General features: G+C 45.7%; 2 protein-coding genes and 1 long non-coding RNA gene across 13 annotated transcripts; 2 read left to right on the top strand and 1 right to left on the bottom strand.

Annotated features, from left to right (window-relative positions):
• Nucleotides 1-4,223: 4,223 nt before the first annotated feature.
• On the top strand, nt 4,224-22,210 carry CCDC15 (coiled-coil domain containing 15). 10 transcript variants are annotated; one of them, XM_053270121.1, is made up of 11 exons: nt 4,333-4,472; nt 6,055-6,301; nt 8,452-8,601; nt 9,801-10,004; nt 10,700-10,816; nt 11,847-12,056; nt 14,635-14,754; nt 15,496-15,599; nt 16,202-16,384; nt 17,810-17,958; nt 20,317-22,210. In XM_053270121.1, the coding sequence occupies exons 2-11, from the start codon at nt 6,101-6,103 to the stop codon at nt 20,448-20,450; spliced, it is 1,572 nt and encodes a 523-aa protein (XP_053126096.1). In that variant the 5' UTR covers nt 4,333-4,472; nt 6,055-6,100; the 3' UTR covers nt 20,451-22,210. The 10 variants fall into 10 exon arrangements, with proteins under 10 accessions (XP_053126093.1, XP_053126099.1, XP_053126094.1 ...); XM_053270122.1 differs by having other exon boundaries at nt 4,338-4,467; nt 6,053-6,301; XM_053270120.1 differs by having other exon boundaries at nt 4,350-4,490.
• An 8,951-nt stretch (nt 22,211-31,161) lies between these two features.
• On the bottom strand, nt 31,162-41,616 carry LOC128333969 (uncharacterized). The gene is made up of 3 exons (XR_008311140.1): nt 41,518-41,616; nt 36,255-36,414; nt 31,162-32,078 (listed from the first exon to the last, which is right to left on the bottom strand). It is a non-coding gene; the product is annotated as an uncharacterized LOC128333969 (long non-coding RNA).
• A 6,421-nt stretch (nt 41,617-48,037) lies between these two features.
• On the top strand, nt 48,038-101,760 carry SLC37A2 (solute carrier family 37 member 2). Of its 2 annotated transcripts, XM_053270111.1 has the most exons (19): nt 48,038-48,488; nt 66,837-66,918; nt 68,081-68,168; nt 69,733-69,811; nt 70,702-70,837; nt 78,226-78,302; nt 79,624-79,790; nt 80,741-80,778; nt 82,886-83,050; nt 83,934-84,024; nt 85,423-85,485; nt 88,560-88,645; nt 93,187-93,235; nt 93,481-93,554; nt 95,473-95,551; nt 96,031-96,128; nt 97,368-97,432; nt 99,856-99,903; nt 101,384-101,760. In XM_053270111.1, exons 1-18 carry the CDS (start codon nt 48,430-48,432, stop codon nt 99,872-99,874), a joined length of 1,515 nt encoding a protein of 504 aa, XP_053126086.1. In that variant the 5' UTR covers nt 48,038-48,429; the 3' UTR covers nt 99,875-99,903; nt 101,384-101,760. The 2 variants fall into 2 exon arrangements, with proteins under 2 accessions (XP_053126086.1, XP_053126087.1); XM_053270112.1 differs by lacking the exon at nt 99,856-99,903 and having other exon boundaries at nt 48,041-48,488.
• The last annotated feature ends 14,536 nt before the right edge of the window (nt 101,761-116,296 follow it).

Raw genomic sequence — 116,296 nt, 5'->3', positions numbered from 1 at the left:
CAGAGCTTCCCAGCATACAAGAGAAGAAGCCAGTTCCCATCAGCAGCAGGGTCTAATAGTGGGAGAAAAGCTAGCCTTGTGGTAGCAAGCATGAATTGTCCTCTTTGCTAAGCAGGGTCCACCCTGGTTTGCATTTGAACGGGAGACAAAATGTGTGAGCACTGGAAGATAATCCCCTCGGGGGATGGGACTGCTCTGGGAAGAGCATCTGTCCGCTTGCATGCAGAAGGTTCCAAGTTCCCTCCCTTGCATCTCTAGATAGGGCTGGAAAAGATTCCTGCCTGGAACCCTGGAGAAGCTGCTGCCAGTCTGGGTAGACAAGACTAAGCCAGAAGGACCAATGGTCTGACTCAGTAGAAGGCAGCTTCCTATGTTCCTAACAACTAGACTAGCCCCAAAGAAGCCACAATATGAATTTTGTGCACAGGTTAGGATTCACCATGCATGACTGTCAGGTAGCTGAGGGGTAGACAGTGGTAACTACGGGACATAAATCTGAAGCTGGGACTGCCAGGAAGACACCAGAAGTCACACCAGGTAGACAGGGCCAGGAGGATCAAGACAGTAACACGCCAGAGGCCAAACTAGATCAATGGGCAGAAGCCAGAGAGTCAAGACCAGAGCCAAGAACACACCAAAGGTCAAACCAAGTAGTCATCAGAAGCCAGAGTGTCAGACAGAAGCTGAGAACACGCCCAAGGTCAAGCCAAGGTGTAGTAAGGAGAGAGGGCACACCAGCACAAGCAGACAATACTGAGGCACGGTCTGTCTCAGACAGGAAGCCTCTTTATACTCTTCCTGTCTGCAGGGAAGCTTTGGCTTCCTAACAGGGGAAGTTTAGCATACAGCTGGAAACTCAAAGTCTGCTGCCGTGCCAAAAGTCACCATAAGGGGCAGTGGTGAGCAGAGTCCAAAGCTCAATTCAGACACTATGACATACGAGTGTACAGTTGTTTGTCACCAACCGCAGGTTTGCCAATCACATATTTGAATATCCGCAACTGGCAAACCCCCTCACCGATCATGACTTGAGTATCCACAGTTGGTGCCACTTTTTAAAATTTCCAGCCATTTTCCCAGCTGATTTCCAGGTTCAATTCGAGGGTCGGGGGGTCATTTGCAAAGGTCAGAGGGAGATGGGGGGTTGGGGGTCACTTCCAGGGTCACAGGGAATCTGACCTGGGGGTCGCGGAGATTTTTTTAACCTTTTTTGTAGATTTTAGGCACTTCGGCCCTCGCAATTCTCCTAACTCCCCTGTTTACAATGTAATCCTATGCCTCGCCAACCACATATTTACCAACCGCAAGGGGTTCCAGGAATTGAACCCTCGCAGTTGGCAAGGGACAACTGTAAAGATGTCTGTACACTCATACATGCATTTGTGTGAATGACCATACCTGCGCTCATTTAAAAAATGAACCTGGATACAGGCCCTTCAAATGCATGGTACAGATAGGAAGTGTACTTCTGCACCTGCGTTCAACATAACATCTGAATGACTGTACCTGTGTACAGATCTGTACCCGTGGACACTTACACCCATTGTATGAGTGTTGAAAATAACATGTGAATGGACCTCTGGCCTCAGGAAATTCTAATAAGGACAACGTTCTGTGGTTAACATCATCTGTTCCATGCAGACAAGCAAGCAACCACATAGTAGAAAAACTTTTCACAACTTGTTTTTAGGTGGCAGGCAGGGCCCAAGGCTACCTTTTATATTAGTCACATCTCTGATTCAGGCGGGGGAAGTGTATCTAGGGTACAAAGAAATTGTCATCCAACACTAATTAATATTTTTCAGTTCACACAAGTGGCTTGAGAACTTCACAGATACCCCATTGGAAGCAGGCAAACTTGCACGTACAGTGAAAAGCTACTGGAAATCCTGAAATATTTTGCAAGCTTGCTAATGCCAGATTTAAGAGACTTGTAACAGAAAGCAATCAAGAACCGACTTCAGAAACAAACAGGCCTTTTCCCTTTGTCAATGTTCAGCTTCCATTGTTGAGTCTTGCTGCTTTGAATTCCATCCTAGGCAATACTGTTCTTCCTGCACCCCCTAACTAGGCCAGCATTCCAGGCCTGAAGTGCCAATTAGTCTCCTTTTATAATCTTAAATCTCCTGAATAGGACATGGTTACCAAACACAGCCAATAACGAAAATGAACTGAACGCTTTTACGATTCCAGCTCTGTTGTGGTTAATAAAATCCAATATTTACTGCCAAGCAGAAAGTGTCAGTTGTTCTAAGACGGCTGATGAAAGTGAGAGATCCTCTAAATACTCATTAGGTGAGAAATCAAACTGATTTCTCGTCTGTACCTTCTAAAGGCCACCAATGACAGCTCAGGACTTGGAGGCTATTGAGTGCCACTCAAAATGTTTGGAAATATTCCTAGAAAGGATTTTGAGATAAGATATTCCCAGAAGGGCTTTTTCTTTTGCTTGTTTGTTTACACTGAAACAGCAAATCTCCACACTCATTTCTGATGCTGGGATTCTTGGCCTGGCCGCTCCACACAGCAAAAAGTCACAAAGGACAGCTTTGTCTTCAGGGGCAAGCAGGGATCTCACTGAATGCCTCAGCCCTTCATTCCAATTGGCCTGGCTACTCTTTCTGTGACGTTTTGATGATATGGCAGATAACCCCCTATGCCACTCAGCAGCTATCCAACATGACAAGGGAAGTAGACTGCCAAAGACAGAAATGCTAGAATTCCTGCAGAAGTAACAGACATCCTTCCTGTAGGAGGATGAAGGCGATAGGTTATGTGCTCCTGCAGAGATGATAAACATTTCCAACATTCTGGACATAATTCAAAGTGCTTGTTTTGACTTATAAATTCCTTAACAGCATAGACCCGAAGTCTCTCGGTGATGATCTGCTCCTCGTTGTACCATCATGGCTGCTAAGATCAACTGAGAACACCTTTTTAACAGTCCCTTCCATGGGCTTTAGCAGCATTTTACAACTATAATAGACTTGTAACTCCGAATCTGGTCCTTCTTGGAGCTGCACAGAATCAGCAAGCAAGCCTCCATACAACAACCTAGTAAAACAAACTTGCACTGGACTTTATGTGCATGCCTGCACTTAGGGGTAGCCACCTGTTCACTGGAGATCCTCGGAACTACGTGCAACTGCAAGGAATTTTGCATCAAGATGCAACTTCGTGCTGTGTTGTGAACTGCCCAGAGAACTGTTTGTTATGGGGCAGCTAACAAATAAAGTGTATTATTTATTTATTATTATCATTAACTTAGTGCACGACTGCACCTCATTCCTTGATTATACTGAATCCATTTGAGTATAGTTGGACACAGAATGGTTAGTTTTCAAATGTACATCATTAGTAGCAGTGAGTCAGAGACCAAATCACTTGGGACTGAACTCTTCCCACCCCACCCCTTTTAAATAGTTATTATAGTTACAATGTCACTCTGGTTTCTTTTTTAAAAGACAATGTCATCCATTTTAAACAAATCTGCTTTTTAAAAAACAATGTCACTTGTTCACCTTTTAAATAGATGTTTAACATTTATTATCTATTATTATTATTATTATTATTATTATTAAAGCTTTTATACTGCTTTTCATAGAAAAAAGGTTCTGAAAGCAGTTTGCATAGCAAAAAGTAAGAGAAAATGATTCCATGATTTTTTAAAAAAAGATAGTATTCTAAATATCACTACTACCATCACATATTTACTTACAGTCAAAGAACAAACATTTGATTTAAAAACAACACCTGAATAAATAACTCAAATAAAAATCAGCCCATCAAAATAAGCAGTACAGAAAATAAAAACCATGAATATCTCTGAAAATAGAAAACATGAATGCCTTTGAGCAGGTACAGAATATAAAAACATGAATGTCTCCAAGCACATATACAGAAAATAAAAGACATGAATACCTCTGAGCAAGTGCAAAAAATAAAATAAAACAATAAATGTATCTGAGCATGCACAAACTGCTACCAGAGTGCAACCCAACACCAACTTCTTCCCACACTGTTCAACACGTACCAGCTGCTTCAAAGTTCCTCCTGAGTTAAAAGCGGCGCCTTTCCCGCCGCGAATCATAGCAGCGACGGGGCGTGGCTTTCTCCGAAGGGGCGGGGCTAGGCGGCTCGTTCCAAACCTCCTGCAGCTCGGACTCCGCTTGGCCCTGACATCATCGCCGCTTCCGGCGTCGGATTGGTGGGCCGAGAAAGGAAAGGGCGGGCGCAAAATGCCGCCGAGGCGGAAGCTTCGTGCGGGGCGCGTGATTTCAAAGCGACGGTTGAGAGCGGCGTGTGCGCTGGACCAACGCAGCGGAGGTGGTTGCCATGGCTGTGGGGATCCGGAGGGCAGGGATTGGCCCGCTGCGGTTGCCGTGGCAGCCGAGCCACCCTCGTTCGGTGCGAAGGGTTTGCGAAGCAGGGACCCCCGAGGAAGATACTGGGCGGCGGCGGCGGCGGCTGTGGTGACTCTGCGTTATTCTGTATTTATGAAACTTATTTTCTGTCTTTCTGCTCAAGGCAGAGTCCAGGGGCTGCCCATCCAGAAACTGAACAGACCTGTACTTGTGTATATACCTGTGTAGCTTCAGCAAGGTGGCTGCATCCGGTGCCTTCAGCCCATGTACCTTTGGAGGTCCCTGCCCTGGATGTTGTGTGTAGAGTTGCTGACTATGCAGCTTTACTGGCCCCACTAGCAATAGCAATAGCAATAGCACTTACATTTATATACCGCTCTATAGCCGGAGCTCTCTAAGCGGTTTACAATGATTTAGCATATTGCCCCCAACATTCTGGGTACTCATTTTACCGACCTCGGAAGGATGGAAGGCTGAGTCAACCTTGAGCCCCTGGTCAGAATTGAACTTGTAACCTTCTGGTTACAGGGCGGTAGTTTTACCACTGCGCCACCAGGGGCTCTTATAGCTGCGGTTAGGCTCTCCAAGGCTTTGAGCATGAGTCTCTATCAGCCCTACCTGGTGATGCTGCCAGGGATTGACCCTGGGACCTTCTGCATGCAAAGCAGACGATCTTCCACTGAGTTATGGCTCCGTCCCCGGTACTAGTTGATGGCGAGGGAGTAATCGGAAGCCTTGTTTGCCTGTGCATGGTGCGAGAGGAAAGTGTCTGGCTTGCAGTGCTGCACAACTCAAATGCCCTGGTGGGCCAGAACCCTCCACAACTCGGCATGCAGAGGCCAAGGTCACATTTTTAGCACATGATTACATGAAAAGTAAAAATATCATTTGTTACTTGTGGATCTGTTCCCTCTGTTAATGGACCCATAGTTTTAACAAAGGATAGTGACTAGAGAATAGGTCTTGTCCCTGCTCAGTCTGTGGGTCTCCTAGAGTATATGCCAGCCCCAAACAAATGCCAAGTCCTCTCCTCTCCCTAAATTGTTGCTGCTTTCAGGCTGCAATGCTAGGCATGCTTACATGGGAGTAAGCCTCACTGGGCACACTTTTGTGCATGGAGCATATTTTTGAGAAAGCATGCACAGGTTGGTGCTATGAGGCAGTTTCCGGCTCCTGTGTTGCCGCAGGATACCTGGGGGCCAGTAAAATAGTCTGAGTGGGCCAAATCTGGCCCCCAGGCCTTATTTGTGGAGGCCTGGGCTAGAGGTAGGCACATAGGAAGCTGCCTTCTACTAAGTCAAGCCATCGGTCCCTCTAGCTCAGTATTGTCTACTCTGACTGGCAGTGGCTTTCCAAGGTTTCAGGCAGGAGATGCTGCCAGGGACTGAACCTGGAGCCTTTTGCATGCAAAATTGATGCCGCCGCTGCCCCGCCCCCCCAATTATCTCCACCCCAGTCTGCAACAGTTCACAAGTGCTCCGGTTTAGCTCCATGTTAAGCATTATCTGCTAATATAGAGAGAGTGAGCCTTGCTCAAGAGTAGGTCAGGCTTTGTTTTGTTTTGGCTTTGTTTCTTTCTGGCCAGCTGGCAACCCTAGCTGTGCAATAGACACCATCCCTTAGCTAACTCTTTTAGTTACCTAGTTTTCTTACTTGTATCTCCTTAAATCTGCTCTTGTGTCTTGAACAGAGACTCCTTCTAGGAAGCCTGGGCTTGAAGCTGCCCAGTTGCTGGGATGCTGCCGCCCAAGAAGCAGCTGCAACAACAGCGCCCTCGGAGTGCGGCTGACAGGCTACCTGTTTGCGCCAAACTGAGGCCACGGTCGGCAGTAGCAAATTGGAATGTGTTAGCAGACAAAACTGAGTCTGTAGCAGCAGTGGGAGCATGGGTGGAGATTGCCCAAGATTATGCACAGCGAGAAGAGAGCCTAGCTTTTGTGAGTGTTAAGAAAAGAGACCTTTTCTGCTTCTTTATGTGTTTTATACTTTGAGAGCATCAGGTTGTCTGAACTTATGAAGGTGCCACCTACTAAGTCAGATGAGCGACAAATCAGGGTGAGGGGATCCACCCTGCTCTGTATCAAGAATAGCTTTCCCTTTGAAGAAGTAGGTATGCAGTTTGGTGTGCTCCTGGATCCAGAATTGTTCTTGGATAAAAAGGTGGCTGCCATGGCCCGGAGTGCCTTTGTACAGCTTGTACATCAGCTGCACCTCTTGGTCACAAAGGCCAATCTTGCCACAGTTACACCTTGGTCACATCATGATTAGATTACTATAATTTATGTGGGGCTGCCCTTAAAAAGCTTTTGGGAGCTTCAGCTAGTGCAGAACATGGCAGCCGGGCTATTGCTGGGGCTACACAAATCAATTGTTATCAACCCAATCCTGAAAAATCTCCCCTGGCTTCCAGTTTGCTTCTGAACACAATTCGAGGTGATTACCTTTGAAGCTCTCAATGCTTGGGGGCAGTGTTCCCTCTAACAGGGATGCCCAGATGTCATTGACTACAGCTCCCAGAATCCCCAGCTACAATGGCATTTGCTTGGGGATTATGAGAGTTGTAGTCAACAACATCTGGGAATTCCTGTTAGAAGGAACACTGGTTGGGGGCCTAGATATCCAAAGCACCACTTGCTCTGTAATGACTTTGCCTGCCTTACGTGATATTCTTGTGGAGGGGCTCTGTTCCATATCCGGACTTCTTTGGAAGTGTGGTTGTTGAGTACACAAGACAGGGTCTTCTCTGTTGTTGCCCCCAAATTTTGGAATGCCCTCTCAGTTGAGTCTTGTACTTCCCCCTCTCTTCTGGCTTTTTGTAGGCAGTTGAAAACTATGTTGTTCACCCCAGCTTTTCGGACAAGTTAAAAAGTCAAGCGGTCAATTTCACTGTGTTTTGCTTCCATACTTCCTTGTTTTTGTGACACTTTGTTTTTATTGTGATTTTATGATGCTTTATTATGTTGTAAACCATGTTGAGATTGTTGACAAAAGGCAATATGCTGAATTGATATGATAAACAAACAAACTAGCCCAATGCTATCTACAAAGTAGACTCTTCCAAGTCCCAGATGCTCGTAATGACAGAGGCTGGAGACTGAACCTTGGGCCATATACATGCAAAACAGGTGCTTATTGCAAAGTGATGGTCCCAGTCTGGCTTGATTGTAGTACCTGGCAGTGTTAGCAGGGCTCCCTGTCTTATCAGAGCCATTTTATTTTATTTTTTTACACTCTTTACATTCTGTGCTTGTGTAGTTTCTGTGGCTGTATAACATGGCTACATAACTTATATTATGCTTTGTGTCTGGTGATTCATCTCCCTTTCTCCTGATATAGATATATTATTATTATTTTAATTTATTCAATTTCTATACCGCCCTTCCAAAAATGGCTCAGGGCGGTTTACACAGAGAGAAAACAAACAAGATGGAACCCTGTTCTAAAAAGAAACGTAAGATAGATATCAGCAACAGTCACTGGAGGTGCTGGGGGTGGATAGGGCCAGTTACTCTCCCCCTGCTAAATAAAGAGAATCACCATGTTAAAAGGTGCCTCTTTGCCAAGTTAGCAGGGGTAGATATAGATTATATAGATATAGATCTGTTTTGTGCAAGGATGGGCTTATGTTAGCCTTGCATCTCTGCCTTCTCCTTTCTTTTAAAGCCATTTTTTTTCTCCAGAAAAACGAGAACTATGTGGTACACCAGTGTTTGAAAGCTTTTGCAGCAGTGGTGCAGCTGCAAATTCAGAAATCAGGTGCTTTCCATGACCTCCCCCATGGCCATGTCTTCCCCGGCAGCCAAGAAGTACCGGCACTCTGTCTCCGCGCGTCCCCCCTCCACTACACACCTGTTGGGATCTCCTAACTCTTAAGGCTTAGCGAAATATGTTGAATTTTCCTCAGTATGCACTCTTGCTTAGGAACAGAAGTGGCTTACTGGATAAGTCTGTGGTCAGAATCCTAGCAGTCGGCAGGCACTGGTGCTCTACTGGAAACAGACCCGTGGTTCACTGGAGAACTGCACTCTATCATCTGTCCACCCCGAATCTAAACAAATAGCCAACTCTGCTTGCTTCTCTTCCTTAGGCTACAGCAGCTCAAATTGAAGAGGAATACAAAGAGCAACAAAACGAAAAAGAGAGGGTTCTGAAACGCTTTCAAGAGCAGGTGAAACGCAGAGTGAACAAGCACGTGAAGCTGAGGGAAAAACAGCAGCTCCAGAAATCCTACGAAGCAGTAAGGCTACCTTTCCTAATATCCAGCTCCATATGGGGCTTTTCCTTGGGAGTGGCCTTGTTTTCAATGCAGAAGTCAAATGTAATGAACAGCTCTACTAATTGGTATTAAGATTAGTGAGGATATGGGAATTGTATAATCTAGGAAGCCCGAGCTCCTATATAGGTGAGAATATACCTTCCTGCAACATACAGTCACTAATATGTCCTCTGAGGTGGCAGTGGAAGAATGTCTTTGAGATCTCGTCTTTGAAGTTGGTACTGCAGGGTATGTCTGCGATGATGTACTTCTGCAGCCCATGCTTTTCCAGTGCCCAGCTGTACAACTGGTGATGCAATCGCATGTCATGTTGTCTGCATATTACAATTCCAACATGGGGTTGCTTTGCTCCTTATCATTACTTTTTAAGCTACTTCCTGTGCATTCTAAGTTGAGTGCTGAACTCATAGAAACATAGGAAGCTGCCTTCTACTGAGTCAGACCTTTGGTCCATCTAGCTCAGGATTGTCTACACAGACCGGCAGCTGCTCTCCAAGGTTGCAGGCAGGAATCTCTCCCAGCCCTATCTTGGAGATGCTGCCAGGGAGGGAACTTGGGACCTTCTGCATGCAAACATGCAGATGCTCTTCTCAGACCCTGTACCCTAAGGGGAATAGCTTACAATGCTCACATTTAGTCTCCCATTCAAATGTAAACCAGGGTGGACCCTGCTCAGCAAAGGGAACAATTCATGCTTGGTACCACAAGAGCAACACAAATAGAAGTAAGCAGTGTGCTCTGTGCAATTGTGCCCTTAATTTGGCAATATTGATTATAAAAGGCCTTCAACTTTGCTTTAATATTAAAGCTGGGTCTTGAGACAATTTAAGTCTATCTTCCAGCATTCAGTGCAAAGCTCAGCTGATTAATTCTCACTAAGTAAACATCTCACAGGTAGGCTAATTGATCTGTTTTCCTAATTCTGTGTTCTCACCAGAAGTGGCGGGGAATCAAACTTGTGATCCATCTTAGGATCACTAAAGTTCTATTATTAAGAATAATAATTGAGATGGAAAACAGTTCTCAAGTAATAACCTGGCCTTGGGGTTACTCCTCTCTATGGAGCCACAGATACCTGGTAGCTGTTTTCTCCTAATAGGCTTGGCTGCATCCATCCCTCTTCTAATCACTCTTTTATTTTATATTATTTCCTTCCTCAGGCTCAAAAAGAAAGCTCCGTTGTGGTAAAGTTTTCAGATTCGGCATTGCAGTTGACCCCCAAGAAAAGCACATGTTTGTACAGATACAACAAGGACTCTGCCATCTGCAGTTCTAGCAGTAAACCCTTCTCTCTGCAACAGGCTAGTCACACACTGCAGTTGGGAGAGGTGCAAGATGTGCCGTTTGTGGAGCATGCCAAAGCTGTAAGTGTTTTATCTCCTTACAGTCACCTGAAGCTGCTGAGATGACCACTCAAGCATTTTGTCTCTGTTCCTGGTAGCATCACATTTCCATACATTGGGCCTCGGTCCCTGATCCTAAGCAGGTGAAAGATAGCCAGCAAACATGGTTGCTCATGCAAAACTGTGTTTATTGCACACAACTTGCAGATGCAGATAGGATGCGTTTTCCCCCTGCATCCACCTGTTGCTGACACATATGGAAAGAATATTGTACAGAGCAGAATGGCTCATAAGTTGAGGCTTTTGTGGCTACCACGATTATGCTCTAAAATATTCAACGTAACTGTTATGGGAGAATTATCATATGCACCTATACAGTGCATACCACTTGAATCAATATATACTACTTGGTACTGATAATATACTACTGGAGCACAGCCATCTGTTTTTCATGGCATATTGTCTATGTTGGCTCTCTAAGACTGCACGGCTTCAGCCCTCCAGCTGTGTTTGGACCACAACTCCCATCATCCCTGGCTGCAGTGACCAGTAATGATGGATTATGGGAGTTGTAGGCTAACACCTGCAGGAGGGTCGAAGATGTGCGACCATGTATTAGGGAGTATAGCAGGCAAACACCAGCCTGTTCTGTTGTTTGAATTTGTTGCTAGTCTTTCATATACTTTCTCCCCGCCCCACCCCCCACCTTTGGACAGGTAAGAAAGACTGTCCAGCAGGTGCGTTACAGGCTGGCTTCCCGCAAAACTGTGACAGATGGGAAAACATCACCAGAACTTCCAGGAGGTGTTTGGGAGAGTTGTCCAAGCATACTGGTGAGTACCAGACAGAACATCATTTTATTACAGCTTTTAAGAGCTTCTTTGCCTATATGGTCAGCTGCAAAGGATGCCAAAGGTTTCAGTCCTGAGCATACCTACTGGGAGACAAGTTCCACTCAACTCATTGGGACTTGCTTCCCAGCAGGCAAATTGAGAAGCAAGATCCAGCTGCCAACACAAAATGAATTCTGAATATCTGATTGAAATGAGTTTTTGCTGCCATCTAAGTAATGGTTTATATGGCTTGCATTTTCTTTTAAGTTGCTATATTAGAATCTGTGTTTAGCTTATTCTTTCTTCTGATAAGTCATTAATTAATGTTTAAGAGACTGTAAGTGTACCATGTTTGTGAAGAGATTTAATTTTAATCATGTTTTTAAATGAAAGATTTAGTACTTCAAATTTATTAAATCAAAAATTTCAAAATCTGCTTAATTTAAAAAAAAATCTTTTTAATGCACCCTTCATGGAACATTATTACTTTCCAAAAGTAACGCCACCCAGAACACACAGCTTATACTTCTTAATTTTTCACCAGAAATGTGTCTGAAGTTTTTAACATTGGGTTTGAGGTGGGTTGTTCTTGTTTTTAAATAGGTGAGTTTACAGAGTCAAGTTAACAGAACCCGGTGTGTTTAGTTTTATCTCTTCTTATTAAATGATTGCCTGAGGTGATAAGAGAGCCTGGTCTTCTGATAGCTTGTCTAGCTGTTTACATCAAGTAATTGGGTGAAAGTTGTAATTGTTGGGTGACAATCACAGGTGGGGGACCTGTCATTTTGAGAATATATGAGGGCACAACTAGATATGACTATTGGCTTGACTCAACCCAGGTAGTACCAAATCCTATAAAGTTGGGGTGGAAGGAAAGTTAAACCCCTCTCCCTCCCCCGGTGGAATTCTACTGGTTCTGGAGCTCTGCCCGAAGAAAACAATGATTTGAGAGTTGGAGGACACAGGCAGGGAAAGGATTCAGCTTCCACCCCCTGCCAATGCTGTAAAGCTCACCTCCCCTGCTTTGCAGAGGTTTGGCATTGAGCCAGTCATGGTGCAAGTTTTTGTTGTTGTTAAGAAGTCGGCTTCTCACAAGACGACAACTGCAGAAAACCAAGAAGAGGATGACAAAAGGGCGTTTCCTCTGGTGGGATACCATGACCTTCCAGCAGAACTCCAAGAAATGCAGAAACAAGAAGAGCCGGGCAAAGGCTTATACTACACCATGGAGTTTGAAAAGGTAAAACTTCTCCAATACTAGACTTATACCAGCGTGGCTGTGCTGTGCATCCCAGGGCATGGTGTGAGGACACATGATACGATCATTTGCTAGAGCTAAGCAACCCTTGGTCTGGTCAGTGTCTGGATGGGTGACAGCCTGGAAACCCCCATCTCTGCTGCCTTGAGTTTCAGAATGGAAGAAAGGCAGGATATATATGTGGTTAGTAATTTGTTCTAATTTACCAAGTGTGTGTTCTTGACAGATGCTTTGTCAGAATGCTAGTGCTGGAGTCTGCTGTTTGCTTGTTTCTTTGGATATTGTGTGATAGGCAGTGAAACTGGAACGGAAGACACAAACTCTTCTAATAGCAATAGTGTCATACCTCTGTTTCTGAACTGAACTATACCCTGTTCTAGTCTGCTTTCTAATCTTTTTTTAATCATCAGCTGGTAGCTCTTCTTGGAGGGCTACAACCAAAAAGGCCCTGAACCGGGTCTCGCAATCAGTGAGGCCCAGTTTGGTGGGGAGAGTGGGCTAAGCCCGCTCTTCCCGCAGACGATCACAGAGGGAGGCCTGGCCAGCCAGACTGGCCACCCACACAATTGCCAACTCCGTGATGGAACCGGGGGGGGAGCGGGGGCTACGCAGCCCCCGGAAGCTCCAGCATGCCCTGCCCAAGTGCACAGGGCATGCTGGCAAGACCCCTGGAGCCGGGAGGCGGCTTTTCACCTACCCTCCGGGGGTCTCCTCATGAGTAGCTGCAGAGCTGCGCCGCGGCTACTCACGATCCGGAAGCCTGGGTTTGCAGAGCACTCATTCCGCAATCCCAGGCTTTGGGGAGGGCTTCAAAAGCAGGCTAGCTTTACTTAGCTTTAAGAGAGCCTAGCCCGATTTTTACTGATCGTGAGAATAGCCCCCCTGTCTCTAGGCTAGGCCTGCTCAGCTTTGCCCCCCCCCAGCTCTTTTGGGGCTACAAAACTCCAATAATCCCCAGCAATAGTGGTCAGTAGCCAGGGATTATGGGAGTTGTAGGCCAACATCTGCAGGAGAGCTGAAGCTGAGCAGGCCTGCTCTAGGCCCTGCCACCAACTGAAATTGGTATTCTCACGATCACTGGAAAGCAGGCTAAGGGAGCTTAGCACGCTTTCCCGTCATCGTGGGAAGCACCGGGCTCCCAGGCAAGCCTGGTGGTTCCAAAGTGGGTAACCTGCTAAAGTACCCCTCCCGTTAAACAAGGTTAGCGGAGCAAGCACTCCACTACCCTTGTTTGCTTGATTGTGTATTGCTGCGCCACAGCAACATACGAGGAGACCCCCAGGCTCGGGTTGTCTCTCCAGGATGTCCCGTGTGCTCACACAGGGCATCCTGGAACTTCCAGAGGCCGCACAACCCCTGATTCTCGGAGCCAGCAGTCATATGGGCAGCCGATCCAGCCCCCGCAAGGCTACAGGAATGAGAGCTAAGCCTGCTCTCCCCACAAACCCCGTTCAGGCTCTTCTCACTGATCGTGTGAAGCACCTCAGTGTCTTCTTGTTTGTGCCTCCTCGGCTTTGGAACACCCTGCCAGAGATGCTTCACCTTGCTTACTGCACCAGGGTTTTTCAAAAACATGAATTTTCAGGTTCTTCTAAAGAAGATGTTTAGTGTTTTATCTACATCTGTATCTGCTGAGCTTCTAACTTTCAGTTTTTACTTTTGGTTTTAATAGGGTCGTGCATTTCGTTAGTTAGTTTACTGAAGTTATATTGATGATTGTTTTACTATTTTTGTGAGCCACACCAAGCTGTATTGTACTGAAGGGATGGGATATAAGTAGTACTAACTAATATGATAAATGGGCACCTGGTTTTTGGTTTTTTTGTCTCTTTGCTTTTGCTTTTTTTTAAAAGGCAAGATTAACTTTTGCGCACTGTGTCTCTCCTTTTCTGCCCTTTATGCTGTCATTTTGGGTTGAGATGGAGTTGGTTATATAGAACTGGTCCGTGTGTGTCTGAGTAAATGTGACTATCATTAAAAATAAAGATGCCGGAAATTTGACTTGATATTTGGTATAACACAATGGATCTTTAAAGTTTGTAGTGAAAAGATTAGTGTCCTTTTTTATGTTATTAACCATTTTATTTTCTTTCTTACACAAATATCTTTACCCATGTATTGGGTATATGGGGCTTCCATCCAAAAGACCAATTGGGTCCATACCTGCTTAAGCATCAGGTGACCCCATAACAGTCACTGAGCTCATGTAAACGATTGAACAAATCTCAAATATTGCACAAAACACATGAAGCATGATCTGGCCAAACTTATGCAGTTTTAAGTCCCACTAATTTTAGCAGGAGAGCTAACTACATTTGTAAATCACCCCCTTTGAAAATAATGGGACTTAAAACTGCTTTTAACTGGTTTGTTCCCATAATATCAACATAAAGTGTATGATTGCATAAAGGAACATAGCAGAAGATTTAAAAATTGAGAAGTGCTTTCATATATCTCTGTTTATATTGGAGAAGAAGGGGCTACAAGTTAAAGCTTCAGGTGAGGCCTTTAATGGCCTAAGTAGTCTCTTCTTGTTACTCGTTCTACTTTTTCCTTGCAGATCGGTAGCAACCTGATGAGGGATTCTTATCCAGCGGACTCTCTTTCAGAATGTGGCACTGAGACTCGCACGGCTCTGACACTTTGGCCTGGAATAGACGAAGAAGAGTCAAGGAAGCAGGTACCCTTACAAATAGGTTTCCATGGGGAAACCATGCAAGGTTATGGTGACTGAAGATTCCCTGTTTCCTTGTAAAGAGATACTGGGCGGGTTCACACATAATGAGGAACTGACATACAAAGTTGGTATTGACTTGTCTGTGATCATCTGAACTCGTGCCAAGGTGGGAATCTCAGGTTCGTCTGGGGCTTGAAACCAACTTTTCTAACCAAGATTTGAAGCTGGCTTGACCAAGCAGGTACAGTTCCACTTCAGCTGCACATTATGTCTGAACCTACACTCTTCATAGACCACTGCTTCATTCAGGCAAGCCCACCCCCTTTGTTTTCAGGATCAGTGGCTAGGATAACTTCCAGAGCCTTGCTGGGCAGCCTGGCCAGCGGGTGTAGTTCTGGCTCAACTTGGCCACTTCCAACAAATGAAGATAGGTGATAATCTTCAGGGCCAACTTCAGGTTCCCTCCATATCTCAGACTGAGGGAACCTCAGGTTCCATGGTGTCACTGGTGGGGGGAGAGGGGGAGGGAGAGAGAACGGGGCCACCGACAAGTGTGTGCCCAGAACACACAAATATTTATAAAATACCCTCTTAGGCTTCCTGATTGTACAGTCTAGAATGGTTACCTGAATTCCTCCTTTCTTGGTTCCATAATTATCTGTGTAGAATTTGTAATGTGATGCCACACACTACTGCTGACAGTCTTTCTCCATATTGTCCTTACATTGTCCTCCTTTCATGTAGCGTCAGAATCAGTATCTGAGATACAGGCGTCTCTTCATGGATATTGAAAGAGAACAAGTAAAGGAGCAGCAAAGGCAGAGGGAGTTGCAGAAGAAAATGGAGAAGTATGTGTTCAATAAAGTAACATCTCTTTGCCCTTAATTATATTAAGGGCCATATTCAGCCGCATGGCAATCATGTCGATTTGTTTGTATAAACGGAAAACCATAATGGAGATATTACTGGCAACCTAACAAAGTGCACATGTGACTCTGGGGGCACATGCACAAGTCTCCAGTCCTCTTGCACATGTGTTCTTGTGCAAGGGAGCCAACACTTTAAAGTGCTGCTCATGCTTCAGAAGCATTCTGTAAAAATGGAGACATGTTGAGGGTTAGTGACGTGTTTCCAATCTTGAGAGCACTCCCAGAGTGAAAGCAGCATTCAGAGGTGTAAACCCTGGAAATGTGGCATATAGTGTCTGAACAGGGCAATATGGATGTCAATGGAAACTTGGCTTTTAAAAGTGTTGTGGTGCTTGTCAACTCCCACAATGGTAAGTTTAAAGGAATGTGGATGCTTTCCTTAAGAAGTATATTCAGTTAATTTTCCATGGAAGTAATAGAAGAATTGAGACTGCAATTGTGCGCTTAATTCTTAATCTTGTGGTCTAAGCATGTGACCTCACCCTTCGAAAGACTGAATGAAATTCCACTTCTGCCCACAGAATTAAGAAGAAAAAGGAGGATCAGCGCCTTGCAGAAGAGCAGAAGTTACAAGAGAGGACCTCCCAAGGACAGTCTGATTCTGGGGGAAAGGCTTTTGAAAAGCTGGAACAACTTAAGCTGGAGGACATGACAGAGAAGAAAAAGGCAGTGGAAAGACAGCAGAAAAACAAAGAATATTCCAGGTGAGCTGCACAGTCAGAAGGAAGCCTGCTTTATGTTTCCTTGGGCTGTTTCACTGCACTGCAATGTTAGTTTGCTGGCAGAGGTGAGATTCCTGAGCCACACAGAGCAAAGTTTTTGCTAATCTCCAGTTGGTGCCATGCCAACCCAATGCTCACCTGGGATCATTAATCTTGGATCTGAATTCGGCCTGTCAATCCTGGTTAAATCTTGGCTTGCCGTCGCCTGAATCTAGGATCTGTGAAAACTTCCAGATTCTCACTGCACACTCCACGGGAGCCCACACAGTTTAGAAATCTCAGATTTGCCGGTAAATTAACATTGCGGTGATCACATGGACTTTAATCCCAGATGCAGATGGAACTAGCGCATGATCAACAACTCTACCTTGCTGGCCAGACCCGGCACCACCCAAGACACTTGAACCCCAGCAGATGCCAGTATTCTTGGGAGCTAGGATGCTGTGTGGTCCAGTGACCTTGCAATAGTCGCTCATGCTTCTGCGGCTGGATAGAAGCAGCTGTGGCAGCTGCCACCGCCACCCTTAATAATGGTTCCGGGGTGGTTCTGCCATCCTTGTCTGTACAAAGGGCTGAAGATGACAAAGAAAAGCCTCACTGGATTACACCAAAGGTCCAGCATCCCTTTCTGTCAGGGTTGTGCTGAGCAGCAATAATGGGGCCACCCGCTAGAGGCTTAAACCAGGAACTAGACCTATGACAAATTCCAGATGCAAATTCTGTCCCCACATCTACCTGGGCAACACTATTACATGACCTAAATACCAGCCATACTACTTGGCACTCGTTTGTCTGCCATCATCTGCCAAAAGTGCCCTTCTGTTGTCAGTCTCGGGCAATACAAATGCAAAAGTAAATAGACACACCCTTGACACAGAAAATGGCAACACTTCCGAAAACCGTGGGAGAACTGTACGGGTTCTCAAGGAACTACTGCTGCCAGCCTGGAAGTCACTACAACAAAATCAAAAAGCCTCTAGTGTGAAACTGCTGAAGCAAAATATATTGGTACGTCCTGGTTCTGTTCATCTGGGGACTCAGTCGTGCCTGAGGATTTCTCTTCTGTTAGATTATAATTTACATCGCAAAGGGAGGAAGATTGGCAGTAACAAAACGGCTAGAATGATCATTCTGCTTTGTTTTCTGGACATTTGAGCTTTTCAAAGAAATGCCACAGACCAGCTCTTGCATTTCATGGCCTTCTAGCAGCATCATTAACTGTTGGTCTTGTTTTTCCCTCCATGTTCTGTTGATATGCCCTTTGAGAATAACACTGGATGCATCTAACAACATTGCTTCTAGTTAGCCTTAAAGGTGTGGGTCGAGCTTGACGCTTAGTCTGGCTCTGAGTCTTGGAAAGTGCCCCTTCACCAACTTCCTAAATGGCTTTGCATGTATCGCTTTCAGGTATGTAGAAGCACTACGTGCCCAGATGCGGGAGAAGATCAAAATGTATCAAATCGACTTGCCTCCATTGTGCTTCTGTGGATTGGATTTCTGGGACTCTCATCCTGATAGCTGTGCCAACAACTGTATGTTTTATAAAAATCACAAAGGTATAAGATCTCTTGACATCCACCTCTCTGTATCTGTTTCTGAAAGAGCTGGAATGTTGTTATTGTTATGGACACATAAGCAGAGCACCTGATTCTGTGAACCTGACACATTCTGGTTAACCTGCAGATGTGTCGCTTTCACAAAAATCTGAAGAAAAAAACACTTGCCCCAATGTAATTCAGTGGAACAGAATATTTGGACTCAGAGGGCAGTTAACAAGACAACCAGGTGGGTGGAGCTAATGGAACTAAATGTCAAGGAGTGGGAGGAGGGGCTTGAACAAAACAAGCTGGACATTTCTCAGCTTGAAAAATAACTCCCTTCAGGCTGTCGCAACCTCTTCTGCTGCTCAGAGAGAAAAGTGTCTAAAAAGTTCACCATGCTCAGGCACAGACTCGGTCTATCCATGCACACCAGGGATATACTGCAACGTTTTGCTGCAGAGCTGTACTCGTTTCTCCAATATTACTGACAGCAGTTGAGGCTTCCTGATGTGACTTTAACTTCTGACTTCCTTTAAGACAGAATACCTGTCACAACAGGTTGCAGCTCTTTGAGAGGCTAATTAAACTCACTTGGATTATAATTATGGGTGCCAACTGCATAACTCGTTCTGAAGGAATCTATTTGAAGATCAATAGCATGACAAGAATATTTCAGGATAACTCTTCCTTCTAACATAGCACACTGAACTAGATTTTTTCCTATACCCAAGGGCCCTACTTCATTGTATGACCACAAGTATGCCATATTCTATTGAACTGGCTTTCTGCATTGGTCCCATGCTGTCATGAGACTTCTGAGGATCTATTATCTTTGTGGGATAGTTTTCAAAGGCTGCAGAGTTAACCATTTAAAAAGGAGGGTTGTGAGGTGCAGTGTCTGTCTTTGAAACTACAGAGGAAACGGAGAATAACTTCTAGGCCAGGGTGAGAGACACTTAAGAGCATAAGAGCCTTATTGGATCAGGCCCAAGGCCTATCCCTTCCAGCATCCCATTTCCCGCATTGGCCCACCAGATGCCTCTGGTGGGCCACAGAAGTCCACAGGCAGGAGATGAAGGCATGCCCCCTCTCCTGCTGTTGCTGCCCTCCAACTGGTACTCGGAGGCATCCTGCCTCTGAAGCTTGAGGTAGCCTATGCTTCTTGTGCATCCACTGCTTTTTTGTTGCACTTTCCCGACTTGCAACACCTGAGGGTGTTTCACACAGGGCTTTTAGCTCACACCTCCTCCAGAATGGAGGATGTGCATTCATATATCGGGCAGATTTACCCCCAAAGTCCCTGCAAGCTATCAGGGAGCACTTCACACAATTCGGGTTTTTCACTGCACGTTCGTGTCGCTCGATTTATATCCAGGGTTAAAAAAATCCACTGTTTGCTTTGGTTTTTGGGGACAACATCGATTTTGCAGTAAAGCCTGCTGTATGAAGAATGCCCTGGAGGCAAATCCTTGGTCTGATTACATTTCAGAGCATCTTATTAGTTATGTGAGTAGAGGAGCTTCGAACATAGGCTCTAGCAGTTGGTCAGCGAATAAGAAATCTTGCCATTCAGATATATTTTATTCTATTTATTCAGTTTCTATACTGCCCTTCTGAAGTGTGGTTGGCCAACTTGCACATCTGTAAGTGTGCATTGTGAACACAGATTCTCATTCTAGGTTAGGCTGCGATGTGGTGTGTGCCATTCAGCATCCGAGGCACTTCTACTGAAATAAAAGGGAGAGAGGAAGGGATACCATATATGCCAGAGCCAGTCCCCACCCTCTGTCACTCTTGGCCTCAGTAGCTGCAGCCTCTGCATGGTTATGCTAAAGGCTTTGCTGTTGCTCAGTCCAACTGCATCATAAGTGCCTGATTGCTCAGCTATCATGGTTCCAATGAATAGGCTCTTTACTTGGGGTGGGTGGGGGGGAGTCCTCACAACCAGGGCACATTGGTTGGCCAACATCCTCCCTAATGCTGTGAGCATGCGTCTAACAAAAGTGCATACACAGCACTAATCACTCTACTTCCAGTTTTCACCACTCTTCCTTTGAGGCACACTTTGACTCGAGGAAATGCACCCCTGAGGATCATGTGGGTCAAGAGAACTTCCAGAGCAAGAGGAGAGTAGTGAACATTGTGTAAGAGTACCTGTACTTTTTAAATGGGGAGGTTAGCATTGTGCATGTGCCTTTATTAGAAGGATGTGCACACCATTAGTCAGGTTGTCAGCCATTGTTTCGTTCCTGGATCAGCAAGTGACTCCAAATGTTGGACAATAATTCTTCCGGGAAGTTTGTTCAAGGGCCGGTAGTGCTGCATACATATTCACTGCAGCTACATAATGCATTTCCTTTTTCCCCCCTCTAGCATACGCTCAAGCTCTGCAGTCTGTCATGTCATCTTGTGATGTGTTTGATGGGGGTTCAAACACAAGACTTGCTGTCCACACCTTTGCTACTGTGCACGCTCGCGCTCATTCTCGTTCTGAGAAGAATCCCTGAAAGATACCACTGGAATTGGGGGTGGGGGTCTTGCCGCCTCCCCTCCCCCGTTAAAGTCCCTGCAAGTAGGTGACTGGACCCATCTGTGTGCCTAACCACCTCTGGATGGTGACCCAGGCCCTATAAGAAATAAATCAGAAAGCAGTCCTGCCCCAAAGTACTCGCTCTTCGGTCTTGCCCTAACACTCTGGACTTCTCTCCTGCAAGATACTGCTATGTCAAATATATTATTTTATCAAAGGGGTCTCTGATCAGTCCAAGCCTGCATCTCCATGCAGACCCAGCCGCATCTGACTCATTGGACTCCAAGATTTGAGACTTGTTCTTCATCGCACATGAGGCTTTGAGGGGCATCTATGTCCCTCTCTCCTACCCACTTGATAACGCTCATCCATTTCATTCAGAACTGGCCTGGTCCTAACCATTCTTCCCTTCACCTCCAGACTCTGAAGGTGCAGCTTGTGAAACTTCAATCATGCAGCAAAGTGCTACAAGAAGGTGATCGCTCCAGGGGAACAGAACTTATGCTAGTAACAATGACGCTTAGTAATGCTGAGACAAAAGAATTCTGTGAAATTTCCCCTTCAGCATGCTTCAGGTTAAAAGCACAAGGTTTTGTTCTTTATGATAGTAGCTGTACAAATGGGAATCTGCGGTTCAATATTTGGAAATGGTAAGCGAATGAGCAGAATGGCATGTGTTTTCCCATTTATTATAATTGGCTCCATATCTCTGTTTGGAACAATCTTTTTAGAAAAAGAAGAAAAATGTTAAGAACCTTAAGGGGAAATGTTTTCTGCTGTTGATGGCAAAGGAAGTTGTTATGGGGTGCCAGGTTCTTTTGACCCATAACCTGACCAAATCTAAAGTGTAGTATTGGTACCTGGAATAGCATAGCTCCTGTTACATGTTCTGTAGCTACCCAGCAGGCAGAAATAATTTTTGGATGTGTGAAGAGTGTGATCAAACTGCTCTCTTGCATATTTTACTTAAATTGTTTATAACAATGGCGAAGGTGTGGGGGGCACAAATGGGCAGGCTCTTTTTATTTATTTTGTGAGTTCATACAGTGTGTGAATACCTAAGAATGCCATTTGCAATTGCAGATGCTGTATTAACTATGTGTCCAACAGCTAGACTTTTGAAATGATGATATTGGTTATCTCCCCCACCCTGCAAAAAAATAAGTTTCTTGGTCAGCACTTGATTGGAAGAAGACAGCTGTTAGACCCTCGATAAAGAGGTTTGTTTTAACAGCTAAAGGTGCTCATTCCTCACTACTGGGATTATATTCAGGCATAATGATGTAGTGGGCATCCAGATTACTGCTACTTCCCTTATAGGTCACTCTGAGTATTGGCACATATTTGCTTGGAACCACCACAATCTTTTTCCTGACTTAAATATTAGGATGGAAGTAATCTTGAAATCCACACTATGCTCTTGAAATACACCCTTTCAAGCTTCTGTTGATTATCTGGTCAATGTCAAAACACTATTGCTAATAAATCTTAGCATAGATGTGGCAATAAAAACTGGTAAGTCAGTACTGGACAAATTTAATGGCTGTCGCAAACTCGCCATCCCCCCTCCCCCTCCGAAAGTATCATTTCAAAGGGCAGGCAATGGGTTATTTTTGTAACCTGAACACAATTTTAAAGGTGATAACATTCCAAATGTATGGAAAATTTGACATTGTGTTCCTGCAATTGATTTGTGCTAGATTATGGTTTTACAGAAGTAATAAATATTTGAATATCTCCACTTGTGGTGTTCTGATCACAAATTCTAGCTGCTATGCCAGTGCTCCAAGAAAGACCCCTGTGCGGGTGCATCATTTAAACCAGGACTGCACAATTTCAGCCCTCCTGCAGCTGTTGGAGTAAAACTCCCATCATTTCTGATCACTGGCCTCTGTGACTGGAGATGGTGGGAGTTGTAGTCCAACAGCTGGAAGGCCAGCGTTGTGCAGCCCTGGATTAGACAATGGATAATAGACACTGCTTTTACCTTTTGATTGAAAGGACTACATTTCTGCTTTTTTTTTTTTTTTAAAGGTCCACACTGACAGCAATAAAAAGAATCTTTCAAAGCCAAAAGAGAGGCAACAAGGTCCTCTTCTCCTTTTGGTCCTCTTAATTTGAATTACCCTAGGCTAAAAACAAACTTAGTGGGCAACAAAGCCTAACAGTGAAGCATACTAGAAAGAAAGTCTGTCATTGATTGTGTGAAATGCTTCGTGATGTCTAGGGCTTTGGGGCTTGAATCTCAAGGTTTGAAGAGGGAATGTGCCATGTTCAGCCACAGAAGGAAACAGAAGCCCTATTAAGATATTACGTTGTACCTGCGTTCCGGTATCTGTACACACGTACATGTGTTTGTGTGAATGACTGCACAGGAGCTCATTTTAAAAATGAACTGGGTACAAGCCCTCTGAAATGGAGAATACAGAGAGGAAGTATACTGCTGCTCCTGCATTCAACATATGGGTAGACAGCCAGTCTTGAGGTAGTGAGCATGAGTTGTCCCCTCTGTTAAGCAAGTTTCGCCTTGGTTTGCATTTGGATGGGTGACCACATGTGAGCACTGTCTGCTGTAAGATAATCCCCTTATGGGATGGGGCTGTACCACAGTGGTGGAGCATCTGCTTTGCCTGCAGAAGGGCCCAAGTCCAGTCCCTGGCAGCATCTCCAGGTAGGGCTGGGAAAGACTCCTGAGCCTGAAAACGTAGAAAGCCACTGCCAGTCATTGTAGCCTGCAACCTTGGCCCTCCAGCTGTTTTTGGACTGCAGCTCCCATAATCCCTAGCCACAGCAGCCAGTACTTGGGGATTCTGGGAGTTGTTGTCCAAGATCTGCTGGAGGGCCAAAGCTGTGCAGCCCTGGAGATGGGCCAATGGTCTGACTCGGCATAAGGCAGCTTCCTATGTAAATAACTGTGCCTGTGTGCACTCGACATAGATTGTAAAGTTGTGCCGTCAAATCAGTATCAACTCGTGGTGACCACAGAACCCAGTGGTTGTCTTTGGTAGAATACAGGAGGGGTTTACCATTGCCATCTCCTATGGAATATGAGATGATGCCTTTCAGCATCTTCCTATATCACTGCTGCCAGATATAGGTGTTTCCCATAGTCTGGGAAACATACCAGTGGGGATTTGAACCGGCTACCTCTTACTCCCTAGGCAAGGTGTTAAATAAATATAATGTGTGAATAGGCTAGAATGTACAACATGTTGGCAAGTAACAAATTTGGCTGAGCCTGGTATTAAAAAGTAGGGCCACTTAAAAAGGTGTCTCCTTTGCTCAGTTAGCAGGGGTCAACAGAGCAGTATATTCTGCTTGCACATTTCAGATTTGAGTCTCCAGTTCAGGCCTTCTGAGACCCTTTTACCAGAGTGAGCACCCTCAAGATCTGAATTTGTGGACGACTACCACCCACATAACCCCAACCTCGACGCATGGTAAATATGTAGATTCTAGTGTAGCATTTCAGGCCATGTATATTCTAGAATGGGTGTAGGAACACTGAAATTTGCAGGCTTCCTAAGAGGTGTCTGGTACCATCAAGGTTAAACAAGATTGGTTTTTTACCGTAGCACAGATGTAACTGAGTTTTGGGTCCAGCAACCAATAGCCCATAGGAGTCTTGCTGACTGCAGCACCTATATAATGCACTATGCGAATTACACCTGCATAAATGTTTAGGATTGAGATATATGGAAAGTTCATGCTACCAAGTGTGGGGTTTATTACCTGATAATTGGGGGGGGGGGGTTCCAAGAAAAAGTTCAGTTTGCCAGAGAACGTGGTTGGGTGGGGCCCAGATTCGCCTATGGTGGTTGTGTTTTTCTTTTCTTCTTTTCCTGGGTAGACGATCGCTTGATTTGCGTGCAACAATATTGGTAAAAGTTGGACCTTAATCTGCTAATGAGAATGTTGTGTAGGCATATAGCATTAGGAGTGCCCAGTGGAAGCAGAATCATTTTTTCCAGAGTGTGTGGTATGTGGGGTGGTGGTTGTTTTTTTAAACCCCTACGGTAATCCAATCTGCTCCTATATCTCTAGTGACAAAGGACAATGCTAAAGGCCTAGGCAAATTGCATGCTATATATACATATATATTGTGATATAGTTCACAGAATAACTGCACACGTACCAAGATATTTATTTATTTATTTATTCATATTTATATTTATAAAAAACAAAATATCTTGGTACACGTACGCACGCACAGTTATTCACATTTATTCTGTTAGTGTGAACAGTACAAAGGACTTGAAACTTTTTAGAGGACTAGCCCCTTAAAAATGAACACATGTACAGTGATTCACACATGAGTGCTGTATTCATGTACACATCTGTGCATACAATGTGTGTATTTCTGCCTTCATCTGGCTAACTAAGGTAATCGAGAGGGGGACATACTCAAAAAACAAAAGCTGCATAAAATGTAGGCCATGTTCACACAATTGTTAAAATCTAGGTTTAATGTGAGTTACCAATATTAGCTTGATTTTGTGAACCCACGTCAAGGTGGTTTGTGGCATGAGAGGAATTTCTGCCATTGCGTGGGTTCACACAATCATACTAATGTCAGTAAGCCACATTAAAACTAGCTTTTAACTATTGTGTGAACCAGGTCCTAAAATTGAATATGGAAATATATAGGCCCAGTGCATTACATGGAGTTGCCTTCCAGTGAGTTGAGCCACGATTCGGGCACATCCCTATCCTGTTCAACACACGATTCGAAACTCATCCCCTGCTCCTCTGCCACTCTCCACCACTTCCTGAATTGCAGTGCTCCTCCCAGCTATCTTTGTGCACCAACGCCACGCTCTCCCCTAACTGCCCCCATACTACCCGATTCAGGAAGTGGCAGCAAGTGCAGGAGGAGCACGTATGCACCTGATTTCTTCAGTTTTAAAGGTGCAGGGGATGTGTTACGAATCATGTTTTGTGTACATCCCTAACAAGGAGTGCCTCTTCTTGCACACAGGGACATCAGAAGCTGCCTTCTCCATGTCTTTTCCATTGGTCCATTTAACTTAGCATTGTCTACAGCAGGGCTCTACAACTTTGACCAGCCAGAGTGGCTAGAAATGAGAGATGACTGGTGTTGTAGGCCAACATCTGCAGGAGGATTAGAGTTGTGCCGCCCTGGTCTACACTGACTGGCGGTGGCTCTCCCAAGTTTCCAGCAGGAGCCTTTCCCAGCCCTACCTGAAGATTCTAGGGATTGAACCTGGGGCCTTCTGCATGCAAAGCAGATGCTCTACCACTGAGCTAGGCCCTGTCCTAGAAGCATGAGGCTGTGATCAACCTTCCCTTCTCCCTCCCCTTGTTTGGGTTGGTTTTGAAAGGGGGCTGGCCCCTATGAAGGCATGGGGCAAGGCAGCATTGTACACCTTTTCTCAAGCACCACCATGCCTTGAGCTGCCCCGAACTGGATAAAATAAATTTATTTATTGTATTTAAAATATTTCTATACCACTCAAAACTTGCATCTCTAAGTGCACTTGTCGCTGCAAAACACTGTGAGGCGATTCTCACGATCAGTGAGGAGAGCCATAAGGAGGTTTTGTGGGAAGAGCATGCTTAGCCTGATCTCCCCGCAGACAATCGGAAGGCAGCCCTGGGCGGCCGCATTGGCTGCCCACACAACTGCCAGCTCCGTCACGGGCTGTGGGGATCAGGGACCCCCGTTGCTGTGTGCCACAATAACACACGAGCAAAATGATGAGGTTAACGGAGTGCTTGCTCCATTAACTACGTCTTAGGGGAGGAGTATTTATGAGGGTTAGCTGCCGGGAGCCCGCGTGGTTCCCGTTGCAGCACACGATCGCCCAAAAGCAAGCTAGGCTCCCTTCGCCTGCTTTTGGGCGATCATGAGAATCGATTCTGTGTCTGCTGTAATCTAATGCCCTCGGCTTTGAAGCACTCTGTGGCGAGTACAGAACACCTGTTCCCACGTCTATTGTGTTTATCCCTGTCTTTAAGTAATTAAACATAAAGGAAGTTTTTCCAAGGCCCCATTACTGGAGTTCAGAGGTAGGTATAGATTTTTATTTTCAGCTAATCAAGATGCAAGCTTTTCTCAGTGCACTTTTCTTCAGCTTGATTTTCTGTCACCCTGCTCTCATTTCCTGCCCTACGCCAACCAAGGAATCATTTATCTCTCTGATAGGGTTGTGCGGTGCCATTTATTAGTCGATAACTCCTGAGCAATTTGCGTCAGTGGGAACAACAAATCGCTAATAAAGCATTTTCAGGTATCCGCTGGCGATACGTCTCACGCAGGGATTATTCTAGCGGGTCTTTCCCCAGGTCGGTGCCCTGTTTTTCTGGAATGGCAAGAACCACGAGATGATAAAGAGACGGACTTCAGCTTAGGCTGGGAAGACAGGGTCCAATTTTGGAGGAAAATGTGGGCAAATCCATAGAACAGTTCCTAAGAACCACTTGTTTAGAACTTAATTTAGCATCAGATTTCATCACTTCTGCTTCCATCCACAGTCCATCCACTCCTGTCCTCACCAAAAAGCACTCAAGTGTCAGAAGCTCTTGGTCAGATGCATTTCAGGAGTACAATTCACAGCCATTTAAATGAGAAATTTAGTTCCACTAAGCTTGAGGGACTTAACATTCGTTTAGGAATACAGGAGGCTGCTGTATACCAAATCAGGCCATTGGTCCATCTGGCTCAGTATTGTCTACACCACACTGTGTAGCGGCTTCTCCAAGGTTGCAGGCAGGCATCTCCCCCAGCCCCTATCTGGAGATCCCAGGGAGAGAACTTAGAACCTTCTGCATGGAAGCATGCAGATGCTCTTCCACTGAGCGATGGCCCCATCCTCTAAGGGAAATATCTTACAATGCTTGCGTGTAGCTTCCCGTTCAAATGCAAACCTGCTTCACAAAGGGGGCAATTCATGCTTGCTACCACAAGACCAGTGCTCCTACCTAGTTTGGCAGTGGAGTATGTCCACTTTACTTGTGTTTTGTGGATCATATCCCCAAATGAAGCACCATCATAGTTTCATTACAAAACACTCTTTGTGGTAGGTGATCAACTTGGGCTGTGGACATACCTTCATTCATTTCAGAAGGCACTATTGATTCCAAGATACAGATCAGAGTGGGCAACCTGAGGCTCTCCAGCTGTTCTTGGACTACAACTCCCATCATCCCCAGCCATGGTAAGTTGCAGCCAGGGATGTTGGAAATTGTAGTCCTTCAGCAGCTGGAGAGCCTCAGATAGGCAACACTACTTGGAATCGGTAGTGCTTTCTGAAATGAATGGAGGTATGTGCAGTGGATGATGGGAGGTGTACCAAGAGAGTCTCCGGTTGGTTGCCCCAGCATACATCTTTTAGCAGTATACATCTTGATTCCAGCCATGTCATTGGCTGACATACTAAGGACAATTACACAAAGCAGTCCCACTGAAATTAAGAGGACGCGTTTAAAAATCCCTAACTTGTCCTTTTAATTTCCATATAACTACTCTGAGTAATTTTCTTCAGCATATTGTTGGCAGAACTGTATTACTAACCATGCACTCCCTGGGCAGCTCTGATCCTTGCCAAAACTGCTTTGAGCAGAACTACAAGAAAATTATCCACTAAAGGGTAGATTTTTACAGGCAAAAATTCTGAGAGGATAAAGTGTGTCCGACCCATTTACTTCAGGGATCCCCTCCAACTTCCCATCATGCAGAGCTATAATTTATAGTGGCTGAGGATGATGGGAGTTGTAGTTCATCAACATATGGAGTACCAGAGGTGGGAGCACCTGATTTATTACAATTGAATCATGTTAGGAAAACCCATTTCTTTTCTTTTCTTTTTGTCCCTTTTTACTCGGTGTTTAATTCTGGCACAATAGTCTCCTATTCTGCATGGAATTGTACTGTGTAGAAATCTGCTTTAATTTCCTGATAACTGTCTTATATAGACTAATAAAATAGTGGGTTACAGTTACATAACCGTTTATCTGTGGAAGGTGTGTTGCTTTGTTTACACTTGGGGAGAGACAACAGATCATACATTTACTTATTGTTTATGTGCTTCAAGGAGGATGGATAAGATGTAAATGCTACTAAGGTAAAGGTAAAGTGTGCCATCAAGTTGATTTCGACTCCTGGTGGTGCCCACAGAGCCCTGTGGTTTTCTTTGGTAGAATACAGGAGGGGTTTACCATTGCCATCTCCCATGCAGTATGAGATGATACCTTTCAGCATCTTCCTATATCGCTGCTGTCCGATATAGTACCAGCGGGGATTCAAACCGGCAACCTTCTACTTCTTTAGTCAATGCCACTAGGCTCATATTTAACCTCTGGTCATAATGAGGGCTGATCACAGTCCTATTCCTTTGGACCTGTAGTAGAGATACAATATATGCTGAGACATGTTGTGTTTGGCAGTCTTGATTAAAGTATGGATATTCTTTGCTTCTTGTTGATCTGACCATGAACATTAAGCTTTCCGCCTGCCATATTTGAATATTTTTGTCTGGCTCTACATCCATTTTTCTTTGTTATCAGGCTGACATAAGAAAAGAGTGCGGTTTTACTCCCTTGGGAGACAATTCATGCTTGGACACAAACCGGGTCAGTTCGGTCCAGCACCCCCTCGAACCCACCCACCCCGGTTCGGGGGTGGTGGTGGTTTCATGAGCTCTTTTTATTTTAAAAAAAGATTATTATTTTTTACACTTACTTCCTCTGGGGGAGTTGTCTGAGGTGGCTGGCGGGTGGTGTCTATGGAAGTTCCCCTTCCCTGCTGCCAGCATCCCTTATTTAAGAAATTGGTCGCTCTTCGGCCTTTCCCCCTCAGCAAAGTGGCCATTTCGGAGGCCGCCGCACCTGCGCAATGGACCTCTGCATGGCCTGGGTCATTGCCCAATTTAAACAAATAAAAAACCCTTACAACCCCTACCCTGAACAGGGGGTGGTTCGGTTCGATCCTAAACAGTCGAACCAAACTGGTTCAACATCGAAAACGTTTGCACATCCCTAATGTCAACCACCCAAGCCATCTCTCAGTTCCAGAGAGCAACTAGAGCTTTGACAAGAGTGCCTGCCACACTAGCCGGAAAGCCCCCCAGAATAGGGCTTAGGCACAGGATGGAAGCTTTGTGAATTTTGTGATGGCTTGTGCATGGAACTTCTGTTGATTATGCGAGGTAATGGGGGAAAGGCATCTAACCAGCTTGCTTGCAGGGCAGCTGAATTTTATGGACAGGGATGATTATGATATGAGTGCTTTTTATCAGCAGAGTTTCACTTAGCCTCTGAAATACTGGACAAAAACATTGTCACGTTACATGGCTTTTTGCCACCATGAGAGCTTATAAATGTAAGGTTATAGAAGACCACAATCTGGTGAAAGGAGTAGTTATAAAGATAATACACAAGTACTTTAGTTTGCAAAATAAACATTGCTCAATCACAGTTTTGGGGTTTTTTTTTAACAATTGCAATCTATTATATTTTTTGAAGAGTTTGTGTATGTGTGTGTTTGTGAGAAAGGAAACCATACTTGCTGATTTCTTACAGATACCGACTTTTGCATACACAGTCCTGCCACTGAAATTAGCTGAATGAGCTACATTTTGTGCCAGAATATGCTGGGGGAAAGGTTTGTTTGTTTCTTTGTTTTTGGTAACAGAGATTCTGAATATAATCCTCAGAATTAAGTGTAATTGTTCTGAACAGATTTCTCAACCTCAATAATCAGATCAATAATTCAAATACAGCACCATGCCCGAGAAGCAGAAGATCTCTTCTAATTCAAATTTATTGTGATTCAAATTTATTGTGCTAATTAGTCAATGAAATGAATGCTTGAATTTGAAATCCTACAAATTTCAAACTGCCATCTTAACTTCCTTTTCCTGGCACATTAATAACACATTCTATTACATATATTTAATTTCTTGAACTCACCTATAAGTGTAATCGATACAAAATGACTTTGCTCGGTCAGTAATAGGACTCACCTACTAATCCTAAATATTTGCGCAGTTAAAAAATCCAAGTCACGCAAAAGTTGAAAACAAAGGTTTTCTAGTACAGGCATAGGGAGCCTTGACTCTCCAGCTATTTTTGAATTACAACACCCATCAACCCCAGCCCCAATAAATTGTTCAACAATAGCCAAAAAGCCAAGGTTGCCTACACCAATTCTATTGCGCACTACAGCATTGTTGTGGCTCGACCGGATAATTCCCAAAACTATACAGAAGCAAATTCTGAGAATATAATGGACCATATTCTGTAGACTTGTGCATTGCCCAAAATGCTGGGTTCCAATCCAGCCCAATAGTGAGACTTTTGGAGGGACTTTTTCCAGTCTTGTTATCTGTGTCAGGTCAAGGCCTATACCATGCATCTTTGATGAAATTCTTGGTACATCAAATCTTCAAAAGTACTGGAAGAGTACTGGAAGAACTTTCAGTGAAGAGTACTGGAAAAGTACTAGAAGTTTCTTTATATTTGTTTTAGAAATCTCAGTCAAGATACTGTTAAATCACTAATTAAAGCTAGAACCGATGGTGTGGTTGGGCAATAAAATTTGACTATTCCTCAGCCAATTTTCTTCTCTCCATGTTATGTTTGTTTTTCTTTGACCCAAGATGTGAGATGGAAAGTTTCTTTTATGATCAGACAAGCTGTAAATTTTACAGCACTCTGGATTCAAATAATGCTTATTATGATCATTTGAAGACTGATTCCCCAATATGGCATATGAGTTGAGCAGAGACCACATTTCTGAAATGTTCATAAAAGCTTAGAGGCTTTTTACACAACTGAAAACTGGGTAGGACACGTGTCCTACTCAAGTTTGGGAGCTGTGTGAGCTCCCAATTTTTGGTTGTGTGGGAGCAAACAACTTAGGTGGCAGGAGGGAGAAGTGGTGGCGGGTGGTACCAGAGCTGGGGAGGACAGCTTTTCCTCCTACCTTGGTCAAGGACTGGGTATAAAAGCTGGATAGGATGATGCTCTCCTGCCTGGCTCCTTTTTGACCTTGAGGGATGCTAGAGGACTCCCAGCTCCCGAATGCAGCCCTGAGGAATGCTGTTGTGGTGTCCATGAGGGCATGCCAGCAGCTGAGCCCAATGGAGGTTCTGATCATGTGGGAGCAAGCAGGTAGGTTCCTGCCTCCCTTCTAGCCCACCCTGCATTTGATTGTGTGAAAGGGGCCAGGCAAGCAAAAGGTCAAGCTGGTAAATCAAGTCTACTTGGGAGCGGAGCAAGGCTTACACAACAATGTTGCTTCAGCAAAGTCCTGAGTCCTTTGGAAGGGGAATTGAAGCCTGCCCGTACCCCTGCCGGAGAGCTTAAAGGGGCTTACCCCTGTGCCCTATTTTGTAGATGCAGGCTGAAGTGAGGCTGGTGAGTCTCCCTCGTACCATTGTCTGCAGAGTCCTCTGTGTCTGAGGCTATAGGCAAGAGAAGGGTGCATCCACAGGTTGTAGTGGAGAAGGTGGATCTGGCACAGCTGGGGCTTCACCTCCTGACTCTTCTGCACCACCCCCAGATGAGGGGCCTCAGAACCCGGCACCATGACAAAGGATCTCATCACAGCCCACACACCATCCTGGCAAGTAATTCTTCAGCCCTGATAAGAACCATGTTAAACTCTAGATTAAATTTTTTTAACAACAACAACACCACAGCCGTATCGTTTTATTGGCGCTTATCAAAAGTGTCTGAACGTGCTTGGCGGCTCGAGATATGGAACAAAATTATTTCCTATCAAAACCCGAAGTCACAGTGACATTGCTGGCACTGCTGCTAGGACACTTGAGTCTGTTTCATGACTCTGCAATGTCCTCACAAGGCTCCAAAGTAGGAGGAGGATGCCCCTACAAGTCCCTCAGAAGGCACATCCTGGGTAGTAGCAAAGAAGAGTGCAAACATCAGCAGAGGCTGAGCTTTCCAGCAATGAATGCAAGTGTGTGTGCATATCTATTTAAAAGAACATCTTCTTCGCCATGAGCCCCATCGCCCATGAGCCCTATCGCCCTTCGGCCTTTCCCCCTCAGCGCGGTGGCCATTTTGGAGGCCACCATGCCTGTGCAATGAGCCTCTGCGTGGCCTCGGTCATGCCCAATTTTTTTAAAAAAAACACCTCATGAACCCCCCCAAAATGGGGGTGGTTCGGTTCAACCCCAAACAGTCGAACCGAACTGGTTCGATGTCAAACACGTTTGCACATCCCTAATGTCAACCACCCAAGCCATCTCTCAGTTCCAGAGAGCAACTAGAGCTTTGACAAGAGTGCCTGCCACACTAGCTGGAAAGCCCCCCAGAATAGGGCTTAGGCATAGGATGGAAGCTTTGTGGATTTTGTGATGGCTTGTGCATGGAACTTCTGTTGATTATGCGAGGTAATGGGGGAAAGGCATCTAACCAGCTTGCTTGCAGGGCAGCTGAATTTTATGGACAGGGATGATTATGATATGAGTGCTTTTTATCAGCAGAGTTTCACTTAGCTTCTGAAATACTGGACAAAAACATTGTCACGTTACATGGCTTTTTGCCACCACGAGAGCTTATAAACGTAAGGTTATAGAAGATCACAATCTGGTGAAAGGAGTAGTTGTAGAGATAATACACAAGTACTTTAGTTTGCAAAAATCTCCCATTGAGGTTATCTGGGGTCGAGATTCATCTGCAGTTGCCATCAGCTCATCTGGTGGTGGCCAGGGACAGGCCTTCTCTGTTGCCACCTCAAGACTCAGGGATGCCCTCCCTGCTGAAATAAGAGCCTCCCCATCTCTGACAACTTTTTAAAAAGTTTCTAAAGACACATTTATTCACCCAGGTTTTCCAACTAGACTTGTGGTTTTAAATTGTTCTGACGTTTTGATTTCTGTCTTAATGTGTTTTATGTTGCTGTAAACCGCCCAGAGATGGAGGTTTGGTGTACAAATAAATAAATAAATATAAATATTGTGATGCAAATGTATGTGTAAGATAACATCAAGCTATTGGGTGTTTTATTTAGCGCCTTTCAGAAGAGAACAACACTTATGAGATCACCATGTCTGTGTGTGCTTCTGGGTGTGCGTGTGCATTTGTGTGTGTGTGTCCCACTAGTAACTTTTGCAAATACAGTCTGATGCAAACCAAAGGCAAAGCATATTGGAGGGGGTCCTATAGGAGCAGCCACATAATGGCGCAGTGGGGAAGCAACTTGCCTAAGGAGCAAGAGGCTGTCAGTTCGAATCCCCGCTGGTATGTTTCCCAGCATTGAGCCTCTTTCAAAACCAACCCCTGCAAGCTTTGAGCGTGGCATGAGGGGCAGGAAGGAGGGAAGGTTGCCGGGAACCTCCCCATCTCACCTCATTCTTCTTGCAAGCTTTGTGGAGATTTGCAAAGTTTGCAAGGATCAACTCAGTCCCTAAGAGCTGCTCTGATAGTGACAGCATTTTGCCACCCAGTTGGTGCCCCAATAATCTGTCACCTGAAGCAACTGCCTAACCTTGCCTCATGGAAGGGTCGCCCCTGAGCCTAAATGCATGGGGAGATGCTGCAGATAAACCTAGGAGCTCCCAATCTTCCTAATGCCTGTCCCTGTCCTAGAAGATCAGTTCCACTTCCGAAACAAGACCAAGTAATCCAGAACTCCAAAATCTGGAGAGAATATTATTCTGAGAGCATCCCTAGTAATGCTTGAAGTGACAGATGACTGAAAAATGACCTCAGACATCCAGAAATTAGTACATTGATGTTAGCAGCTCCATCAGCATGTGATAAGGAAGGATTCAGCAATGTGATAGAGATAAGGAAGCCAAACAGTCAAATATTGCTTCTTCTTTTTAAAGAAGTGCTAAGTGCCATATCTGTCAATGTTTTTTTTTTGAGAATATTGCACCTTAGAAGGTCAGTTGTTCAAAGTGGTTGGAATTCATCATCATGTGGATGGCAAAGATCAAGGTCTGAATACCATGTAATGCCAAAAAAAAAAAAAAATAGTAGTAGTGCTTGGGAATATTCACTAACCAACAGTCAGAAAACTTGTATGCAAAGAGGTTAGACATTATAAACTACAAAAATCAGCAATAATTAAGGCAATTGTAGCATCATTTTGAAAGATTTTTTGATGCAAAAATATATTACTGGGTATATCACTGTGAATAAAAAAAAATAGCATGTATTTTAAAAAATTTTTAGTTAGATCTCTGTTTTGTTTTGTTTTTAGCTTAATATTTTAATTGTGTGATTTTTATAAATTTTTCTATGTGAACCACCTTGGGATTGTTTCAGTGAAAGGCGGTATACAAATCTAACAGCAAACAGCAAAGTTGCTGGAGCAAAGTCCTTGGTGTCTCTGTGGTTGGCCACTGTGGGAAACAGGATGCTGTCCGAGTTGGACCTTTGATCTGATCCAGCAGAAATGATTTGCTCATAGTTGCTGCCTTTCTTCTGCACAAAGATAAGCTTGGATTCGGAATGGAGCGAGGCAGGATGGTTGCTTTGCAAAATGCTGCCCTTCACCGATACTTTATCGTGTACTTCTACTACACTTCTCATTCATCACTCAGATAGCACAAGAAGGTACAGAACTTTGATAAAAGTCGCACAGCAGCTAGCCGGAGAGTAGGGGCGGAGCTATAATGGGGCCGACAGGTTTAAAGAACCTGAGCCACTCAACTCCTGAAGGCTGTTTGCTCCGCCTCCGTGTCCCTCCCCCTCCCCCAGCTCAGCCCTATCTTCTCAGTCATGTTTATTGCTGGCTGCATGTTTTTTGTTCATTCTCACCCTCGTTCAGAGCAAAACACGAGCGAACAAAACACACACCCAGCAACAAGCACAGCTGGGAAATGTGCTAGGGGTCTTATGTGGCCCCCCTGGGGCTCTGGCCATGCCCCTTGGGTGTGATGTCACACACAAAGGGGCGTGGCCAGAGACCCAGAAGGGCCGCACGCGCCCTCCAGAGCTCATTCCCTGCTAACTGGGCAAAGAGGCACCTTTTTAACGTGGTGATTCTCTTTCTTTATCAGGGGGAGAGTAACTGGCCCTATCCACCCCCAGCACAGCATCCCTCCAGTGGCTGTTGCTGGTGTCTACCTTATGTTTCTTTTAGATTGTGAGCCTTTTGGGGACAAGGATGCATCTTATTGATCTATTATTTCTCTGTGTAAACTGCCCTGAGCCATTTTTGGAAGGGCGGTATAGATATTGAATAGATTATGATGATGATGATTGATGATAATGTGTAATTAATTAATTAATTAATTAATTAATTAATTCCCAGCAGGCGCTTCATTGCCAAGTGGGTAGATTTCCCTTCTCTCCCTCGAGCTTGAACCTGGAAAATTCATTTTCTTAATTTTCATTTATTTTCTTCTTCTTTAAAAGAGAATATTTTAAAGATATTTTAATTTCTTACATTTGGTTAATCTAAGCCATATCGGGAGGGTCGTTCAGTAAAATGGTGAAAAGGAGAAAACCATCCCGCTAGCAATGAAGCGCCAGCTGGGAAATTCTGGGATTTGCCCATCTGGGAATTCTGGGGCTCTGGCCATGCCCCTGGGTCTGGGAAGTCCCTAGTTCAAATGTCCAGTCAGCCACATGGGTGTCTACAGGAGGGGTCCAGAGCCTTCATCCCCAGTGGCTGAGGAAGATGGGAGTTGTAGATCAACTACAGCTGGAGGGCCATGCTCGCCCACCCCTGAGTTAATAGGCGGCATCTCTAGATAACTAAGCACCACTGGAATCAAAAAGGCAAGTCCATCGTGACTAAGCAAAGTCCCATTCATTTCAATGGGACTGAGTCATGACTTACTTTAGGTACAACCCAATGCGATGAAGTGAGGCTTCCCATAAACAATGGAAGACAAGCCCGCATCTTGGCACAAGAGTCCGGAGGGCAGATGTTTCTGCAAAAGCTGGAAGTCTGTAGGATTCATTGGCTGTCCTGTGAAGTTGTATGATGCTGGGAAGGTCTAAAGTCCAAAATACACATCATCATCATCATCATATGGGACTTCCGACTACAAACAGATAAGCATCTGCTACACAATACAACTGTATACACAATACACAATACAACTGTATACAACTGTATACACAATATAACTGTAGTCGAGAACCAAGAAAGAAAAACAAGTCATAATAATTGACATAGCAATACCAGGTGACAGCAGAATAGAAGAAAAATAAATAGAAAGAAATAACAAAAAAGAAAGATCTTCAAATAGAAATTGAAAGGTTGTGACAGAAGAAGACCCAAACAATCTCAGTAGCAATTGGCGCCCTGGGTGCAGTTCCAAAACACCTTGAGGAGCCCCTCAATACCATGGGGGTTATGGAAATTACCATCAGTCAATTACAAAAAGCAACTTTGCTGGGAACAGCTTACATTTTGCGACGATATTTATAATAACAACAATATTGACAATAAAATTCAGGCATCCCAGGTCCTTAGGAAGGACTCCATGTCTGAATATAACAAACTACTCAATAACATCTGTCTGACTGTGTGAATTAATAATAATAGTGATAATAGTGAAGATAATAGTGATGATAATAATTACTAATTAAATAATAATAATAAATAAATAAATAATATTACTACTACTACTACAATTTCATAATAATACAATTATTATGCAAGCTGATGTAAAAGTGAGTGGCCACTAGTCCTGCAGGCTATAGGCTACCTCCACGTTCAGAGGTAAGATGCCTCCGGATACCAGCTGCAGGGCAGCAGCAGCAGCAGGAGAGGAGGCATGCCACCTTCTCCTGCTTGTGGGCTTCCCAGAGGCATCTGATGGGCCACTGTGGAAAAGAGGGTGCTCAACTAGATAGATCCAGATCTTGGGCCTGATCCAGCATGGCTGTTCTTATATTATTAGGCTGTTGGCTGGTCATGGACCATAACAATAAAGGTTGATTGATTGATATTCTTCGGTTGTACAATAAGACCTGCTTCCATTATCGTTGTTGTTATAAATATTTATATGCTGCGTTTCGACATAAAGGTTCACAAAGCAGTTTGCACAGGAAAAGGACCAAGTTGATCGGATATATTGCACCCAAGCCCTCCCATCTGAAAGGCAGGAGCAGAGAGCCTGGCAAACCAGAGAGGAGAGGAGAGCTGGTCTTGTGGTAGCAAGCATGACTTGTCCCCATAGCTAAGCAGGGTCTGCCCTGGTTGCATCTGAATGGGAGACTTGATGTGTGAGCACTGCAAGATATTCCCCTCAGGGGATGAAGCCGCTCTGGGAAGAGCAGAAGGTTTCAAGTACCCTCCCTGGCTTCTCCAAGATAGGGTTGAGAGAGATTCCTGCCTGCAACCTTGGAGAAGCTGCTGCCAGTCTGTGAAGGCAATATTGAGCTAGATAGACCAATGGTCTGACTCAGTTTATGGCAGTTTCCTATGTTCCAGAGCAGAAGACACGAGGCATCTTCATGACAGATCAGGTGCGCGTCTGACACAAGCCTCTCCAGCAGGCCTACTACCTTTATACTCCTGTTGCTTAACAACCCATTTGCACTGTAACTGAACTCTGCCCTTTGCCCTGCAGTTACTTAATTCCCCTAATGATCTTTTATGAGTATCCTTATCAAAAGCTTTTTGAAAACTCTAGTAAACTGCGAACACTAGCTCACCTTTGGAGTGTGTGTGTGTGTCTGTGTGTGAAGCCCCACACTTAATTCGAAGGGAATATTTCTTGATGACCCCTTAGCAGAGGAAGAATATATGGTGTCCAAAAGATGCCCGTGGCTGCTAGGAAGGGCTGGGGTGCTGCATCCCAGACTTTTATTAGACCCGTGAGGCAAAAGCGAAGACAAAATTCATAGGAAAGAATGAGCTACCAATGAGTTGCTGCAGCACATCTCCCCGGGTCTCTCCTGCATACCCTTGGCGCTGGTTCCATGCAGGGATGACTCCAAGTGGGGAGCAAGGGGGAAAGATTATCACGGGCCTGGAGCACCTTCCTGATGAGGCAAGGCTACAGCATCTGGGGCTCTTTACCTTGGAAAAAGAGGCGACTAAAGGGAGACATGGTCGAGGTGTATAAAATTATGCATGGAGTGGAGAGGGTAGACAGAGAGAAATTTTTCTCCCACTCTCAAAACACTAGAGCCAGGGATCATCCCATGAAACTGAAGGTCGGGAAATATAGGACCAATAGAAGGAAATACTTCTTCACACAGCACATAATTAATCTATGGAATTCTCTGCCATGGGATGTGGTGGTGGTCACTAGCCTGGGTGGCTTTAAAAGTGGCTTAGACAGATTCATGGTGGAAAGGTCTATCAGTGGCTACTAGTCTGGTGGCTATGGGCCACCTCCAGTCTCGGAGGCAAGATGTTTCTAAATACCAGTTGCAGGGGAGTAACAGCAGAAGAGGGCATGCCTTCAACTCCTGCCTGTGGCTCTCAGTGTCATCTGGTGGGCCACTGTGTGAAACAGGATGCTGGACTAGAAGGGCCTTGGGCCTGATCCAGCAGGGCTGTTCGTATGTTATTGTGTCCTTATGGAGCAGGAACTCCCCTCAGGGGTGGGGGGAAACATTTCCTGCTCCCTCTTTCACTCCCCCATCCAGCAGACTGGAATTTCACAGCAAAGCGAAATTCGCAGGCGAGCCTGGTGGTTTACAAGCCAGTCACCCACTTCTGTAGGCCTCCCCTTAGCCCAGGTTTGCGGAGCGAGTGCTCCACAAACCCAGGCTATCTGATCGTGAGTAGCTGCGGCGCAGCTCTGCGGCACGGCTACTCGCAAGTAGACTCCTGGAGGGGAGGCGAAAAACCTTATCCCGCTCTCTCCGCGCACCCTGCTAAACCGGGTCTCACCAGTTGTGAGACCCGGCTCGTTGTCTATTATGGTCATTGTCTATTATGACCCTATAGCTTGAATTAAGGCCTCAGATGTTTGAAGAAGGCTTCTTCACTCACTCTTCTACCCCCCAAAACAGCAGGAGAAGCCAGTGCAGCCAGGTAGGTGGGAGCAGGTGGTAGGTCCTCCAGTCTCCCAGGAGCCAGGCCAACCCCTTTGCCGCCTTCCTGGCCAGGAACTGGGCTGGGTGAGACCATGTATGCATTGGGGGGGTGGTTGGCGGTGGGGGTTGCAGAGTTGTTTCCCCTGCAGATTTCCGCTGGCCTAGAACTGCCTCTCTCTCCCCATCCCAGTCTTTTCTGCCGCATGGTCTTGGATAGGAAGAGAAAACTAGCCTGGAAAACAGACGGGAAGATTTGGCCTCATCCAAAAAGACAGCAGGACTGTTCTAAGCAAGCAAACTAGCCCAGGCTAGGATGCTTGTGAGACGTGCTGGAATCGCCCCCAATGCTTGCGCTCCCACAAAGCCAAACCCTACTCTCAAGCCTGGCTTCTTGCCAAGGTTAAGGACATGAGCGCGCCTTTAACCCAGCTGACAGGATCGTGTGTCTCCTCGGGCTGTGCAGCCTGAGGAGACACAGAGATGGGCGCCTAGAGTGCCCATCTCACGGGGGAATCCCCCCGTCGCGCAGTGCATTGTGGGATTCCTGGAGGCTGGAATGCCTCCGATGTATATATGCCAGGGATTGAACCTGGGACTTTCTGCATGCAAAGCAGATGCTCTCTCCCACAGAGCTATGGCCTCACACCTGCAAGGGAACTCTGCAGGTACATCTCCTCGGCTCGCTTGTCTGCCAGATGTATTTATAGGAACTGACATTTTCTCATTGTACTGTTCTGCTTTAACAACAACATGCAACAGGGCATGACCTGTGGCACACGGCGTGCAGCAGGGGACACAAGGCCATGCCTGCAGGGTGCGCAGAATTTTGTTTGTCTGGGCATATGCACACTCTGGTGCAGTTCGCTCTCGTATTGCCTACAGTTCTGAGGAACAGAGGAATTAACACACTCCAGTCAAATGCCCCTTTTAGCTCCCTGCCCTGCAGTTTTGCAGAATAGCCTTTAATAGACTTTTTAACTGTTTTGTGCTATATTCGCCCTGTGTGGGAAGCTGCCGTCCAACTCAACCCATTGGTCTGATCGATACGAACACGTGTGTATCCCACTGAATCATGTATCCCTAATGTTGTCCCACCTGAGGGGGTGTCGAGTGATCAAGACTAGGGCCATTTCTGCTGAAGACCGGACATGTCTTATCCCAAATGCATGTCAACTCCTTCGTATACAGTCTGGTCTTACTGTGTGAATGGAAAATTTACACGAGCTAGAAGCCTGTTAGTTTCTCTTCCACATCCTGTTCTATGTACACATGTGGCTTGGATAGTGTGAAAAGAGATGGGATAAGCTTTTAAGGAGGCAGGGCATATGTATGGGACCTGCCCCCTTTGAACACTGCAATTTTCTTCTGAATAAACATGCGTAGGAACAGACCCTTAATCTATCTGCCCTGTAACACACGCTGGGGCCCAAAACAGATGACACAGATCAATGACTGACTGAAGCTCCTGGGAGATCTCTCTCTCTCTCTCTCTCTCTCTCTCTCTCTCTCTCTCTCTCTCTCTCTCTCTCTCTACACACACACACACACACACACACACACACACACTTTTAAGAAGGAGACTCCAATTTTCAAGCTTCTTTCAGGTGCTTTCTTAATTTAAAAGAACTCACACACATTTAGATGCACGGAGAGTTAAAATCCACAGAGAATATTTTTATGTTGTCTGAACTTCCATGAAAGTCAACAAATTAGAAACACAGAAAGCTGCCATATATAGAGTCAGACCCTTGGTCCATCTAGCTCAGTATTGTCTACACAGATTGGCAGTGGCATCTCCAAGGTAACAGGAAGTAATCTCTCCCAGCCTTATTTTGAAGATGCCAAGGGAGAAACTTGGAACCCTCTGCATGAAAGTATGTCCCATCCCCTAAGGGGAATATCTTATAGCTCTCACTTGAAGTCTCCGATTCAAATGCAAATCAGGGTGGACCCTGCTTAGCAAAGGGGGCAGTTAATGCTTGCTACCACAAGACCAGCTCTGCTTCTAGATTGTCAGCATCTATCTGTCTCCTTGCAATGTAGAGGATTCCCATGCTGTCTTCGGATGCAGGAAAGTCTTGGGGAGGAGGGTTACTTACCAACAGTCCCTTATTATCAGGGACATCCTTGATTTCAGCCCAAAATTGTCTGTCCGGTACAGGTTGCCACATGTCCCTTGTTTCCAGCTAATGGCAAAAACCTATGACCCAGATCAAACCAGTTATTCTCACTAATAACAAAAACAGGTGATGATCACAGACACTATTCAAAGAAAAATATAATTCAAATAAATTACCTTTGTTCAGTATGGCAGATGTGGTTATCATTCCGTGCCTGCTAATGATTCCCTTACCACCAAAGCTTAAGGGAAAAACTAATGCCCGTTTAATCCCCATGTTGGGATTGGAGACTACTAATAGAAGACTTAATCTAGTCAAAAAGGTGTTTGGCAAAATTACAAGACTGATCAGATATTGGCAAAACTATAAGACTGATCTGACATTTCAACTCTCAATCAAAATGTGACACATAAGCCACATTGGAATATTTGTCTACATTTCTCCCATCCATCGACAATATGACATTTTGGAAATGAATTATTGGATTTAATCTTTTCAGTTGGACACACAGATATCATTTTATGAGATCTTATTGATCATCTTTCATAAACCTTATTGTGATATATAGATATATTCAGGGGTGTACCATGGTTGGAGCGGGTCCGGAGATGAGGTTTTAAAATGGGCCCCTCACTGCCTTCCTCTCCTTCTCCTGGCCTCTTGTCTCTGCTGCAGAAGAAAATTAAGGGCACATGTAATATAGTGTAGCAGATTAACAGACAACCCAAACTGTCATCTGAATCCACTCCAAGATATACAGACCAAATGATGGGGGGGGGGGTTGTTCTCAAACTCAACAACAAAACAATTTGCAAACTCCACCTCCAGCCACATTACTGTTCCGATTCAATCCCCCACCCCTACCAGAGATGCTTTTAAACAAATTTAAATAGTTATTTATTTATTTATAAATAAATATTGGGAGATCTAATCACAGGACTCCTACATAACATGCTGTTTGACCCAGAGCAACTGCTGCAGGAACTTCAAACGGCTTGCATTTAACCGTTTTCCATTTGAGCCAATTTAGTGTGTGCTATGAGAGAGGAAATGACAAAATGAATGGGCCAGAGTATTGAGTATCCTACCATTATATGCCACTATTCGCTGGATCAGGGTGAATCTTTTCATCTTTTTCTCTCTCCCTCTAGATCAGCAGCAGACAAGCAAAGTCAATGTCACTTCTTGTGGGCATGTAACTAGCCAACGAGTAACAATGACAAGATGCAGAAGCAATACCGCTTCTGTTCTGTACCAGCTTTCCACCTGAATGCCTACATTTTTGGCCTCTGCTGCAGATGAACCAGATAAGCTTCATGCTTGTGTTGCATTATGCTGCGATGGGAGTTTTGCTGATTGCACAGCTACAATGGAACTGAAAACAGAGCAGGACATTTATGAACTTGAATTTGGTAGCAAAGGGGGGAAAAAGATTAATATCAATTCTCAACTTGATTTTTCCTCCCAACATTCCCAATAATTGTTGATTATTATTTTTTTGCACCCTGATCCTACATATATTTACTCAGAAACAAGACCCAGTAAGTTCAACAGGGATCCGTTCCAGGTAAATAGGATTGCAATCTTCAGATATGCAAGTATTGGACTGGACAAGTTGAGACAACATTATTGTTCAATAAATCTTTGTTTTAAGTGCAAAAATTGAAAATGTTTTCAAGTTTCAGAATTCACATTTTAAGCTCTGGTTGTTTAGACACAGAAGCCCACAAGGCTGTTGATTTGTCTCCTGATTTATGACTTGTTTTATATATATATATATATATATATATATATATATATATATATATATCCCTTAGGCGTACCCGTCACTAGTTCCATGCGTGGCAGCTCTCGTGAGAGTTTGTGAGCAAGCTCCCAGCAGGGAGAGAGGAAAGTGCTGCTACCAGCGGACAGGCTTGTGGGCAAGGGGGGAAAGAAAACAGTGGGAGGGGAGAAAATGGCAGCAGGCGGGGGAAGAAAGTGGCGGTGGGTGGGAGGGTGGGGAATGAGGGTGGTGGCATCTGAGAACAGAGGGGAAACTGAGAGGGAGGGGGAAGGAGGGGGGAGAACTAGAGGCGCAGATGTTCTGTGCCTGGCCCAGCTAGTTTGATTCTATTTCTGCTATCACTTCTGTGGTGCACAAAATAGTAGCTTAATAACCACTTATTTATTCTCAGTCTGGGAAAATACATGATCACCCAGCAAGCTAAATGGCAACCAGCCACCCCTCCACCACCAGGACAGAAATGTAGATCCCCTTCTCCACTCCTTTGCTCTCAGCCCAAGGGAAAAATAAAAAAAAAACCATGCCCAACCGCTGTCAAGAACATGCTGCCCGTGACAGATTTCAATGAATGAGATCAAAAGAGAGAGGCATTGCTACTTGCGCACTTCAGACAGCAGCCCTAGATTCCACTGAAAATACATTATGTTTCATATTCCCTCCAGATGTTGTTGATGATGGTGGTGGTGGTGGTGATTTACAGAAACATCTGCTCTGTAATAGGGATTTTAGGATAGAACTGAAAAATTGTGTGGTGAGGTGTTACATCTGTTCAGTCTTGCTTTATGGAATGGAAGCCTGGACACTTAAAAAACAGAATATGAACAACGAAAATCTTTCAAACTCTCGATATATTGATGTATATTAAGAATATTAGGGGTAGATAGAATTACCAATGAGGACATTTTGAGAAGAATGGCAAAAGAGAAAGAGGTAATTAACATCCTTAAGAGAAGGAAACTTGAATATCTTAGCCATGTTATTAGAGGGGGGAAAGAGTCCTTACTGCAGTTAATCATGCAGGGAAAGATTAGAGGAAAAAGTAGTGTTGGAAGACGAAGAACATCCTGACTGACAAATTTGTGAGAATGGTTTGGATGCACATCCTTGCAACTTTTTAGAGCAGCAGCAACCAAAGTCAGAATAGCCTTAATGATAGCTAACCTCTGGTAGGAGATAGCACCAGAAGAAGATTATTATTTGCTTTTTATTTCAACTAAAGATTACAGCATTACATAATATAAGATAATCAAGAATAGGAAATATCTATACATATAACTTTTAAAAAGAGAAGAAAAATGATAACAGAAGAAAATCACTTGAACATTAACATTAGCATGGTATAAACATAATTTGCCAAAAGAAAGTGGAGGGGGGGAGAACGCGAGAGAGAGAGAGAGAGAGAGAGAGAGAGAGAGAGAGAGAGAGAGAGAGAGAGAGAGAGAGCTTCTTCTAAGGCTGGGCTGCTCAACTTTACTCCATGGACAGCCAGGAAAACAAACAAATGGGCCTTAGAACAAATCAAACATAGAATTTTCAGTCGAGGCACAAATGACCAGACTCAAATTATCATACTTTGGGCATATTATGCGAAATCCCAGCTCCCTTGAGAAGTCCATAATGCTGGGGAAAGTGGAAGGAAAGAGAAGAAGAGGACGACCAGCAACAAGGTGGATGGACTCGATTACGACAGCAATGAATGCACCACTGGGAGACCTTCAAGGCCAAGTTGAAGACAGATCATCCTGGAGAGAATCTAGCTACGTAGTCACTAAGAGTCAACACCGACTTGACAGCACTTAATCAATCAATCAAAAAGTCCAGAAACAGTTGGAGGGCTAAAGTTGAGCAGCCCTGTTCTAAGGATAGATTTCTTCAAAACAAGAACAATTGATTAAAATTGGACCAAATTGTTGAACATTCCTTATCTTTCTGTTGGGTGCGGGGGAAAGTTCAGATGCTGACAAGGAACACGTATCGGTTATCCAAAGTTGCAATTCAGGAGCAAATTTGTCCTTCCAGTGCTGTATCATGATCCTTTTGACAACTCCCCATGCATGAAGAATCCATCATTCTTGATGAAGTGCTAGATTCCTGATCCCCCACCACCATAATAAGCTTTATTAATAACATTCATTAAAATATAACCTATAGAGATCTATTGTGAAGAAACAGCAATCAGTAATCACCCATCAATTTCTATAATATCACATATACACAACACTTCTCCCACCCCTTTACTGTACTGTTAGGTCACACTTTCCTTATATTTTTAGAACAATGAAGGTGAACTTCTGTACAGTTTTAAGAATCTATGAAATCCACTCAACCAATATACCTCATTCACTTGTAGCAGAGAAAGAGTTAGTAACCATTTACTGTTACTAAATATATAGTAACCATTCAGGGGCATTAACCTTTGCAAGAAAAAGCAGGAAGGCTTCTGATTTAATTAGGTGTTACTGGTGTCCATTTGGGTATATCCTTCAGAATCAGATATTGCTATGCAAAAGGGTCCAATGAAAAAAATTGTTGCAGGGCTTCAAAAATCATTCTGTACACTTTTCTTTAAGAACATGGGAAAGCTGGAATCGGTTTCAGTTTATGGAATGTTCATTTTTTTCATGAGAAAGTCAATTCCACTAAATGGTTAGAACAGCCAGCAAGAGAGAGAGGGGGGGGGAGAGGGAGGGGGAGAGAGCTTAAAGCTGATATAACACACACACAACCCTTTATGATATAATACACACACACCCCTTTATTTGTGTATAAGCAGATCTAAATTATACCCTTATATTATCATCCAATTATTAAAGTTTATTTCATAAATAGTACTTAAATATTTGTACTTTAACTTTCTTACACATTATTTTAAAGGGCTTGGCTTTATCTGTTTAACTTCAGACAAAAAAAATAAATCCAAACAGCAGGACTAGCATATCATTATTAGGTTTATGAAAAATCATCAGATGTAAAGCTAGCTTTCGGGTTTCACAGAACTGTTCTTCAGGCTGGATGCTAAACAAACAACAAATGGGATATACAGCTGCGGGGCATAGTGGAGAATAGAAAATGGGTTGCTGGTAGAAGACACTGTGAAGTCTCAGCAGCATGGGAGAGTCTTAAGATGATGATTCAGGAAGCGTTTGGCACGTCATTTAGTTTGTTCCCAGTGCAAAAGAAGCAAGAAGTATTTCCCCTTCTGTGGCTTTCAACAGCTTCCTCTTTGCCTTTTTTGGAACATGAATCCAATGTACCATTTATTGTTGGCATTATTATTCCACTAACCTAGGCCAAAAGGTAAATTTTCCAGCACACTTCCGCCTTTTAGGGAATACAAAATGGTTAACAGAAGAGAAGGAGAGACAATAGACTATGGAACAGAAGCAAAACAACAGAACCACTTATTCTTCAGAAGTCTTTTGAAAAGCAGTGTACACACAGTTGCAAAAGAAGTATGAATAGGAATAGCAGTAGTGACCCTTTGAATCACAAGGCATGCATTCCTTGCTCAGTGGCAGAGCATCTGCCTTGCATCCAGAAGGTCCCAGGTTCAATCCTCGTTATCTCCAGGTAGGGTTGGGAAAGACTCCTACTTGAAACCCTGGAGGGATGCTGTAGTCAGTGTTGACCAGAGGGTTCCCAACCTGTGGGACTCCAGATGTTGTTGAATTACAACTCCCATCATCCCCAACAATAATAAATTATAGCTGGGGATGATGGGAGTTGTAGTTCAACAACATCTGGTATACCACATATGTTGGGAACCCCTGGTAGAGCATCCATCTTCCATGCAAAAGATTCCAGGTTCAATCCCTGGCAGCATCTCCAGGTAGGGCTAAGAGAGAACCATGCCTGTAACCTTGGAGAGCCATTGCCAGGCAGTGTAGGCAATACTGAGTGAGATGGACCAAGGGTATAAGGCCCTATCCACCCCCAGCACGGTGACTGTTGCTGGTGTCTATCTGACGTTTCTTTTTAGATTGTGAGCCCTTTGAGGACAGGGATCCATCTTATTTATTTATTATTTCTATGTGTAAACCACCCTGAGCCATTTTTGGAAGGGCGGTATAGAAATTGAATTAATAGTAACAACAACAGCAACAACAACAACTTCTAGGTACCAATATTTAATAGGGGGAGGGCAACTGTCCCTCTTGATCACAGCATAGCTTCCCATGGGACATAGGAAGCTGCCATATACTGAGTCAGACCCTTGGTCCATCTAGCTCAGTATTGTCTGCCCAGACTGGCAGTGGATTCTTCAAGGTTACAGGCAGGAATCTCTCTCAGCCCTATCTTGGAGATGCCAAGCGGGAACTTGGGACCTTGATGCTCTTCCCAGAGTGGCTCCATCCCAAAAACAGATGTGATCCCACTGCTATGGCTCCAGTGGCTGAAGCTGGTGTCTCCCTCTTGTTGATTTTTAGACCAGAGATTCCCAATCAGGGGGTGGGAATGGCTGGGGATGATAGGTGTTGTGGTCCAATGACACCTGGAGACCCAAGGTTGGAAACCCATGGTATTGACTGTGATTCTTTTTGGGACAGGGGCCTCAGTATATGGCAGTTTCCTAGGTTCCTATGTTCCTCCTGACTGAAACCTGGGGGAGAGCTGCTGCCAGCCCGTGTAGACCGTATTGAGCAGGATGATCCGAGGGTCTGAGGCAGTTCCCCCCCGCGCGTTCCTTATGCCGCCCTTCAGACGGTCTTCCTCCCAGCGTGATGGGACTCCAGCCACCACCAACCTCGCCACCAGGGGGGAAGTGGCTGCTGCCCAAAGCGCTGGCCCTGCGCCTTCCGCGCGACATGTGACTCCAGCCGGCCGGACTGGGAGGCGCGGGGAGGGGCGACCCAGACGGGCACTTCCCCCTCCCTGCCCTGGGCGGGGGAGCCGAGCTGAATCACCCACATGCGCCTGGCAGCCGCCGGCCTCCAGCGGGGCATTTAAATGCCAGCGGGCGCCCGGCTGGGAGCAGCGCCAGCTCACGCCGCCACCAACCAAGCATCGATCGGCCCGATCCTCGCCGGCGAGGAACGATCGCGCCCGCTGTCCAGGCAAACCACCGGCCGCCGCCGCGCTGTGCGCTCCTCCCAAGGCCAGACACCATGAGATCTGTGCCCGCTCCCGGAATCCGCTTCCTCCGCTCTTTCCCCAGGGACAGCAGGTAAGCCTGTGGGAGATCGGGCCCGCCGGCTGGGTGCGCGCCCTCGGCGGCGGCGGCGGCGGCGCCTGGGGACATCCCCCCCGGGACGCGCCTTGTCTGCCGCCCGCTGCGGGTTCCAAGGGATCCGGTGGCGCGGCCATCGCCGCTTCCGCGGGGCCCTCCCGGCTCCCTGGATCGGCTCTGCGGTTCAGGAGGCGAGGCGGCTGTTTTGGAGCCGGTGGTTGAGAGGAGATCCTGGACGGGGAGCGGGGGAGGGCAATTCTGGGGGCCAGGTCTGGGGGCCACACTGAGCGCGGCGTGGGGCCGGATTCGAAAGGGGCTGCAGATCGGGGTTGCTATTCTGGCTGGGCTGCGTCTCGCAGCCCTGATTCAGCCCTTTTGTTCTGTGCCATCTTAATGGTAACAAAGAGAACAGCCTGCAGGACTCGGAGACACAAAGCAGGTTTCGCGGGAGTGTCGCTGCTTTCGCCGGGCCTCTCCACCACCAGCCTCTCTCGACACCCACCAGAGCCCATCCTGACAACACGTTTTGCTTTCCCAGAAGGGCTACCTCGCACACACACAGGACCGCCCCCCACCCCACCAACTACTTTGGGATTGAAATGAAACATCGATGGGTGGCTAAGAGAGAAAGGGCTATGAGCAGCTAAGGAAGCCCAGATGCTTGCACAGGATTCTCCATTGCCCAGAGCTGTAATTTAAGAGTAAAATCTACAGTTGGGGTCGGAGGTGCACCTAGGTAATTTTGGAGCCTGGATCTAAAGGCCTTTGGAGGCGCCCCCCCACCCCTGCAAATTAAGCATAATCATGCTCGCCACACCATGCGGGACAGACTAAAGAGGATTTGGGGGGTCCCAGGGGTGGGGGGGCCCTGGGCTTCGGCCCCCAAGTCCAGGGGTAAGAGCACCTCTGCTCGGGGTCCTCCTTCATCATTATCATCAATGTTAATTCATGTTGATGAACTGGACAAAAAAGACATGCATTGCATCACTGGTGAAAACACCTCAAAACTGGGCTATAGTCCAGGGGTAGAGTGTCTTCTTTCCATGCAGAAGGTCCCAATTTGAATCTCTGGAATCTCCAGGAAGGGCTGGGAAAGACTCCTGCCTGAAATCAGAGGCTGCCAGTCATCAACAGTACCGAGCTAGATGGACCAATGGTCTGACTTGGTATGAAGCAGCTTCCTATGCTCGTCAGGGGCATCCATCATAACTCAGTGGTAAAGCGTCTGCTTTGCATGCAGAAGGTTCCAGGTTGAATCTCTGGTATCTCCAGGAGGCTTTACAGACAGGGCTGCTACCCTGAATCTCCTTTGGAAGAGAGTGTGTGCGTCCACACACCAGCCAAACTTACCCCAAGTCCCTTCGAGATCCTTGGACCCACTCCACACACAAATCGGGCTTTGCCTTGCGATTTCTAGCTTATCTCAGTGTATTTCCAGGTTTTTTAAATGCTGGTTTTAAGGTACTTTTTCTGAAGCCAGAGCAAATAGGGTTAGGGTACAGCCGCCCAGGGCTTAGCCCACTCTCCCCACTCACCCTGCAAAACTGGGTCTCATGGATCGTGAGACCCGGTTCAATGGCTGACTTCTCAGAGTAATTTACTGAATAATACTACTCAGGGAGTCGTGTAAAACATGACATAATTTCAATAGCGCTACTCAGGAGTAACCCCATCTGGATATCAGCCAATATGTCCAAATGAAATCCGGAGATTATGAGAGAGAAGGAAGACATTTTCCATTATATTCTGCCCTCCCATTTCATTTCCGAGCAACAAAGAATATTGAAATGAGTTTGAAAGAAACTGACATCTCAGAGTTGATTCATACAAGCCAGAAAGCCAAGGTGCAAAGCACTGACTAACCCATTGAGGGTTACACAGAGACATGCCCCATTGTATCTTTTAAAGGGGAAGTGCATTGGTGTGCTTTTGGGGCAGCAGGCTGGCTCTAAATCTTCCAAGTTTTCCTCATCTGAAGAGTGGAGAAAACACTTACCTGCCCAGGATTTAGCATAGCTCAGTGTTACACTTAAAACATCCTTAGCTAGAGGTACGTAGCCAGCCAAAAAGTCTTGGGGTGGGGTCACAAAAGTGGGGGTGAGCCAGGTTATATGGCCACAGCCAAAGAGCAAAGGTCACCCACCCCCAGAGCATCAGCCAAGTCACTGTACATTCTGTGCATACAGTCTCACGCATGTCAGGACAAAGATTACACTAATGAGTGGGGGGATGCCCATTTATCGTTTACTGAAGGTCATTCCCCAGTATTTAAATTCCTATAAATAAAAGACAATACCCACCTCCTTTCTGTCATGCCTATGGATATATCATTCAGTTTTAACCAAAAGCAATAGGCAAAGAACCCCCCTGAACCAAACCAGTGTTTACTGAAAGTCAATATTTCAATATTCACTGTCAATATTTAGTGTTTACTGAAAGCCAGTATTGGAGAAAATATTCCCAAATATTTACATTCCTATGAATAAAAGGCAGTACCCATCTCCTTTCATGCCTATGCATATAGCATTCAGCTTGAACAACAACAACAAAATAGACAAAGAACCCCACTGAACCCTAAACCAGTGTTTATTGAAAGGCCTTCTCCAATATTTAAATACCTACCCACCGCCTTTCATGCCTATGGAAGCATTCAGCTTGAACCAAAAGTAATAGGCAAAGAATCCCACTGAACGGAACCAGTGTTACTGAAAGTCAATCTTTCAATATTCCCTGTCAGTATTCAGAATTTACTGAAAGTCAATATTGGGGAGAATATTCTCCAATATTTAAAAACCTATAAATAAAAGACAACACCCACCTCCTTTCATGCTTATGGATATATCGCTCAGGTTTAACCAAAAGCAATAGGCAAAATCAAGGAGCGGGATTGGGGGGCAGTGCAATCGCATCATGTCATTATGTGGACAAGAACACTAGTGGAACATACTTTTCTCTGCCACCCCTAGGTCCAGTTTAAGGGCAACGTCAGGAAGAGAATGAAAATACAAGCTAGGAACGATGGGATTTTGTGGAGAAAAGAGCCGACGTCTACTTCTTGCTCTGAGAAAAGATAACAGAATTTAGATAAGACAGCTCTCATTTAATCTAGATCAGTGGTTCCCAACCTGGGTTCCTCCAGATGTTGCTGAACTACAATTCCCAGCATCCCTAGCTACAATTTATTACGGCTGGCGATGCTGGGAGTTGTAGTTCAGCAACATCTGGAGGAACCCAGGTTGGGGACCACTAATCTAGATCCAGTCTAGATTCACTAATACACAAGCAGAGGTGCTCTTACCCCTGGACTTCGGGACCGAAGTCCAGGGCCTCCACACCCCCTGGGGGCCCCCAAATCCTTTTTTAGTTTGTCCCGGGTGGTGTGGTCACATTAAAAATGTGTTGAAAATACTGTTTGTGTGGGTGCGTGGGTGGGCCTCCAAAAGCCTTTAGGCCCAGGCTCCAAACTTACCTAGGTGCATCTCTGTACACAATCCTCACAAGCAAGCCCAAAAAAAAGGGGGGGGCAGGGGCAGGGGAGGAACTGGACATGCAATAGAGTCCCATAGTCTGCAATTAATTTTAACAATCTGTCATAAGATTCAGTCTAGATAGATTCACTAACCGAAGGCCAGGGGATAGGGGAGAGCTGGTCTTGTGGTAGCAAGCATGACTTGTCCCCTTAGCTAAGCAGGGTCCACCCTGGTTGCATATGAAAGGGAGACTTGATGTGTGAGCACTGTAAGATCTTCCCCTCAGGGGATGGAGCTGCTCTGGGAAGAGCAGAAGGTTTCAAGTTCCCTCCCTGACTTCTCCAAAAGAGGACAAGATTTTTTTTTGCTAATAGGACAAGATTTTTTTAATGAACCAACAAACTACCAAAGCATACAGTACGTTGCCAAAGCACAATTATATACAAAGTAGTTGTTTGTACATCATGTATCTACAAAGATTTACACACAAGGATTTGGAGACCCACAGGGTTATAAAGTATATGCAGGCAGTACTGTAACTCGGGGATGGGGGATTACAAGGCACATCAGGTAATCGCGGGGGTGGGTGGGTTGGTTTACGTCCAAGGTCCGTTTCCATAATTGGTCCCATTGCTAGGGCTGAGAGAGACTCCTGCCTGCAACCTTGGAGAAGCCGCTGCCAGTCTGTGAAGACAATACTGAGCTAGATAGACCGATGGTCTGACTCAGTATATGGCAGCTTCCTATGTTCCTAAGATGCCACCATACCACCAACCCCTCCCGGACCGTCCTCCACCTCCTCCTCCTCCTCCTCACAGGCCACGGCAGCAGGAGGCTGCTAACTGCCTGCAACGTGCTTACTGTTGGTTGGCTGGCTCTCGTATCCATGCACCACCTGCAGTTGTGCTGCCTGCTGGTTGGCGTGTCGGACCTTTGGGGGAAGAGCAGGGCTCCCCCATGAGTGAGGGAGAACCTCTCAGTGGGCTCCTGTTGCATGCAGGTGAAACAGCAGCCTCACCATGGGGAATAAAAGCATGCACGGCGCTGAAAACTGGTCAGCCCAGGCTGGAGGTGGGGAGGAAAATTTCGGGGGGGGGCAGGACACCCCAGGACACTCCCTGGCCATGGGCCTTAGCTAACATTGCACGTGAAGAATCCCAGATTAGAAGGGAAATTGGACATACTTCTCCCAAGCCCAATTCTCCATCCCTGCTCTCGCCAATGAAATTTTGGATTGCATAGGAAAAATCTGTGACCAGGATAGCAGACTGTTGTTGGCTTCTGCTTGTGAATTTCCCCTTCGGAATCCCGATGGATTTTCCCTTCCAGTGGAACATTTGGCACATGGGAATCATTCCAAATAAAACATGACTTTTAATTTATAATATTTTAAGTGATACTTGTGTTCAGTATCATAGCGTCGCCATTGGACACATCTCCTGCAGTATTGGCTTATTGCAACCTGAAACATTACTTTATAAGTGCCTCTCCTTGATAATTACAGCCTATAACTTACATCAAATAAACTTTGCCCGTTTTATTTGGGTCAGCTAAGTTTTATCTAGCTTATTCAGGTGTCACAAGGAAACGCAAGTCTTGAGTGTCCTGGGCTGGAAGAGGTTTAGATAGGGTGTTTATCTTGTGTGGCTTTCTTAAGTTTGTTTGAAGAAGATACCACATCATCCATGGGGAGATATCTAATCTCAGCACAATTACTCCAAAGCAGAGTTATTAGAATGCCTTGCACAGTAGGCTTGCACAGTTGTTCCAGACACAAATTGTGTTTACTATTTGAGGCAGAATGGGTGCATTTTGTTATCCAATTCTTGTTTTAAGTTGTGTGTTCACAAGTCGGAAGGATATTTTCTTGCTTGGCACTGTTAGCATGCACCATTATCTCTGCACAATGGTCACATCACCTGCCCACAGTGCCTGCTATCTGTTTCAGTCTCATAGAATCAGGGTTGTTTCAGAATCACAAAGTAATCTTTGTAATTTATTACCGTATTATTATTTTCACCATGTCCTCAGCTCCTCTTGAAATGTGAGTCTCACAGGCAGGTGTAGCATTGTTCACTCAGTAGATGTGTACAAGTGTAACAGCATATGACACTGCTTTCTACTGAGTCAGACCCTTGGTCTCTCTAGCTCAGTACTGTCTACTCTGACTGGCAGCGGCTCTCCAAGGTTTCAGGCGGGAGTCTTTCCCCGCCCTACCTGGAGATGGTACCAGGGATTGAACCTGTGACCTTCTGCATGCAAAGCAGATGTGCTCCCACTGTGTTACAGCATCTCACAAATGCACACAATCCATGAACAACATACGAAGCTGCCTTCTACTGAGTCAGAAGATGGCTGCCATATTTATTTTATTTTCACATTTATATCTTGCTCTTCCTCGCAAGGACCCCAGAGTGGGGCACATGGTTCTATGTTTATCCTCACAACAATCCTGTGAGGTCGGTTGAGCTGAGAGATAAGTGACTGGCCCAGAGTCACCCAGTGAGTTCCATGGCTGAACAGGGATTGGAACTCGGGTCCTAGGCCAACATGCTCACCACTGCTATGCTGGCTCTCCTGTAATTATGGCGAAGACTTCTCCTGGACTTCAGACAGGGGTCTTTCCAGCCCTACCTGTGCATGCCAGAGAATCAAAGCACTTTTTTTTTTTTAGTTTTTATTACATTTTATATCCTGCTCTTCCTCCAAGGAGCCCAGAGCAGTGTACTACAGACTTAAGTTTCTCCTCACAACAGCCCTGTGAAGTAGGTTAGGCTGAGAGAGAAGTGACTGGCCCAGAGGCACCCAGCAAGTATCATGGCTGGATGGGGATTTGAACTCGGGTCTCCCCAATCCTAGTCCAGCACTCTAACCACTACACCACCCTGGCTCCTTCAGTAAACTACATCCCCTCCCTAAAGTGGGAATGTAACAGGTGCACCCAAAGTCCATGTCAGCATCATCTTTCTCCCTCTCCCTCTCCCGTCCCCCCCCCCTCTCTCTCTCACACACACACACACACACACTTGCAACTTCTTCCCCAAACGGTGGTTTCCAAGGCAACCCCCTTTCCTGTAGTCTGCATGCTTTGTGCATCTTGCTGCTTCTTTGCCTTGCACATGACTGCGTGTCCCAGATTCCTTTGCAGCAGCCAGCTGCTCTCTTCCTTATTTGCCATGCCTTCTGTGTTTGAATCTTTGGAACCATTCATAATCTAGCACTCAGTGCTGTCAGTTTGTTTCTTTATTGTTACGCTGCAAGACCGGATCCCATTTGCATCCCCCTCATCATAGCTGATCCAGCATATCTATTTCTGATTCGGATCGTCAGTCAGTGTGGACAGTAATGACCCCTGTTAACTTGGTGAAGAGGTATCTTTTACTGTGGTGATTCTCTTTATTGAGCAGGGGGAGAGTAACTGGCCCTCTCCACCCCCAGCACAGCATCCCTCCAGTGACTGTTGCTGGTGTCTGTCTTGTGTTTCTTTTTAGATTGTGAGCCCTTTGGGGACAGGGATCCATCTTATTTATTTACTATTTCTCTGTGTAAACCACCCTGAGCCATTTTTGGAAGGGTAGTATAGAAATCGAATAATTAATAAATAATAATAATAATAAATAACTGCATGTGAGCACTGTAAGGTATTCCCATTAGGGATTGGGGCCACAGTGGAAGAGCACCTATTTTGCATGCAGAAGGTCCCAGTTTCACTCCCAAACACCTACACATCGGGCTGGGAAAGACTCCTGCCTGGAACCTTGGAGAAGCTGCTGCCAGTCAGTGCGGGCAGTGCTGAGCTAGGTGGACCAAGGTCTGACTCTGTATATGGCAGCTTGTTACATTCCTATGTTCTGTCATGGATCAAGCTATGTGTTATGTGTAGTTCTGTAACTGTGTCCCCCACCCCAGGCTCCATCAATGAAGCAGAGAGCCCAGTGTTGATCTTTGTTTCCTGGGCCTGTTCATCTCTGTTTTTAGACAACACATTGAAGATTGGGCATAGCTTTTTCAGACTAGGCCTCTCAATTATGCTGGGGTGTGCCTCTGTATGGCACAGGAACACCCGATGTTTCCTAACTCACCTATTGACCCAGTTGCGGGGAGGAAAGCCTCTTGTGAGGTGTAGTTGTATTATGGCTCAGCACCCATTTGTCTTCCTGTACCTAATTATACAGGGTTCTTGGCAGATGCAAAGGAGGACAGAGCTTGGGACCAGAAGTGTTCCGGATTTTGGATTTTTCCGGATTTTGGAATATCTGCATAATGAAATATCTTGGGCATGGGATCCAGAGCGCCAAAACAGACGCCAACAGAGCAGGTGTCAACCTGAGCAGGGAGTGGAGGAGGGGGGCTTTCCCTTTTCCCTCTAGCGCCAAAGCGAGAACATAAAAAACATTTAAAAGCCACACAATAAAAACAGAGACTCAACTAGAGAGAATTACAGACAAAACCCCTGTCACTAAACCCCTTCTGAAATAAGTTTGACTGCGTGTTTAAAAGCAGCAAAATTGAGCATCTGCGAGCAAGTGAACTGAGGCATTTTGTTTTTTTGTTTTTGTGATGGCGTGGTGTCTGGATTTTGGAGCATTCCGGATTTCGGATGTCCGGATAAGGGATACTCAACCTGTATTAGTAAATTTAGCTTTTTGTGCCAGGTTGAGTCAGAGGCTGATATTCCATCCTTTGTATAGCTTTCAGAACTAAAAGAGTCCTGTTCATCTGGGCAGCCACACACACACACACACACACACACACACTCACACACTCCTTTGCAGCTAATAGCAGCTGGGAGAGGCCATTTAACCTGGGAATTTCTCCTCTTGGTATCACCCATCAAGAACCCCCAAGACTGTAAAAGGAAAGATAAAGGAAATGTTTTAATCAAGAGCAAATAAAAATCACCACACTGTCCTAAAGCATTCCAACCAAAGTCTTCGATTTCAATACAGCGGTTTTAAGACAAATTTTATACAAGCATTTTACTAAGAAACACTCCACACTGTTTTTTTGACCAGTCCCAAGTGCCAGGGAGCCTTGGCACCTAGAAATTTAAGCATCCCACCTAGACTAGGCTATTCAGAGTTATTTAATCAAATCTGTCGCAGGCTGCACTGTTTCTGTCCTAAGTGTATTGCTTGTAAAGGGGATAAAGAGAAGCCCATTTACCCTCCCCCTTACACAGTGTCCATCACTAAGTCTGATAATTTTGTCAAGCATCCATTGTCTGGCTCCTAAATGTTTGGGCTGGTGCCTGGATCCAAAGAAAATTCATCAAGGCCTGTTTTAGACTATCATCACCATAATGCCCCAAGGTATTAACATTACAGGCTGAAGTTTCTATTTGCTAGACATGTGTTTTGTGGCATCTTTGGACTGTGGCAGGTGCTCATGCCCTGAATAAAGCACTTACTAAAGCTCATTGGAGGGGTAGAGTGGGCCTTCTAAATTCCCTGTTACTTTGGGGTTGCTTTGGTTTGTTACCCTGTATAGAACACGGCATCTGAAGCTGTTTCCATAAAAGCCATCTCACTTCATCACAGTTGCACAGCTGCCAAAGAAATGCGTCATAGACAGACAGATTTAATCCATCATGTGATTAGTATACAATGTTCCCACTGAGGCTTGATATGTGGTACCAAGAGGAAACAAAGAATTCTCCTGTCCCACCATGATGTTTCACAAAGCACTGGCGTAGCACTGGTGTAGACAAACACTGCACCGTTAGGGCAGTAGGGATGGGGGGAGATTTCAGTCGCTTCCCTTCCCCCCAGAAGCCAACTCCCCCCCGAGGGTTGTGTGACCCTTAGGGATATGTGACCCCCAACTCACTGATAGCGTTGACTCACTGCATGCCTGGCAGAGGTTAAAAGGAAAAAAAGCAGCAAATTCCATGCTAGGGATCATTAGGAAGGGGATTTAAAATAAAAATGTGAATATTATTATGCCCTTATACAAATCTATGATGCGGCCACATTTGGTGTACTGCGTACAGTTCTGGTCATCATATCTTAAGAAGGACATTGTAGAACTGGAGAAGGTGCAGAAGAGGGCAACAAAGATGATTAGGGGCCTGGAGCACCTTCCTTATGAGGCACGGCTACAGCATCTGGGGCTCTTTACTTTGGAAAAGAGGCGACTAAGGGGAGACATGATCGAGGTGTGTGCATTATGCATGGAATAGAGAGAGTGGACAGAGAGAATTTTTTCTCCCTCTCTCACAACTCTAGAACCAGGGGTCACCCCATGAAACTGAAGGTTGGGAGATTTTTGACCGACAAGAGGTAGTACTTTTTCACACAGTGCATAGTTAATCTATGGAATTCTCTGCCACAAGATATGGTGATGGCCACCAGTTTGGACGGTTTAAAAGGAGCTCAGACAAATTCATGGTATATCAATGGCTGCTAGTCTGGTGGCTATAGGCCACCTCCAGCCTCAGAGGCAAGATGCCTCTCAATACCAGTTGCAGGGGAGCAACTGCAGGAGAGAGGGCATGCCTTTAGCTCTTGGCCTGTGGGCTTCCAGCAGCATCTGGTGGGCCACAGTGCGAAACAGGATGCTGGACTAGATGGGCTTTGGGCCTGATCCAGTAGGCCTGCTTCTTCTGATGCTCCGTTTCACTGCATGTACTCAGTGAGCATCAGGGAATCTAATCTCTTCCTGGGCAGCAACTGGTGTTCCTCAAGTCCCACTTGAAGAAGAGAACGGGTGGCTGGGAGGCTAGCATCTCCACCTCCACCTCCACAAGTTCTGAGGCCAGAAGCCCACATTTAACATTTCTGGTTTGGCATCTGCAAAGGTCTGGGCCAGGCAACATATCTGGAGATCAGATTAGCCGCCTTGGGATTTTCTTAATGAAAGGCGGGGTACAAATTTAACAAGAAACAGTAAAAAATAAACTTGAGGCAGGAGTTGCCAGATGCTGACCCCTAATCTAAACAAACAATGCAAACGACGCCCCCCCCCTCGCCAGATTTGTTAAAAGTCAAACCAATACCAGACCAGAGGCATTTAATTAACAAAGGAATCTGCCTTTTGCTGAGTCAGACACTTGCTGGCTACAGCTCAGCATTGTTTGTGTCACATGGTAGCAACCCTCGTGTGTGTGTGTGTGTGTGTGTGTGTGTGTGTGTGTGTGTGTGTGTGTGTGTTAGATAGATAGATAGATAGATAGATAGATAGATAGATAGATAGATAGATAGATAGAATCTGATTGTTAGCCAGTATGGATGCTTGCAATCAGGCAGAATGGTAGGATATAAATAGAATAAATAGATTCCCCTTTTCTTCATCATTACACTCCCTGCCACCACTGCTACTGTGATCAAGTGGTCAGCTTGTATTTATAGAGACCTACATCCATAAAAAGTGGGAAACATCCAGGGGTGCAAAAGAACTACCCTTGCTGGATCAGGCCCAATGCCCATCTAGTCCAACATCCTGTTTCACACAGTGGCCCACCAGATCGGATGCATTTCGGACATAGTAATTTAGCCCTTGTGGGTACAAATATGATGAATACGATGAATATTTATATACCGCTTTTCCAACAAAAGTTCCCAAAGCAGTTTACATAGATATTAATTAATTTAATGGTTCAATGTCCTCAAAGTGCACACAGTCTAAGAAAGAAACACAAGATAGATACCAGCAACAGCCAATATAGTGCAGAAACATACCAGGGCACAAGAGGATGTCGAATGCCTAAATACCCGTGATTTTAGTGTTGGAGAGGGGATGTTGTTCTATGCTGCACAGAGTGGTACAGTGCAATACTGAAGTGCTGTCAAGTCGATTTCAACTTCTGGTGCCCACAGAGCCCTGTGATTTTCTTTGGTGGAATACAGGAGGGGTTTACCATTACCTCCCCCCACCAGCATGAGATGATGCCTTTCAGCATCATCCTAGATCGCTGCTGCCTGATATTGTACCAGTGGAGATTCGAACCAGCAACCTTCTGCTTGTTAGTCAAGCATTTCCCTGCTGCGCCACTTAAGGTGACTACAGTGCAATACTCCACGTGGATTATTTCAGTGCTGATCATGGTACCCGACTACCCTCAATGTGGGAATTGAGCTCCAGCCCCTTTTTAGAGTGGCATGATCAATATACTGACTTCGTGGAGTTCTATGAATTTAAAAGAGCCCCACCACACCCCCACACACTGGTAGCGTCAAACTGACCACATTTTATTTTTTCTGTACATCGCCTGCATTTTAAATCTTTCCTGCCTGCCTGCCATCTTTCTTTCTTTCTTTCTTTCTTTCTTTCTTTCTTTCTTTCTTTCTTTCTTTCTTTCTTTCTTTCTGTCTGTCTGTCTTTCTGTCTTTTTCTTTCTTTCACTTTCTTGCTCTGTGCCTCTTAAATGTACTCCAAAACAGAAGTGAAACTGACAGTGACAAGTAAAAATGCTTAGTTATTTCCTGAGAAGATAATATGACTCTCCGAGAGTGCATCCAGTGCTGTTGAAAGCCATCCTTGGGCAGAAGGAAACCGAGTCTGAAGCTGAGCGCAAACCATCTTCACTTGTGGATCAAGAATTACCAAGCTGAACTATGTCTAACTGAATTGAATGCATATCCTTGCCCTGTTTCCCTTCACCTCCATCTCCCTCCCTGCCCTTCCTCTGAGACTGTGCAGGCCTCAGCAACGTGCTTTGGGGATACATAGTGGGCTTCAGAAGATGAGTCGAAATTTCCCCTCCTGCATAGCACCCCAGGAGTGCTAACTGCACCTTTGTTAGTCTGGATGGCCATCACTGTTTCTGAGAGCCCAGCAAATGATACAGATTAATGTCTGATCTTGGCTTCCTTGTTGCTCCTTCCATTTTGGAGGTGCAAACCTCTCCCAAACAAATGTGGTGGTGAGCTGGGGGGGAGAACCACTTCTCTCCCCTGATCCTGTGTACACGGCTCTTTGAAAGTCATGAGGCAGCTAGTTGGCCTAAGCATGACCGTAATGGGCAGGGAGGCAGGCCTGAACCCTCTAGCTCTGGCCTTGGAAATGTGGGTCTTGTGAGGTGGTGAGAGCCCTGATTCCTTGAAGGATGGGACGAGTGAGTCTCCAGTATCTATTGAACTCAGCTGGCTTAGCAAAGCTGTGGTCACATGGTTTCCATTTCTTCTTCTGTTCCCATGTGATTCTGAAAAAAGGCTTATCCTCACCATCTCTCACTTGCTTCAGCAGATGGAATGATGTTGACATTCCTTCCACCAGCCACCAGCATTTTCCTTAAAAAAGAGGAACCAAAAGCTAGCCAGAGGCTTGTTTCCTATGTACCTGCCTTATACGTAAGACTAAAATTCTTCCTCTTCCCACAGGCTTCATATTATTTAGTTAGTTTAGACTGCAGTCCTGTGCAGTGGGAGTGAAACCCACTGAAAACACTTTTCTTGCTTGCTTGCTTGCTTGCTTTCTCTCTCTCTTTCTCTTCTTTTTAATTTTTTTTACATATTTATATGCTGCCTTTATATACAATAATGCAACACAAATCAAAACCAAATTAAAACACCAAGACAATCTGAAATTTTGCTAAATTCTATGATAAATTCTATCAGTCTGATTAAAAGCCTTTTAAAAGAGGTCAGAAATGGGGAGGCTCTCATTTCAGCAGGGAGCGCGTCCCAAAGCCTGTGCAGCAATGGAGAAGGCTTTTAAAGGAGGCATCTTTTCAGAGAAAGAGCAACTGGCATGATTCTTTGACTATTGTAATGCATTCTATGTAATGCATTCTACCTTGGAGAAGCCTCTGCCAGTCTGTGTAGACAAAATTGAGCTAGATGGACCAAGGGCCTGACTCAATATATGGCAGCTTTCTATATTCCTGTGTTCTATGACGGGCTGCCTTTGTACAGAGTCTGGAAACTGCATTTGGTGCGGCAGCCAGGTTGATCTATGAGGTAAGCCAAAGATTGGCTGCCGATACAGCCAATGCTTAGTGTGAGAGCATCTGCTTTGCATGCAGAAGGTCCCAGGTGTTCAGTCTCTGGCAGCATCTTGAGGTAGGGCTGGGAGAGACTCCTGCCTGAAACCTTGGAGAGCCACTGCCAGTCAGGTAGATGCGCAGATGGTCTGACTCGGTATAAAGCCGTTTCCTATTTTTCAACAGGAAAAAGACAAAGGGCTGGTAGCTTTATTTATTTATTTATCAGATTCGCACACCGCCCCAAACTTTCGTCTCTGAGCGGTTAACCATAGCTCCTAAAATTTAGATCTTAAACAGGATCTTAGTCTAATAGCAACATAAAAGAATTTCACCACCACCTTGGTAATTTCATTGTCTAGATCCTCAAGACAAAAATTCAAATAAAAGGGGTCAGCTCTTCCTGGAAAATGCTCCAATAGAGGGAATATGAGTTCTTTTCTGGTATCAGAATACAGGGAGCAATAGAGCAGTACATGCGAAACAGTTTCAGGAAGGCCTGCACCATAGGGGCATAGGCCATAATCTGAAGATCCCTTGCAAAATCTTTTTTCCTGAAGGGCTAAAGGCAACACGTTCATGCGGGCCCTAGTAAAAGCTATCCTAAACTTAGGAAAGTGTAGGGAAGCTAAATACTTAGCACCTTTATTCCCCAAAGGGGGCATAATGCCAAAAAATAGGGGAGAACAGGTCCTGTTTCCCCTAGAAACAAGATTTTGGTGCTCAATATCATGAAGGCGTTGTATAAGTGTAACCTTCGCCTTCTCAATTCCCATGAGCAGAATTTCAGAGGGAGAAAGGCCCATTTGCATTATTTTGTTGTTAACATATGACAACCAAGGGCTAGGAAAGGAGTCTCTCCATAGGAACAAAAAATAGGAGTGCTCCTGGGTATCCAGGCAGAGTTTGATCCATCTGGTAAAAGTAAGTTCCCATGCTTTAGCGAGAACAGTAAAAAGTCCAGATTCCAAACACAATGCAGAGTAAGGTACCCACCTGGGAACCCCAAAGATAGCCCTAAGAAATAATGACTGAACCGTTTCCATCTCTGATGTTACTCCCTGAATCCAAAGTGGGACACCATAAAGTAATTGGGCTACAATCTTTGCTCGAAAAACTTGGAGGGCCATAGGCATATACTGGCCTCCTTTAGAATAGTAAAATCGCAAAAAAGCGTTGAGGGTTTTACGGGCAATAGAGATAGAATACAATCTTTGAGATTTCCAGTTGAGATTGTGTTGGAAATGTATACCAAGATACTTAAATTTATAAACCTGCTCGATATTTTCCTTATTAATCGCCCACTTATAAAGTTTCCTAGCTTTAGTAAAAACCAGGACCTTAGATTTCTCATAATTAATGGATAAATTGTTGTCATTGCAATATTGGGCAAAGGCTGTCAGCAATCTACGAAGACCGAGTCGAGTCTGGGATAATAACACCGCATCATCCGCGTACAGCAACACTGGCACACGAATGACAGCCAGCTTTGGGGCGTGTGAATCTACCTTTTCTAAGCACTGCGCTAGATCATTGGTGAAAAGATTGAACAAGGTAGGGGCCAGAACACAGCCCTGCCTAACCCCGCGGTTAACCATAGCATAAAACCAGTTAGAAACATATTTTTAAAAATTTAAAAAAAAAAACAATTTAAAAATAAACCAGAGATTAAAACCCAAAAAATACCAGGAAGCTGAGAAAGCTTGGGCAAAAAGATGGGTTTTCAGGTGTTTTTTTGAAAATTGCTAGAGATGGGGAGGATCGTATCTCAGCAGGGAGCGCATTCCACAATCTTGGGGCAGCGACCAAAAAGGTCCGTCTCTGTGGGCCTTTAGTTATCTCTAAAGCCTCACACATAAGCCCCAAATATCTTGCGTTCAGGATATTCAAGAGAGTGCCTTCTCCTTCATAAGCCCCACTACTTATTAAGATCATCTGGGAAGGTCATAGGTATATAGGCAGGGACAGAAACAAATATGTTAAATTTATCAGACGAGCAAACAAATATTCAGCCCAGCACCGCATCCTTAAGGACATAAGAAGTGCCCTACTGGATCAGGCCCAAGGCCTGTCGCGTTCAGCATCCTGCTTCGCCTTCCAGTGACAGTTGCTCCTGTCTCCTTTGTGTTCAAAAATAAAAGTTTCCATTGTTTTCCTTGCGATAACATTAAAACAGTGCAGAATTTCTAATTGGGTTTTGCAGCGCTGTGTCTAAAGAAGTCCATGAAACAAGGTCTTCGCCTCAGGGGGCCTGTGAGGGCATAGCACCCCGCTCAAGGACAGGCCACGTCCCTTCTCAGAATATTCCGCTTTTATTTTATTTTATTTTATTTTATTTTATTTTATTTTAAGCAAGGCTTAAGAGAGGCTTGCTTGCAGAGGTATAAGGAAATGCAGGCAGGCAGGATTCTACCCAGTCAATCACTACAATTTGAATTTGCTTCTACATTCCGATGGGATAAACTGATAAACACTAGTCTCTATTGTTGACTTTTATTATTGACGATCAGTATATCAGGCAACCTATATTTATGTTCTAATTGTTCTGCCACGATTCCCTGCCTTTTAGGAGCCTTCGCCACAGCATTTCTGACTGTGTGCCATGAACACGGAACAAAGAAGGCAGGGAATGATACAATCTGCTCCTCCAGAGGTGGCTTCCTTAACATTCGAAACCATTCGAGTTGTTCCAGGCCCACAGGCATAATAGGGAGAATCCCCAACTGTTTCTGTTAAGGCTTTCACAAAGCTGAGGAGTGTCTGGAAGCAGGAATCAAGGAAGCACTTTGGGCACGTAGGCGTCTTGGTGAGATGCAATCTGGGGAGGGTTCTAATAGGGCAGCCAATACCAGGTGCTCCAGATTCCTACATCCTGGAAGCAGAGAGAAAATCTGCAAGTAGGACAAAGTTCTCCTTGGGAAAACCCACTCGCCCCCAAAAGAATGAGTCTACCAAGTCATAGCTGCAGCCTCTGAGTACTAGGATACGGTGGACTGTTCTTGTGAAGAGGTTGTGGCTGGCTCCTCTCCAGCCAGAAAAGTTTGTGGAGGAGGAGGAGGAGGGAGGGAGGGAAGGATCTGTGTCATCTGTTTTGAGAGAGAGAGAGCACTTTTATTGGAGCAAGCTGTCATCTAAAATGAATGAAAGTTTTGAAGTTTTAGATTCATTTCTAAGCGTGGCCATCCAGACCAAAACTAGAATTTAAAGAAGGATGGAATAAGTTCTTACACATCCACATTTCGCTATTGGGCAGCAGACGTACGCTGAATACAAAGGCTGGGCTGGCTGAGTTGGTTCAGTAGTTTATTTGGTCCAGTCCTGTTGAGATGGCTTGTGCCACAAATGGGAGAATTCTGAGGCATGGTCATAGAGCTCCTAGAGATCAGCATGAAGATTAGTAATGGTGAATAAGCTTCCCTGAAAAAAATATATGTGTATCACCATTTGGAGATGGGGCTGCAGCTCAGTGGAAGAGCATCAGCTTTGCATCCAGAAGATCCCAAGTTCAATCCATGGCAGCTTCTCCAGGTAGGGCTGGGAAAGACTCCTGCCTGCAGCCTTGGAGAGCTGCTGCCAGTCAGTGTGGACAATATTGAGCTAGATGGACTAAGGGTCTGACTCAGTAAAAGGCAGCTTCCTATGTTCCTATGACCTTCCTTTGCAATGTTCAGCCACAGGAGTGTTGTATGTGTGTCTGGAAGATTCTCAGTTCATACAGGGCGAGGTGGACTCAACAGTCCTCTCCAGTGCCTTGAATGAACTGAGTGTGTGGGAAATGCCCCAGGACCCATTCCAGGCTCTGTGGGGGTTCTGTTCTCAAGCATCCTTGCTGACCCAAAGGAGACATGTGATGGGATATTTCAGACACTAGAAAATGTATGCCAAGCGCCTGGAAATGGGTTGTGGTGCAAATAACTAAACATTTGTTTGGGGAATAAATTGCAGCGATTGAGTCAAGCCGGGGAATGGCAGAGGGCAATAAAGGGACTTTACTGGCATGGGCGGAGTTTGAGTTAGGATCACTGTTCTCTGTAATGGGGATTCTCACATGTTGTTGACTACAACTCCCATAATCCCTAGCTGCAGTGGGCTTTGGCTGGGGATTGTGGGGGTTGTAGTCAGCAACATTAGGGAGTTCCTGTTGACCAGCGCATTTGAGGGGGTATGAGGTGATGTGTAAGGAAGGTCGGTTTTATTGATTGGCCGTTATCCAAGGCTGAAAGCTGGGAGAGTCAAATATCCTTGCTGACTGAATTTCAGCCTCTTTAACCTCCAATTCATCTCTTGGACATGGAGCAAAGCAGAAGCCAAACAGGAGTTTGGGGACTGCTGTCCCATGAAAATGGATCCTATAATCCAGCTCTTTACATAGGAATACAGGAACTGCTATATACTGAGTCAGACCACTGGTCCATCTAGCTCAGTATTGTCTACACAGGTTGGCAGCGGCTTCTCCAGAGTTGCTGGCAAGAATCTCTCTCAGCCCTATCTTGGAGATGCTGCCAGGGAGGGAACTTGGAACAGTGTAACAAATCCCAGCATTAAAAATCACAGGTTAAAATACAAAAAGCATGATAAAAACAATATAAAACAAATTATTAAAATTATTAAAATTCTAATTAAAAGTTTGCGAGAACAGGAAAGTCTTGAGAGTCTTCCAGAAAACAGACAGAGAAGGAGATGCTCTTATTCCAGCAGGGAGCATATTCCAGAGCCACAGAGAAAACCCAGTCCTGAGTCGCCACCAGACGAGCTGGTGGCAACCGTAACCGGACCTCTCCAGAGGATCGTAAAAGGCAGGAGGGTTCATGACAAAGGAGGTGCTCTCTTAAATAACCTGGTCCCAAGCTGTTAAGGGCTTGATAGGTAATAACCAGCACTTTGTATTTCATCATAATGTTCCACCAATAGCATTCACAACTTTTTCTCCAATGTTTTGTCTCCCTTGCCCAGGTATCGGGGATTAATCCTTGTACTGACGTTCCTGTGCTATACCACGTTCCATCTCTCACGGAAGCCCATTAGCATTGTAAAGGTATGTTGCATGATGCTGGGGAGGAATCTAGTTGGATATGTGGAGCTAGGAGAGTGCACAGAGAAGAGACTTCTGGCTTCACTCTGTTCTGAGCAGGTGCATCTATATACTTAGGATACACTTCATATGGTTGGTTAAAACAACAAATCCATGAATGAGGAGCGGGCTCATCAGTACAATCTGAGTTTGCGGCATGCCATGTCTCATCTAGGTGTGGTTCACACAGCTGTTCAAATCTAGGTTTGATGTAGGTGACCGATATTGGCATGATTATGTGAACCCACACCATGATGGTTTATGGCCTGAAATGAATCTAATATTTCTGCCTTGCCATGGGTTCACACAACCGTGCTAATGTTGGTAACTCACATTAAACCTAGATTTGGGAAAGTGTGAAAACAGGCCCTAGTTTCAGCCTAAACAGGGGTGGCCCAAGATATTGTAGTGCCTGATGTGGGGCACCAAATGCTGCTTGCCCCACAACCCTGATAGGGCACAGGCTCCTTTCTAAACTGTCCCTTACAAGCTTTGAAAGTGGTGCAGGAGGTGGGCAGGAGGGAAGGTTACCAGCAGTCTCTTCTTCTTTCCTCATGGTTTGTTTGTTTGTTTGTTTTTGTTTGTTTTTTGTTTTGTTTGTTTGTTGTTTGTTTGTTGCAAGCTGCAAGGAGTCCGAGAAAAAATGCTGCTTGCAGAGCTTCCAAGGGTCAGATTGGTCCTGAATACGAATAAATTTTTCTATGCTGCTTTTCAACAAAAGTTCCCAACAATCTAAAAAAGAAACATAAGATACACACCCACAACAGCCACTGCAGGGATGTTGTGCTGGGGATGGAAGGGCCAGTTGCTCCCCCGCTGCTAAATAGAATCACCACTTTATAAAAAGGTGACTCTTCGCTCATTTAGCAGGGGTCCTGAATTGCTGCTCTGGCACCGGTGACAGGGGGCAGCTCAACACCTTGTTGACACCCACAACACCTTGTGGCACCCCAAGAATCTGTCACCTGAGGCTACCACCTCACCTCGCCTCATGAATGGGCCGCCCCTGAGCTGAAGGGAGAGCTTGGATGCAAAGTCTGCGCCCTGTTTGCCAAGGACAGCAGCACCTTCAGGAGAAACCCCTGCCTTGTGGGTCTGACCTCTTTCCTCTTTGCTGTTTTGGCAGAGCGAACTGCATTATAACTGTTCCTCAAGGGGATCCAATCCATACAACAATTCAAACAGCACCACATGGTGTGACTGGAAGCCCTTTGGTAAGTGTTTATCCTCTTCCGTTCGCTAGGCCTTTCTTTGCAGAGTGCTGTGGGGGCTTCCGGGGGGCTTGTGTCTCGAATGAGACTTGACTAACTTAATTCGTTTCAGTGGGACTTCATCGTGACTAACTTAGTTCTGGGTCAAGCCTAACATCAGGACAGTGAGGCTTTTCCAGCTTCTTATTCTGTGGCATGGTCCCGTCCCACCAAAACTGTTGTTTCTTTCACCACAGGGCAGGTGCACACATAGCGTAGGACCTGCTTGCAAAGTTGGTCACTGACACCTGTGACTGTCTGAACCCACACCAAGGCCAACCCTGGGGTTCACTCAGGGCCTCAAACTGAGAAGCGTAACCAAGATTTGAAGCTGGCTTGCCCCGTAACAAATCGTTCTCTGGGTGGAACATCTAATCAAAACACATAATGCAAAACAAGCAGTTGACAATAGTAAATAAAAAACACAAAATGCAGCGGTTTACATAGAAAAAGAAATAAGACGGTTGGGATGGGGCCTAGCTCAGTGGTGGAGCAACTGCTTTGCATGCAGAAGGTCCCAGGTTCAATCCCTGGCAGCATCTCCCGGTAGGGCTGCCGGAAACCTTGGAGACTGCAGGAGCGTTGTGCATTCTCAAGCCTCCCCACTTCCCAGGAACTCTCAGCTGTGGCCCTTCCTGGAAGCCATAAATGACTGGGCAGCGTTTATCTCCACCGAGTCCGTGATCTTCATTAAGTCACACTTAATAATCCAAATGAAACACCTTTGGGCCAACAGTGTATTCTGCTGTGATTAACAGCCTTACTTATCTAACCCTCATTTGTTTACAGTGTCATTGTGAGCCCCATTAGCGGCTTGATTGAAAATCGGTTCTCAGCGCACTTTGGCTGTGGCAGTTCCTAATTGGAAGCCTTTGCATTTGACTTTTAAATATATATATATTATTTATCTGTACAGTGCCATTCTTGTACTTGGAACTTTCCTGGGTTACGTAGGCATGAATAGACTGCTCCCTGCCCCAAGGAACATCCAGTCTAAATTAGACAAGGGAGAAAACCATACAGCAGGGGTTTCCAACCTTCGGTCCCTGGGTGCTTTTGGATTACAACTTCCATCGTTCCCAGCCACAATGGCTAAAAGGGATAATGGGAGTTGTAGTCCAACATCACCTGGGGAAGGTTAGCTTCCTGTGCTCCTATTTATCCTCCCAACAACTCTTTGAGATAGGCCCCTAATATCCCCATGGAATATTAAAGAGGCACATGGTACAACCTTGCTAGGACTATACCACTTCAGAATGCAGATAGGGGAGCAAACAAGATGATGCGGAAAGGATTCCCTGAGGGCCGAACTCCTGAAAAACACTGAAAGAGGCCAATGTGCAATCCCAGCTTCCCAAAGTGAGCTTGGCTGTGACAGATTGGCCTTTTTGCTGGTGTGTTAGTCTCCTACATGAGGGGTTTATTTTATTTTATTTTTTAGTGCTTAAATACTGGTGCTTGTATGACTTCGGTGTTCCAACTGCATCAGTGATATCCTGAGCTTAATCTGGGTAATTTCTTCTTCCAGATCAGGCAAACTATAAGGAGCTGTTCGGAGCCTTAGATAATGCCTTCCTGGTTGCCTATGCTGTAGGAATGTATATCAGGTACGTACTGAACATGTCACAAGTCAGCATGAAGGCAACGATAGCCCTGTCAGTAACCTGATAGACAGATTACTGTCTAATCCCTACTAACTGAGCAAAGAGGCATTTTTCAAACTGGTGATTCTCTTATAATTAGCAGGGGGAGAATAACTGGCCCTATCTAGCTCCAACACAGCACCCCTCCAGTGGCTCTTGCTGGTATCTGCCCTATGTTTCTTTTTAGATTGTGAGTCCTTTGGGGACAGGGGACCATCTTCTTGATGTATTATTTATTTTTCTATGTAAACCGCTTTGAGAACTTTGGTTGAAGAGCAGTAGATAAATATTCGTAGTAGTAGTAATCCCAATGCAAAGGTCCAGATTTGGCATGAGCTCTGCACCATGGAAACAGCTCTTTCCCATGATGCTCTGGTCATGCAGGACCCCCAAATTCACCCTGTGGCACTGGCATAGGAAATAGTTGCTTTGTTGGCTCCTCCCACATGACTTTGGGTTTTGTATGTTAACTGGGGCTCATGGGCAGGATCCACACCACTGAGTAACTCCCTAAGCTGGGGCGGATCCACCATTGAGCAAACAGGTTCAAAGAATCCGGGCCACCACCCCTCAGGGGCCATGCCTCGTGCACCAGACACAGCCCCCATGTCTGACGTCAGACACGGGGGGGCGTGGTTTCGCTCCTACGTCTAATATCAGATGCAGGGGCATGGCTAAATGCTCCCTGCGTCTGACATCAGATGCAAGGTGTGTGGCTAGGGGGCCATGGCAGTGGCAGAACCCAGCCCACCACCGGCCTCCCACCATGCCTGCCCTAAGCCAGTGCATTCTTTCTGTGCGATCTTTGAGAATAAGTTGGGGCATTAAATGACGTTTGTTCCCATCTCCTGCAGCGGAATCTTTGGTGAGCGCCTCCCGCTGCGTTACTATCTCTCCGGAGGAATGCTGTTGAGCGGATTGTTCACTGCCTTGTTCGGCCTGGGATACTACTGGAAAATCCATCAGCTTTGGTACTTTGTGCTTATACAGGTACGGAGATTCGCTGTAAGGTCATTCTGACAAGCAGATGGGGGGAGCAGAAGGGAAGGCAGGCTTCAATTCCCACACGACTCCTCTGGGCTCTGCCGCTCATGTGCTCACGCAGCAGCGAGCTCCAGAGCTCAGATGCGAGGGGGGAGAACTCACTCTGGATCCTCCAGGATCCCACAATGCACTGCACGAGCATCAGAGTGACTGCCCTCAGCATTGCGGCAGCTCTGCTCTGCCTGGCCCCCTTCCCCCACAACTCTCTGATAAACATGGCCACCACCCGCCCAGAAGCAGTGTTGAAAGTGGGCACAACCAGTGAAAGAGGTCAGAAGGGGTTTGCTCTCCTGCTACCTGACTTTTAAGAGACCCACAGAGCTTCTGGGTTGAGAGGGCTCCCACTCCCACAGGCGACCCAAACTACCTGGGTAGAAGACAGTTAACCCAGGTTGCTCTGGTTGTGAGAACAGCCTTTATGTCTCCTAACACACTGTTCCATTTTTATACTGTGGGGTCTCTAGTGCTTAGGTCCTTCTTGCAAACAAGGGGAATCCTTGTGAGAGTCATCTCATGTCTGAACATCATTTCACGAGGGTACACTTACTGGAAATCTCGAGGGGTTCTACCTTCCCCTGTTCAGGGTTCTCAAGTACTAGAGCAGAGAAACAATCCTGCAAGGGTTGGATTTAAACCATCTCTGCATCCGGTCTGATTATACTGGGTTAGAACACGGTTTCTCAGATTTGAGTCCCCAGATGTTGTTGATCTACCAAGGCCATTGTGACTGGGGATGATGGGAGTTGTAGTCCAACAACATCTGGGGACCAAAGTTTGAGAACACCTGAGTAAGAAGGACCACTAGGCTGATTTGATAAAAATATGACTTATCCACCCTCTTCCTCTTGGGCTCTCTAAATTCAGAGAAGTTCTCTTTTAACAGAAACATCCCAGCTTTGCCTTTCCCTGCTTCTCTTGTCTCCCCCACTGACAACAACCACACTGCAAGTTCCTTGGGGCAGGGAGCTATGTCACTGCCCAAAGTGCTACGTGCCGAGATGTTGCTATATAAACCATCATCGACATCCTCACCTATTTATACCTTGCAAGGAACATCTGAACAACCTTTATTTGGCATCTGGTTGCCAAGTTTCCTTATCTGCCCTTTCCCTATCATTGGCTTGTTCTGCTACCTTCTGAGTGGGCGGTTTTCCTGTGCCGTCTGTCTTGCCATGGCAAAACTGTTCCTAATATTTCCCGACATAGATTTAGCCGTCACATGCTCAGCAGGCTGGGCAAACAGAAGTCAGATATAATTAGCCACTGGAAGAAGGATGCACTCATCCTTTCCATCCTGACTGTGTCTGTCTGAAGGAGACGCTGTAGTCTGATGAAGGAATGACTGAATGAGATCGTGCTTGGGGTGAGAAGGTGCCCTAGTCTCATGTTTATGCATAATGCAAAATCTGTGATTCATTAAGATTCCATCTCAGTGCCTTGCTGTTTCCAGGAGATCACTTGGATATGTAATTCCTGCTTGTTTCTTGGAGGCTCAGTTTATAGTAAGGGCTGCTGGACTGGTGTAGGAATTTTCTGGCCACTTTTTCTTAGTTCTTCCAGATTTTCATTTCGGAAGTTACTGATGATGAACATCATAGGAACATAGGAAGTTGCCTTATACTGAGTCAGACCCTTGGTCTATCTAGCGCAGTATGTCTGCACTGACTGGCAGCGGCTTCTCCAAGTTTTCAGGCAGGATTCTCTTCCAGCCCTACCTGGAGATGCTGCCAGGGATTGAACCTGGGATCTTCTGCATGCAAAGCAGATGCTCTGAGCTACGTCCTCATCCCTGATATATTGGTCTGGTGTTGATATACAAAGCATTCTGTCATAGAACATAGGAAGCTGCCATATGCTGAGTCAGACCATTGGTCCATCCAGTTCAGCGTTGTCTACACTGACTGGCAGCGGCTCTCCAAGGTTACAGGCAGGAGTCCTTCCCAGCCCTACCTGGAGGTGCTGCCAGGGAGTGAACTGGGAACTTCTGAATTCAAAGCAGATGCTCTACCCCTGAGCTAGGGCCCTATCCCCTCTAAGGGGAATGTTTTACAACAGGCATCACTCACATGTGTTCACCCATCTAAATGCAAACCAGGGACGACCCTGCTTAGCAAAGGGACCAATTCATGGTTGCTATCACAAGACCGGATAACTGGTTTCGTTTGGTATTCTCCGATACATCATCGGACTCCTAGGGAACCCATGAAAGTAAGAACGGAAGTGAAATAAAAACTGCAGAATGAACTGAAGGTGACTAAAAAATTACAGATGAAAAACTGATGATAAAAAATGTCATCAGCTCAGCAACCCTTAAGGCTCAAGGTGCATGGGGAGCATTCCCCAGCATAGCAATGGATGGGTCCGCCCCAGTTCTGATTGTGTTTTAAACCTGCTGGTTGGAAAATGTTTGTTATTAATAGGGCTGCCCATGTGTAAAAAACGGGCTGATTACACTGTTTGTTTACATACTTATTTTATGTGAAAGATATATATGCAGTTTTATTATGGAACACCCTGCCTCTTGAGATTCATAATGCCTCCTCCCGTCTGTCCTTTAAGAAGCTCCTGAAAACCGATCTATTTTTCCAAGCTTTTAGTTTTTCACGTGTGTGTGTGTGGGGGGGTCTTTTTCTTTTGTTCTTTCTTTTTTTTCTCCCCCCCCTCTTCTCTTTTCTTTGTTGCTGTTGTTTTAATTTATGTAAACCACCTCAAGTCTACGGAAGTCAGGCGGTCAATAAATTTGCTAAATAAACAACAAATAAACAAATAAGTAAAAAAAAATTCAGTGCGAATTTCCATAACAGTTTTAAAAAATCAAATCACACTGTCAAAAAACTACTATATCTCATCAGACGGGGGAAAAGTGCATTGGCTCCCAGTCCGTTTCTGAGCCCAGTTTCAAAGTGCTGATTTTAGAGCATCTGCTTGAGAGTTCCCGGCAGCATCTCCAAGTAGGGCTGAGGAAGTCTCCTGCCTGAAACCCTGGAGATCTGCTGCCAGTCAGTGTAGACAATACTGAGCTAGCTGGACCAAGGGTCTGACTCACTATAAGGCAGTATAGGCAGGTGCCTGACTAACCACCAAGGCTAGAAAGAGCAAAGTAAAAACAGTATAGCAGAAAATGCATCCACTACAAAAGGCACAGCACACAATAAATCTTTTAGCCTGCCTCCAAAAAGACAGGGGGAGGCATACAAGCCTCTCCTGGGTGAGAATTCCAGAGCCCTGGGGCTACCACCAAGAAGGCCACCTTCACTTCCACATAAGACAGAACTTTAAGCAAGGCCTCATGGGTAGATCTTAATGTCAGGGGGTCTCATTTGCTTTTTCACGAACTGATCATTAATTATATTTCACCCACCGTGATTGCAATGAAATAAAATTGCATATCACATACTGCCTTTTTTGGAAAGGTATTGAAGGAAACGTGAGGTCATTTCCTTTTCCAAAGCTGTGAATATTTATTTAATAAACTGGACCTATATCAGGCAGTAGCAATATAGGAAGATGCTGAAAGGCATCATCTCACACTGCACGGGAGATGGCAATGGTAAACCCCTCCCGTATACTACCAAAGACAACCACAGGGTTCGGTGGTCGCCACGAGTCGACACCGACTCGACGGCGCACTTTACCTTTACCATTTTTTGTTAAAAGGGTACAGGGGAGGGCAACCTTTTAACTTTATTAATACCCATCACAACAAGTCACCAAAGTGGGTTCAAAACGTAAGCAAGTCTCAGCTTTCCTGACACTTTGTCCCCAATCAATTAATTAATTAAAGCTTTAGGTGATCAACCTGCTGATAAATCCCAGCCAAGCATGCAGCTTAAGTTACTAGTAAGTTGTTTCTTTGCATACTATGATAAATGCTTGGATTTTCACCAAGCTGCTGCAGGTGCCGGTGTCCTTGCATAACTCCAGTGAATCACTTCATAATGAGCCCGTTCATATGGTTGCAATCTATGGGCGTAGACCTTGCCTTGCTGCCTGTTCACATCTAAACTGCAGCAGAAAGCGTATCAGGAACTCAGGCCTATAACCTGCTGCTGCTGCTGCTTCTTAAAAACCCCAAAGATTGTACAGACATACCTGGGAACAGGAGTAGGTGCTGTTGCTGTGGGGCGAGCTCTGCTTCTCATCCCTTTGTTTCTAAATGGACATTCCTTCCAAATTGAACACTCTCCTCTTTGCCTTTCTCATCGGAACACACTGCCTTATACCGAGTCAGACCATTGGGCCATCTAGCTCAGTATCCAGGGCTGCTCAACTTCAGCCTTCATGCAGATGTTGGCCTACAATTCCCATAATCCCTAGCTATTGGCCACTGTGGCTGAGGATTATGGGAGTTGTAGTTCAAAAAGAGCTGGGGAGCCTAATTTGAGCAGGCCTGGACTCTAACACAGACTGGCAGCAGCTTCTCCAAGGTTGCAGGCAGGAATCTCTCTCAGCCCTATCTTGGAGATGCTGCCAGGGAGGGAACTTGGAACCTTCTGCTCTTCCCAGAGCAGCTCCATCCCCTGAGGGAAATATCTTACAGTGCTCACACTTCTAGTCTCCCATTCAGATGCAACCAGGGCAGACCCTGCTTAGCAAAGGGGACAAGTCATGCTTACTGCCACAAGACCAGCTCTCCAACCTTCATACAGCGAAGTGGAGGAATACCTGATTAGCCATCAGGGGCATTAGTAAAAGGTAAAATGTGCTGTCATCGAGTCGCTGTCGACTCCTGGCAGCCACAGAGCCCTGTGGTTGTCTTTGGTTTAATACAGGGAGTAGGGAGGCCTACTCCCTCACAGTATGAGATAATGCCTTTCAGTATCTTCCTATATTGCTGCTGCCCAATGTAGTTTGGGAAACATACCAGCAGGGATTTGAACCAGCAACCTCTGGCTTGCTAGTCAAGTCATTTCCCCGCTACACCATTAGGTGGCTCATCAGCGGCATTAGCAGCCCTGAAATCACAGTGTGGTCTCCAGCCTCCCTGTTAACCAATATCTAGGCTCCTTCGGTGCTTTCCTCAGCTTCAGGTCCAGTCACGGTGCCGGGTTCATCCCAGCCACGGCTCACCACACATGGTGCTATTTTTGTAGCTAGTTGAATGAAGACGGCACCTCGTCATTCTTCCTTCTCGCTCCTGCCACTTGAAACCGCTGCTGTGAGACGACTGCATTTCCTCCCACACATTCACACAACTGGTTTGGGCAGCAGGTCAGGCTTGTTGGCTCACGGGCAAATCTGGAGCACAGCAGGATGAGGCACAGACTCCAAGGCGTAGATTGCGCAGCCTAGACTTCACCTGACTTGACCCAGAAAACTGGGAATTGGCAGGCCATGCATGGCAACGTCCCAAGGAGAGTCAGTATGGCTTAGTGGCTAGGATTTGGGGAGGCTTGAGTTCAAATCCCCACTCAGACCCAAAGGTCACTGGAGTCCTATTCAGACATTAGACTCATTTATCGTTTAGGCATTCAGACTCATTCATCAAAGATGTTCGTGGTAGCAAGCATGACTTGTCCCCTTAGCTAAGCAGGGTCTGCCCTGGTTGCATATGAATGGGAGACTAGAAGTGTGAGCACTGGAAGATATTCCCCTCCGGGGATGGAGCCGCTCTGGGGAGAGCAGAAGGTTCCAAGTTCCTTCCCTGGCAGCATCTCCAAGATAGGGCTGAGAGAGACTCCTGCCTGCAACCTTGGAGAAGCCACTGCCAGTCTGTGTCGACAAGACTGAGCTAGATGGACCAAGGGTCTGACTTGGTAGAAGGCAGCCTCCTGTGTTTCTAGGGAAAGCCAGCTGACCCACATCATTACAGCTGGTGCCTCTGACCTTGGTTTTTAACTCACAAACTATCAGAAAATGGGAGCATACACAGCTCTCAACCTGGAGTAGCAGGCTCCTCCTACTCTAATAATAACAACGGTGTGAAAGAACCTATTCTGTTGTATTCGCATTCAGCAGTTGGGGATGGGGCTGTCACTTTTGAATGCCCCAATCCCTGGCAGCTAGATGGACCAATGCTTTGACTCAGTATTTATTTATTTAATTTTTTACATTTCTATCCTCTGAGGAGCTCAGAGTGGTGTTCACGGGTTTTTTTTAATCCTCACAACAACCCTGTGAGGTAGACTAGGCTGAGAGATATGTCACTGACCCAGAGTTACCCAGTGGGTTTCATGGTTGAATGGGGATTCGAACTCGGGTCTTCCCGGTCCTAGTCCACCACTCTAACCACTACACTATGCTGGCTCTCGTATACGCTATATAAGACAGCTTCACATATTCATCAGGAACGTCCATTGTAACTCAGTGGCAGAGCACCTGTTTTGCACTCAGAAGGCCTCAGGTTCCATCCCTGGTAGCATCTCCAGTAGGGCTGAGAGACACTCCTGCCTGAAACTCTTCAGAGCTGCTGCCAGTCAGAGTTGATATTACCAATGGACCAGTGGTCTTCCTATGTTTCTGTGTAAGCCTCTATACATGAACATGTCTTTGTGTGAACAACTGTGCCTGCATTCATTCGGAAAGTGAACTTGGGAACAGGACCCCAGAAATGCAGGATACAGAGAGAAAGTATATCGCTGTACCTGTGTTTGGCATTATGTGTGAACAACGTATCTGTGTGCAGATCTGTACCGGTGTGCACAGTCTACTCATTGTACAAGTGTTCAACGTAATGTCTGAATAGGTCCCAAAATATACTGCTGTACCTGCATTCAGCTGAACAACAGAATCACTGTACCTGAATAACTGTGCATCTGAATAACTGAATAACAGGTACAGTTCTGTGCCTGTGTGCACTGTATGCAGATTGTACCAGAGTTGAACATAATGTGTGAATCGGGCCTGGGTGTCACTCAGTCACTCCCCAGCCCCATCATAGGAACATAGGAAACTGCCATATACGGAGTCAGACCATTGGTCTATCTAGCTCATTATTGTCTTCACAGACTGGCAGTGGTTTCTCCAAGGTTGCAGGTGGGAATCTCTCTCAGCCCTCTCTTGGAGAAGCCAGGGAGGGAACTTGAAACCTTCTGCTCTTCCCAGAGTGGCTCCATCCCCTGAGGGGAATATCTTACAGTGCTCACACTTCTAGTCTCCCATTCAGATGCAAGCAGGGCAAACCCTGCTTAGCTAAGGGGACAAGTCATGCTTGCTACCACAAGACCAGCTCTCCTCCATCCTAACATACCATTGTTGGTTGTTATGAGAATAGAAGTGAGGAGTTGCCCTGGACACTGCCCTGAACTCCTAGAAGAGAGGGCGGATAAACCTTATTCCGCAAAGGCTTCCTGCATCTCACTCACTGTGCCCTTCCTTCTCTCACTCACTGTCAGATCTTCAATGGTTTGGTGCAGACAACTGGCTGGCCCTCCGTGGTGACGTGCGTCGGCAACTGGTTCGGAAAGGGGAAGTGAGTCTGGTTTTCTCATGCCTTCCATCCTGCAGCTTGTGGCTTTTTTTCTCAAGTATAAATTGCTTAATCTGCACCTCTGGAGGAAGGAATTGATTTATTCCCTGCCAAAACAGGAAATGTCACTATGTGGTAAAATGGGCCAGTGGCTTGATGTCATATAAGGGAGCTTTGTGTGTTTACAAGGCATGCAAGTGGTGCTGAGAATGTGATTATTACCAGGGCTTAATCCAAACTCAGACTGAGTGAACGTTAAAACTAGCCCGGGGCTTGACAAATCCCAGGCACCAAGAAATTTAGCCATGGCACCTAGAAATTTAACCGTGGGCCTCAACTAGGATATTGGAGGTGGAGTTGTTTGTTTGTCCCAGACAGCCCTGTTTCTGTTTTAAGTATCTAATTTGTAAAGGGGATAAAGAGAAGCCCATTTACCACCACCACACACACACCACACACACAGTGTCTGCCACTAAGCCCAGTAACTTTGTCAAGTATCCATTATCTGGCCCCTAAATGTTTGGGCTGGCTCCTAGATCCAAAGAAAAACTGTCAAGACCTGAACTTGCTCTGTTGAAACATTGAGGCTCTGCACACGATCCGTGTGTAGAACCTTATCGGGTTCTGCAGGGAGAGTGAGCTTAGCCCGCTTTCCCCACAGACAATCCCCAGGCTAGCCCTGGGCGGCCAGATCAGCCGCCCACATGACTACCAGATGTGTCATGGAGCCGGTAGGGGCAGCAGGGATCAGGGGCCGCCCAGCCTCCGGAAGAACCACCTGCCTACAAGCCCGGTGGTTCTCACAATGAGGGGGAAACGGGCTGGGCTCCCTTAGCCCAGTTTCTCTCCATTGTGAGAATGGCCTCATTATTCTGTACAAATGTATACTCATACACGTTTTTGTGTGAATGACTTAACTGTGGTTTGATGTGCTGCCTGAATGGACAAACCACGATTGCCGAGTGTCCAGCAAACAAGAATTTAAAAACATGGCAGGAAGTGGGTCTGTGCTAACGCTGGTGTGGCATGATGTCTGAATTGGCAAACCATAGTTGTGGCCATGACTCCCCTTCCAGAAGCTGAGTGAACTTTTGAAGCTGAGACCTGAAAAAATGTAGCCAGGACCACACATGCAGTTCTTAAGTAGACGCCAGTTCAGGGTCTACTTTTGGAGGCTCAAGCCATGGTTCTAAACTGGCTGGTACCCAAGCCGTAGTTTGGCGCAATATCTGAACTGGGTAATTAAAACCCCAGTTTAACCTAACCACACTCTCAGGCATAGCCAAAAGACTGACCTAGACATTTCTGTTCCATCTCTTAACAGGCGAGGCTTGATCATGGGCATCTGGAATTCACACACATCTGTAGGAAACATCTTGGGATCCTTGATCGCAGGTGTCTGGGTTTCGAAAGCGTGGGGCATGTCGTTCATCGTACCTGGGATCATAATTGCCTCCATGGGGATCATCTGCTTCTTGTTCCTCATTGAATGTGAGTGGTGAGCCTGACTTCCAGGAAGCCTTTCTTATGGAGAGGAGAGCTGGTCTTGTGGTAGCAAGCATGACTTGTCCCCTTAGCCAAGCAGGGTCTACCCTGGTTGCATATGGATGGGAGACTAGATGTGTGAGCACTGGAAAAGATTCCCCTCAGGGGATGGAGCTGCTCTAGGAAGGTTCCAAGTTCCCTCCCTGACTTCTCCAAGAGAGGGCTGAGAGAGGTTCCTGCCTGCAACCTTGGAGAAGCCACTGCCAGTCTGTGAAGACAATACTGAGCTAGATGGACCAATGGTCTGACTCGGTATATGACAGCTTCCTATGTTCCTAAGTTGGCCCTGCTGAAATCCAGATGTGCTTAGGATCAGAATGCTAGCCATACAAAGTGACAGTACTAAGTAATACTTGATATGCATATATAAACAACTTGATTGTGTGTTAGCCATAAGCCAGAGCAGTTCATGAATGGCAAAAAAGACGGAAGCATGAATGCCATTTGAGAATCTTCTCAAATAAAAGACAGAATAATAAAGCAAAACACAAGTTTTGCATACTGGACAATCCAGATTTTCGAAGTCCCAGTATATACCCTAAGTATCTCCCTTAGTGTGCCGATAGTTTGGGGAGAGCACAGATCAGGAACCCATGAACATCTCTGCACTTCAATACAAACATCTCATACACAAACTGGATGTTGCCATCTAGTGGCAGAAATAGCACAACCGGTTTCTTCCCTGGCCTGACTTTTCGAGTAATGTGGTCTCAGTGACCACATAGAGGCCGTCTGTTGCACGCACCTTTAGTAACTGTGCAGAAGAGGGAATTTTGGCAGGTCCAACTTTTCTCAACCCGGCAGCACTGCAACATGACAAACTACACATTTTCACATGCCTTCCTTTACAAGACTGCAGAGACGTCCTTTGGTAACACAGTTTCCCTCCCTTTCAGATCCAGAAGACGTTGATTGCAGCCCACCTCTTCACCATGTAAGCATCACATCTGTGTCTTCGATTTCTTTTCTACCCCTAGAACTTTCTTCTTCCTATCACTCCACAACCTGAAATGCTGCAAGAAAGAAAGTGAACCAAGCCCACTGGTTTATTCTCTGTGGACTAGCAGCTTACGCAGCTCTCAGTACAGGAGAACCTCGTTATTCGCGGGACCACTGTTCGCAGTTCTGCGTATCCACGGGGTGTCTAATAGACACCCATTTCCAGTATCCACAGATACAAAAGGACTAAAACCCACATCTGTAGTTCCTAGAGGGCCAAAAGTGACTGCGGAGGCCACATCCGCTCACCATTTTGTCTACAGGAGCCATTTTGTGGCTAGGTGTTTTTTTAAAAATGGACTTTCCCCATGATTTTCCTCAGTTTTGAGGGCCATTCCTGGGCACATGGGGGGCTTCCTCAACACATGCAGACCCCACGGAGAACACTACAGTAATTTTTTTTCCCCGTTTTCCGTCCACTCTAGATCTTAACCCTCTCTGGAACCTAACTCTCTAGAACAGGGTTTCCTAACCTTGGACCCCCAAATGTTGTTGGACTACAACTCCCAGAATCCCCAGCCACAAAGGCCATGTCTGGGGATTCTGGGAGTTGTGTAGTCCAACAACATCTGGGGGCCCAAGGTTAAGAAACCCTGCTCTAGAACTTAATAGCCATAATGCCTCATTACTCGTGGTTCCATTACTCACAGTAGTAGGCAAGGAACGGAAACCACCCGTAAGTAGTGAGGTTCTCCTGTATCTTGCGCAACCCTGGGTGCCAAAGGGCTCACTGCCCAAAGAGAAACTTCTACTCATTACTGTCTACTGTGGCTGCACAACTTCGGCCCACCAGCTACAACAGCACCACCACCCCCATCACCAACTACAGTGGCCGATAGGAATTGCGCAGCAGGGAAATGCTTGACTAACAAGCAGAAGGTTGCCGGTTCAAATCCCCGCTGGTATGTTTCCCAGACTATGAGGACCTCCTATATGGGGCATCATCGATGTAGGAAGATGCTGAAAGGCATCATCTCATACTGTGCAGGAGGAGGCAATGGTAACCCCCTCCTGTATTCTACTAAAGACAACCACAGGGCTCTGTCGGCGCCAGGAGTCAAAATCAACTTGACTGCACACTTTAGCAATAGCACTTACATTTATATACCGCTCTATAGCCGGAGCTCTCTAAGCGGTTTACAATGATTTAGCATATTGCCCCCAACATTCTGGGTACTCATTTTACCGACCTCGGAAGGATGGAAGGCTGAGTCAACCTTGAGCCCTTGGTCAGGATCGAACTTGCAACCTTCTGGTTACAGGGCGGCAGTTTTACCACTGCACCACCAGGGGCTCATACTTTAGTCCAACATCTGCAGGAGGGCCAAAGTTGTGCAGCCCTGGTGTAAATGAATCACTGGATACGAAGGAGGATTGAACCATAGAAGCATCAGCTCCAGGAGTCTGTGACGTGCTCAGGCAGTACCCAAAGGGGCTGAATCCAAACTGGTTAGGGTTTTGAGCATATTAGGCCAATGCTTCATCAGCTGCACTGGCTCCCAGTCCGTTTCCAAGCCCAGTTCAAAGTGCTGGTTTTAACCTTTAAAGCCCTAAACGGCTTGGGAGCAGGTTACCTGAGAGAGGGCCTTGCCCCATATGTCCCACCCCGGACCTTAAGAACTTTGCCCCTGCCAAACAAGGTGAGGCGGATGGCTACTAGGGAGAGGGCCTTTTCAGTGGTTGCAACCCATTTATGGAATAGCCTCACAAGTGAGCTTTGCCTGGCTTCATCACTTTGTTCTTTTAGACACCAGGTAAAGACCTTTTTGTTCACCCAGGCCTTTTAAATTCTGTTTTTCAGATCTGATTTGATTTTTAACTAATTTAAAATGAGTTTCTAAACTGCTTTGTATTGTATTTTGTATTTTCTTCCCTCCCTTTTTGTGTGTTATGATTTAACGTGTTATGTGTTTTTATTGTATGTTTTAATCCTCTGTTGTGAGCCGCCCAGAGAACATTTGCTATGGGGTGGCTAACAATTAAAGATGATGATGATGGTGATTGATCAATAAACCCTGGAATTATTTGTTGTTTTCCTTCAGGCTGGCTCAGAAGAGAAAGATCTTGAGTCGGGACATTCCATTGGCAACAGCAGCCTGAATGTTTCCACCAACAGCCAAGAGAACATGATTGATATGGCAGAAAGTGCCAAAGAATCAACAGAGAACCGGGAAGCCATCAGTTTCCTGGGTGCCCTTAAGATACCTGTGAGTACAGCCCCGCAGCTGTCAAATGTTGTTTCTTAGAACAGTTGCAACATGGGAAATATGTGATCAGATCTCTGTGTTTTGGTTTTTAAAATGTAAAATGAGTCAATGGAAGCTGCCACATACTGAGTCAGACCATTGGTCTATCTAGCTCAGTATTGTCTTCACAGACTGGTTGTGGCTTCTCCAAGGTTGTCATCACTGGGTGATGGATAGCTCCCATTTTGATTGGAGCATAGGAACATACAAAACTGCCTTCTACAGAGTCAGATCATTGGTCCATCAAGCTCAGTATTATCTACACTGACTGGCAACGGCTCTCCAAGGTTTCAGGCAGGAGTCTTTCCCAGCCCTGCCTAGAGATGCTGCCAGGGATTGAACCTGGAATATTCTGCGTGCAAAGCAGATGCACTACCATGAAGCTCTGACTGAGGGATGGTTCATAGTTTCCCCCATACCTTTTTCCACACAATCTAAATCACCTCCACCTGGAAACTCCAATAAGCTTTTAGCAATAAAAACAGGCTCCTAGACAGATAACTGTACCATCTCTGTATTTTTAGTGCAGCAGTTTTGTGGGGTGCAACTTAGGTTGGAGAAATGGCACAGAGGGAAGGGTGAAATACCCCATCAGCCAGTGCAGCTGTGTCAGAATCAGACCCCAACCCCACCAATGGCTGCTTTTCAGTAGAAGCAACCCGGCTGCAATTCTGATCCCAGATCTCTGGCATCAAGTCCGTTTGGGCCCTTGTCTTCAGACAGATGTTTCGGAGCTGCTGTTGAATTCCATTCCATTCCATCTCTCTCTCTCTCTCTCTCTCTCTCTCTCTCTCTCTCTCTCTCTCTCTCTCTCTCTCTCTCTCTCTCTCTCTCACCTCTGCAGGGCGTGGTGGAGTTCTCCTTTTGCCTCCTGTTTGCCAAACTCGTCAGTTACACTTTCCTCTTCTGGCTGCCCCTCTACATCATGAATGTGGGTGAGTCCCGAGAAGCAGCTGTGACCCCGGTTTAGGATCCAGGAAGCTCTGAGTGCCTTGAGCATGCTCGCTTCTAGGATTTCAGAGGAGTTTCGGATCTCAGGACTTTTGACAGGCTCCAGTCAAAGACCAGCTCAGAGCCACATGCCATCTCAGAGCAAAAGAGGTGCCCCTTCTGCATACCGAAGCAGTTTGCAACTGACTGAAGGGTTCTTTTTACACCTTGCACTAGAGCAGGGATTCTCAACATTGGGTCCCCAGATGTTATTGGACTTCAGCTCCCATAATCCCCAGCCCCAGTGGCCTTTGGTTAGGAATTATGGGAATTGAAGTCCAATCACATCTGGGGACCCAACGTTGAGAATCCCTGCACTAGAGTGTTACAGTGTTCCCTCTAACAGGGATTCCCAGATGTTGTTGACTACAGCTCCCAGAATCCCCAGCCAAAGGCTGTTGCAGCTGGGGATGCTGGCAGTTGTAGTGAACAACCTCTGGGAATCCCTATTAGAAGGAACAGTCCATGGGACTAAATCTAAAGATGTTCTTCTGCATGTGCAAGAAGTTGTACAGCTTCTTGCGGAAACAGAACTGCTATGGAGTTGTCAAACTACAACTCCCATCATCCCCACTGTGGCTGGGGATGATGGGAGCTGTAGCCCAACGACAGCTGGAGGGCCAAATTTGTGCAGCCCTGCCCTAGAGCAGCTGAGCTTCAACCAAGCAACTATTTAAACTAAGCTTAAGTCTGCTTACCCAGTCTCAATTTTCCTCCCGTTCCTCCATTTCCCTTGTGTCACTATCTATTAATACACCATTAGGTGGCTCAAACATAGCGTAGTCTTCATTTATTATCTGTAGATATTATTTTGGTTTTGCAGGATTTAATAAATTAATCATATATTCATTCATTCATTTCATTTCTATACCGCCTAGTATAGAAATCTCTAGGCGGTGTACAATCTAGATTGCAAACCCCTTGGGGCGGGGACTTACCTGCTCATTTTTTTGCCAAGCACCGTGTACATGGATGGCAGGAAACAAATCAATGAATATGTCTGAACACACATGGCCATTGCCCACCAAGAAGCAGAAATTTGACCAAGGTTTATTTGCAGACCCCTTTGGGTTTTTCTCATTCCCAGCATTTCTTAACACATGAAGCTTTCATATTCTGGAAAAGATCCCAAAGGCTTGCCTTGTTCTGTGGGCTGGCTGTAGCTTTCCAAAGACTGGAGTCGGCATTTCTCACAGGCTTGCTCCCCGAGTGCCTTTAAATTAGAGATGCCAGGGGGTTGATCCTGGGACCTTCTGCGTGGAAAGCAAATTCTCTCCCATTGAGTGATGACCCCTTTCGGCCATCTCACTCAATTATCTCTTGTGTTTTTCCCCCCTTTCCAGCTCATTTCAGTGCCCAGAAGGCTGGAGACATGTCCACTCTCTTTGATGTCGGCGGCATTATCGGTGGGTGATTTCATCAGGGCTTTTCTCGTTTTTCGGCACCAGACCTCTTTCAAAACCAACCCTTGCAAACTTTGAAAGTAACACAAGGGACAGGGAGGAGAAAGGTTGCCATCCTCCCCGATTTCCAGGGAGGAACATGTTGCCCAGCACCCAGTTAGTCCGTTAGCTTGCCCAGATTCCCAGCTTGCTTGCTTTTTTTAAAAAGAAGCTAAGCTCTAGACCTTGTAGAGGCAGAGATAAGTAGAAAAAACGAGCAGCCACTACTCAACCACTGGACTTGGAGAACAGCAGGTGAAGCACAGGAGGCTGGCTGGGAAAAGTTTACAATAAGTAATCTCCCCAAGGAATTTTGCCTTTCATTTTTGTCAGCAGGGGATCACTATAGGGCAGTTGAGAGGATAGCTTGATTTTTATGTACCGTAAATCACTGCCACCCTGTGTATTGTAGTGTTTAAGGGTTTGGGCTCCATTATGCAAATCATTCTATGCAGGCCTTAGAAGTGCCATGGGTTTCCAATCAGACTTTCTCCTGAGTAACCGTGTATAGGATTGCAGCCTTAGCTGAAATGCTCAGTGTATTTTTTTGTTCTATTGCTGTTACTGATATTTCAAACTTAGTGTGAAGGTAAAGTGTGCCTTTGAGTCAGTGTCGACACCTGGCGACCACAGAGCCATGTGGTTGTCTTTGGTAGAATACAGGAGGGGTTTACCATTGCCATCTCCCGCGCAATATGAGATGATGCCTTTCAGCATCTTCCTATATCGCTGCTGCCTGATATCGGTGTTTCCCATAGTCTGGGAAACATACCAGCAGGGATTCAAACCAGCAACCTCTGGCTTATTTATTTTATTTATCACATTTTTATACTGCCCAAAACGTGAGTTCTCTGAGCGGTTTACAAGACAATAAAAACCAATAAAAAGATTAACACATTAAAATTTAAAATGTTAGTGTGAAAATAAATGGCTTGCTAATCAAGTCATTTCTCTGCTGTGCCATTAGGTAGCTCAAACTTAGTGTAGTCTTCATTTGTTGTCTGTAGATATTTTATTTTTGTAGCATTTAAAAAAAAAATGCTTAAAGCCACCATGAATTCTCCATGCCCCTTGCTCTTTTCCAGCCTCGTATTAGTATTCTACATCAAAAGGATTCATTTTGGTTAAGCCTTCATCCCTAGCTCCAGTTTTGTAGGGTCAACTGCAGAATTTAGTGGTGATGAAAATGCACTCAGCACAAGCTGCGATTTGACCTCTTCACCAATCTTACCCAATATCTTCACCTTCACCAGTAAATAGCATAATCAAATTAACACATTTAAATAAATAAATAGCATGTTTGTTCACCAACAAATAGTATAGTCACATACTGGAAAATGGAGTGGGGTGGTAGTCTGCAGCTAGCAGGGAATCCATGACAGCACTACACACAGCTAATTAGAAAAGGTTAAAAACTGAACTTGTTTATTAGAAAGTATTGGGATATAAAGTCTGGGTGTTTAAAACTCAGGTCAAGAGAACTCCCCGACTATTGTTGGTAGATATCCCGAGCAAATACAAGTCAGCTGGACAGTGCATCAGTTAATTTGCATAACATGCAAATTTACAAGCTATTTTGCATACCATGCAAATTAGGGCACGCAGATTTGAAGAGCTTGAGTATGGCAACCTTAGGGAGAAGAGATGGTTTCCAGCAGCCCAATCTTCACTCCCCATACTTCTTGCAAGCTTTGCAGGTGTGTGTCATACCTGGGCAAGTCAGGTGTGGCAGGAAGCACACTGTTGGAGCAGACCAAGCCAAATTCACAACAAGCCAGGGATCAGAAGCCAAGGATCAGTCCACTGGGAGCAGGCAAGATCAGAGTAAAAAAATAAGCAAGGTCGGAAGTCAAGGAATCCAAAAGCAGGGACAGGAATGCAAACAAGGCCAAACAGATCCACAACAAAGATGCATTAAGAGCAGGCAGAGGCCAACCAAAGCCTTAAATACAAAGGCAGCAATGCAGCCCTGCCCAAGCCTGGGGTTTCTTAAAGGGGCTGTGTCCTGTTTGTTAAGCACTGACTGCAACATTGCTGGGTGGCTGCTGGTGGAGATTGGGTCAGCTTCTTCATCCTCTGACTCTGATGACACAGGCAAGGGTGTGTTGAGGGAGTCAGCGGGGACTGGTGTTTCTGTTGATGGGGGTGAGGGCCCCCCAAATCCTTCCTCATCCTGTGAATTGTCTTGATCAGAATTGGGCTCAGGAGTCACAGGAATGTAGGAAGCTGCTTTATACCTGGTCCATCTAGCTCAGTGTTGCCTACACAGTCTGGTAGTGGCTTCTCCAAGGATGCAGGCAGGAGTCTCTCTCAACTCTATCTTGGAGATGCCGCCAGGGAGGGAACTTGGAACCTTCTGCATGCAAGCGTGCAGGTGCTCTCCCCAGAGCGGCCCCATCCCCTAAGGGGCATATCTTACAGTGCTCACACATGGAGTCTCCCATTCAAATGCAAATTGGGGCAGTCCCTGCTTAGCAAAGGGGGCAATTCATGCTTGCTGAACAAGACCACCTCTTCTCCCAGAACACAACCATTTTACATCGAGACACACACACGCCCCGCCCCAGTGTTGGGTTCAGAGGTCATGACGCCTTCATCCTGGGACTCCTCTGTGTGGGCACAGTTGGAGCCAACCAGCCAGGGTGGGTGATGGGGGATCATCTGCCTGCCCAGATGGGAGGCACACATCTACACGGGGGGAAGGGGGTGGGGGAGTATGAGGAGACGTGTTCCTTGCAAAGCTTGCAAGGGTCAGATTGGTCCTGAAGAGCTGCTCCAACAGCAATGGCAGGGGGCATCTTGCCACCTTGTTGGCGCCCCAAGAATCTGCCACCTGAGGCAAGCACCTCAACTTGCCTCATGAAAGGGCCACCCTAAGTATGCTTCTGTCCCCTGGATCCTGTTACAAGCTGGGAACAGAAAGCAAAAGCTTGCTTTCTCTATCACGCCTGCTCATGAATTAGCCAGGAGTTGGCCACAGCTAGAAACAGAAAAATTGGCTACCTTGACTAACTGTGGAATGTGACTTTGTCATGCAGGAGGCATCACTGCTGGTCTCGTCTCTGACTACACGGGCGGCAGAGGCACCACGTGCTGCGTCATGCTGATTTTGGCCGCTCCCATGGTGAGTCATCTCTTGGCAAAATGTTGCAGGAACAGCGCTTTTGAGAAGAAGATATATGTGCCCACATGTATTTTATCTCAACTTAGCCCCCAGCTGCTATAGGCCAACATCTGCAAGAGGGCCAAAGTTGAGCAGCCCTGGTTGTAAAAGCGTGGTAGACTAACCCAAGGATTGTTCAGACAAGTTAAAAAAAAAGTGTGTTTCATTCCTCCTCTGATGTCTCTTTATTTGTCTATTAACAAAGAAAATACACACTGGTATGAGGCCAGGGCACTTGCAGAACTCAAGCATTGATGTGATGTCAAGGTACAAAGCTTCATTAGAGGTGTTCATTTTCCAAAAGCAGTAGTGATAGCAATGACCAAAACCAAAAGATCCCCAAAAGGAAGCTTCGGAATTAAATCTCTCTCTCTCTCTCTCTCTCTCTCTCTCTCTCTCTCTCTCTCTCTCTCTCTCTCTCTCCCAGCTTGCTAGCAAAAGCTTGCAAGTTTGATTTCTCTGGCCCAGATGTCTCCAAACTGCTTCAGTAACCACTCAAGATGTTTTACTTTTGTCCCCAGCGCACTGTGGCAGGCCTTAATCAAATGGATTTCCCCCTCTCCCCTCCTTCCAATTCAAAACAAAAGTCAGAGGCAGATGATCTCATTGTTTTGACTAGGAGGGTACAAGTGAAGGCCTTGCTCAGAGTTGGGGTGTGGGAGACAAGTGCTGCTCTCGCAAAAATGAGGGCTTGCACAAAGACTGCACAAAATAGCTTTTCTCAGGATCAATTTGAACCTTTTGAAAGCAGCCAGCCACCAAATCTACTTCCAAAATGGACATGTCCCGTGGCAATGTTCAGACTCATGAGATCATCTAAGCAGGGATCCACCCTTTTTTCCATAGCTTCAAAGCCTCTTTCAGGAGCTTTGAAGGTATGTCGAAGTATTTCCCCAGTTGACAATTTCAAAAGAGAGGTACTGGGGATTAATTATATCTGAAAGCAAACTACAGCTTCTGACCAGTGAGCCCTGCTCTTTAGGACCAGGTGTGTGAGAGTGGTACAGCATATCCTGCTGTACCAGAATTTGGGTTACATGTAGAGTGGAGTTTGGATGGGATGCCTACACACACACACACTGCATTAGGAGGGGACACACACACACACACACACACACACACACACACACACAGAGCATTAGGAGGACATCAGGACATCCAGCAAAGATGTCAGGATAAGTGTGCTATTGATGTGTCCCTCTTCTTAATCACATAGGCCAGTTCTTGTGGGGAAAGTATCATCTGAGCTGGCCCCCTATATTTTCCATTCCTGTGGGAAACCCCAAACTGTCAGAGGGGGCCTAGGCAAGCTCTTGCCACCCCAATGGGGCTTGCTGCAGCCCAGCAATCAATGGCACTGCCTTTCTCTACCCCGTTCCCCCAAAAGTTCATCTTGTGCTCTTATCTTTCTGTCTAAACCAGGGCAAACTTGGCCCTGTAGTTGTTGAGCTACAACTCCCATCATCCCCAGTCACAATTTATTGTGGCTGGAGAAGATGGGAGCTGTAGTTCAACTACAGCTGGAGGGCCAATTTTGCCCATCTCTGGTCTAAACCAAAAAAGGGGATGCCAGATAAAGCGGGGTTGTCCTTTACCTTTCTGTGGCAGCCTGGTTGAGACAACTGATCCATTTCTTCTACTCTTACACGAAGATCCTCTTGGTTCTCTTCCAGATATTCCGCCCAGCAGTAATCACCCAATTTTCTTTTCGCCCCAAACAGTAACCACTGTTTTGATTTTTTAAATTTTTTTTAAATAAACCATCACAGTTATGGAACCATATTTTTTGGAGTCACTAGTTGTTTTTTAAATAAACATGATGAAATTAAAAAGGGTTGGAGGAGCTACATTTTTGACTAGCTATTCAATAAGAAGTTGCGTCTGTTTTATCTGGCAACCCCACCATGCCGTTTTAAAGGAGTTGCCAAGTGGAACATTCCTCTCTTTCTTTCTTTTTTCTTCCCCTGCGTTTCTCCACATCTGCCCTCCAGTTTTTGTTTTATTTATACCTTTTCCTTGAAAGTGTTCATCCTGAAAATGAAGAAATAGCTTGAAAAGTGTGTGCAGGAGAACTGTAAACTCTTGGTTAAATTGCACCACATTAAAGTAGTTGCCAGCATGTAAACTTTGGCTCCCGTTTCCCGCTCTGTATTCAGGCGCGATATAGTTTGGAAGCCGTGAAAGTGACTCATAGCTCTCCTGGAGAGAGGCTGAAATCGTTCTCCCCCACAGCAGTGGAATGGATGTAATTCTCCCCTTTGGAATGTCAAACCAACAGTATATTCCGCTGCCCAGCTCACGACAAGGGCTCGTCTCAGTCTCGATTTATACTTCCAGTACTAAATTGAATACTAAATTGAGTACACCCACCACTCTGACTGCCAACACCAGGCAAGTAGGGTTTGGGGGTTAGAGCAGCATACCTGTGCAGAAGGGTGAAGAAATGTTGGCTCAGTTTATCAGCCAGACAAAATACTTTACTCATCAGATGGTTCCTCAAGCTATGTTGATACGTTACTCATCAGGACTTTTTTTTCACTTGTCAAGCATCATTTTTCACTCGTCACAGACTAGTAGACTAGTGGATTTCCTCAGCCCTGCCTATGTGTATCCATAGAACCATTGCCAGTGGTGGCTTTCAGTTCAGTACGAGAAGTTCAAGCTGTTCTCAATATAGTCTTTAACCTCCATAGTCAACATAACAGAGGGCAGGCTGAGCTAAGACCTTCTCCCATGATACACTGGATTTTGTATTCTTGCTGGAGCCTTTTCCCCCACAACATGGCATTAAAAAAGGTGCAGCTTGAAAAGGTGCAATCCACTCAACCCGCTCAAGTTTCCATCACCTCATTCTGCTGCATATGTCAGCCAGCCTTAAGCTCTGCACTATTCTGACCTCACTCACACAGCTATTTGAATCTAGGTTTAATGTGGGTTACCAGTGTCCATGTGGTTGTGTGAAGCCATGCCAAGATGAGAATCTTGGGCTAAAAACCATCTTGGCATGGCTTCACACAATCATATCAATGTTGGTAACCCACATTGCACCAATTTAATAAGACCACCGATTTCTTCCTATTTCATTTAGATAAGCAAGCCTGTTTAGGTGTGGCATCCAGGAGACTACAAGCACCTGTTTTAATGTTCATTTGGCAGCAGGCAAAGACTCTTGGTAATGTCCCCAGGCCTTTTAAAATGCCAGATAAATTTGGTGTTATTCTGCTTCTGTGGGGCTCATGCGCTTTCATAACTCTCGCTGTTGTCATGGTGGGTTGTTCTAGTGTGTTAATACTCCTTTAAGACCTTCAAATTTATTACATAAAAACAGATAAACAATACCTTCTAGAAAACGTTGTTAAAAGTGTTGTCAAAAGCATAGTAAAAACAAAACAAACAAATGTTTCGGCGTCAAATGCTGTGGAGGAAGGTGGAGAAACAACAGCCTCATTTGTTGATTGAAATTACTGCTAGAGTGTGTGTAATTCGTTGTGAATTATATAAGCTGGTGATCCACAGAAGATGGAGGAACAACACTGAGGCTAGGGTCTGACGCTGAAATGTTTGTTTTGACTATGCTTTTAACAACATTTTTACAAGATATTGTTATCTGTTTTTACGTAATAAATGTGAAGGTCTTAAAGTCACTTTAAGTGGTGCAGCGGGGAAATGATTGACTAACAAGCAGAAGGTTGTCCGTTCGAAACCCCTCTGGTATGTTTCCCAGACTACGGGAAACACCTACTGTATATTGGGCAGCAGCGATATAGGAAGGTGCTGAAAGGCATCTCTCATACTGCGTGGGAGATGGTAATGGTAAACCCCTTCTGTATTCGACCAAAGACAACCACAAGGTTCTGTGGGTGCCAGGAGTCAAAATCAACATGACGACACACTTTACTTACTTTAAAGGAGTTCTTGGGAGTCACCTTAAATATGTGTATTGCATTGCCAGCTTGTCAATTTAATAATTTGTATAATTTGTCAGTTTATTTATTTACATTTATATCCCACTCTTCCTCCAAGGAGCCCAGAGTGGTAACAGGGCTGATATTGTGAGCAGCTTTCCTCAGGCATTTTTAGCACCACAGGAGCTGCTGCATCCTCTTGAAGGGCGGGGGGAGCATTTGAGCCATTGCACAGAAATGCTCTTGCACAAACACTGGAATTTCACAGACACAGTTGTGCAGTGTATGACCGTTAGAAATAATGGTTGTGCATTGTGTAGCTTGCACAATTGCACGGATGCTTTTTTTAAGGGGGTGCAGCCCCCGTGCAGTAGGTTAGGCTGAAAGAGAAGTGATTGGCCCAGAGCCACCCAGTCATTTTCATGGTGGAACAGGGACTTGAACTCGGGTCTCTCCGTTCCGAGTCCAACGTTAGCTGCCCTGAGACCATACTGCTGAAGGGCAGAAGAGAAATGTCTCAAATAAAGCAATACTTTGTATTTTATGGAGGAAGGGATTGTAATTGCTGCTTACTTGCAACGTTGCTTTCTCTTTCAGTTATTCGTGTACAGCTCTTTTGGCCAGAGCGGACTAACCATGTCAATTGGTAAATATGAATATGACCAATATTTATATACCACTTTTCAGCAAAAGTTTCCAAAGCAGTCTACATAAATATAAATAATTAAATAAAATGGCTCCCTGTTCCCAAAGGGCTCACAATCTTTAAAAAAAGAAACATAAGGGAGACACCACAACAGCCACTGAAGGGATGCTGTGCTGGGGACGGATAAGGCCGATAAGGCAGAATGGACACGTTGCACTGCTAATTACTTCTCTTTTGCTTTGCAGTGATGTTAATTGTCTGTGGTGCCCTCGTGAACGGGCCTTATGCTCTCATTACGACTGCAGTGTCAGCTGACTTGGTAAGAATTGCATTGGGGCATCCTCCAGGGGAGGAAAGCTGGTCTTGGGATAGCAAACATGAATTGTCCCCTTAGCTAAGCAGGGTCTGCCTTGGTTTGCATTTGGATGGGAGATGACTTGTAAGCGTTGTAAGATATCCCCTTAGAAGACAGGGCCATAACTCCATGGAAGAGTGTTTGCATGCAGAAGGTTCCAGGTTCCCTCCCTGGCAGCACCTCCAGGTAGGGCTGGGAGAGACTCCTGCCTGAGACCTTGGAGAGCCGCTGCCAGTCTGTGCAGACAATACTGAGCTCGATGGACCAAGGGTCTGACTCAGTAGAAGGCAGCTTCCTATATTCATAGTCCACTAGGTTGGCACCATGCATCTGATCATCTAGACGCTAGGGAATGTACTAAAATGAATGACAGAGAATGCCCACTGAAATGCACTGCTTCCTTCCAAATGGCCCTAGGTATGCATGGAATTTCTGAATGGCCCTTTGGAAATTCCATGCATTCCTGTGGCCATTTGGCAGGACGCAGTGCATTTCAGTGGGCATTCCCTGCCTTTCCTTTTAGGATGCCCTGACACCCGTCCACCATAGGACTTGCATGCTGACGGTTGCAGGTTCAATCTCGGGCAGCATCTCCAGGTAGGGCTGGGGAAACCCCTTCCTGAAACCTTGGAGAGCTGCTGCCAGTCAGTGTAGACCACACTGAGCTAGATGGACCAAGGATCTGACTCAGTATAAGGCAGCCTCTTATATTCCATACCCTTCCAGTATTCCTTGGAAATCAGTCAATTCTGAGGCCTTTTCACTGGCAGCCCGACTTGGCAGCAAGACGATTCAGTCTGTATCTTCCCCTGAGAGTTCCCCCCGCCTCTGTTCCTTGTTCTTGAATTAAGCACTCTCCTCCTGCAACTTCAGTTTCTCATGTTTGCTACCATCCTCCCGGGGCTTGAGCTAATTCCTCGAAGAAGATCACACCCAGGCACAGTGGTTCAATTCTATGGGTGTTGGAAATTCTTTCCACAGAGTGTAAACATCACACTTTGGCCTGAAGGAGCCTGAGGAAGACGAGGGCTCTTGGCCTTCAAAACTTGTACAGGGCTGTCTGTCATCTGGCACACAGAGCAGTTACACACCTCCTAGCATTTTGGAAAGATTTTGGGGCTGTAAAAAGTCCTCCTCTGGGGCTACTGTTGATGCACAAAAAATAATGGACATTTTTGACCAAGCTGGAATCGTTTCTTGCACAGTACTACATTGTGGCCACATGTGGAATCGACTGCCGCTAGGGTCTTGAAGGGGGACTTTTCTCTACATATGGTGGACTTGAATGTGTCCGGTGTAGTCTGATCTCAGAAGCTAAGCAAAAAACCTGCTCTTGTGGTTGCAAGCATGACCTCTCCCCTTAGCTAAGCAGGGTCCACCCTGGTTGCATATGAATGGGAGACTTGATGTGTGAGCTCTGCAAGATATTCCCCTCAGGGGATGAAGCCACTCTGGGAAGAGCAGGTTTCAAGTTCCTTCTCTGGTTTCTCCAAGATAGGGCTCAGAGAGATTCCTGCCTGCAACCTTGGAGAAGCCGCTGCTAGTCTGTGTAGACAATACTGAGCTAGATAGACCAAGGGTCTGACTCAGTATACAGCAGCTTCCCAAGATCGGGCCTGGTTAGTACTTAGATGGGAGACCACCTGGGAATGCTGGGTATGGCAGTGGTGTGGGGTAGGGCCATAGCTCAGTGGCATCCTGACACCTTCCCAGTGCATTCCTTGATCTCATGCAGCGGCTGTTCATCCCAGCCTAATGCAAACTTGCCCACCCAGAGACGTAAGTTTGGGCGGAGTATAAATTTGATAGATAGCTAAATAAATGGATAACATTATATGCATTTTCCTTTCAACGTGTTTTGTTTGTTTCCCCTCCACCGCAGGGCACTCACGAGAGTCTTAAAGGGAATGCAAAGGCCCTCTCCACGGTCACAGCCATCATCGATGGGACCGGATCCGTAGGTCAGTAGCTAGAGTTCACAGAAGCGAATGCAAACCTCATCCGTTGTTTAATTTGGAGAAATCTGGCGCCCACAGAGCCCTGTGGTTTTCTTTGGTAGAGTACAGGAGGGGTTTACCATTGCCTCCTCCATCAGTCTGAGATGATGGTGCCTTTCAGCATCTTCCTATATCGCTGCTGCCTGATACAGCACCAGCGGGGATTCGAACCGGCAACCTTCTGCTTGTTAGTCAAGCATTTCCCCGCTGCGTCACTTAAAGTGACACCTGTGTCCCATGAGCCACCCACCCACTAATGGCTTGAAACAGTTTGGCCTTTGTTCTCTGTACATGAACTAGTCTCCCAGTTCCCCCTACTCGTGCAGATTTTGTGAGCTTAGGTTCCCTGTTCCACCTTAGGTCCCAGGAAAGAGTTTGCCCTCCAAACTGCCTTGAACGGAACTTCACTCTTGGTCCTTTGGTCTCTTCTTTTCCATGTCCAGGTGCTGCCCTCGGACCTTTGCTAGCCGGCTTCATTTCTCGCAACAGCTGGAACAATGTCTTCTACATGTTGATATCGGCCGATATACTGGCTTGCCTGGTGAGCGCTCCTCTCGCAGAACATTCGGTGTCAATCTCCTTCTGTTTTGCACAAAGTTTGCGGAAGACTGCAGGTGGTTTAATCATCTGATGGACCGCATCTGTGTGACTCTGCAGACTAAGAGAATTCCAGCCCAGTAGAATTCCAGCCCAGTAGAATTCCAGCCCAGGAGAATTCCCAGTAGAATTCCAGCCCAGTAGAATTCCCAGCCCAGGAGAATTCCAGCCCAGTAGATAAGAGATCCTTTAGAAAAGCTAAACTCCATGCTAGCCCTGGTGTAAGTTAGAGAGGACCTATAGCTCATTGCTAGAAGAGCTGTTTTGCAGGGAAAGGGTCCCACGTTCAGTCCTCAGCATCTCCAGCTAAAGGGATCTCCTAAGAACACAGGAACAGCCCTGCTGGATAAGGGCTATCTAGTCCAGCACTCTGTTTCTCACAATGCCCCACCAGATGCCTCTGAGAAGCCCACAGGCAAGAGGCGAGGGCACATCTTCTCCTGCTGTTGCTTCCCTGCAACTGGTGTTTAGAGGCATCTTGCCTCTGAGGCTGGAGGTGGCCGATAACCACCAGACTAGTAGCCATGAATAGACCTGTCCTCCATGACTTTGTCTAAGCTCCTTTTAAAGCCATCCAAGCTAGTGGCCATCACCACATCCTGTGGCAGATAATTCCATAGATTAATGAGGCACTGTGTAAAGTACTTCCTTTGGTTGGTCCCAAATTTCCTAGCAACCAGTTTCATGGGATCTCAGGCAGTAGGGTTGGGAAACATCCAGGAACATAGGCAACTGCCCTATACTGAGTCAGCGTGTTGGTCCATCCAGCTCAGTATTGTCTACACCAACTGGCAACGGCTCTCCCAGGTTTCAGGCAGGAGTCCCTCTCAGCCCTACCTGGAGATGCTGCCAGGGATTGAAGCTGGGACCTTCTCCATGTGAACAGATGCACTACCATGGAGCTGAGTTACAAGCCCATCCCAATCTCTTCCTGGAGAGCCATAGCCACTTTGGGTAGATAGTACTGGGCTAGAAGATTTGACTCAGCGTAAGGCTCATTCGCGTGAGATTTCCTGGACAGTTGTTTCCTTCACTTCACCACTGACCTTCTGCCTGACTTACGTGAATTTACTTTTAACTCAGAGATGAATGAATGCTGAGTGGACTGTAACCCCCAATCCACATGCGTGCACACACACAAAGCTATCCGAAAACTAATTTTGCGTATGTCTTCCTCTTCCAGCTCCTTTCACGGGTGGTATACAAAGAAATAAGAGGATGGTGCAACTGTTACACAAGAAGGAGAGGGTATGTATTTGCAGGACCCTAAGACTTTTGAATGTGCTATTGTGGGAGTTTTTTTGAACCTGTGGTCCATTGGTGCGTTAAAAACACCCAGTCTCAAATTCCATAGAATTTCAAGATTATGTATTTATTTTTATATCCTGCTTCCTCCAAAGGGCTCAGAGCAGTGTACTTGGTTATGTTTATCCACACAACAACCCTGCCAGGTAGGCTAGGCTGAGAGATAAGAGTTTGCCCCAGAGTCACTCAGTGAGTCTCATGGCTGAACAGGGATTTGAACTCCGGTCTCCCTGGCCCAACACTCTAACCACTACACCACATTGGCTCTCAGTCTCAATCTGGCTGTCCAAAATCCTTGTCGGATTCCGCCAATGTTTTCACTGCCATCCTGAATGTTAATGAATATAATTGGCAGCCTAAATATATACAGGAGAACCTCATTCTTTGCGAAACTGCTATTCACTTTTGGGCATCTTTCTACCCCTGCCCTCCTTTCTCATGCAAGACAAGAAGAGTTAACGTTCCTGCATTTCAGTTTAGAACAAACCACAGTTTCCCATTATGTACAAACCGCAGCTTGTTAATTAAGTAGAGCTAGAGTAACACTAGAAACAGCCTTCCCCTTGACCCCTACTAACCGCAACCTTCTCCTCTGTGTGTCTTCATAGCAATTGTATGACATTCACTCACCCAGTAGTTTTGGAAACAAAATAGTTTGGGAAACAAAACATTGTGAGTATGTCCATTAACTGGCCTTCGGTGGGGAAATGTGCAAATTCTGTGTTTGATTCTTCCCCTGATTTTCCTCCCCCATGGCATCTGTGAGGTTGCTGAGGGACAATGCACGGTGGCCCTGGCATAACTTTTGTTTGCCATTTCTCTGAAGGACAGATGCTTTCAATGAATTGAAAATGGGCACATTGGAGTCCACCATTTCAATAATTTGTTTGGCTGCACTGGGCATCCTACTTTTTTAAAAATTGAAATTAGCAAATATTCATCGGTACCCTAGCTGGAATAGATCTCAACATTTTAGTGCAGTGTTCTTCATTGTAAGGCCCAGGGGCCAGTGGCAGCCCCCACCGATCCTAAGCACAGCTCTCTGACTAATCGTTTATTGGGCCTGTTTAAAGCTTTGGCTAAAGCCGAAAATTCTGCCCGGTCCCCCTGGTACCCTATGGAGATGGCCATTCTCACTGTGCAAAGCAGCACTTCACCCAGCGCCAGGGTGTGTGTGCTCCTTTAAAGGGAAACCAAGCCCTCTTGAGCCCCTGCGCCATCTTGGAAGGCATGCAGAGAGTGCTGGGAAGCACCTTCTCAGTGCTTTCCTCCTCGAAAGAGGGCTCTGTCTCTCTTAAAGGGCCCTCCCAGCATGGAGAAAAGCTCAGCACAGTGTAGAGGTCATCCCAGTGGGAAACAGCTCTCACCTTAAAGGGATGTTTTTTTGCCAAAGTGGCCCCCGCTTGAAAAATATTGAAGACCACTGTTTTAGTGGCTGATTCTCTAAAACATGGCCGGGTCGCAGCACCTCCAGATGCCCCCTCCTGCCTGTGCTAATGTCCTGAAATAAATACCTGAAGAACTGCTAATCAAAAAACACGTTCCAGATGAAGGAATGACTTGGCAATCACATCTTGAGCAAATCAATACCGTAGCAGAATTGTCTGTGTCTTCACAATCTTTACCTGTACATCAATAGTTCTAATGTTGACCATCATGCCTACCAGATTACGGGCTAACAAATCACTTCCTGTGAGTTTTGATTATTTGCGATTGAGACGAAAGAATGGATGACTTAGAAAGCAGTTCTCCAAATGGGCCTCCCAAGAGAGGTGTAGACAGACATTAGAGGAGACCTAAGCTCCTGCATGATCCATTCAGATGGGACTGAAAGTTAGAATGGTGAACCAAATGCCCAAAGTATCCCCAGTTATTGCTGGACATGAGGTTATATGCTTCATCGATTGAGCTGAACTTTAGCACTGGGCGTCATAGAACAAGCTGTTGGGTCTTGGAGCATGGTCAAAGGGCACATGTTAGAGCCACCTTGCTGAAGCTCAGTAGCAAGGTATAGTCAGTGCCTGGATGGGAGCCCCATGTGTGCTGTGGCTCAGTGGTGGGGCTTCTTCCTTGCATGCAGGTGGCTCCAGATTCAATCCCTGGCATCTCCAGGTAGGACTGGGAAAGATCCCTGGCTCAGACTCTGGAGAGCCGCTGCCAGTCAGTGAAGACAACACTGAGCTAGATGGACCAAGGGTCTGACTCGGTATGCAGCAGTTTCCTAAGTTGCTAAGTGTTTTGATATCCTCAGGTCCATCCCCCAGGGACCTTAAAGACCTCTATTACACTCCTGTGGCCCTGCTCCCCCTCCCCCCACCAGGCATACACAAGAGCTTTGGTACACTGTATGTTGATTGTATTTACAGGTTAAACACCACTCTTTGAGTAGGCATGTTCTAGGACCATAAGTCACAGTAAGTCCACGTCTCTTCCTCGGACCCTTGGTGCCACTTGAGAAGTCTCTTGCTTTCTGGTGTCTTCGGTACTAGTGGTCAAAGGCTTAGACTCCCTTTCCTGGTCTTTTACAAACTGCTTTGGAGTCCACAGGGTTTTGCTTGAATCTCTGGTGGTGGCGCTTGTGTTCCCAGGGATGTAGAAGTTGCTAAAAGGTTCTGCACAACAACTCATTTTCAGGGATTCTGCACTCTTCTTTCATTTGTGTGTCTGGATTTCAGTGGTCAGCTGAGGGGGACCTGCACATCTAAATGTTGACTTAGTTTCCCTCTCACTTTTTCTTGAATGCTAACCTTGCAATGGAGGAGTTAGCCTAGAGCAGAGTGCATACATGGTGGCATTCAGACCAGATCAGGGTCCCAAGGATGCAGTCCAAGAGCTCTGATTCAAATTCCAAAGTGAGTTTCAAGACGGAACAGGGATTTGAATGCAGATCTCCTCACCCCAAGTGTAATATTCTCTTTTAGGGATGCACACGAATTGATTTTTGCGATTCAGTTCAAGTTCGAATTGAATCCGCCTGATTCAATTTGAGCTCGAATCTGCTGCCTTGAATCTGGGTTGATTTGAATTTGAATCGATTCAGCCAAAATTTTAAGGGCTGGGGGCACCAAAGTGGGTTGGGTGGTAGGGTCCCATGGATGCCAACTACCACCCCAGCCCCCAAAGGAATCGGGCAAAGGGGTGAATTTTTAGGAAGTTTAATGTGTTGTGGATTCTTGGTTGTGAAATAACTTCTTCATAGGGAAAACCTATGAACAAGTTATTTCAATGGTGATTTGAATCGCTGAATTGATTCAAGCTCTAATCCAAGTGATTGGGGTTTGTGTCTCCAAAGGTAATTCGATTTGAGGTCGAATCACTCAAATAAACCATATTCAAGTTGAATCGATTCGGCCACACATCGATTCACACATCCCTATCCTCTTTCCCAGGACATCATTTTTTAATCAGATTGACAAGTACTGGAAATTCAAAGGATGTGATCACTGGTCAAAATGATCAAATAGTGCATCGCTTGTCGAAATGCTCAAAGCCATATAGGAAGCAGCAGGTGCACCTCAACTTAAAATTTATTTCACATTGCTCGCAATGGGCAGGTTCTCATGATCCAAAGAAGCCCAGTTTACCAGAAAAACTCCAGTTGCCGAGCAGTATGTGTTCCTGCAGAACATGTTGTGAGAACTCAGACGTTTTCATTGATCCCAGGTCAGGCTGCAAACTTGACATTTAACCAGGATCAGCCAGCCGAGTTCAGGTATAAGATGAATGATCCTGCTTAGATGTTGGGTGTTTGCATCCCCTGTGCTTGCATCGGTGAAAAAATCGGTAAGCTCTCTCCTTTGGCCATGAGAACCTGCCCTCTATAAACCTCAACTAAAACCATGAGCATACGTGACCCATGTGACCATTTTCTAATAGATCTCCTTGGTCTTGCAGCTTTAAAGAATTTTGACGTGACTACCTGACCAGAGGGGCCTGAAGAGGCAATGGAGAAAGCTTCACCGAGGGGGTCAGTTTCAATGCCGCCCAGTTCGCAGTGGGAGGAATGAATGAAGCTGTAATGGAATGTGCTCCAGAAACAAGCAGAACTCTTTTGAAAAACATCAAGCAAGCCTAGCACCAGCTGCATAGATTTAAAAAAAAAAAATCTGACAGAAGGGAGCAGTGAAAATGATGCCGCAAAACCAAAGGCGAAACGAACTGGCGTCTTTGGGATACTTGCCACGTCTCGGGGCCTCTGTTTTGTATCGATCGCCCATTGCATTCCTTTTGTAGTTGCTCTTTTTTATTATTAAAAATGGTGCTGAGCTATAGCTATAGCTTTCCTAGCTATACCCCTGGAAAAGAAGCCTTGGTATTCTCATGATGGGAGTCAGCCATCTTGTCATCCAGGGCAGCCCAACTCTGGCCCTCCTATAGATGTTAGACTACAACTCCCATCATCCCTTACTATTGGCCACTGCGGCTGAGAATGATGGGAGTTGTAGTCCAAAAACAGCTGGGGCGGAGGAGTTAGGCTGTCCTGCTGTAATCACTGGGCTGCAGTCACGGGAGGTGGAACTACACGTTCTGTGTAATTCTGTGGTTCTTTTCAGGGACATTTTTGTTTATGCAGCTGCTGAAGGGATTTGAACTGGAAGATCAGCATGGGAAGAGAAGGGCTACTTAACCCTTTTCCTTTTCTCTTGCGTCATGTTCCCATTGACAATCAAACACGCACCACCACAGCTGCTTTTTTTTTCCCCGCTTGGGAAAAGAGGCAAACACCTTGGGGTGTGGAATGATTTTCAGCAGTAAAACTGGTCCAGGGGAAAGGGTTGAGAAGCCCCTTTCTCCATGTGCTGGACCCCCACTTCACACTGTAGCCTCAGCCGCTGCATTGTGGGGGTGGGGGAGAGAGGCCCACCCAAAGAATCACAGAACGACACACAGAATGAAGGTTTGCCTAGAGATCTGAGCCCCATTCAGACATTATGTTCAACACTCCTACAGATCTGTATACAGGTATAGCTATTCACACATGACACTGAACGCAGATTTAGCGATACACTTCCTATCTGTACCCTGCAGTTGAGGAGGCTGTACCCAGGTTCACTTTTAAAATGAATGTTGGTGCAGTCATTCACACAAAAACATATATCAGTGTACAGAGATCTGTACACTTGTAGAACATAATGTCTGCATTGGGCTCTGAGGTTTGTGACAATCAGTTCTACCGAGGCAGCAACCATTTCCAAGTCTTCAGTCCAATGTCCTGTGGTGGTTTTTAATCACAAGCCTGGTATTTTTGAGTTCAAACCTCATTGGCTTCTACAATTATATATTTCAATGACACTGGGTGGCATCCTGACATTCTCTAAACAGGGGAAGTACCAATGCTGCTGAAAACTTCAACTAACTCCATGGTGGGAGCAAATTTCTGCAAACCCACACCCCTTTCCCAGGAAGCACTCTATGTCCCTGAGGGCTGCACAGCCTTCAAAGACATATTTTTGGATGACACAAGGGACTTCCTGGAGAACGTGAAGTCACTGGAATTCCTGCACATACAGACTAGCACTGGTGCAGCATTAGTCTGGAACACTTCAGAAGCACTGGTGCTAATCTGTTGTACCAGTGCTTTGTTGGCCAGGATGTCAGCCATTTTGTATACAATTCTGTTTTTTTTATTTGATTCCACCTATATGAAGACATATTTTTATACTTTTTTGCCTTCAGCAGAGAGTATGGCTGTTTAAAATACATTTGGCAGCAAAATTATAATGGCACAATGTGATTTGATTAAGCTGGACAAGATCCAGTTGGCAATGGCTAGAGACAGGGCCTTTTCAGTTGCAGCCCCTCAGTTTTAGAATGCCCTCCCTAAAGAGCTTTGCCATGCTCCCTCCTTCAGTGTTCTTAAAAAACAATTGAAAACACATCTTTTTAAAGAGGCTTTTAAATGTTTCATCTCTGTTTATAACTCGTAGGTTCTTTAGGTTTTATAGTTCTCAGTTTTTATCTTTTAAAATAATTTTTAATTTGAAACTTTTTTTTAAAGGAATTTTAAATGTGGTTTTAGCCTGGTCTTTTAACTTGTTTGGCTTACATTTGGTTAACTTTATTTGTCTTGTTTTACATTTGTTTCTTTTTATTAATGTTGTGAGCCACTCCTGAGCAGTAGTATACTGGATGGGCAGGGTATAAATATTATCTATAAATATAATTCTCTAAGGCGTACCCGTGGCTAATCCCGTGCGTGGCAGCTCTCACGAGAGTTCGCGGACAGCTGCTAGGAGAGGGAGAGGAATGCTGGAAAGCGACAGCTGGCCGACCAAGAGAAAGTGGAGGCGGCAGCAGCAGAACTGGCTGAAGGGGTAGAGACGAAATGAGGCCGGGGAAGGGAGCTGGATTGGTTGCTGTGAAGTGGGGGGCGGGAGGGAGACCTAAGGGTGTAGATGCTCTGCACCCGGTCAGCTAGTAAATAAATAACGGGCAGGCAAAACACAGGCAATCAGGAGCAGAGAGTTGCTGTCAGCAGTTCCGGACAGGAAGGGACGTTGCCTCAGCAACAGGCGGCTCCTCAAGCCCAACTGCATCCGCTTTGCCTGCTTCAGTGTCCAGCACGTCCTGCAAAAGGCCTCCAGCTGGAAGGTGTGTCCACAAGAGGAGTGAAGCTGCATGGAGCTAGCTAAGCGATTTCCTCCTGGTGAAAACTCTGGGAGGCGAATGAAAAAAGGCACATGAAAGGGTCACGCTCACCTGCTTGCAATTACGGCTCGAGTAAAGAGCTCTTTGTTCACTCGGGCCTAGTCCAGGGGCCGAAGCCACCCACCTTCAAAACACCAGGCCTGCCCGGCATATTTAATCTTTTTTTCTTCACAGCTCGCAAAACCTGGAACAGCGCCCCTTTTCAGCACATGCAGCGGGGTAGGGCAGCTAACGTTTCTCTAAGCGCGCTGCTCTCCAGTCAGCTTGATGCAAAGAGCTTGGAAAATAGTACAATTTACATGTTTGGGGGTGGGTGGCCTGGCCCTTCCAAGCTGCTCCCGGTGTGACAAATAGGAGGAGGGCACTTCTTCAGCTGCTGAATGTTTGAGTCAGCCCTTCGTGGTATGCTGCCAGTCTAAACTGCATGCTGCTAAATACATGGCTTCAGTATGGGAGTTGCATCCAATTCCAGAGCTGGATCTAGGAACGGAAGTGGCTTGGGGATGGCCTGTGACTAAGCTGTCTGCAATCCTGACCCTGCCATAGGAACATAGGAAGCTCATGATATGGCAAAACAGCAGCACTAAGAAAGGGGTCTTCATAGGAAACTGCCATATACTGAGTCAGACCATTGGTCCTTCTAGCTCAGCATTGTCTACCCAGACTGGCAGGGGCTTCTCCAACATTGCAGGCAGGAATCTCTCTCAACCCTATCTTGAAGATGCTGGGGAGGGAACTTGGAACCTTCTGCATGCAAACAAGCAAATGCTCTTCTCAGAGTGGCCCCATCCCCTAAGGGGAATGTCTTACAGTGCTCACATGTAGTTGGTTGATTGATTGACTGATTGACTAAGTGCCGTCAAGTCAATGTCAACTCTTAGCAACCACATAGATAGATTCTCTCCAGGATGTTCTGTCTTCAACTTGACCTTTAAGGTCTCTCAGTGGTTCATTCATTGTTATCGTAATCGAGTCCCTCCACCTTGCTGCTGGTCGTCCACCAGGGCAGAACCTGCTTAGCAAAGGTGGCAATTCATGCTTGCTACCACAAGACCAGCTTGAGAGAGCCCTGTTCGCTCTTGACAATCTACTCTACTGTGTAATGCCTTTGCATGTTGCCACGCCTTGTCACCATGCTGCAGATTGGTCCTTAGGTTTTCTCAGGGTAGCTGCCTCTTTTCAATTGGCCTCCTTCCCTCAGTGGTCTCCCCCTTACCACACACTGCAGATGCACAGGGCAGGTCCTAGGACGAATAGTGCTCTGGGCAAGGCTGTGCCTTTGGCACCCCTCAGTCGTGGTTCATTTCCAGGTTGCCAAGTTGTGTGGATTGCAGACTGCAATACCTAGTAGCATCACAGGCCCTGCTGCTGTTGCCAGGGATTCCACTGAAGTCAGATAAGCCTTCCTTCTCCCTCCCGAGCTCACTGCAAGACAGCACACTCAGTGAGCCAATAGGCTCCCCTCGTCACCTCCTTCAGGTAGGCATCCTGGGCAACTGCCCAGCTTGCCCACCCTTAGGGCCAGCCATCAAGGGCATAGGAAGCTCACCGGCAGATGCGGGACAAGGTCAAGCCGGCAACCTGCACACCATTAGAAACTGGCATGTGCACATAGTGCATGTGCACCCCGACCACGCCCCCTGCATCAACATCAGATGCAAAGGGCATGGCCAGTATCAGGAACGGGGCCGCTCAGTCTCGCTCTCGATTATAGCTAGTCAGTGCTCCGTTCCAGCCTGTCTAGGAGCTCCTTCTTCTGCCTAGGTACCCCCCAAGAACTGGTGCCCTAGGCAGCTTCCTAGGTCTGCTTAGTGGAAGGGCCAGTTCTGCATTAATAATAGCCTTCAATGTAACAAAAGCCATGCCGGCAAATCCGACAATAGCAGTGATTTAAAGAAACTCTACTGTGCTGGGGTAGATCTGTGTGCCGGGGTCATATCTCTTGCAAAGACACTGTTACTGCATGACCATTTCCAAAAGCATGAGGACGGATCCAATGTCTACAAAGATCCAGAGAGACCCCCTGAAATGTAGTAATGACTGTTGTGCAGGGATTCTACTGGATCCAGCCTCCTGGCCACCTAATTGTTCAGAGAGCCTCTTGTTCCATGGAACCTGGATCCCAAGGGAATCCAACTTCTTGGACTCAATCGGCCACAACAGAAACCTCAGTGCAGACCAGCACTACAGCAACCCCAGAGCTTCGGCTGTTCATTAGCAGAGACATTGCAACCAGATGTGCAATAACCAACCTGCTCTCCAGATGTGAACGGCAGCTATATGCACCCTTAAAAAAAAAAAAAGGCAATATCCATTGGAAATAAATTAATAGTTTAAGGGTTATTTTGCTGAAAGCCACTCCATCTTTTCTCCATCAGGAAGAAAATTCAGGCCAAGGTGACAGTTGGATTAATTATCCAGCAGATCTTTCCAGCGGTATTATTAACTGTATTAGTGCCAAGTGCAGTGTTTATGTACAATATAAACTCAAAGTCTAATTGACTTAAACTCCTTGGAACTTAACGCACCGAAGAACATCTGCGCCTGATGTTGTTTTATTAAGTGCTGATTCCACCAGTCATGACTGGGGAAAGGAAGGTGGCAATGTAGCAATATACGAGGATTGGTTCTGGACATCTTGCAATTCTCCTACAACAGTGAAGGCTGCAGTTCTACACGCACTTATTAAAAAAGTGAGTCACATTGAAATCAGTGCAGTTTGGCCACTGATATGAATATGAATACGATATCTGTCGTAATCTTATTCATATCGGTGGCTGACATCCTGACCAATGAATGTCTGTGGAAGGACGTTGTACTAGTGCTGAGCCTGGAACACGCTTTCCAGACTAGTGCCGCACAACTGCAAGCATGCACGATGGAGGAGAGCTGGTCTTGTGGCAGCAAGCATGAATTGTCCCCTTTGCTAAGCGGGGTCTGCCCTGGTTTGCATTTGAATGGGAGACAACATGTGTGAGCGCTTTAAGATATTCCCCTCAGCGGATGGGACCATAGCTCAGTGGAAGAGCATCTGCCTGCTTGCATGCATAAGGTTCCGAATCCCCTCCCTGGCATCTCTGGACAGGGCTGAGGGAAACTCCTGCCTGCAACTTTGGAGAAGCTGCTGCCAGTCAGTGCAGACAACACTGAGCTAGATTGTCAGACTCCCAGGGGACGAGGTGGGCTCCTGGCCCTTCTTGAACTCCAGAATGACTGGGTAGGCACAGAAAAGGTCAGCCTCGGGAACAGCCAGGGGAGGAGGTTAGTTGGTCACCTGAGTCCGTGGCTTGCTGCATTCAGCCGGTTCCCTCTCCTGGGGAACTCCCATCTCCCATACTCCAAAGCAGCAGCCCCTCATCATCGGCTGCCTTGTCTGGAAATGCCCCAGTGCAGAGCTGGCAGGGCTTCAAGTCTACTTCCAGCCCCGCCCCCTTCCTGACCTCACTTCCTGTTTCCTGCCCCACCCAACCTAGCTGGCTCTCTGGAGCTGCTCCCTGGAGCGATCCCTGCCTTGTCCTCTCAACCCCACCAGGACCCGACCAGCCTGAACCTTCTCGCCCCTGCTGCTTCCTGAAGGGGATGGAAGCCCCACAGGAGGGATGCCACACCCTCTTCCAGACTCCACAGGGCCAAGCAGGCAACCAGGTAACATGGCATCCCGACACAGATGGACCAATGATCTGACTCGAATAAAGGAGCTTCCGATGTTCCTGGGATTGTGCAACCTGTGGCACACCTCATCTATTTTAAAGGGAACTTTTGCACAGCAGGCTCACTTTTTAAATGAATGCAGGTGCTGTCGTTCACACAAACACATGCACAAGTGTACAGACATCTGTACACTCGTACAACGTAATGTCCAAATAGGGCTTCCGTACCCACATTCATTTGAAAAGTGAACCCGGGTACAGTCCCCTCAAATGCAAGATACAGACAGGAAGTGTACTGCTGTCTCTGGTGTTCAACATAACTTGTGAACAACTGTCTCTTTATATAGATTATTTTGTACCTGTGTACTCTGTACTCGTTGTACAAGTGTTGGGCATCATGTGTCAATATTCCTTAAGGCTTTGTGTCCATTTCCCATTTCCCTATCTTCTGGTGTCAGTTTCACTCTACTCCCTCACTTACAGTTTGGTTTTAGAAAGGGGAGACGGGGAGGGAACAAAGTTATATGGGACTCCCCCACAGCATTCTTTAAGGTAGAGGGCATAGGGCCTTGGAGGAACAATATACACTTATCCCAGAGTTTTTGTTTGTTTATGACCACCTGTTTTAAATATTTTATTATTATTATTATTATTATTATTATTATCATCATCATCATCTTCTTCTTCTTCTTCTTCTTCTTCTTCTTCTTCTTCTTCTTCATCATCATCAAATATTTATATACCGCTTTCCAACAAAGGTTTCCAAAGCGGTTTACACAGAGAAATAAATAAATAAATGGCTCCCTGTCCCAAAAGGGCTCAGAATGTAAAAAAGAAACATAAGAGACACCAACAACAGTCACTGCAGGTATGGTGCTGGGGGCGGCTAGGGCCAGTTATCCTTCCCCTGCTACATAAAGAGAATCACCACGTTAAAAAGGTGCCTCTTAGCCAAGTTAGCAAGGGAGTAATGGTGCCTTCCAATATATATGTCCAATGTAGTGAGTACAACATAATACTGCAATAACCAAATCATGAACCATCATAAAACCATTGAAGATACAACTACAATAAAAGGAAATCCAACCAACCAACAAATAACAGAGGGGGCAAAAAGCACGTCAGAAGGTCCAACTTATAAAAACACAGCAAAAAAAGAAAGTTGTGACTGCTTCTGGAAGGACAACAGATTCTCCACATTTGATGCCTCTCCGTTCAATTTGTGGCTTTTCAGAATTCACATGTATTATATTTGAGGTGATGCAAATGGGTTACTTTTCACTGCTGATGATTGTTTATCCATTTGTTGCATGTTTATCCATTTGTGTGTACAGAAGTAATAAAAAGAGGTAGAAAGGACCAATCATTCCTATGGAAACAACTAGCAGTTTCCCAATTTTTCTCTTAAATGAAAAAGTTACACTAGGTGGTGCTGCTGCTGTATAAAACATCTTGACAATGTTCCTAGAACCTTCAGGATATAATATTTTCAATATCACTGACAATAACGGGAAAACTGAACATCACTCGTTTTCAACCACGATATTAGGATTTCTTTGGACCACACATTTTGATGTTAATTATATGCTTCCATAGGCAGAGAAGGGCAAAGCAGATTATGTTTGTTTGTTTGTTTTTAAAAACATTTTAAAATTTTCCTCTGGATAGTGGTGGTTCTTTTTCTGAAGAGTTCCTCCCCGACACAACCCCACCACCTCCCAAAACCATCAATCACAACTTTCAGATCCCTTCAGTGAGCTATTCCCCACTTCAAGATTTCTTTCCTCTGGCGTTATAGGAAAGGTGCAGTATATCCTGTACCTTTTCTCTGACATCAGAGCAACTGCAGAAGACAGAAATCAAAATATATTGCCAATTATATTTTTGTTTTGTTAATCACCAATAATTTTTTCACATGCACCCACACATGGAAAAGGTAAGGTACACATGTTCTAAGATAAACAGCATTTATATACAATTATATGCATGCATATGGGAAATGAATGTGTCTGTTTGGTTTCTCCCCAGTCATTAAATGCTTACCTTTTTAAAAATTGCATCCCTTTAGAAGTTGTTGATTCTCCAGTAAAAATGCATTTCCAGGCACACACAGAAGTAGTTTCTAAGCTCTGGTTTGGTTATACTCCCTAAAGCTATGGGCAACATTAAAATGCCAATTTTTACTGTTTGTACATTTATTGCCAGTCAGCGAGAATGTGTTACTCACGGAGGAGGGTTCTGTTTGAGGCGTGTGCTAACATTTTAATTGCAGGACGGGGAGAGATTGGAGAAAGTTTGGGGCTCTCTTCTGTTTCCTCTTCTAGAACCAGAGCTATGTCACTGCCAGTACCTGCTGCTTTCTTGCACATAAAGGACAGCAATAACCCACACTGTAAGAAAGTCTTGCTTTAATATTAATGTCTTCACTTGATGGGGGTCTTCTGAAGCACAACCTTTATGCATATGAAAAGCCTGTTGGGATGGATGAATGGATGGATGGGTGGATATTTAAAAATATTTATTTCAGGTACTGTTTTATGTCCCACTTTATAATCCCAGTGTTTCACAAAATGCAAACAATGTTTTACTTTATCCAAGTAGCTCAAGAGCCAGGCAATGCTTATGGGGTTTTTCCTGTTTTATCCTCACAACAACTGTGTGCAGGCAGTTAAGGCTGTGCCATCCATAACTCAGAATTAGAAGGTGGAACTCACTGCCACAGCTGTGATGACAGTCACTATCTTAGGAAGCTATAAAAGGAAATCCAGCAAATTAGGAACATAGGCAGCTGCCTTCTACGGAGTCAGACCATTGGTCCATCTAGCTCAGTATTGTCTACCCAGACTGGCAGCAGCTTCTCCAAGGTTGCAGGCAGGACTCTCTCCCAGCCCTTTCTGGCGATGCCAGGAAAGGAACTTGGAACCATCTGCATGCAAGTGCTCTTCTTAGAGCAGCCCCATCTCCTAAGGGGAATATCTTCCAGTGCTCACAAAAGTAGTCTCCCTTTCAAATGCTACCAGGGTGGACCCTGCTTAGCAAAGGGGACAATCCATGCTTGCTACCACAAGACCAGCTCTACATGCAGCTTTCTGGAAGCTGCATGGGGCCAATCCTGCCTTTTCCTTCCATTTCCAAACAGATGCAGCGGTAAATGAGAATGGTTCAAGAGGTTGCAAACGCTGGCCATGAGAAGGAATGCAGATTCCCTGCAGATTCATCCTCAAGGGTATTATCATATCAGGCAGGACTGAACTAAGAGTCAAAGTGAGATGACAGCAAATCAGTGGTAGAGCTTCTACACGGCATGTGCGAGGTCCCTGGTTCAATGTGGCAAGGGAACACGGCTGTAGTTCAGCAGAAGCACATCAGATTGCATCCAATAGGTCCTAAGTTCAAGAAAGACCCCTGTGGTCTTTTATTTTGAATTCAAATAGATTCTACGCAAATCAATTTGAATTCAAATAGATTCTACGCAAATCTGGGTGATTCGAGTAATTCTAATTTGAATCGAACCATCCCTTAAAAGGGAAATTAGATTCAAATTCAAATTGAACTTTTGAAATTCAATTTAGATTTGATTCAAGGGTCATTTGGCACCTTTTAAAAACAATCCAGGCCCCCTGGTTGGTTAAAAAACGGCACCAAAACAGGCTCAAATCAATTCAAATTCGAAACAAATTTTCAAAATTCAATTCAAATTTGACTTGAATTCAAATTGAATTGAAAAATTCAATATGTGCACATCCCTGAGCCCTGTCTGAGGTCCTGAAAATCCTTTGCCGGTAAGTGCAGGTGATGCTGAACTAGATGGACCATCCATCTGACTCACTAGAAGGCATCTTCATATCTTGTTCATGAATTGTGTGCATTTGAGGAGAGGGTGTAGCCCAGTGGTAGAGCATCTGCTTTGCATGCAGAAGGTACTGCTTTGCATCCTGAAGGCCCCCTGGCATCTCCAGGTAGGGCTGGGAAAGACTCTTGCCAGAAACCCCGGAGAGTTGCTGCCAGTTGATGTAGGCCACATAGATCTAAATGGACCACGGCTCTGACTCATTATAAGGCAACTTTCTGTGTTTCAGAATGAGTCCAAATATATTGATGCTTATTGTACTGCTGATATAACTTTAATTTGCATGTGTTAGTGATTGGTTTAATGCAGGGTTTCTTAACCTTGGGCCCCCAGATGTTGTTGGACTTCAACTCCCAGAATCCCCAGACATGGCCTTTGTGGCTGGGGATTCTGGGAGTTGTAGTCCAACAACATCTGGGGGCCCAAGGTTAAGAAACCCTGGTTTAATGTATTGGTATTATGCTTTGCTTGTATTGATTAGGGTTTAATATGGTTCTTATTATTATTTGCTTTGATTCTCCCATGGGAGAGGAAAGTGGGTTACACAAATATTAAACCCAAGCGAATCGTATGATACGAAGGATCTGCATGGACCTGAACAGTGCACAGTAGATTGTCTTCTTTCCATTAGATTAGGAAGAGATCATGCAAAACCTCTCTCAGCCCTCCTGTCTTTTGGTGCTTGCCAACCACTCTGTCTTCATAGCTGTGTCTCTTAATTGAATCTGTGCTTTTAATTCAGCACCTATAAATGTTAATGAAGTTCTTTAGGGCTCCCTTGCTGGGGATCTCATTGTGTGTGGTAACCAGGGCAATCACGTTTTATAGGACTGGCCCTTTTGGAGGTATCTGTGAAATTTCTAACAAGCAGGGAAGCTCTGGCGATTGGCAGTCATGATTCAGTGGTGGTGGAATGAAGTATTCTGTAGATTCAGGTCCATACCAAACAAATGTGTAACCTGAATTACTGGGAACTGCTTAATGCATAACACATGCGTACCAGAGAGTGCATTTTATTTTTAGAGTTCATTGCTGGAAGCAGAATGTATTATGAAATGTTGACGAAAAGAGAGGAAGAGGACGACCAGCAGCAAGGTGGATGGACTCGATTACGACAGCAATGAATGCACCACTGAGAGACCTTAAAGGCCAAGTTGAAGACTGATCATCCTGGAGAGAATCTATCTAGGTGGTCGCTAAGAGTCGACACCAGTTTGACGGCACTTTATCTGTCTATACAGAGAGAGAGAGAGAGAAAGAGAGAGGAAGCTGCCTTCTACCAAGTCAGACCCTTGGTCCATCAGTATTGTCTACCCAGACTAGCAGCGGCTTCTCCAGGGTTGCAGGCAGGAGTCTCTCTCAGCCCTATCTTGGAGATGCCAGGGAGGGAACCTGGAACCTTCTGCATGCAAGCAGGCAGGTGCTCTTCCTGGAGCGGCCTCAATATCTGACAGTGCTCACACAGGTAATCTCCCATTCAAATGCAAGCAGGGGGTGCCCTGCTTAGCTAGGGGGACAATTCATTATTGTTACAAGACCAGCTCTCCTCCATCTACATAAAATACAGCCATCTACATAAAAGAAACACTTCATTCACACAAATCAAATATCTTTACTGTTAATTATTTGACAGAATAATAATTATTATTATTCAACAGGGTTCTGTACCCATTTGTGCAATATCCCATTGGTTTGGAGCAGATGGAAACCTAGCCAAGTGGGCCATTTCATTTGACTTCTGTGTGTTCTAGAAAATGAATGTACCCCTCCTCTGCAAAACAATAAGGAACAGAAAAGGGGAGGGGTGGTTGAAGTTTGTTATTACTGTTAGTAGCACAAGGATCATTGTGGAAGATGTTCACCAAAGGAGCAGAACTCCTATATGACCTTCTTATGGAATGAGGGCAAACAGCCAAAAGGATGAGGCTAGCGAGTTACGTTAGAGCAGTGATTCTCAAACTTGGGTCCCCAGATGTTATTGGACTTCAACTCCCATAATCCCCAACCAAAGGCCACTGAGGCTGGGGATTATGGGAGTTGAAGTCCAATAACACCTGAGGACCCAAGTTTGAGAATCCCTGCATTAGAGGTAAATAAGACAGTCAACCAATAGAAGAATTTATTAAAAACTGGATCCTGTTCCCTCATTATTGGAACAATCAAAATAATTATAATATGTTTTCCCATTTGAGTTATTTATTTTATTTTATTTTATTTTATTTTATTTTATTTTATTTTATTTTATTTTATTTTATTGAAAATATTTCTATACCGCCCAAAACTTGCGTCTCTGGGCGGTTTACAATTCTTCTTCTTCTTGTGATTCATTGATATCAAATATCTGTAAAGTCGCCATGGATGGATCTTAATGTTTTAATAAGGAAAAGGAAAACGGATGGTGTAGAAATGAATTCTCAAATCTACTTCGACTAAGAAAACAAATCCAAGATCTACTTGATCCTTTATCTGCACTCTCTCATCCATTTTATTCTATGGGATCCAGTTAGATCTACTGGATGATTTATCTGGAAGCCCACATCTATCCTGATCTACTGGATCCAGTTAGATCTATTAGATTCTTTATCTGGAAGCCCTGGTTCATTTTAGCCTGGTTTACGGCAGAAGAAAACACAAGTATTTCATCCATGCTGCTTGGAAACTGAATCGAATTTCACTTTAATACCAATGAAATCTTTAGCCAGAGCTGACCTCATTACTAAGTGACTGTAAGTGGCCACTGAGGACACTATTTTGCAAAGAATATTGCTGAGCTATAGACTTCCCTTTTAGTGTTGCCTTGGAGGACAGGCTTCTGGTCTCAGGAAACTCAAGAGCTGAACGATGGACTTAAGATAAGGAAACCAGAGGGATCCCAGCAACAGCGAGGCCTTGCAGATAAAGGATCCAGTGGATCAGGTATAAGAGGCAGAAAGAACTAAGCCCCCAGCAGGATGACAAGAGTGCATGTGTGCTTGAAATGAGTATATGAAATGGCCTTATACTGAATCAGACCATTGGTCCATCCGGGTCAGCACCAGGTAGGGCTGGGAAAGACTCCTGCCTGCTGCCAGTCAATGTAGACCAGGTCTACTCAACTTTGGTGGCCCTCCTGCAGATGTTGGCCTACAGTTCCCATAATCCCTGGCTACTGACCACTGGTGCCCGGGGATTATGGGAGTTGTAGCCCCAAAACAGCTGGGATGGCCAAAGTTAAGCAGGCCTGATGCAGACAGTACTGAGCTAGATGGACCAATGCTCTGACTTGGTATAAGGTGGCTTCTCACGTTCCTTTTGTCTACATCAGGAGCTTTCCCAGACAGCAGACTTTACCACAGGTTTACTGTCAGTTCGAAGTCCCCCCCCACCAAAAGATGAAAAAAGTGGATTTTATTTTACCCCACATATAATTTGGGCTACACATGGGATGACAAACCCGAATCATGTGTGAAGTGCTCACTGATAGCTCACAGGGACTTCGGGGTAAATCCGGTATGTGAACATCTCTGTCCCGAGGAGATGCAAACTAAAAACCGGGTGTGGAAAACCTCCTGGGGTTCCCACCTTTGGGCTGTCAGGTGTTGTTAGACTACAACTCCCATATTCCCCATACAATGGCGATTATGGGAGTCGTAGTCTAATATCTGGGGACCTAAGGTTGGGAATCCTTGGTCTACACTGACTGGCAGCATCTTTCTGGAGACTGAGACAGAGAGGTATTTCCCAGCTCTACCTGGAGATGCTGCCAGAGATTGAACCAATGGCCTTGGGCACACACAAGGCATGCTCTGCCTCCAAGCCACATGCATTGCCTGTGTGCACAACAGAACAGTGTCCAATGCAGGACAGCTGAATGCACGGAAATCCCATGCCCATCGCACACAGCCTCCAAAAGGGAGCAGTGCAAGTAGCTGTCAAGAGTGCTGAAAATCATTTGGGGGGACCCAAAGGAAGCTCCTCAAGTGTGATGAGCAGAACCAACAGCCCAGAGGAAGAACCAAGGAGACTGGCAAGCCAAGATGCAAGCATGCATCAGAAGGCAGCGGACACCGTAATGGATTGTGCAGGAGCTGACATAAGGCTGCCCATAAAGGACAGCAGACGGATCATCCCTTGATGTCTTGAACAGATGGCCGCATTCTTGCTAGCCAGAATATCCAGCCCCCCAGAGGATGTGCCCATTTCGGGGGCTTCGAAGTGTGAAGCCTCGCCAGGAAACCTAGTAAATCAAGCGCAACTCAAATGATTCCACAGCTCCAGCATCTTCGGAACGGCATTCCCGAGAGTTCTTCTGGTGGTCTCACAGATGAGGGAGAGCCGTGGCCCCTGAAGACAGCCCTTCAAAGAGATGATACTCATTGGCTGAACTAGAATTTACTGCCAGGTTTAGCCCTGCGTGGGCATTCCCCAAGTCATCAGGAGAGAGCTGGTTTTGTGGTAGCAAGCATGCATAGTCCCCTTTGCAAAGCAGGGTCTGCCCTGGTTTGCATTTGAATGGGAGACTACATGTGTGAGCAATGGATTCCCCTTAGGGGATGGGGCCGCTCTGGGAAGAGCAGAAGGTTCCATGTTCCCTCCCTGGCAGCATCTCCAAGATAGGGCTGAGAGAGACTCCTGCCTGCAACCTGGGAGAAACCGCTGCCAGTCTGTGTAGACAATACT

The sequence above is a fragment of the Hemicordylus capensis genome, chromosome 8 (genome assembly GCF_027244095.1).
Source record: "Hemicordylus capensis ecotype Gifberg chromosome 8, rHemCap1.1.pri, whole genome shotgun sequence".
Taxonomy (NCBI): domain Eukaryota; kingdom Metazoa; phylum Chordata; class Lepidosauria; order Squamata; family Cordylidae; genus Hemicordylus; species Hemicordylus capensis.
The sequence above is the reverse complement of the archived record's forward strand: the minus strand, read 5'-3'. Positions and strand labels throughout refer to the sequence as shown.

Bases quoted from the DNA above. Each gene is read 5' to 3' on its own strand.
- SLC37A2 (XM_053270111.1), top strand. From the start codon at position 48,430: ATGAGATCTGTGCCCGCTCCCGGAATCCGCTTCCTCCGCTCTTTCCCC. The intron at 80,779-82,885 runs GTAAGCATCACA...GTTTTCCTTCAG, and splicing joins GCAGCCCACCTCTTCACCAT to GCTGGCTCAGAAGAGAAAGA. The intron at 96,129-97,367 runs GTGAGCGCTCCT...TTCCTCTTCCAG, and splicing joins CCGATATACTGGCTTGCCTG to CTCCTTTCACGGGTGGTATA.
- CCDC15 (XM_053270116.1), top strand. From the start codon at position 4,239: ATGCCGCCGAGGCGGAAGCTTCGTGCGGGGCGCGTGATTTCAAAGCGA. The intron at 10,005-10,699 runs GTAAGTGTTTTA...ACCTTTGGACAG, and splicing joins TTGTGGAGCATGCCAAAGCT to GTAAGAAAGACTGTCCAGCA. The intron at 16,385-17,809 runs GTGAGCTGCACA...TATCGCTTTCAG, and splicing joins AAAAACAAAGAATATTCCAG to GTATGTAGAAGCACTACGTG.